Source organism: Pseudopodoces humilis, chromosome 2 (genome assembly GCF_049639895.1).
Source record: "Pseudopodoces humilis isolate 2021_Gansu_Grassland_sample_001 chromosome 2, ASM4963989v1, whole genome shotgun sequence".
Classification (NCBI taxonomy): Eukaryota; Metazoa; Chordata; class Aves; order Passeriformes; family Paridae; genus Pseudopodoces; species Pseudopodoces humilis.
In genome coordinates, this window is record NC_142201.1 from 13,635,214 (window position 1) to 13,762,278 (window position 127,065).

Sequence of the window (127,065 nt, forward strand, 5' to 3'; positions counted from 1 at the left end):
CCTCATGCCAATGGGATATCTCAAATCTTAAAATACAGCTCTTGGGAGCTTCCAAGCCTGGCAACTATCATGAACCCTAAATCTACTGTATGGTGAGGAAGAGCCATACCCAAAGAGGCGAGCTACCATCTTGGTGAAAAGTCACATACATAAAGATTTGTGTGTTCCTATGTATTTCTATCTGCTTGAGTGGACCTGAAGAGAGGCTGGACAGTGAGGCAGAAGATCGCTTCCCAGCAGAGTCCCCTGTAAGAATTGATCTGTAAGGCATTTTTAGAGCAAATATAAACCAAATGGACACTTCTGTGTTTATGTTAAAGTGCTCCTTGCATTTAAAATGAAGAGAGGCAGAGGAACACATTTTAGATACTCTTGTGGGTAGTGAGCTTTCTGGGGAAAACCAGGCTGCTTCTTTAGGAGCGTGCAGATCCCATGGGAAGGCTCTGGGACAGGTGTTTCCCAATGTACTGGGCATTTCAAACCCCATGCAGCAAGGGAATTCAGGGTAATTTGGTCTGAAGGCACATGCAAAATGTAGTCTGATGGTAACACAGTAATTGAGTCCCCAGGCAAGTACTGGGAGAGCAGGGATGCTGTTCTCTGCTCTGCTCTTTACCCAAAAGCACTGGCAGGTTCTCTGACACTGGACATGTGGTGAGGCCACACCACTGCCCCAGGCAGACAGCCTTGCAGGCAAGATTTACAATTCATCTGGCTGGCAATTCCCCAGGGGCCAGCTCCTGGCAGCGCCCTGCCACGGCTGCTCCTCTGATGCTCCTAAAGGCTCTTGGACTCGCCTCTCCCTGTCAGTAAAGTTTCCAGCCATCAGCATCCATACCTGCTCAGTGAATATGCTGTGACTAATGCACAGTTTCTTCCCTGATTGATTAGTTTGGAACGAGAGACAAATCATTAAACCCCAGGCCTTTTATTGATAACTTGCAAATGGGGAAAATGGTTCAATTCTTGGTATTGATCATTAGTTACATCCACTTCCCCACAATTATACAAAACATGGCATTTGTTACTTGGATTGTGCATGTTAAAGCCACATCTAGGAAGAAAATATGCCTCCCTGTGGCTCTCTGGAAAGCATCTTGTCTTCCACAAAAGAACTGCAGGAGCGGGAAAGAAAAAGAAGCAATGTGCTGACTTAAAAAACATGCTTGTGGTCCTGTGGAGAACAGAAAGGTCTTCATTTATTAGCTGCAAGAAAAAAGGTAAAGGTCTAGGACAGCATGGTGATTCAAGCCTTACAAGCACAGACTGGAATTTGTTGAATCTTCCAAGTTAATACACAAACAGCCAGGTCAAAGTAAAAATATTTACAAAGCTAAAAAAATGTTTCTGGCTTAATAAAAGCTAGTGAATAAAGTTGGGATCTTAATATCTATCTTTCCCGTCCCTCAGTCTGAAAGAACCACTTAGGCCCTCTCTGTGTCCATGTATGTCTCCAGGGCCCATCCAGGTGTGAAAGCCTCTCCCATCTCCTCCACTGCTTTTGGCATGATGTACCATGAGTCTGCCTGACCCAAAAAAACACCAGCACCCTCCATGCTTTGCATATCCTAAATTAATGCAGCAGGAACCATATGCTAAAACATTCTAACTAGACAAGAAATCTTACAAAGGTAAAACTTGAAGATTTTACCCTTCATTAACAAAATGCCATCACACTTTGTTCAAAAGTTGGAATTATTTAAAATCTGGTGTATATTGTATATTTATCCAAAAGTAATTGTAAAAGGATGACTTGTTTAGCAGCTGTATTCTGTGATGAAGCCCTTGCTAAATCTAAAATAGCCTTTATTTTATGCTAGTAATAACAACCAAGCCAGATGCTTTAGCCTACATTTCATATTTGAAGGTACTACTGATATAAAAATAGTACCCTGTAGGATGGTCTTACATGGTGAAGTCTATGCCTTGAAGAGACAAGAGAAAAGGAATAGCCTGGCAAAGAATTATCCCCTTTATTATATAGTTGAGGAGCTGTATAATCACTCAGAGGCACTGAATGATTAGCTGTCTTGCTCATAATACCATTGGAAGGCTATAGCCAGACCTAATAGTGTCTGGTTGTGCCATACAATATGTTCTCACTACACTGCCATCTTTCTTCACTGATGTAAATGGCTTATTTATTTTAAAAGTAGATTTTCATTGGCATCAGCTTGGTTAAAGACACCCAATTTCTCCTGGCTGAATCACTCATTAAAGCTGAATAACCCTTATTCTGCTGTGGACAGCTATAGTTACAGGCACTCAAATACTACCAAAAGAGTATTATAATACCAAAAGAGTATTACTATACCAAAAGTACTAATTTTAGTTAAAAAAAAATAAATCACTAAGGTTTTAGGACCTGAAGAGAACATTAAGAGAAGATCTTATTATCCTTAACTCTGTCTTATACTGTCAGGTGACAGGTATGTGATTCTGTCCAATATTGCCATAAAAAGCCCAAGATTCGAAGCACCAGTAATATCCCTGACATATCCTGGAGATGTAATAACCTGGGGCACAATGTTCAAAATCCATCTGATTCCAGGTGACTGCAGCCAGAAGTGTGCACTATGTAGAGAGGTTGCTGTATGTTTTATCTGTTGGTGTTTTCCCTCTTCTGAGGAATTTTGGTTTACTGATATGGTCATTTCTCTCACTGCATGCTCAATTTAATGGAGCAGAACCCCCACGATAACAAATTACAACAGGGTAAATCTTCCTCTGGGCCAGCTGCTTTGTTTCCATAACATGCTAACTTTTCTAGCACTTAAGTGTTGTATAAGAATATGTAATTGGAAGTGTAGCATTGGGTGCAGGGATTGCAGATAAAGTAATGAGGTATTAATTACTTTCTTTTTGCCTAAGGTGCACCTGGGCTTCTAAATTTTGATATAACTAAACAGAGAGCAAGACAAGAAAATGTGAATCACTCGAGACTTCTGAGCAGCTGTTAAGGAAAGGAGTGATTACTGGCCCTAAAAATAAAGCAGTGGAAGAGCAGACCTGATGCTCCAGGTAGTCTGTGTTCCTACAAAGCACCATAAAGGGTAAAGCAGCCGCGCCACTGCAGTCCCTGTTGGAACTGATCTGGAAATACACACAATCAGGCCTGATTGTGTACTGCAGATTGAGTTTTTCTGCCTGGAGAATGGTTCTCCCAGGGATTTCCAACTCTCTAAAGCCCATCCACACAAGTCCATTAATTATTGTTGCTCTCCTGGGGACTGAGGTACCATTTGTGGCATCAAAGAGAGTTTCAAGACTGTTGCTTTTCCTTGGCACCAAATTTTCCTCCTGATCTGCTTTTGCCCTCAATGTGCTCATGAGCTGCAGGACCTGTACTTGGGGGTGATGCCTCCCAGCTGACTGGCAGCAGGTGAGCACAGTAACCATCTCTTCCTATTTTCACACAACCTTTATTTTCTCACATTAGCAAGCTACTTCATTTGTGAAATAAAATTAGTGGCCCAGGTGCAATCTATTCCAAGTCTTTCCCAGCAAATTTTGGCAGTCCTTAATCTGAGTGCTGGGGGTTCTGCTAACCAGTTTTCAGCCTCTAGTCCTCACCAGGAGGAGCTGAGCCACAGCTGTCTTGTAATACATTGCTTCCATATTCACTAGAGAGCCCAGTCAAGCAAAAAGGCACTTCTTTATCTCAGAGAGAATACATCAATAGATTCACCAAAAAGACACAAATGAGAGATAAAACAAACATGGAGTGGACAAAGACAAGGGAAGATGACAGAAGAATTCATAATTTCTTCCATTTTCCAAGCAGCTCTGAGAGCCAGCTGTGACCTCTTTGCAGCACTCATCAAACTGCAAACAGTGATGTGTTTTAAAACATTATTCAGGCAAGAAAGGGTGTTTGTCTTATTATTATTGTCTTAACTTTCCCAGTCCAATCTACCTTTTGCAGCAGACATACATGCTTTCATAAAACTGCCTTTCTTTTTGCTTGCTAGTCATAATTGCGCATAAATCTTTATCACAGAAGTTTGCTACTCTAGTGAGACCACTTTCTGCAATTTAAAGAGCTGAGAAACACATTACATTGTTAGTCAAAAGGGCAGGAGATAAAAGGTTTGAGATTTCTAACTTAATTTGAGATATTCTGTGCTTGTGTTTTGTGATAATGTTAAAAGTGAAGTGTGGGTGGACACTGGTTTTAAAGTGTCTGAACTTCTCGGGGCCTCTTCCCAACAACGCTGCAGTAATTCTCTTACTATGCAAGCTACTGTGCAGAGAATGACATTATGTTCCAAACCTGTGGAAGAAAACCATGACAGAACTAGTAAGGAAATGTTTTCTTCTGAGTGTGTCAAGGATTGAAGGCCAATTGATTTTTCATTCAAGACAAAAGCAATATGTATCAGCATCTTGAAATCCAGGTCCTATAATACTTTTCCTTTGTAACTGTAGCAAACAGGCTGCTCTCATGGTTTCCAGAACATTGTTCTCCTATTGCAAGTCAGGTTGCTTCATTATTTCTAGTGGGAAAAAAATATTTTGTGGGGAGTCAGGCAACTGGAGAAAGATCAGAAGGCAGCACTTCTTTAGGTACGTACAACATTAAAAAAACAACATAAGTGTTCACATTTACAGAAGGCTGGATTTTTAGACTAATATCCACATTTGGAAAGGAACACAGTGATCTTGTAGTAGGAGGAAAGTGCAGCTCCTTACAAGGTAATGAAGTAGAAACAAAGATTTCGTTCCAAAGTTTCTCCTCTTCAGATTTAATTTGTGTTCCCTGTGGTACTTGAGTCTCTCCTTTTGTGATGCACCATAATGCTTGAGCCAAAGCCGTGGTATCAGCATGTCTGCTGGGGTAAAGCTAAGGCAGGTTTTCAAGCTAGAATTTCCTCCATGGGTAGTTTGCCTTGTGCCTTTGCTGCCTGATGCCATTTTGGATCAGACTGAAAGAAGAGAGTGTGTGTGAATTTTAATTGTAGCTAAACCAGGAAATCACCTCCCCGTTCCTTCAGTGGCCACGTGTGCTGGATGAGTGTGCTTTGTATTTCAGTGCTTCTGAAAGGGTGTGAGTTCAAGGTTATACTTTCTGTTATCCATTTGTTCTTTAAATATTTTCATCTTTTCCAGCTAGGTGGCATGCCAGAGCCTATAAACCTCTTAATATTCTAGCTTTACCATGCAGCTTTTTACAAACAAGGTCACAGAGAACAGAAGGAAAACATATAATTAATAATTATCAAGACTTACTGCTGTGTGGGCTTCAAGTCCCTGCTCAGAAATTAGAACCAAATTATTCCAGGCTTTAAAAAAGGTAGTTAAGATATCCAGCATACCTAAATTATCTCCTCTGAGAGACTACACCAGCTCCATTAGCTCCCTGCATGTCTTTTGCTCCATGCTAACACGTACCACATGCTTTAAATCACAGCAGCTGGTTCCTTCCCATTGCACTTGCCTCACTCCCCGCACTCCCTGAAATGTCTTTCCAGTTCTCCTTGCCTTGTCTCCTTCACCCCAGCCCCGTTAATGCCAGCTGATCTGGAACAGCCACACAGATTATTTAGTGAAGTAGGGAAAAAAAGGGAAAATATTTCAAATATTTTTGAAATAGCTGCAAAAGTAAGTAGTACAGTCCCAGTCCCTTTAGGAGTCCTGCAGGTTTGTTTCAGTCAGTGAAATGAGAGGGAACTACCAAGCAAGGTAAACCCTTATCCATGCGATTTCTAAGCAACTTCATTTAAACAGGATATGGTGGCACTCCTTACCAAAATCTGAAAGTTACCCAGGGAATTATTATGGATGTATAGATTTTAAGACAAGGAGGCACAGGTATATTACCTAATCTGACTGCATAATCCTGGATATTGAATTTGTCTCAAGATCCCCCAGGTCATCCAGCAGTTTAGTATTATGTAAACAATTATTTTCTAGGCAAAAGTGTTTATATAACAATCTAGGACTTGCTCATTTGCCAGTGAATTTCCAGAAGGAAATTTGGGTTTAGAAACTTGAAAAGTAGAGTATACATGCCCATAAGGGACATTTATAAGGGGTAGGCCAACACTTCCTAGAAAAGCTCTCCCTGAGAAGTCTATCCTCTTACTGGAAAGCAGCTCCTCTGTTTCAGATTTTATATATTCCCTCATCAAACATTGTGCATGTCCTTTGCCCAGAGAAAAAGTCTGTGATTAGTCAAACAATACTTCAAAGGCATCTATTTTCTCCTAGTAAAATAATAAATTATTGACTCTTTGATTGTGATATAAACACATTCACCTAGAAAATAATTACTTATGTTCTTCTGGTGAATAATAGAAGGAAATCAGATTAAGAGCATTTATTCCATAAATAAAAAGTAAGGTTGTATCCAAACATCTGTCACCAAACAAAAATGTTTCTGCAACCCAAATCCATTTGTTAATTGTCTCCTCTCTGCCTGGAATGCAGCTGTTTAAGTAATTTCTGAAGTAGCATCTATGTCATTGACAGACATCTGCGTAGAATCGGTGATGTGCAGAGAATACTCTATTTATAGAGAGGCAATCATGCCTTTCTCATCTTCCCTCCTCCCACCCACAGCTCTTTGCAGTGATATCAAGGGAGTCCCAATCATGGTATTAATTTCTTTTCAGCTGAAATGTACCCATAAAGTTTAGTTGAGAACAAATGAGTAAAGGAAGGTGAAGATCATTTTTCTTATGCTGAAAAGTATTTTTAGGTATCAGCCATAGAGATTTCTTAATATTAGAAAAGGGCAAGATTTGCTGAAATAGAAAGAACATAAAAATAACATTTTACAAATAGTATAGCATCTATTATCTATCATAGCAGTCTTTGGGTAAAGGCCCAGAGCAAAATATTTTACTTTGAAGATGAAACAAAAAAGAGGTGGCAACTATTACAAAACCTTTTTTAGTTTCTTTATGAAAATATTTTGTTGAAATATAGCCTATACCTAAAACAATCTTACTGGAGAAAAAGAAAATAAAAGTTTTAGCTCTTTTCAAATGCTCATAGAATAAATGAGAAACTTCTGTACAATGTTTCATAGACGAAAAAACATTTTAGGAAGAGACTAGTTCTACTTAATTATCTATGGCTTTCTATGGAGCTAGGATGCTCCCATTCCACAGCAAGCACACTGCATCATAAACTTTTCACAGTAATTCTCATGTTCCAGCCCCAGAATAACTGAATTTGATTGAATGCTCTTTAGGAAGAGGAATGGGAAGGTTCTTGAGATGCTTGGTAATGAAACACATACTAGTTATATCATTATTTAAGAGTAAAACATTTCAAAATGTACCTTATTTTACAGTGTGAGGGGCTATTCAAATATTAAACTTCATATATTATTCACTTACAAAGAAAATGAGTTATTACTCTAAAATGGAACATACACAGCAGGGCAGAAAACTCCAACATGACATAGTTGTGAATGTGAAGGCATTTTAGCTAGTAATTGTTGTTTCCAGAATCTTATGCTTGACAGCAACTTTATATGGGCACAATTTAAGTACAAAAAACCACCCAAACAAAACTCCTATGAACACCAAAGAAATTACTAGGTTCAATGTGAAGGGATTTTATGCTTACTTTTGTCTTCAGAATTTTATTTTTGCTTAATTGTCTGCATTACATAAAATAAGAAAATTCCATATGCTGGCTTGTGCATCTCTGCTCAGAATAACAAAGAATCTTTTGATGACTTTGAGGAAGTCAGGGTAACCTGGGGTTCTCATGGCTTTGCTGAGTCTCAGCAAAGGACATTGCACAAAATTAGCCAATTGTTTCACTATTCAACAATTTAATTTATGTCAGTGTTGTTATTTGTAAATATTTCATAGGCACAATCTATGCTAACAGCTCCAACATCTATTAGAAATACTTCTAAATAAAATGAGATACTTGCAAAGATCAAGAAATAGAACTGTTATTTGCGAATACCTATTCTGTAAAATACCTTAGGTCAGTTCCTGTCGAGGTTAGAGTTAGCTGTGAGCATTGTAAAGCCTGCTAACTGGAATGAGGATCCTCCACAATTAACTGGAAATTTTTCTGCAGCACAGGTGGGGTGATCTGTTGGGTTTTCCTGCCCTAAGAGAGATATCAAAACCTTTAAAAATACTCTGCATTGCCATTCAAGCCCTGCTGAAAGGCAGTGCTGCAGCTGCCTGCTCTGTAGACTCATTTCATGTTATTCATGTCAAATGTTTTTGCATCTCATGCAGTCAGGCTTGGTTCTGCTTCTGACTGAGGCCAGGCTGGAGAGGGCTCTGGGCAGCCTGACCTAGGATGGCATCCCTGGGGAGGGGTGTGGAACCAGGTGATCTTTAAGGTCCCTTCCAAACCAACCAATCTATGATCCCATGACCAGCAAAACTAGGTTTTCATTGCTAATTCCATCAAGGCCCTGTATAAACCCTCAAAAAGAGAGCAATTCATGTTTTCAAACCTGAGAAACCATCCAGGAGACTGATCTCTTTTCCCCCAAGCTAAACTATCCAAGAGCCCAATGTGACTTCTTTGACATAAAATAACCTATGTACTAAGACAATTTAGGCACAACTTTTGAAAGTCCAAAGAGAAAACCTGGCAAGTGTTCACAGCTACTGGTGCTCATGGGAGAGAAAACCAGAGTCTGACTAGATATCAGCTTATTTAAAAGCCCACATGGCAGAGCACATCACAGACACAGTCCTGAGTCCCAAAGCAGCCCTGCCCCAGCAGAAAGAATGCCAGGAAAACATTTAGCAGAGAACAGCTTCAGGCTAAACTTTGTGTTAATTTGCTTGCCTACTTCAATCTTTTACTGAAGGTTTTTACAATCACTGCATTTGTCAATGTCAGACACAGATAAAATGCACTGCAGTCAGGACAGAGATTAGTGGAAAACTGGCCAAGGGTTGCTCCCTCCATTCAGTCAAGCCCTTGTGTCTTGAAGCATGACAGCTTAAATTTTTTAAAGCAGTTATGTAAAATTGAGACTGCACTTGTGTCCCCTGCAGCAGCAGGTCACTCTGCCCTCTGCCCTGGACAGGAGGGCTCATCCTCCTGGCAGGGAGCAGAGAGAACATCATTTAAATTAACTCCTTGGCTGCCCATGAAGAGCTATTCCACAGCAGGCTGGGAAAGTGCCACACCACTTCTGAAGACAAAACCACCTGCTCATGATGAAGGACAAGAAGTCCAGTTGAATGCACTGTCCATGTGTGTGGTGCTCTCTGGGCTCCATGTCTTTCCTCCTAAATGATGAGGCCACAGGTGTACTTGAAAGCCAGGGGGCAGATAGATGAATTTGCTGTCATCCTTTTCTTTTAGTTTGTGTCAATTTTACTTTATTTTGCCAACAACCCCAAGAAGGAATTTACTTGCTGACCTTTCTTAGATGTGTTGTTACATGTCTGAAAATCAATTTCTGGAGTTATCTGTTGTCTTCTTTTTTTTTTTTTTCCTCCCCTGTAGCACTTTGAAATGTGTAGGCTGGAGAGAGATAAGGTTTGCTGGACTGACACAAATATAACAGGGACACAATTTATGACTCAGCTCATTCATGGTAGATTATATGCTCTTGAGATACTTGATGATTTATAGTTGATGTAAATTGTGATACTTACTGTGCCATTAGCAAAGCCATTATCTCTGTCGTGAAAACTTAGAATCAATATATGTCAGCAGAGACAGAAACAGTATTGTGAGCTTGTTGATAAAAATGTGTTTGTGGAAAAGCATTCTAGGATTCCATTTGACATGGCCCTTTCAGAATTCTGAGAATAATAACTTCACTAAAGAAAATCCTGAATTCAGGTAGTTATGTCCTTTGCAATTATTAGGTATGTGGTATTGGCCAGAGGGCATTAGCAGCCTCTCTCAAAAAAGAATTTTGCAAGTCAAAACTCGGAAAAACTGGCCTGTAGCATGATGCTGCCAGCCATTTTCTAGATAATAACTAATAATATGTTGAATTATTAATTTTTATCATTAAAATTAATTCCCACAATTAATTATTCTATTCTTTAATTGAAGAAAATGCATTTTTTAAGAAACGCAGTACTAAATAGAGCCTCTTGCTGAAGAAGAGGATCAGCACCTTACATTCAGGCCACAGAGAACGGGCTGGGTGTCTTACTGGACATACAAGGCAAACATCTGAGCTAGAGCTATAGTGAGCAAGCCACTGACTACAGTCAGTTCACAATAAATTGTCACACAAAATATTGCTAAAAGTCAGTTTAAAAATCATTGTTCGAGTGACAGCTCTGAAGATTTACTTCACTAAATAAGCCATCTTTTAAGATTGTTCACTTTGTGTTTTTTCCAGGAACTACTATTTGTAGAGGAGAACAGCTGACAGAACCACCTGCCCTTTCTCAAAGGCATTGCTGAGGTCTCAGGTTGAACTGCTTTCAGAACTCTGGAGCATTGGATGTGGCACTCTAGTCTAGCTCACTCTGGAGACAGTTAACAACCTTGAAGTGCTGATCTCTCTCACAAAAGGTCCTCACATTTCTCACTTGTAATTTGGTATGAACAGCATTTACCATGCAACAAGTCAGGATTTTCCATAAGGCTTTTATAATTACGTTTGTCCCTGCATCAGTTCCTTCCCCCACCTCTTACATGTCTGGCTCACCACACCAAACAAATCCCAAAGTGATCTTGTGTCTACCCTTGCATCTCAAATGTTCTCAATATCCCCATACCCAAACTGGCTAATCAAAACTGTTGCTTTTATCGTGGTCTCTAATCCACCATCTTCTAGTTTCACACAGTGTTGCTACTGTAGGATTAACACTGACAGAGAATTGCAGAGTATTCCAGGTTTGAAGAGAACTCTGGCAGCCTCCAGTCCACCTCCCTCTAAAAGCAGGACCAGCTAGAGCAAGTTGCTGAGGTTGCCTACTGTTGAGTTGGAGTGTTTCCTAGGACGGAGACTCAAAAATCTCCATAGGCATTTGTGTCATTGTTTGACCTTCCTCACACTGAAGATTTTTTCCCTACAATTTGTTAATAATTTTCCTTATCCCTGTTTCTGTCTGTTGCCTCTTTTCACTACATCCCTATGAGCAGAGTTTGAGTCTGTCTCCTCTACCCTCCCATTAAATAGCTGTGAACAGCAATAACTCTCCCCTTTGCCTTGTCTTCTGCTGAAATAAACAGTCCCCATGGCCTTTCCTTTAAATCATGTACTCCAGCCCCATGAACGTCTTGGGGACAGGAGCTGAACTTGCCCCAGAAGGTCCATATCTTTTTTGTAGTGGGGAGCCCAAAACTGGATGCAGAACTTTCATCACAACCTCATAAATGCCAAATATATGGGAACAGTCATTTCCTTGGACCTCCTGGATGTGGCTGCCTGCCTTTGCCACAGGGATACTCTGCTCACTGATATTTAACTTTTAGCACCAAATTGATAGCTCCCTTTTTGCAAGGTTGCCTGCTAATCACTTAGTCCCTGCTCCAGATGTTTGCAGGGATTCTCCTTCCCAGGTGCAGGATTTTGCACTTCCCTTTTCTGAACTTCATGAGGGTCCAAACAATGTGTTGCTCCAGTCTAGCAAGACCTCCCTCTACACAACTTGGCATTAGCTGTGGATTTTCTGAGTAGTGCACACTGTCCTATCATCCAGGTAATTTAAAGACATAAAACAGTCCTCTCTCAAATAAGAATCCCTGAAGACTGTCACAGTGACCATCAACTAGATGCACATTGTACTACTGACTAAAATCCTTTAAGATACATAGTCCAGGTAATTATCCATTTACCTTATTGCTTATTTAAAGTCAAAATATACAGCATCCACCACATCCACCAAAATATACTCCATCACCTCGCTGTGAGTTATCTGTCTCGTCACGGAACACAATCAGTTTCATCAGGCACAGTATGCTGCTGGTAACTCCATGCAGGCAGTTTCCAGTCACCCTTTTGACATTCAAGCACCGGGACAGGACCAAGAGGACTTGCCCCATAACTTTGTCATGTCCTTGCAAAGCTGCCATAGAACAGCCACATGGTGATGTTGGCCCTCTCCTCTGGTGCTCCTAGAGGCAGCCCATCTGGACCATCTGGTTTCTATATGCCCAACTTGCTTGAGTGCTCCCTTACTCGGTCTTCCTCTCCTCTGGGTATTGCTGCAGAGGAGACTGCAACCAGCCTCAAGAGCAGGAGAGTCTGAAGACAATCTTGCACAGCAAAAAGGCACTGACAGTCTCTACCTTTTCTGTGTCCTTTCTCCCTCAACCTCTAGCTGTTCTTAGCAGCAGGCTCACAATTTCTTTAGTTTTTCTTTTTCAATTCTGTCATAGAAGCCCTTCTTCTTGCCCTTCACCTCCCTTGCTAATTTAAACCCCAGCTGCTTTTTGGGTATCTCTCTGTTTTCTTATATTACAGTAAATTAGATAAACTCATCCCACTGGTAGTAAAAACTCTGAGGAAGCACTCACTGGAGCCATTCACACAAGGGAAATAGCCAAATGCATCTAAATCTTTCAAGACTTGGAAACAGCAACCAGATGGAAAGGGACAATTTCCAGATGCCAACCCTCCATGGAAGATTTCAAATCCTCAAAGAAAACAGCTCATAGAAAATTCATCTTATGAGAGACACCAGAGAAAGAAAAATCATTGTTCTCTTCTGTTACTGTGCAGCTCAAATCCTTTCCCAAACTCTGACTCTTGCTCAATATTTTTAACTCTCAATGCACACTAATTACCAATTGAATTTTAACATTCTGTCAGCACATTATATCTATTTTCACTAAGAAAACTTTTGGGTTTTTTTCCCATGGCACATTAAGATAAGCACTTAATTAATTAAGCTGCCCAGAATCGAATGCAGATAACTGGGAGTGCTACCACTTCTGTCAAGTATGGAACATCATTGTTTGGAAAGATGTAAGAGAGCTCCAAAAAAAAAAAAATGCCATGGTTGAGCACACACTCAAGGAGCAAAGCATTGTGTCCTTCAAATCCTTGCTCTCTCAGGACTTCCTAGGAGAATCTTGGTGCAAACAAAATTTTGGAAAACAGTAGGGGTGTCCTCTTAGTCTTCACAATGAAAGACTACAGTATTTTCAACATGCAAATATTAAAATATTATAACCCTAGAAGAAGATGAAATGTTTTTTCAATCTTTTCTTTAAAGATTTTAGTTTGCTGCCAGGTATTAATTTTCATATTTCATGTGAACTATGCTGTTACTCACAGAGGGTTCAACACATTCACTGTCTTTGCTATGAGAAATTTTTGACATTTTCTCATTAAGTATATCAGGTATGAAAATAGCAGAAAGAGAAAACAGTGACTAGCAAAGGAGGACTGGACCCTTGCCTTTTTAAAGTAACTTTCTAGACTAAGGTTGTTGCTGTAGAGCTAAGAGTAGAGTTCATATCAGCTGTCTTGCCAAAGTTATCTCCTCTTCTCTTTGATGGCAAATGTTTTATCTCTATTTCTTTTGAACTTTTTGCAATGGTGTATAAGAAAAGTGTTCCAGTTTCGCTTCATTTTCCACAAAACAAAGCACACACCTAGTCACACATCTGCTGCTTGGTATATTAATGCCCAGAGCCAGCCTGGCTCCTCCTTTAATCCCTGCCTTCAGGCACATTTGTCTTTCCTTGGCAGGGATCTGAGGCAGCAGGTCTTCAGCTGTGTTACGGCTTAAAATGGTACATTGCTTTGAAGCTGTCAATTTATACATCCCCTCTTGCACTGCTGAACATTTCTCCTGTGAAATGCTCCTCTGGGATCATATGACTATCAACTGCTTGATTTCCTACATCATGCATATTTTTCTAGCTCCTGAAGCTTCTTCCCACATCAGCTTGAGAATCACCTTTCTGTTTCTCATTTCATGTGGTATTTTGGCTTATGCCATCTTGCATTTAAACATTCAAGAGCTCTGTCACAGTTTCATATCTCTGTTTTACTGCAATTGAATCGCACCTCTCACATGTTGTCTGGACACAGAGAGCAGGGCTATTCCAGTTCCTGCACTACATAATTACTGTTAATTAATTCCTGCAAGAATTATCTGGAAATTATTTCTATATTCACATAAACCAAAGCCAGTTCTTTTTGGGAGCAAATGTTCCTTCTAGATAGTTTTATCTGTTGGTGATATCCACCCTTTTCACCAGCAGAACCAAGCAAGCCTTAGGCAGTCTTCATTATGTCCTTTGAAATCCTGGGAAATTTAACTTTGATGAGGAGACATTCCATGCTTTTGTTTTGTTCTTTCTTTCTTTTGGAGCCTCCCCCACTGTCCTCTTCACACCAAGGACATTTCACTCAATCACCCCAAGAGAAGGACCTGTCACCTTCAATTCCGCCTGATCTGTCTGTTTCCTGAGCTCTTAATTAATACAACATGAGCCCAACAAACTGATTTGGAAATGTCTTAAAATGAAAGTTTTCCACAGCAGACATCGAACCCACATCAGCCATTATGGAAACCAGTATCTTCATGTGTGAAGTAATTTCTCTCCAGCTAAAGCATCCCTTTGCCTCCTTTGGCCTGGAAGCTGGTCAGGATTTAGGTGCTTTGGTGCTGCTGGTGACCTGGACATGGTACAGGGCTGGGAGGAGGGGAACAGTGTACCTGTGGTCTCCATGCTGATATAAGTCTTCCCCCACCCAAGCTAAGCATTCTTCTTCTGGACTTCCTTTGCTTCTGGCAATGTTAACACTTGAATAAGTTTCAAGTTGACTAAAAATTAGGCTTGGAGATGTTTTGACATTGGGGGAGGGTTGAAAAAACTATTTAGGGGACCATTATTATTGACAGAAAAGACAAAGCTAAATTTTGACTTAAATTTCTCCATCTAACACATAATGCAAAATGTGAGCAAAAATGGTGTGTACAGGGACAGCTCTGGGCTCTGGACAGAAGCACCAAATACTCTTTCACCTGTAAAAGGAGACAGACAACAAAGCAGCACTTGAAGTCCCACATCTTTCAAGGTTTCTGTGGTCATTTGTTCACAGGGGTTTTCCTGAAGGCCCTTTGATCCTCTGGTGACCATGGAAGCCACTCTGCTCTGTGTGGTGAGTGGCCCTGCTTGCACTGTGGGCAGTGCTGTGTGGCTGGGCTGTGCTGCCAGGTGAGAGAGCATCCAAGCCTCAGCCTCCAGGTGGGAAATGCAGAATATGGCTGCTGGGGCAGGGAAAATGTTACTGGTGCTTTGCTTAAGGGTCCTGATATGCACACCACTGGGGAGAGGGTGTAGGTAGGAGGAGGCTGTTGGAAAAATCTTTCCAAAAGCATTAAGGAGTGACAAGTGGAAAATTCCCACTACACACACAGAGCTCACTTTTGTGAGGAATAGTATAGGGTCACCCCCAGTTTTAGCCAGACACCAATTGCTCCTAGTGACACAAAAATGTGGCTTTTTGCAGGAGAGCAACTCCACACTCCTTCCCTTGGCTGTGCCTGTACAGCTCAACTCTAAAGATGGCACTGGAGGGTTGCTTTGCAGCAGTAAGTACAGAAGGAACAGCAAAGAACATCAGACCCTGAAATTTAGGGGAAGACTGAAGCAGAGCAGCTAATCCCACTTGAAAGGATGGGCTCATGTCCATCTACACATTTTTTTTCCAATCCACCGGGAAAGCCATTACACTGATGGCAGTCAGATTGGTGCAGCCACAGCAATCTTGAAAGCAATTAGGATATCTTTGATTAAATGATCTAGTGGACAAAGACTGAAATTGCTTCTCTAGGAAAACCCCAGCATGGATAGTTTTTTAATTAAAATTAGCTAATATGAGATTTTTACTTGCAAAATCACATGAAAGGGAGAAAACAAAAGTGATACGAGAAAGGGAAAACACCCCTTTGTTTTCTCCAGTGACTGATTATCACCATACTGTTTTCAAAATCCCTTTGCTTCTCTGTGTAATCAGGTTGATTAAAATCCTCTAAAGAAATAAAACAGCTGCACAGACTTCCAAAATCACATTCTTCTCCACTGTGTGTGGACTGTATTCTTTTCAACAGCTTTGTTTCCAAATTATTCTTTTCCCTTCATTGCCTCCGAAAGTCTATTACTGGATTTATTAAAAGAAAGCTGAATAAGCGTGCTGAATACAGCCACAGTGATTGCCTCAACACATGTTGTTTGTGCAAGGACTACTGTGCAACCAGGTTTGAGCTGCTGGCTGTCACTGAATTGAGGCAGAACAAAGGAAAACCCAGCCGAAAGAAATAAATTGTTCACTAAAGGAAGGTTCCGTATTTTGCCCTTCTGTCATACACTGAAGAGCTAAAACAATTATTAAGCTGAAGTCACACCATGACATTTTACTTCAACCCAGGCTAGGAGGAGGAATGTTCCTATCTTGTCTCTAAAATGACCTGACACCTTTCCACTGTCTGAGGCTGGGACGAGGCTGTGCTGCCACATGCTGCTGCTGCAAGCTGTGCCTTCCAGGGAATCAGCTCAGCTGGGGTGACTTGGGAAGGGGGCACCTGCTTGCTTCCCACTCCTGCTTGGAGGTGCTTGCCTGGCTGTAGGAGGGGGCAGGAATAAGGAGAGGCTGGTGCACAGAGCACACCTCACATTCACTCACCCTGTGCACACAGCACACCAGTCCTGCCACTCTGCCAGTACTTATGCAAACCAAGGTGTGCCCAGTGCTTAAGCAAACCTCTCTGGGCTGCTCCTTCCTCCTCCCCATTCCATCAGGTTTTTCACAGGCAGGCTTCCCTAAGGAAGCAGGAGGTTTGACTGAATGGGGCTATACCTGACACTATAAAATGTGCACTGCCCCCACTGCTACAGTGGGAACTGGTGATGGAGCCACTGGTGACTCCCCAGGGAAGGGTTGGGCCACCATCACTGGAGTTATTTAAAAGATGTGTGGCTGTTGCATTTAGGAACATGGCTTAGTGGTGAACTTGGCAGTGTAGGTTAACCATCTCTTGCAGCCTAAAGGATTCTCTGATTCCTCTCTGGGCACCAGGGGCTGCCCTGTTTCCTACCAAGCCCTCCTGTGCTGCACTCCCCATACTGGTGAGTTTTGTTCCTTGCCCAGCCCATCCAGCAAATTGAGTCATCTCAAAAAGAAGGGAAAAGCACATCTGCAGGCAGAGGCAGCTCTGCAGGGTTGTAACATTGCTGGAGTTTGCACAAGCAAGATGCAAGTGCTTTTAATACTGGCCTCAGTCAGCACGATGGCTCAAGTCTTCCCACCTTTTTGATTTGTCCAAGAAATGTACTTTACTTTCTTGGTCAGGACAATAGATTAATTTGTTTTTTCATGCAGTACCATTTTAATACAAGTTACACAGATGAGCACATACTTTTTCTTGCTGAGCAGCTTTATGTGCCCGTGGTGAACCCCCCATCTCCTCCCCAGACACCCTGCAGCACTGACCTTGCCACGGGCACTGACAGCTTCCCCCATCACTCCAGCAACAAAAAACTTTCCTGCCTCATCATGGAGACCAAGACATTTAGGAGAAACAAAAAACATTTATGGAGATAAAAATATTTATGACCTCAGCATCATAAATAAGCCTACACTTAGTTCAATAGAACATATCAAGTTTATTTTAATGATTAATAGAACCGTATCTGGAAAGGGCAAGTTGAAAAACCTACTTTGTTTGAAATTCTGAAACAGTGATAAAGTCATTCTTGAAATGTTTAAAAATAAGGAAATGGAGTATCTGCTAAACAAGAGCAAATAGGGTAAGTCCTATCCAAATGACTGAGAACAGGACAGATTCTGAAAATACCACAGACTAGAAATTTCTTTCTGTCTACAAAAATGTGTCCCAAATAGTTTTAAATCAGTAAACTTTATGTGCTATTATCCAGATGGAGTAAAATGCTGGCCCCACAGACATTAATCAGTCAATGAACTCAATGAGGTCAGAGTTTTACCCTGAGACTCAATTTTTTTAAAAAATAATTCATATTTCTGACATTTTTATATACACTCACATACACACAGACTTACAGACTTCCTGTACTGTGCCCATATATATATAAAAAATCATTTATAGCAGTAATTTTTCTAATGCTTTGTAAAATCTTTTACTGATTTACAACACTAAAGAGTTTATTTCTCTTTGTCATCCTATTCAGATGTTACTCCCTATTGTGCGCTCTTCTCTCCAGTGCAAACCACCCAAGGCCTGTTCTAGCAGAATGACATGAAAGCACACGTGTTGTCTGATGAAGAGCAGCAGAGAATTTCACAAAACACCCAGATGTTTTTGAGATGCAGCAGCACTGCATTGTTTTGCAGCACAGACCTAAAAAAAGCATCTCTTTATTCATTTAAAGTGCCATGATATGGAGTGTGGCTCATGATGTGTTCCTTGGTGAAAGGAATAAAAATATATGTATAAACTAGAAATCAGTGGCAGAATTAAAGCCTTTTTGGGTGCTCAAGACACCCAAGAGAAAGCAAATAGCCCCTCAAGCCCCAGGGTGATTGGGGTGCACTCTCAGAAGACACAGCACTGTGACCCCCACCAAAGGACTGAGCTGTAACACACACATGCTCCAGGAAGTTACAAAGGCAGATAAGGCTCCTGTGCTCAGGTTTTTCTCCCAGCAGAAATAATGTGTCAAACTGTTCCTCTGAGCCAGTCTGGCAACTTCATATCCTACAGTAGCTTTTTATTTCTTATTGCAAATCATGGCATAAACTCACATCTTTGTCTTTCCCTAATTGGGGTATTTGAGAATGTAGCTTTTTTTTCCTGGTTCTACCCAAATACTCTCTTAGTGTCAAGAGGATGTGACACCATATTTTTTCAGATTTCTGTACTTAAATGTCTGCTATTCACATTTCAGAAGAGGACTATGCATTGTCCATATAAAACATCCTAGCTAGTCATTGCTCACAGCAACACTGATGTCTTAAATAAACTTTGTGGTAGAACAAGTTTAAGATCCCTTTTGAAGCCTTTCCCCAAGCTTTGTTTACCAGTTTGGATGGTGGTTATGGATGTGATAAAATTTTTAGAAACATGTATTATAATATACATCTCAGTTCACAACCACAGTTAATGTATGCGGCTGTGTATGTGTCTAACCTCATACATAAAAGTGTTCCAGCTTTGGTGCTTATGGATTATTAAAATTATATCATTATATCTCTTTCTTTGATCACAATTTAGTGTAACACATTATCTTGATTCTCAGTTACTTCCAACTTTGATGTTATATTTAATAAAATATAATGCTGTGCTGAAGAATCCCTCGGGTATCTTTAATTTCTTTTCTTTTTTATTAATGTATATTACACTGTAAATGGGATTAAATTGTCTGATTAGTGAAGCAGGCTCTCATTGCAGCAGTTAAATCCTGAATTCCTCAGGGCATTCTATAGACATTGTTAAAGCATCTTTCCAAGGTGCTGATAAACCCAGGAGAATTAAGCCTAACATTTCCCTGGTGCTGAGGCTGGTTTCACGCTCCGACCCCAACATTTGCTCTGTTAATTCATCTTCCTGCACAGAAACCTTTGCTTTTGCCCTAGAAATGTTGCAAGGCTGCACTGTAAAGCAGGAGAAAGAACTGATGCAGGTTTTTGAAGATAGTCTGCCACCCCAAACCCAAGAGCTGTGTGGAGAGTGGCCTGCAAGGGGCTGCATCACCAGAGAGTATCATCCAACAGATGCAGCAACAACCTTGCCCATTGTCCCCACCAGTGGAAATTGCTCCTTGATGCTCACAGGCACGGTGCTGCCTTGAAGTGGGCCAGGTACCACTGCTTGTGGCTGTGCCAGGCAACTTGGTCAGGGCAGAGCCCAGGATAGGCAGCACTTAGCCCAGAGAAGCCCAGCTGGTGATGTATAGGGCTCTGGCACACTCCCTGTGCCCAAACACACCTTGAACAAGTGCTTGATCACACTCATGAAGTACTTTGTTGAGCTTAGGTTCGAACTCAGGCACAGCACAAGTACTATCCTATCAAAAACTCCTCTGGAATACACTTAAAAGCACTGAAAAGCTGAGAGAGGCACTTGGACTTGGGGAAGAGGAGAAGAGCAAAGCTGAGAGGCAGATGAATCTTTTCTCACTCTTTCTTTCTGCCCTTCTGCAGCTTTTACAGCATCCAGCCCTCACCCACAATAACTCATCAATGCTCATTTTAATTGCCTCCAGCAGGGTAATGAGGGAAAGCAGAGCCTAAACTCTGGCTGACGATGCCTATACAATCCTCTGTCAGAGAGGAGGTCCTTCTTAGCCTATCAAGCAGTAAAGGTAGTCTTGAGTACCTGGGGCCACATCATTATGCTCTTTATTACATCTCATTAAGACTACATATTATAGAAGTAATATTGTAGAGTTGAACAGTGCCAAGCCAAGAAGGTTTTGCCATACTGCAAGCATAGGAAAATTCTTCATCATTTTGGCTTTATTGGCTAACACAATTGTCTTTAAAATAGTCAACCAATGTACCATGCAAGTAGAAAAATTCAAATTTACAATAGACTGACCAGTAAATAAAAATCAGATTAAAAAGACTTAAACACAAAAGACCTTTTAAATCACTATGGTTCTGCCTCCTGAGTTGTCAGGTTTTTAACACTTCACTGACAGACACATCCATCTATATATATATATATATATATATATATATATATATATATAAAACATTGTTATGATATATACTTCCAAGACTGTAATTGAATAGTACTCAATGAAAATTTATATGCAGACTCACCTGATTATTTTATAAATTATTCAACCAATTAGTGACATGATAGTGTTCCTACTTAAAGAACAGTGCAGTGCCCTGCACAGGCCATGAAGCAGAGTTTTATAACTCAGCTGAATTTTTTGGTCCTTCAGTGTCCAGACCCAGCTTGGACATCATTTATGCACCTAAGCAGTTTACACAGGTGAATAGCACAGCTGCCTTTTCAGACAGCTAAGTTTTCCACAATACGATCAGCAGAAATATTGACAGTATATAAACTGGTATTTTAGCATTTCAGGCTTAAACAAAACAAAAACCAAAAAAACAGCAAAAAAGCCAGACTAGATTAACTAGAATATAATATTCTAGGACCTGAAGAAGGAGACATGGGACAGGAGTAGAGGCTGTTTGTTTATGTCTACACAGTAGAAAAATATCTCCTCAGATTTACAAAGGTAAAAATGTTTCATTCTTAACTGATGTTTCCCCTCCTGGTCACTGAAGAAGTAGATTACTGAGCCAACAGGAAGAAACATTTCCCAATATTACTGATATTTAAGCAAAATAACAATTTTAAAGCTCTGGGAAAAGGATATATATGGTGAAGGAGTTGTTTGCATAGATGTAATAAGTGAACCTGAGAGCAACGCAGGAAAGGCACTGCTGGCACAGACCCAGGAGGCACAATGCAAAAACAAAGCACAGCCAGGTGGTCTGATAAAACAGGCAATGGGCAGAGCCCTCACAAACCATCACTAATGTCTTGGCTGTCTTTGATGACTAAAGTTTAAAGAACTTGTTTAATTACCTTCTGCTTTGCTTTCCAAATGGTACCTAAGCAGCTTATCCAAAGTGAACAGTAAATTGCATGATCAGCTCTTTGGTTTGAGGTAAAAAGTAGCAGGTGAGGCAGGCCAGGGTCCTTGTGTGGACACAGGCAAGACCTAAACCCCAGACACTGAGAACCTGAGTCAACAGCAAGAATTTCCTGAATTAGGATACTACTGATGAATGTACCAGTCAGCACCAAGGACTTCTGGTTTCCCCCTGGCAGTGTGTTGGTACCCTCTCAACTGCCAAAATCAGGGTACAAAATCTGGTCATGTCCTCTCTTCCTCTCTCCTAGTGCGTTTCCCTCAAAACACCCAGCTCCCTGCTATCCCTCCCCAGCCCAGAATTGGTCCCCTGCTGCTGCAGGAAATGGCCTAGCAAGGATGAAAGAGTTTGCAGAGGTTCCTGTGGGAATTCACATACCACCGTGCAAAAATCCCTGATATTAAACATGAAAGACCTGAAACTAACAAGGAGCAGGAAGAGTGACATTTAAGGCAAGAAACATCAGACATTTTAGAAAAAAATCCTATCCAGACAGAGAAACAACTTCATAAATCACAAAATGATAGAATCTGTCCCACTGGAAAATAACCACGAGAGAGGAATTCTTGCAAATGCATCTCTGATTTGAGAGATAAAATTAGAAAACCCAGGGTTGACTGTTGTGAAACTGTCTTTGCGTATTCCAGTAATTTAGAAAATTCAGATGAATGCTTGTGTTGACGTCCTGATTTTTCTGAGGACAACAACCATATTGGTACTACCTTTAACTGGTCCAGGACATCAACCCTGAACTTTGATCCAAAGCAATCAAGATCAAGTCATGTCAGTGCTCAGGAATATATGAGCACAGGAATAAAGTCAGTACATACTCAATCTGGTAAGGAATTTTCCCATTAGCCAGCAAACAGTATCCCTTTGTTAAAGACCCAAAAATCTTGTTTGAGGAAAAGCTCAATGAAAATACTGCCACCGCTAGTTATATGAAAAATACCTCCAGGAAAAGAATTTAGTAGTGGCAATTCAAATGATAAACTCTAATCCATGGAACTCAGGAACTGAGCTGGCCTGAAGGTAGGGGAAATGTTTTTCTCTTAAGAAAACATTGACTTTTTCAGGGAAAAATTGATAAAAATGTTCTGGTCCCAAATCACAATATTTTGTTACTAAAAAGTGGCAACACAGCCTTGAGAACAGGAATGTCTGCTTCCTGGAAGGTAGCTTTAGATCATGTCCTTTTCCATAAATTATGTTTCCATTGTGTCCCCCTCCTTTTTAAAGACACAGGAAAATAACCCAGTTTGTTTCCGTTAGCTAGCTGCAGTAAACCTTCCTCCACCGTGACTGCTGGACAACCACAGACTCATAGAATGATTTGGTTTGTAAGGGGCCTTAAAGATCATCTAATTCCAAACCTGTGCCATGAGTGAGGACACCCCCTTGCACTTCCACCAGTTTGCTCAGAGCCCCATCCAACATGACCTTGAACATTTCCAGGGATGAGGCACCCACAACTTCTCTGGGCAGTCTGTTCCAGTGCCTCAGCACCCTCACAGTAAAGAACTTCCTCCTAGCATCTAATCCAAAATTAGTCTCAGTTTACAGCCATTCCCCCTTGTTCTGTCACTACATGCCCTTGTGAGAAGTCCCTCTTCAGCCTTTCCTTGTAGGCTCTCTTCATGTACTGAAGGCTGAAATTTAAGCCACACCAAAGCCTTCCCTTCTCCAGGCTGACCAATCCCAATGCTCACAACCTTTCCTCATAGGAGGGGTGCTCCATCCCTCTAATCATCTTGGTGGCCTCCTCTCCCTTCCCTTGACCTGCTGTCCATAGTGCTTTGGATAAAGCTCAGGACACGGTTTTTGGGCTGCAAATGCCTGTTGCTGGGTCATGTCCAGCCTCTCACGCACCAGCATCCCCAAGCCCTTCTAGGCAGGGCTACTCTTGATCATCCCCAGACTTTGTTGATACAAGGAGTTTCCCAGACCTGAGTCCAGCCCCTTGCACTTCATCTTGTTAAACCTCATGAGATTCCCAAGGGCCAATTCTCATTGTCCAAGTCCCATTAGATGGCATCCCTTCCTTCAGGTGTGGCAACCACACCACTCAGCTTGGTGCCATCTGCAAACTTGCTGAGGGTGCACTTGATCCCTTTATCTATGTCACTGGGGAAGACATTAAATGGCACTGGTGCCAGTATGGACCCCTGAGGGGCACCACTTGTCACTGATGTCCATTGGAACTCTGAGTCATTGTCCATCACCCTCTGGATGTGACCATCCAACCAAGTTCTCATCCAACAGTTCTTGACCAATCCTTGTAAAAAAAAGTTTATCTTACTAACATTTCTATACTGACAAAATAAAATTAAAGCATACCAAAAAATATATATTTTGTATATATGTATCTACACCCAGAGACCAATATGGATTTGCAGTAATTAAATCAGTCTAAATAAACTTCTTTTGAAATAACTCCACCATGTAAAATGAAGTAATGCACAAGGCATAAATACATACCACTTACATAGGTGCCTTTCTGTTAGGAACAAAGAGCTGTGTGTGCATCCTCCCTCACCCATCATCCCACCACCCCAATAATAGTTATGTTTTAAAGTTTTTCTGCCGTAATAAAATATCTTTTCATGAGTATTCTTAAAAATCAAATTGAAAACTCAGCTGGTCTGTATTTTTACTATATTTTTAAGTCCTCTACTCCTAAATTGCTCTTTTTATCCAGACAAGTCAAATTATGCTGGTACTCTGTTTTTCTGTCACATACCCTTACCTTAAAATCACAAGTCATCCTGCCCCATCCAGAACATGAGGGCAAATTCACACGCTACTTAAAATGCCAAGTAAGACCCAGACACTATAAAATCCATCATTTTAAACTGGTATAGTATTTCTGGCTTAAAAAAAATAAATGCAGATGAAGCTATCTTCAGCAAAAGGTAAAAACCATCCCCTGGGAAAAAACTGCCTACAGAGTAAACTGGAATAAATGCTGCAATATTTATGAGTATTGTGGTGCTGGGAATCCCCTCTGAGAGCCTCTGATTTACACTATACATTGATTTTTATCATAAGCTGTTCTAAAATTAGAAGAGGCCAGGATCTGACAAGTATCCTTTATATTTTAGTCCTACAGATGGATACCATGAGATACTTTCTCAGTTTGAAACTCTTCCAAATCCAGAGGCACCAATCTGACATATTAAACTGAACTTATACAAAGTCTTGTGTCTTTACATCATGCAACATCATTTATGGCATGCTGGGCTGTGACAGCTTAAGTTATGAAAATGCAGTATCACGCAGCAGATCAGAGATAGCTTTATAGCAGGTCTCATGAATTTCTTCATCCAGAAAGAATAAATTTTGTGTGGGAGCATTCTGCATAGAACCCCTGCAGAGCAATAGATTAAAACTGGATTTTAGCATTTACGTCCTGCTCAGCTATAAATCAGGAATTAGAATTGATAATGGCAGTTATCCATCAACAGCAGTGCAACTGCAGATGAGCCGGAGTAGTTTTATGGTTAAAAGGAGTTACTTTTTATTGTTATACTTAAAGAAAAGCTCTTCTATTTGGAATGTTTCTAGGCTCTAAATAGGGAATGATCAGATCCATGCGGATCATCAGCATGAGGAGCATCAGGATGAGGAAGATCCATTTGAAGTAACACCTCTCCAGATTTCAGACCATCATTCTGAAACTCTGGCAATGGGCTTGAGCAGTTCACATTGCAGCCTCCTCCTGGCAGGAGAGCTGGACAGCTACCAGAGCCGGCAGGACTCTGCCCCGCGGTTCATCGTCGTGTTCGCTGCACAATTGAAAGCTTTGCGGAACTCTTCAAAGTTGCTCATGGCTCCAATTACTCTGCAAAGAGAAAAGTGATTGACATGCAGGTTGCCTTTTGTCAAACACTACAGGTCTGCAAGTGTTTCAGTGTTTTCACTTCAGGCTGAATTTTCAGGCTTTCATATAATTTTTTTATACAAATAAAACCAAAAGGTTCAGGAGAAGGGCTCCCAGTTAAAGTTAATATGAAGCAAATACTGTTTCATGCTTTGAGAAACACCTTGCTTTTTTAGAAACTCGATGAAAAACAAATGCATTTTCTGGTACTGTGTCCTTTAGAGCAATTTTCTAATGTAACCCTTGGCAGTACAGGTGGGAGATCAGCAGTGGCTGTGCATGGTGGAATCCTCCTTCCAGCCCTGCCAGACAGCTGCAGTGCAGCAAGCAGGAGGATATAAGCACACACTGGGGTTGTGCTGGCAGTGGTTCCATGTGGCTCCAGATTCTCCTAACAACACACTCTGCCCACACACACCCACACCCACCAGGTCCCTGGGACTTTGCAGGCTCAGGGGGCAATTACAGCCTCTTGTTGGGCAGCTCACCTTGTACCTGTGAGCCTCTCAATTCCTCCTATATTTTGGAAATACATTTTCTAAGCCTTCTGCAGTGACCAGCTCCCGAGCTCTCTTGCTTCTACCGCAGGTGATGTGATACTGAACAAGCAGCACATCCCTGCCTGACACAAGCTGGACGATGTGTCTGCATTCCAGACTGGCACCTTCAGGCTTAGGGGAAGAGCTTGGTCTTCTCATGCAGTTATCTCTGGCTCCTGCTTTCGTGTCTGCATTATTTGATGCAGTCAAAAACTATTATTTTACCATTGCTAGATTACAATTGTGTTGTTTGCTGCTTTTTCCTACGCTTTTAATCATCTTGGATTTACTAACCTGAAACTTGAAATGGTATTAGAGTTTTCTGACTTAAAAGCTGAAAAATATCTACTGTGATATTAATTGTATACCTTTTCTTTGTTATACAGTGAGGAGGCATTTTTCTATATTGCAGACAATCAGCTTCTCAGTGTAGCTCAGCATGGTAGAAAATATTCTTATTACATTGATTAGACTTTCTGTGAGTAAGAAAATTAGCAGTCATCTGGCACAAAAAAGCCTAAAGGTCAGTTTTGTAGGGAAGATTACCAAATGAGGTTAGGCTTCAAATAAGATATACAGCTTTACTGTAAAAAAAAATTGCAGATACATATTCAGGGACTGGAGCAGCAAGAGCTGGTCATGCAGAACTGCTGCTGATGGTGGGAGTTCTGCCTGCCATGCCAGGGATTTCAATCTGAAACTGGCATTCAAAAATAGCAAAGACACATGCTAATACTGAAAATCTGCCAATTAAAAACAAATAAACCCAGAATTTATCCCATCAAAAAATCTTTATGTCTGCATGCATGCCACTTTTCTATCCATAGTTTGATATTGCCACACATTAACTGAAATCAGACTGGTGTGTCTGGATTTCATCCTATTGAATTATAGTAGAGACACCTTTCCTTAAGCAGGTCATGCTGGCCTCCCTTGGTGATCAACAGAAAGATGTATTTGTAGAGTAAGTAATTTAAATTTATTACCTGCTGAAAGATTATTTATACATATATATTAACTTCTAAAATGCCATTTCCTTTTTGACTGTGAAGAGAAACTGGTGAGAGTAGTTCAGATGCACACACCTGTGTTCAAGATGCGTTGTTCATTTCTAAATTTTTATTATTACCTTTTATAATTACTTTTAAGAGGGCTGTTTGAGATTTTTGGACAGAAAGAGCTGTCAGTGTTGGAGCTAGCTGTGTTGCAGTTGTGCTTATAATGGTCTTGGGACATAAATGGAATCAAGCAGGGAGAAACTCATAATTTGTTAGCCCAGTTGATATGATTTGCAACAGGAGACAAAGAGCAATGCTTTTCTTCAGTTCTGAAACAGATGCCAGTTGTCAGTATCTCACACAAAAACTAAGAAAATGTTTTGTCTATATTTTCTAGATCTCAAATTAATCTAAACTTCTCTCAAATTTTCTGTCATAGCCTGATGCCTTCAGGACTTTTCCTAACAAATACTCTATTCCTAGAGTTCCATGTGTATCACCATCTCATGGGAATGTAGCTATTTAATGATTCAGAATATAAATACACCTACAGGTAAATAAACCTGAGGATTTTAAAAGACAGCAGATGGTTATTTCACCAAAATCTTAACAAGGGTAGGAATTATGCAAAGAATATCTCTGTAGGCTGAAGGTCAGCCTGATGCTCCTGTTCTCATTGTCATGATGTATTTTCAATGTTAAAAGGCACACAGATTTGCATACTTCACTACTTTTACCTCATTAGCTGGTATAACACTCTTTTAGTCAACAGAAAGTGGCAGGATTCTCTAGAAGGCAAATAATCCACTGTATTGTGTGAATGTTATTGTGAAGTTAACACCCTTTGTCCAAATAAAGAGGTAATGTAGTACTTGACCAAGAGCAAATACAGAATTCTTGGTTAACTAAATGGAACCAACTTGAATCCCAACAAAACCAACATGTTCTTGGTGAGGAAGCAGAAAAATAAACTCTGGCTTCCTAATTCCTATAAAATCTCTAAAACTTCTCCCCTTCCCATGGGAAGTTCATGAGTGTCTGTGGACAGGGGAGCCTGTGGGAGGCCTTTAGGCAAGGGCAGACTCCCTCTGGTATGGCTGGACTGCCGTAGCTCCTTCAAGCAAAGTGTCACTTGAAGGCCAGTGGAAGAGTTTGGTCTTGGACTGAACTCACAGGGCACATTTTGCTTTGCATTAACAATGTCATTCAACGTCAAGAATTAGGAGCTTTTAATGAACTCAGATTAAATCAAAGACCCTTCCTATATTCACTGTTTTCTAAAGTAGAATTGCTTAGGGGAAGAAAGTGATAGATGAGGCATTTTAGATACTCAGGCCATGATTACAGGACATCACAGGGATCAGAGTGTGTTCTGGTTCAAATGCTTTTGAAGGTAGATGCAAGCTCCTCAATTTTACAGAAGAGCATTTGTAATAGTGAAAGATAAGCTAATAAAACCAGTTAAATTTCCATCTAAACCAAGAGCACAGTCCAATTTTGTCTTTGCTCTTAACCCCCTCTTAAATGCTGTATTTCTGCCCTTCTGTTCTGCAGCTATTGATTTCTGTGTGTACACTGAGGAAATACCTTATTTACACTACCTGAACTGAGGAGGACTGTGAGCTCCAGTATATATTTGCTCCCTCGCAGATTCCGGTCTAAAGGAGTTGCATCTTACCTGATAAAATGAAAAAAAACAGAAACAGGCACATTATCTGGGATAACTTTTTATGTAAAGCAAAATGTAATATCACTGTTCTGTTCTTAAGATGCCTATGACTTAAAGAATGCATAAAATGGAAAGACACCATAAATTCCTACTTTGTTTCACCTTTGCCAATCTGCAGTTTTCTCTTGGTATATTCTCTTGTTTTTCAAATCCCCTAATGGATCCAGTGTCCACCCACTGTTTTTTCTCTACACACTCTTTCCCATCATCTAATCACAGTCACTTTTACTAGTTCTTTTTTTGAAGTTCTCTATAATGGTACCTTGTCTTTAAGCTTGTGCTGTAGCATCTCACACCTTATCAATTACCAAACATACTTCTTGGTCTCAAAACTATGTAATGTGTCTAAAAGGTACACATAATGATGCTTATCATCTCTAGAACTGCTGCTATATTACCTGACATATTTATGCCATGTTGGAATGTCAGTTTCTTTGAAATTACACATTTTCCACATTTCCATCAATGGTCCCCAGTTCCCTGTTCCTGATATTTAACCCAATTGTAACTGACCAAAAAACAGGGTAGTTTGAATATTTGCACAACCAAATTGTTGTATCTTACGCTGTATCTATTGCATGAAAAATCTCCTTTAAACTTCCCCTACCTTACTTAAGTCTCTACATTAAAAGTTCCTACAAACAAAATCCTTTAAGCCAGATTGCCCATAGGATTTCAGTGGATTTCAGTGCAATTTTGTCTGGCTGAACACAGTTCTGACATTTTAAATAAGTCTGTTGAGTGTTTTGAGCTTTGTGGAAATAGACTGAGCTCGAGAGTACCTTGCATACACTGCTCTCACTGTGCATGTGCCCTCCCTGCGAGGGATTCCTGCAGTGGTTATGTAAGTGGTTCTGTAAGACCCCCAGGTGTTCCCTATAGCTTCAAAATTTTCTTGGAGAAAAACTGGCACAAGGCAAAACTTAATTCAGCATAAACAATGCAAGTGTAATATTTTGTTTATTCAGTATAGTCAAACTGAAACAGCCACAGGCCAATAGACTGCTACACTGACTCTCAACAGAGAAATTATTTTTAACCAGGACTCCTGTTTTTTCAGTTTGGGATAATTCATTCCTTCAGCAGGTGACAAAGTTTTATAGTATTTTACTTCTCTTGTGGGGAGTTTGCCCCAATTTGTTTACCCAAAGAAATAATTTCTGATCCTCTCCCTTGCTCAATGTTTTTTCTAAAAAACTCACATCCCTTATCAAAGTTTTGTTACAGCATATTTAGTGTACAGATGGGAAAAAATAAACTAACACTCTCTTCACTGCTGCTTAGTTTCCTTGAACAACGTACACAGTAACAAACGGTGTTAAAATTGAAGGAGGCTAAGGAATCAATACATTCAGGAAGTCCCTTTTGGTGGAGGGAAGTAGAAAGAAGAAAGAAAGCTGCTGTGACGCGCTGTGCAAAACCAAGAATAATGTCAGCAGTTGAGGTACCACGAGTAGTTGAAGACAAAGAGGGAAAGAGAAAGAAATAATAATTGTGGAAGAAGTCTCTGCTTATACTCTCAAAAATCTGTGTTTGGGTGATGCAGATTGCTGAAACCAAGCAAGCTCATTTCTGCACTGCACATAGTTCAGGTTAATAGATGGGGATTTGAAACACATTTGTACTACTCACATGGGCATAACTCAGAAAGAAAAGCTGGTTATGTGTGAACTCAAGGCCTGGCAGTAAAGGCTCTTCTTCTCCTCCCCTCTTTTCTGCAATCCATTTCCTGTATGCCTGATAAAAAAGAGATACTAAGTGCCTTTCAGCAACATGAAGATAACTACAGCTTTTTTTTTTTTCTTTTATTTTTCTAATAATGCGATGTTTCAGATATTTTCCATCTACTTACCCTGAAAGCTTCTCGCAAACCTCCATTATCTGCAATGTTTTCTGCCAAAGTTCTCTTCCCTTTCACCTTGGCAGAATGAAAGAACATCAGTCATTTGACCCATTTCTGAACTTACTACTCAATCAACTTCAAAAAGAGGGGGGAAAGTAAAACAAGGCAAGAACAACCTCAGTCAATATCAACCAACTTTGGTTAAGAAAACTGGGTTTCCATGTGAAAACTGCCAGTAAACTATTTTCTGTGATGAGTTATCCTGGCTCTGGCCATAGATTTCTGTAGCACAAAATATAGTAGATAGAATGCACTTAAGAATCCAGTCCCTGATCTTTGAGCTGAGTGTCAGTAATTTTCCCCTAAGGACTGTTTGTATCTGGTGACATGTAAGATCCAGTAGCCTCTTGAACTTTTATCTAAAAGGCTATATTTATTTCTCTACATAACTCTTAATGTACTACTGGGATGCTAAAATAACTTCTAAGTCATAACATAAATAAGCGTAATTAAAAATAACTGTCAGAGACAGAATCAAAATTGGTAGTGTATTCAGTGCTCTAAAAATATCTGCAAAGGAGATTCCTGTTGCTTCTCCTGGGTATTGATTCCAAGAGTAGGAGCAATAGCAACAAGAATGTATGTAGAAAACTGCACTATATAAACTTTGTGAGGAGACTGGTCTCCTGGCATTACCAAGTGCAATATCATTATAAAGAAATCCTAATTTCTGCTGGAGTAGCATTATCTCTACTCACCCAGCTACTAAGGTCCTTGTGTTACCAACTGTATTTGTAATTAAGCCGTTTTACTCTCTCCTGTGCCTCAAATAAGCAAGATAATTGAGCAGTTTTGAGCAGGGCTCTGAAGGTCAATGGCTCTGCAGCCATCAGCTCTCCCGTGCCACAGGGATCAGTACAGTGGGGTTGGCATCATTACTCACTTTCAGGATGGAAAAAGAGAGGAAAACAGAGAGGAAGAGGCAAAAGCACCAAGGTACTTGTGCACAGCCCCACACTCAGTGCAGATGAGCACCCAAATTGGACTCAGGACATCTTACTTGATGCCTTGGATACAGCTTAATGGGAAAAATGGGAGCCATGGAGGAAAGTACAACCCTTTCCTGTCAGCTCTCCCCTGCACTCAGGAGGATGGAGATGGAGGTGAGAGAAAAGCTTTTAGGACAAAAGGCGCTGGGACACCAGGGAACGGACAAGCACACCAGCTGCCTTTTTCCCTGGCCTTCCTGCTTACACATTTTACTTGCACTGGGCTTGTGAAGGAGGCTGACTTGAAGCATAAGATCAGGATAACCTAACAGTGGCACAGGGCCACAGGTCATCTAAAAAGTGTAAGAATTCTTTCTGCTGATCTCAGGCAGCTCTGGATTGGGTATTTGAGACTATTCTGCACAGAGAATTTGTGGCAGGGATCAGGGACCATGACAAGTCCTTTATTTGATGAGATGACTTTATGTGATTATTGCACTCTGAAGCTGTTTCTATATCCACTTTTTCTTTCATTAGGCTTCTTTTCTGGAGATATTTTTATTGTATACCAGATGAGAAGGAAGAAGAATAAATAGCTTTCTTGATCCATGAAAAATATTCATACAAAGGTAAAAAGCCTGCAGAGTATTGATGTAAATGACAGGCCAAAATGATAATAAAAAAGGTCTTTGCTTGCGTAGCTCCTCATACAATATCTCTAGAATATGTCAGAAAATTGGAAAAATCTTCTGTCATCTAAAAAGTGCTTTTGATTATCCTGTGGGTATAGAAGGAATGGGATGACAAGGCTGTGGGTAAAAGGATCTCTCTAGTAAACCCATCCGTGGACTTCAAAGGCAGTTTCTACACTGAGAGGAAATTCAGACCTACCTCATCTCAAGAGACAGTGCAAAAGGTAAAGGGGATGGCCAAGCCAATGGCCAAGGCACGGGAAGAGCTCAGCCACATCCTTGGGGAAAATTTTAATGATTTTCTTTGGGTGGCATTTTTATAATGACAGTTTTTGTCCCAGAAATATTCAGAAATAAGCCTGAGAATTTTTATTTGCAAATTAGCTTGTTATGAAATACTTCCAAGTCTGAGCTGCTGGACTTCAGACTGAATCATAATATGGTCTGAGATCAGCACAAAACAAGCCTAGGAAAAGTTCTAGAACTGTTGATCAGCATTTCATGGGGCCTCACTATTCTTAAAATCAAAGATGTACTGGTATTTCTAAAATGTAGGTAGAGGGGTTATAATTGGGTGATGACTAGATTGTGTGTTTTATCCTGAAAACTAAGATTAAAATTATGTCCCAGACAACATTACTGGAATTTCATCTATTAATTTCTGAAGGTCTGGGATGTATCCTGTTTATCCTCATTTTGGACACACATATGAATGTACATATTTTCAGAAAAGCCCATACCTGATAGACAATAAAACAGAAACAATTCCCTTGGACTTTGTTTCTCAATCTTTTTCTAGGAGCTACTATTGTCATATTCCCTTGATTAAACATACAAATGGGGTCTGTGTGCACACATGGAAGAAATAGCAAGAGTGGAATCTGAAATAAAGTAGGGCTTATGCATCCATTTTATAGCTGTGATAAATAACAGGCAGAATTGTTAAAGGAATCTATAAAACATGCTATTAGATTCTTTCTAAAAGAGTGACTGCTCAGTTTTCATTACAGACCTCATCTTCAGAAGGCATTTAACATGCTCACAATAGTTAGAGCAGCCCTGCTGAGTGGCTTCATCCTCTTCCTCTGATTCCAAAATGATGTGATGGCAAGAAATGGTTTAACCCTGTCACCAGAGTGTGGGTAGTAGTATTTGACTGGACTAATCAAACCTGACAGACAATTTTTAACACAATTATTCACCTCAAAAAATCATTTGTTGTGAGAAATGAAGCTGGTAGCCTAATATCCCAATACATTGGGATTTATAAAAAGAGAACTTCAAAAAAAGAAAAAAAAGCACAACAACCTGAGCTCCCCATGTACCACTGTTTTCAGCCTCTAGTGGTTTACATACATGTGAGCCAGCCTGTTTCCAGTAGTAACTGTTGTATTGGTCAATCATGCATTTTGTCTTCTCTTTAAATTTTTCTTCAGAGTCAGTCGTCCACCAAGGGTTTAGATTTCCATTTTTGTCGTATTTCCGACCTCAAAAGAAAAGAAAGAAAACAAATGTTTTTGCAGGAGAAAACTTTTACAGTTTAGGAATCTATCACCTTCACAGAAATGTGAGGTGAATGTTCTCATGGAAGTGTGTGTACAGTGTGTACAGGATCAGTGAGCATAATCTTGACCCCATTCAAATCAGCAGTGAAAAGCTGGCATTCTATCTATTGTTATAATTTCCATTTGCAGAAAAAGATAGTAATGACTAATGAGTTCTATAGTACATTTTATAATTACATAGTGTAAGAGGCACTTAGCTTTCTTGCAAGTATAATTGTACTTTTCATCCTCAGACCATATGTCTTTCATTCTGAAAATATGATGATAACTAATTTATTATTAATTCTTCACTTGATCAGGAAAAAGTCAATTTCATGCAAACTTCTGAAGTTTACATTTCTTCTTATTTTGGAGCAAAACCAGAACTCATGAAAACAGTGGGAATACATACATCCCATTGCTCAGGCTGATGATCACAGCAGTGACTTCTTTCAGCCTCAGGTCCTTGCTCCCTATCATTTGTAGGACATTTAATCTCCATCATGACTCCAGCCAGTCAGACACAAGACATGTTGGCACTTTCCTGAGAGTATGTTTAGCTGCCCATGCAGATGCAGCATTGCTCTGTGATATGATTCCTCTTTGCAGCTGCAGGAGAGAGAGGTAAGGAGCAACACAGACATAACACCAGGTACTGAAGGTGTTTTGTTTCATCTTTATATTTATTTTTTTTTCCCTCTGTGTATTGTCTTGTTCAAGGTGACAAATTCCCTAGAGATGTATTTATTTCTATATTTGGAAGGTAAGACCCTGGAAAGAAGCAGGGGTCTGCTTAGGGAATCAAATCTTAGGTTCCTTTCTGAGGGGCAGGAGACAAAGTGGAGGAGTTTAGGTGCTCACCTACACATAGGAGGAGTTCATGAAGAAAAATGTCTTTCTGGACATTCTGGAGTGTTTTCTGACACAAAGCATTGGGGAGCATGAAAACAGGATACATTATGTGATTTTCTTCTTGTTTCATCGTTGGGTTCTTTGTTTGGTTGGGGTTTCGTTTTGTTTCCTTTTTGTTTTTTATTTTTTGAGTTTTTTGGGTTTTTTTTGTTTTTTAGGTATTCAATATTACACAACCCAATCAAACTCCTCCTGGAGGAGGAGTTTCCAGTTCCTTTCTCCCTGCACCTCCCTCCTCCCCTCTCTCCCTTCACTTTCTCTCAGGAGCCCAGTTTTTAAAAGCACTTTGCTGAGACAACCAAACCTAGGTAGTGGCAATGCTCCACTCCACCCAGTTTGTCAGGACAACTGGATTGACATTTTCTGACCATTTTTTTCCCCTCTCTCTTTTTTTTGAATTTAATTTTAATACTTTGCAACACCTTTTCTATACCACTCTTGTTCCAGTGTTGTATTTTAAAACTTCTGCAATTCTCTTTTGAAAAATGTCAAACCTGAAATGAAAAGTTTTCTTGGAAGTCATTTTTATCAACCAGAAATTATCCTTTTACCCTTCCCACTCCCCCCTTCCCCCTGTTAGTTTCAGAATCTGTTGCTGATTTAGTTTTCATTCAAGACAAAAAAAGAATCAAAACTGTGGTTGGTATTTTTTACCAAATAAAATCCAAATCAGACAAGCAAGATTCCATATAAATAAATCTAACAAATACAAATTTATAATTTCTTCACACAAACTCAGTACCATTAAAAAAAACAAACCTATAAATGCTACAGCATGTACAAGTCAGCTTTCTAATCTGTCAACTCTGTAAATAAAAAAGTTGTCAAAATGCAGTCAAATACTCACCATTGCTATCGAATCCATGAGTAAACTCATGGCCAACAATCACTCCTATGGCGCCATAACTTAAGGACCTGCAACACAAAGAAGCAGTTTCCTCAGAAAGCGTTCACAGTCATGAACGTTAAAGGACGGAAGACCTCTGGAAAGATCATTATTGATATAAAAAGAGGGTGAGGAGGCAGGGGATATGGTTATAAAGATCAGACCTACACAATTTTGACTTAAAGATGTTGAAAGTCTTAATGTTAAACTCTAGTTTAAAAGAAACATTTAATCTAAAACTTTGAAAGCATTGTGGTAGTTCACTCTTCCAACCAAATCCCTTAACAGCATCATATGAGCTCCAAAACGTCTCCTTCAGCTGATGGCATTCTGTATATTCTGGCTGGGAACAGGACAAAGCTGTAACTACTCTGAAGCAGAGACTGTATTTTGTAAAGAATTAACAGAACTCCATCTAGTTTTAAAAAGAAAGGTCATAAAATACCCTTGCACCTACTCTAAAATAGGGCATGATATATAGTCAGATCTAATGTACCCAGAAAACAAAGTAAAAAGAAATACTTTGTATTCCTGATTGACAATTAATTATATCTTCATTATTATATCCCAGTAATTCTGCTTTTAGGACAAATAGGGATGAAAGTGGGAAAAGCTCAGGGCTTTTTTACACTAAATACAGTGGATTTCATGAGGGTAGGAGTTTTACTCAATGCAACTTTATTTTATTGAGTTGCTTTTTGTGATTTTAATTATTTCAGTTCTTGAGATGTTATACTTCGAAGTAGCTTGAAGTATTTCTAATACATCTTATTGAAATGGAAGAAAGGCAGAGGGTTTTGAAACAACATATGATTGGACCTAATGATCCATAGTGCACTAATTGCTCATCTCAGTTATGTCCAAAAAGAATTATATCATTTAATTCCCTCTGCTCCCATGAAAATCCTCCTTTTTTTTTTCTTTCCTAAATGGTACTTTGCATGTGTCAAAATCTCCCCTACTGCTTTTTAGCCCAAGTACTGTTACAAACCATCGCCAAAAAATGCAGGTTAAAATTATATGTTTCAGCAATGGAAATATCATCCTTTTGTGTGACAAAGTTGTAATTTTGTGTAGCACACAGTGATAATTACCCCTAATTAATGTACTATGTTAGACTTGTTTTACATATCTGAAGTAGAGGGGTTATACAGGATCTTTAACAGCTGGAGAAGTATAAAAATAATGGCACAAAACATGTAAAGAGATCGAGAAGAAACAAGCCCTATTACTAAATACATCTTATTTCTCCTCTAAGGTTCTTTGCTACCATGAGTGACAGGACAAAGAACAGGCTGGTGTTCTGGCACTCCTACAGCTTTCCTTAGCTTCAAAAGATGTGGATAAGGTTGCAGTGAATTTTGGCCTTTGAACCTGTGAACTCCAACTCAGCATTTTGTCCAGCTTGACAACATTTTTTCCAGAAATTTTCCCAGTTCTGTTCATGCTTTTTACTTCTGGGCATAGTTGGACAGAGGCAGGAGGGATAAGTGCAGCCCAGCAGATTCCATGTTAAAGGGGAACTTTCTGGGACTGAGGAGGCTCAAAGACCTGTAAGCAATGAGGTCAGGTAGTTTGAAGTCTCTGCTTCAATATACCTGGCACTGAAGAATCACAACTGTGAACTATGGCATTTCAATGTTATTTTATTTAATGTATTGAGATGTAAAAGTGACAACTAAGCTTCACTTCATGCAAATGGAGTAATTTGGTTTTGGTGGTTGTTCTGAAGCTGGACACTAAAAAGTCACTAAACGTTAACTATTTGCTAAGTAAGTTTTTCAGCAAGCACTGGTGACTTTTTGGATGGTTTATCAGTTCCACTGCCATGTAGTTTCTTCTAAGCAGACAGAAAACATCCAGAATATTTCAAGGACAAAAGCAATCTGTTATCTGATATAATCCAGCTACATTTGTTTACTAAATTTCATTTTGATACTAACTTAAGCAAAACCAATTTAAGCTAAGGTAACCTTTAAAGAAGAGAAATGAGCAGAGTATAATGCTTTGAAAGAACCACAATTTTATCACTATGGCAGAAGGTCAGGATACAGAGAAATCTCTTCAGAAAGCAAAGCTGGAAACAGGTCTGCAATAACTGTAACAGAAAATAAGTTCGCCTTAACAAAAAAGGACTTTCTTCTATCCCCAATTAACACTTGCAAAGTCACCTGGCCCACAAGAATTCTCTTTGAATACAAATTAATTTGTTCTTAAATTGAACGTGTCTTTCTACATATATTGCCAAATTTCCTGCTTACAAGGACACAGTCCAGATTGGATGAGGGCAAACACAAAATGATCGAAAAGTTTGATTTTTTTAAACAAAGATTTATTAAGGATATATTTCACCAGTAACTGGTTTTATATAACTGCAAAATAACTTTCAGAAACTGCCATGAGAAACTTTTCATGGTCTTATCCTTCCCTAAAATAGAAAGCTATTGAGCTGCACAAAAGCAGTGATTTTTCAAACTTTAATATATGTGACCTATAATTACCCTTCCTCAGCTACATTGGTACATGGGCCTGCTCAGGCAATCTCAGAAAATCACTTATGCACATGAAGAGATTCTCATGTACCTCAAAAGACACAGACAAGGGCCCACTGCTAATCTTGGATATTAGCAGAAAGTGAACAATAAACTGATAATAATTGGCTTCTCAGGGTATTTACTTCTGTTTAGGAAGTGTTAGTTATCTGATTTACAATTCCTTTTAATACCTGCCATGTGCACACTGCTGCATCTGCGTGCTGTAGCATTGAAACCCTTCCACTTGGGTGCACTTAATTAGCAATTCCTGTGAGAAATTAGTCATCAGTTTAAGACAACAGCAACACATATGGCTCCCAAGGGTAAGAAAAAGTATTGCACAAAGCAGCACTTCTCAAAGGCAGCTCTTCCAGTAGTAAAAGCAGGAGAGAAGAAACAACCCAAGGGCCAAATTTGCCCTACAGAAGGACAGCAGTTTTCCTAGGTGGTACATTTCGGTTTCCTTCAGTACCGCAGCCTTCTTCTCCACACCCTCTTCTTTTTCTATATGTGTTTGCAACACCTTTCCCTGGTACTCCTCAGTTCTAGGTGGAAGAGGTTCCCTGGTGCAGTACTTACCTAGGATACTCTGTTCCCCAAAAGAAAGGCTTTTGAAGTTCTCCTGCTGGAAATCCTGCAATAACAAAAAATAAAAAGAAAAGAAAAAAAAAATAGTGAGGTCAATTGAATGCAATGCCCAAGGGTTTGAATTTTGTGACCTCATTTTTTTGGTTTCAGAAGGTTTTTCAAGGGGAACTTTCCCTCGGGCGGTAGAATGCAATAGAGAGGATCTCAGAGAGGCAGCAGAGATCCTGCCACATTCACATCTGAGTAAATGCAAGTGCTCCTGCCAAAAATAACCCATGTTAATACATGTGTCCTATGAAGAGTAGTGGACTATCCTCAGATGTGTTGACTGATCAATAGACAATACATAGGTAAAGTGCAATAAGAATTAAAATACCATTAGGTCAGTGAGGCTTCAGTGAAGCAAGAAATATGAAAGTAATAAAATAAGCCTGATTCTATTTATTCTATGAAGAACAGAGGTAAATTAACATACTTAGGCACTTCTGTAAGGGAAGACTGTAGATTATTAAGGCTGTAGGCTCAGCCTAGCTACAGATATTACCTGGTTGCTTCTTGTAGACTAACCAGTTGCCAAAAAAACATCAATGGAGACACTTTGGTGAATGATGAGAATCAAAATAGTTTCTCAAATTCAAAGTCACAGGTTCATTCATTTGATTCTAACCCTATTTGGTTTTTTGTTGATAGTTTGGTCATGGATTTCTTTATATCTGAGATAAGGCAACATCTTTGTCTTTTCCTTACCAACTCTTTCAAAACTTACATTCAAATGAAAAAACAAAAAACAAAAAAAAACCAAAAAAACCCACCCCAATAAAACAAAAACCCAAAACAAACCCAGTATGTTGAGTGTAATTCATGCCAAGTGATGTGGCACAAGGCATGTCCTCCTGGCATGTCCAGCTGCTTTCTTCTGTTGCTCCTCTGTGATGGGCATCATTACCTATCTGCAATTAGCTTAGAAAAAGTGTGGGCTTCAAACTTATGAGTGTTGTCTCAGGTTTTTTGTCTTCCTTCTCCAGATGTTGTTTTATTGTTTCAATCACAATAGCATTTTCTTTTCCAGCACTGCAAACCACAACTTTACCAATGTCAAGGACAAAGTTTTACTGATCTAACTCTCCTTGCCCCCCAGCGTACAGAGAAGATTACTTATTATATATTATGCATGTTTTAAACATTTTAAGTAGCAATCGTACACTCATACAACCTGATGAAAATTGCTTGTTAGGCCTTAAGAGCTGTGTTCAGAGCTGAAAATCTATTCTGAACTGATTACCCCCAAACACTGAAATTCAGAAGAGATTTTGGAATGTTTAGGTTCTGCTAACTAAATAATCCTATCCCCACAAGAACAGATGAGAGGAGCTGTGGCCAAAATGAACAAATGAGCCCATACTGAAGGTGGTGTGAACCAAGGTAGCACAGTCACCCCACAAACCATGTTTAATGATCACACAATCCTGGGTGCCTGTCACTGAACCAAGAGGCTATCAAGTTCTTTTAAGGAGCTGCAATTATTTTTTCCAGGTATAAACTTGTAGTGAATTTGCACTTGTCTGCAGTAGAGGTAATACACATTATTTACAGCAAATTAGGTGCAAATCTTCACTCAGGCTTATCCAGATACACTAAATGTGTCTTCATAGAACATTGCTGAAACACAGTCAGCTGTGAGTTAAGCCACGAGATAGTTTTCACTGAACAAGTCATTGTGAATGAATGGTAGGAAGCTCCAATGCTGAATCTGTACAACAGGTTGGTAATTATTTTACTCTGAGTCAGGATCCATTTTAGATTAGTTATCACTGAGCAAAGTACTGGTTGAAGGAGTGGTTTCTACTTCTGTGCATGTGTGAAAATACCACTGTAGTTTGAACTAAAGGAAGCTCATGAAGTATTTTCAGGCCCAAGCAGAGTCAGAGGCCAGTAGGATGTAATACACATTTCAGAAAACTTCAGGAAACTGGAATACATTATCACCAGCAGAAGTTGTTTTGTTTTGCTTTGTTTGAGGGGTGCATGTTTTTGTGGTTTTGTTGGTTTTGTTTGTTTTTTGGTAAGAAAAAAAAAAAAAAAATCTAGGTTTGAAAGTGATTCTTGGTGAGGTAGTAAAGCAAATGGGTCCCATTCTCCAGAGGTTAGCAGCACTGAGGGGCTGAGGGTGCTTGGCCACTATTCCAACACTAGAAGGAATTCATTAAGAGCTGGCAACACTTTTTATGCAACGTCTCCTTCAGGCAAGCAACAACTACATCATCCTTATGGGGAGCAAGGATAACAACATCTTATACCTAGGATGTCCTTGAAATTGTAACATGAGATTGATCACCAGACAGTTTCTTATTTTGTGCTGATTTGAATCCCTCAATTTAGGCAATTCCCCTGTGAGGCCTGTTTCTTTTTTTGCTTGGCATTTTGCACCTAAAAGAATTAATGACAAAACTCAGAGAGCTCATAGCAGGCTGCAAATGCAATAAATACTAATGGGATTATTTCTATGCCACTGGAGTTTAGGTAGGCAAAGGACAAATCTGAAGGAATAAGACAGACTTCAGGGAATTTCACAACTTAAGGAATAGATACAGGCACTGAGAATGTATTTTGAGCTAACACTTGACCACAAATTTAGCCTCTGTTGTGCATCTTTTAAAGCTTTCTCTCTCTACACAGCCCCAGAAGAGAGATAGAGGCTGACAGTTTCTCTCTTTATACACTAGATTGCAAATGCAGGCCCAGAGACTACACTCAAGGCCATTACTCACCAACAGCACACAGAAAGAAAACTGTTATCTTATTACAGACTCCACACAGATCCATCTGCCATCAAGACCTAGACTTGCAGAATCTGCTTTGACTACCTTCTTACAACCTGCCTCAATCTGCAGCAATGTCACTGGGCTGCAGCATCATTCTGAGATGGGCACTGGTGTCACAGGCCACAGGAGCACTGCTCTGGGGACAGCTGAGCTCAGGCTGGCACAGAACAGCACTGGTACCCTACATCCATGAGTCCTACTGGTGGCAAGGTGGGACAGCCAGGCTAGATCATCCTCAAGATGGACTTTGTGCCACTCATCCCAGCATGTTAGAGACCAGTTGTTCTGATTGCAACCCAACAGTTCAAGGAGTTTTCATCTGACCATCCACTCGAGTAGCCAATTCTTCAGCAGTTTGTATTTGAGCATATTAGGGGAGAAAGTCCTGACATTCTTTCTAAAGAATAAATCATATTCACATCTTTCTCCTCCTCCACTGAGCTAGTATCCTCAATGTAGAAAGCTGGTCAGGGAAAGTGTATCCAGGATTTACTTCATCATGTACACAGGGACTGTGGTGAGCCTGGCTAGCTTGTATTCCCTAGATCTTCCTTCTTGAAGATAGGAGTGACATTTGGTTTCTTCCAGTCCTCAGGAAACTCACACAGCCACCATAACTTTTCAAAGATTACCAAGAGTGGCTTCATAATGATGTTGTGAGCTTGTAGGTGCACCCTGCCACAGCCCATGGGCTTGTGTTTTCCCAGTCTGTTTAAACATTCCCTAACCTACTCCTCCTCCCCCAGGGGTAAATCCCCTCTGTTACCAGGTCCCCTGCCCTCTTTCACCATGACATTTTCCCTCAACTTGCTGCTGCTCCAGCTACACTTGCAGAAATGTTTCTTCACATCCCTTGCCAGATTCATCTCTAGGGAGGTTTTCTGCATTCCAAACCCCTGTGTCCAACTTTCCTCTTAGTCACCTTACTGATCTGGGATGCAGGAGCACTTCAAGCAGTGGAGTATACCTGGCTTACTTCAAATATTTCACTCTGCATGTATGCTGACCTTGAAGATCTTGATAGAACTTTGCCTTCACAGGACTACTTTTAATGTAATTGAAGGTTTCTATCTTCATTTTATCCATTATGTCATTTTCAGCATCTCTCTCCAGCAAGGTGCTGTAAAGCTTGTCAGAATGTATTTAAAATTTGAAGGTGGCTTTTTTCTCCTCCAATTTTGCAAGGGCTTTGCTGTCATTAATAAATCCATTTACTAGCTAATACCTTCATGGTATTATTATACACACTTTGCAGATGAATACCCTTACCTCAGTATAATATTGGTAGTTTACCAAGACACAAATAACTACATGTGATCTGATAATTCCCTGAAAAAAAATACAGAGCAATAATGGTAAACTAAACCAAAAACTCATGAGAAGACTCACCAAATCAAGAGGAAATTTGGAGTTCAAATCTATATATGAATTCATATTTTATAGTTCAATTACATTATTCAGTTATATGGCATGATGATTTTAACTGAGCAAGACAAAGCCTTATTCCAAGTTAGTGCATCTACAACTTCCAATAATGAGGTTGGTTGGTTTAAAGCAACTTCTGACAGGGTAGTGAATCGCATACATAAGTAACAGATATGGGAGACAGCTGTGCTAAACCGTGTGATATACAGGGCACTCTGCCAATTGGTGTACTGGCAGTTCTCAGATGTGTTCAAAAGCTCTAACTTGTTTTTTCAAGTGTCACTGAATGAATTCAGATGTTGACTTTTAAAGGGATAATATATAAGCCAAAGACTAACTGCTGGTCAGTAATCAAAGAATATTGAATTTACATATGGAATTAAATGCGAAGACAGCTGGGGTGCTGGTTAGCTGTCTAAAAAAAAGCCCAAAGGACAGGATACATCTGTTTAAAATGGTTCCACAGACTTCTGTTAGGACTATTGAACCTCATCCCCAGTGATGGTTTTGATGTCCTCTTTGGGGTCTAGCTTGTCAGACTCAATGGCAAGAGGTTTCTGCAAGTTTTATCTCAGATAAAATACATGAGAAAACCTTTCAGACACTGTAGAGCACCCCAGACAGCTTTGAGCATCCATATGTAGGTGGCAGAGACCAAACTGTCTGTCATTACATGGACCTGAATCATACACCTTATTTTAAGTTTTATCCTGTGGACAAAGAGGATAGAAAACAAAAAAAAAACGTGTAAGAAAATATCAATTGTGCAAGGCACAGGAACTGTTCCATGTAATGCATGAATACAAAGCTTAACTTTATGAAGAACTCAGTGAATGAATTCATTAAAGAGATACAGGGAAGTAATGGTCTTAAAGCAGAGGACTCTGCAGCCTCTGCTTCAATTCTTGGCTCAGTTTCCCCTTCACCTGACAAGAGTCTCTTTTCTACTCATGAAAAAGTGAGAACCTGATGTTTACCAACCTCAGTACGGCAACATGAGGAGAAACATGACGTGGTTTGTGAGGTGCCAAGGATTTTTCCTACTTTTTCCTACTCTCTGCTGAGGGAGTAGGAAATGTGAAAACATCTGTTTTACAAGAAAATTTAATCTTTATTTTATGAGGAAAAAGCCTCAGTGGATTCCCTGGGACAAGGGAATGGGGGGTAGGGGGAGAAGAACAAATTACAAGTTCTTCTATTTTATACATTCATAGACAAGAATTTTAGAAAGAAAAAATAAAGAATGGAGGTAAGGATCATGCACCATGGTTAAATAAAAGAGAATAGTGATCTTTAGTAAATAGGGAAAATTGAAAATGAGGGCTCACTTAAGACACTCTATGCTTACTTAATAACAGGGCTCAGAAAGTGTTCAGTCCAAATCTGTTATGTTCATTAACCTCCAGGAAACTAATGGCACACTAGAAACTACTTCATCATAACCTTACAAATAGTCCATTTCTTCAGGGAAGAGAAAATGCCCCCAAGCACATTCCCCTTATCCTGCCCTGGCCATAGCACCAGGTGCTGTTTGCCAGCACTTCCCTGGCTCCTGGCAAGGTAAGAGTTCTCCCTTGCAACTCACAGCATCAGTGAGCTGGCAGCATCAATATCTGCATGATGCTTCCTGTAAAGATGATACTTACTGGCCAATATGAGCTCTCATCTGTGGTTTTCTCTGTGGATGCTAATCTGAATGCAATTTTTAAATTTTGTTGTCGATTATATTTGCTTCCTGTAACATGTATTGAGGCCGCTCTCTAAAGAGGCCTCTTGACTTTCACTAGAGAACTGCAGTAACAGCACAAATGACTTAGAAGGAGCATGGATATAAACTTACAGAGATAATATCAACATTAATTATCCAGTACATCTATTCAAGCTTACACCTCGTGAGTGCATTGCTTATATTTGCCTCAGTTCACTGTAAATCTCCCTTTCATTACTGTTCACAGCCCACAAAGGTGACTATTTTTATATATTCTAGAGGCATACATGTTCACACTTTGAAAAAAACCCTAAACACACCAAATGTCTGACGAACAGTTCCCTTTTATCCTTAACATATTCAAAGGCCAATATTTTAGTGCTGTAATGAAATAAAACCTTTTCTGGAACAGAAGCATGCTAGCACACTTTGATCATCACTTGTGTCTATTTTCAGCACATATTTGTTGACTGCTCTGGAGTGCATTAAAATAAACTAATCCTTTAGGAATGTGTTTTTGGTGTTCCAATTATGATAATTAAAAAGATAGTATTCATGCTGCTTAGATGATATGAAGTGTACTTATATACATTTTGAGACTCTAAAGGCAATGACATATACCTGTTTTCCTTGTTAAGTACCTATAATTAAAGGGGAAATCGACGAGCAAATGCACAGAAAATTGAAAAATTATCCAAACTAGGATTAAAAAATTATTAACAACCATTATAAACATGCATAGCGGTTCATCTAAGACACTTTGAATTATGGAAAAAAAAGAAAATAAATAAATAGAACTCACATACATCAGGAGTAAACTTGTATAATATTAAGTTAAATTATACATAACATATTTTTTTTAATTCTGCTCTTTGTGGCATATCTTACCTCAATGCAGCTACTTATTTCTCCTTTGGAGATATTAACAGAATCATTGGTTATTCAAACTATCAATAGTTTAGTAATGAAAATGGAACAAGGCAACAGCAAACAAAAAAGTGTTTACACTAAAAGACAGCAAAATTTGGTACATCTACTGCATATGCAAGATTTGCTATATTCTTCCAAGTCTAATAATTTTTAAAATCATCTAGTTTCTATTCTCTATTAATTTTCTCTTTTAGTGAAACAAGACCTTTTCTTCCAAGTAACTTAGTAGTCAAGTTAAAAACACTAACAGCTTACCTGTATATGAAGATCACATGGACTTGCATGGATATTCCAATATTTATGTGAGTGATACAGAGTACAGAGAGAGAAGAATTTGTAATCCTTCCATTGGGAGTGTCAGAGACCTCCCTGTGCTCAGAGCATAGAAAGTAAAAGTAGCTGTCTAAAGCTCAGAAGTTATCAGGACATCCACATTCCCTTGTGCAGGTACCTGACCATTGCTTCTTTTCAGAATCCATGGGTCAAGGCACTGATGTTTCTTTTTCTCTAAACTTTTTCAAGAAGCCTCCAGTGACTAATCAAGTTTAGAGTTACTGTGGTTGTGTTGATACCATCACACAGTACATTTCCATTTCCAAACTAACGGTCCTAACTTAGAATCAAATTTTGGAACCGGGGATTTTCCAGTTCATGTAGAAACTACTTTCCATAATCAAATTCTATTATGCATTTTAAATTCTTATTTCTCAAATTCTTCTCAATAAAGTCACTTATAAAGAGCAAAAATAGATGGGTCTTGAAGACACTAAAGTCCAGTTTTCCCACTGAAGAGTAAGGGCACTCAAGCAGATGAAGAGGGTATCTGGTCCATTCACTCATTTACAGGAGTGATCAGTAGTACAGGTGAAGGGAAAGAGTGTCAGTCAATTCCCTGTGAGGTAATTCTTCTGCTAGCACATATTCCTACCTTCCAACAGCCAGCAGCAGAGGAAATTCTCCTCCTGGACTGGATTTATATACCTCTGTTCTTTTGTACAGAACAGAACACCCTCCCTTAAGCTCATCTTCTAATGCAGTGAGTAGCACAGATCCTTGCAACACATCCCTCCAACGTTTTTGGCAACAAATAATTGGTTCTTGCCTCCTTTTCTTATCTCTAATCAGTCATTAATTTATGAAAGGGCCTTCTTTCTTGTCCTATGACAACTTTCAGCTCTTAGCACTGGGAAAGAACCTTATCAAAAGTGTACTATGGAAAAAAAAAAACATATCATCATATCAAGCATACTTATTTGCTTTCTGAATTAAAAAAAAAAAAAAGCCCTAGTAGATTAAGAAAGCATGATTTTTTTTTTCTAAAAGGAAAAGCAAAAAAATCCTACATTCTCAGGTTCACTCTTCATTGTTATAGCATATAGTTATTCACTCTCTATTCAAACACGTGGTCACAACCACATTCCCTCATTTAAAGGATAAAATTACTTGTTTTGAAGATCCCTCTGAACTGCCTTTTGAAAAATCAGATTTGACACTTGCCACACCTATTCTTTTTGTGCTGAGGCCACTATAAGTCATAGGCTATACATCAAAGCTGGTTGTTTGGAAATTGTTTGTCCAAGTTTCTTTGAAATATCCAGGGGAATATTATCTGGTCCTTATATTTGTCACAGTTCATTTTATGAATTTCCTCTACAGTCCCTTCTGACACTAAATTTAAAACAATTTCTGGGACTAACCTCTCACAAGAAAAAGCTCTAGAATTAGAACTTCCCAAACTCTTCCAACACAAAGAATTATCTTATTTCTTATGCCTTAGAGACTCTCCTCTCTCAGTGGATTTGACAAAAAGGTTTATTATTAGTTCTTATGCTCCTAGAAATTTGGTCATGGAAACATTTCTGGCCTTGCTGTATCACAATTTTACATTTACCTTGCTAGAGTTCAAGCTTAATTCTTATTCTCAAATGACTCTGGTTTCTAGAACTTTTTTTCTGTTATTTAACTAGGCCTTTTAAAATACCACAGCTCTTGTGCCATGTGAGCAGCCCCCAGAACTTTGTACGGATTACTACTGAAAATACAGCTACAGAGCAGTAAGGTAGGAGTTCTTCCCCACCAGAATAAATGGGAAGTCAGTAGTGATGTGTCAAATATTTATCAGCTACTTCTACCAGAGAATATTCCTCTCACATCCTCCCACAAGGCCTCTTGTCCAATAAAACCACACCAGCCAGAAGTGGAAGACAGTACTGTGCCTTTCTCTGAATCTCCCCTCATGTTGAACACGATTTATAGGGCATGATTACAGTTGTACCTCTCTCTCAAGGACGAGAGGGTTTTGTTCAGAAAGAGCCACTTTTCCTCTTTGAAACAGTCCTAAAAGGACTGAGAGTGAGTGGCACTGTCCAAACTTCCAGGTCACTTGCCAGCAGAACGAGAAGGTCAGCAGTTAGGATAGAAAATACAATTACCTCTGCACTCATGACTGATGGGTTACATTTGACAATGCTCTGCTTCCTGACTTTTAGACACAGCGAGTGAAGTTTTCAGTGGCTCCAGCCTCTCATCACAGTTTTCTCTAATGTGCCATGGCAGAGAAGTTGGGTCAGCTGTGCACTGCTCAAATTATAAAGAACCTGATAATCAAGAAGGTATAAGAGTGATGGCTCTCATTTTTCTCTGAGCAGGCTTCCTCTCCACTCACACAAACCTTTCTAGCAGCAGTGGTGGCTGGAGGAAGAGCAGCTGTAACGCTTCTCGGGTACCTCAGAGTTGTGACCACCTCAGCCAAGCGCTCCCTCAGATGATCAACAAAAATATAACTGCCCAATGATGGCAACCCTCTAATAAAGGGAGAGCTATCTAAATCTAGCACTAATTTTAATCAATGGAACTGCCTAATTTTTATACATGCTTTACAAATGAGATCACTTAGACATGAAAAATTTAAGTGAGTGGTTTGAAGGTAAAATGGTTTACAGAAATTGGTAGAAGCAAATAGCAGCAGACTCAAATTTCCAGTCCTCTGTTATACCTTCTTCAGTGTGATACATTAACTTCGTGCCTTTCTCTCTGCGACCAAAAGAGATTCAGGAGAAAAAGGGGGAATCATAACAGTTTTTGAGGTCATGTCTCTGGGGACTGAGACCACAGAAGTAGTGGCAGCCACCTTCTAGACCCCAACAGCATAAAAAAAGAAGGCTGATTTAACATGAAAAGCTAATAAGAGCAAAGAGAAATTGCCAGGGTAAAGGTAAAACTGTTGAACACAGAAAACTTGGCATAGAATTTTAAAGCCTGTTAGAAAATTTCAGTTCAAAGCCCCATTAAAGCAAACAGGTATGAACATCCAAAGTCATAACACATCTTTGAAAAACTCAGCTCTTTTACCTTATTTGTTTCCACACTAGAATATATGCTATCTAAAAACAACCAGTAACAAAAATTAGAATAAGACAGCTAGTACTGCACAAACAGGTAAGAATTTTCAGTTAACTACAGATATCACTCCTTGTCCTTGAAGGTATTGAACAAATCCACTGGATACACCTTCTTATGTTTTCTGCTCTATATCACAGTCTTTTCTAGTCACATTTATTGTAACACATCTGTCAATACTAGAGGACAGAACTCCTATCACTGTGTATTTATGGAGATATGTGTACAGATGTTTTTGCTACAGAAAACAGAAGATAGAAACATTAAGCTTAGTAAAAGTGATTTAAGCTATCATTCACAATGGACCAAGTACAAACACACACACACATGATCACTGCAACTCCTCTGACTCAGGGTAACTCATGGAGCAACAGTAGTTCCAATCTGTGGGAGCTCTGGGTTTTCCAGAATGATCCTCTCGCTTAAGTCTCACAGCTGAATTACCAGGTTTGAGCTTCTAATTTTCAGTTACAATCAAAACAATAGGTACAGCTGTTATCTGAAGCTTGATGCATTCATTCTCAAACAGGCAGTTTGTAAGGACGCTTGGAAGGTAGATACTCACTGATCTGGTTGGTAGATGCACTATAAAAAGCATTTACAGTAGTTGGGCTTGTAAACCACCTGTAGTAAGAACAAAAGAAATTATCTGTCAGTACATTGACATTTACCTGTATGAATCAAAGGAGCAAAGATAAAAATTGAACTCAGTAGAAGGAAGTAAAAACATTAAGGACTTAAAACACATTAAAGTTTTTCTCCACTTCAGTACATGCTACTTTCCAGAACATTGATATCTATTGTTTAATGACATCAACTTCATACAGTCAATGAATGCCCAACAGGAGAGATTCTTAGGGTTCCTATCATGTGATGTGTTTAATTTTTAAGTGACCACTGTGCTTGTGAGGCCAGCCATGCTGATGAAACAAAATTCACCCAGCAGAGGATGCAACACTGACAGCAGCTGTAAAAACTCTCTTGGGTGTCTTTCAAATACGTGTGGTGGTTCTCCCTGTTGAAATTAGAGGAGGGCATTTTGAAACAAGTAAAACAACTACTTGAAAATTAGGATTATGCCAGCAACATAAACAGGTAATTTCTGGGAATGTAAATTCAAAATAAACAGCTTCATGTTCAGTACCCTACACAGTGAACATGACCATCCTAAAGAAACAGACCTCTTGCCAGGCATTTCTTCTCATAGTTTGATTTCTCATATATAGTGGAAGAAACCCTAGATTTGAATAGGAGTTGGAGTTTGATGATCCTTGTGAGACCTTTCTAACTCAAGATATTCTATAATTCCATGAATAGCAAATGAATCTCCTTAGCCTAAGCTCATCTATATTGACAGTGGCTTCAACCATCTGAATGGAAAATCTTGACTGACTTCAGCAAGATCCAAATCCCCTCAGAAGAAACCCTGAGTTCAGTGAGCCCAAGATTTCACATTATGATTTTATAAGGGAGAAGTGAGGTAAAAGAAATAAAGATTATGATAATTAGTGGTTAGTTCATAAAAACTTAGAATCAACTCTAATAAATGTCCAAACAGGAACATCCTGATGTCATTAGCAAAATATTACTCAAAAGTTTTATAAAAGCCATGTGAATGGAGTGTGATTGCTTTGGAAAATTTATTTTAAGGACAAGAGAAAGAAGCTGCAAAACAATGAGTAAGACAAAGGAAGATCTCTCAGAATATGGAAAATATGTGATATCAGTGACAATGTATACACAATTTATGCTTTAAAATAGCCCCATTAATAAAAGAGTTATCTGCAGATCCTGATTGTTTTTCTAACAACTAATGTCCTCGCTTAAACCGTGTAACAAAGGAGAGAGTTTTAAAATAGCAGCATTTTGTCTTTTATCAATAAATTTAACTGGTTGTTTTATTCTCCAAGCTGAGCAGCTTATTTTGCAATGCATCAGCTAGAAAAACTAATCAATGAAGGCAAAAAGAATGATGTCATGTACATATTTTAACCATTCATCACATTACAGGCTCTAATTGTCAGAGATAACTCTCCCTGTTTTGTTTATTAGGAGACTGTGAAGGGGAGGAGCAGGGGGAGGTTGGTTTCTGGTCTGTTTTCTGCTTTCTTCATAATAAGGAGATTAAATGTAAGAGGTAATGTAGTGAGATAATGGAAAATTGAAGAAAGAATGTATATGGTGAGAGGATAATGAAAAAAATTAGGAGCTTAATTAACTACATTTCAATTTTATGTTTGTTTACAGCAGCAATCAGCTGAACTGTTTTGAAGGATGCAAACCTGACATTTATGCCTTGGGACCTGTGCTCCAGGCTTAGCTGTAAATCTGGAGGACTGCCCCTTTTTCAACAAGGAGAAAACCCATCTGAAAAGGACACATCTGAAACAGTCAACACATCAATTTATATTTTACTGTAAGTTTGAGCAAAGACACACGTGTTATGACTTGCACCTCACCCTCCTGGCTTGTTTTGCTTACAATAGTCTTTCTGTTCTCAAACAGCAATTTTTAAGCATGAAAAGGGCTTCAGTGACAGAAAATTCTCCCTTTTTGCAAATTCCTCTTAGCCTTTTTTCCCAGTCAGAGGATCAAGGGCCTGAGATGTGCAACAGATACTTCAAAACAGATTAATGTGCTGTGGTTCTTCTCTCCATCCTCTGGGGGGGTTTACCACAGCTAGCTGCAGAGAGGAACCACCACAAGCAGCAGCAAAGAGCTCTTCACTGACTAGGGACAGCTTTCGATCAGCATGAGTTTGCACTTGTCTCTACTGGGTGAGGAGCTGGTGATGCAGGTACTTGTTCCCACAGGAACACCTCAGCCTGCCCAAGAGCAGCAGTGAATGCTGGTGTAATTTGGTCCTCCACATTCACTGAGGGAGGATATCACACCATCCTCTGGCTATACTTTCATACCTATCAACTCACAGACTTGTAGCTTGCAGGCTAAGACCTATTACAGCATCCCTGTCCTGAGACTGCTGTTTTTCTCATCATCTACCACCACAGTAGCAGAACCTGTCCTGTTTGCTGAGCTTAGCATGAGCCAAAGACAGAGCAGCCTTGATTTTCTCACTGTAAAACTAAACTCAGTTATTTCCAAATTGTTCTTTTATAATGAGGCCTCAAGAATGACCCTGTATGAAATTCAGTATGCTTTTAATCAGTTAGGAAGAGGACACTTAGCAGCCATACTGAGGAGTCAGGAAGAATGAGAGTTATCTAGTAACAAGCAGAGTATTTCATATTTGACATTTGGCAAGCATATTTCCATTCCAGCATTTTGTTGTACCATTTTGAGCCCTCTCAAAAAGATTAAGGAAGTATTTTCCACAAAAGAGTAGAAATTACCAGGACTGCTTCCATCCAAACTAGCAGAACAACTTTACTTCTCATCTGATATGCTCTATCAGTGAGCTCCTTGAAATGACTGAACCTTCAGGGACAGTCCTTAACTAATAACACACCAAATTACAATGTGAAGTGTGTAATAAATAGCTGTTGCTGTTAAATTTTAAAGTGAAGCAAATTTACTTTCATTGACTTCTATTCCTGTTTGAAGTCAGATTCCCTAAACATTTGCTCTAGGTCTGGTTACAGTTTCTGTCTGCTTTATCTACTAACAGAAGGATAGAAAAAAATAAAGGCATTACACATTCCAAGCTCCTATCAATTACAAAGTAAATAAATAAAAATTTTAGAACTGTTTACACTGTTGTCATTTGCTATAAGTTTGTGAGAAAGGGATAGCTTTGAATGATGCCCCTAGGAGGTAGCATTACCTATCTACTACTGCAGCAGTCAAAACCTAATTCTGCAGAGTTGACACCTGTAAGGCTGAGATTTCCCTTGTAGAAATAAAATGTGAAACATATACTGAGATAGTGGGGCAGAAACTCTCTTAGTCTGTTCTTGAGGCTGCAATTTTCTCTGTGATATTTTCTTCCTGTGTTAAGAGTATAGTGTGCTACATTGCCATTCACGAACAGGGTTGGCTGGGAACATTTACAACACAGGAAAAAGCTAATTAGTTTATTTAATTCTCTGTAAAGCACAAACTGAATTTGCAAATTGGTCCTCAGTTTTTTGAGTTGGAAGAAATTATTTGATTTGCTGTTCAACATTCTAAGAAATAAAAAAATAATCTTATAAACAAAGAAAATGAACTTGTCAACGTACAAAGAATTAAGCTGGTTAGAAGTGAAAAGCTGCACAAAGTTTCTGGAAGCTGCAAAATGTCTACCAAAGAATATGCTATAAAGAAAAACTTCTAAACATGAGGCTATAAAGAAAAACTTCTAAACATGAGGCAACCTTCAAGGTGACTTTCAAAATCAAATTTCCTCTTCTCATTGTTAATCTCTTTTATATATTTACCCATGTAGAAACAGACTATTATCCTAGGCCAGGCTGGCATCTGTCTCCCTTAGGAATGGGCAAGCAGCTAGGATGGTGAGGCTGGGCCCAGCCTTCAGTGCCACATCACTGCTAAAAATGAGGTTCAAAGACCAGGAAAAGGCTCCAAGAGGCTCCTTTCCAGCCCCTCCCCTCCAGGGCAGGTCCCAGCCATGTGATTTCCAGCAGCATCTCTCCAACAGACAACAGCCTGCCCAGTGCTGCTTTTCCTTATTTGCAGAAGGAGCTTTTTCACTGTTCTTAGTGGTATTCAACTCAGAATCTCTCAGAGCTGCCCTCCCTTGTGCAAACCAAGAGCCAGGGCTTACACACAGTAGTGAGTGGTCAAGAAAAACAGGGTAGGTCCTGGAGGAGACCCCAGAATCCTCTCATAGCCTACTTCGTTTGTATCCTCTTATCAGGATACCAGATGTCTACATCCCCAGCACTGAAAGTCTAGTGAAAAATGGAGAAAGATTTGGCCAGAACTAAAAATCTTAGATTATATGCTGACTTCAAAGGAGAAAGATGACTAATAATGGTGTGCCCAAGAAGTCCTCTGGTGCTTTGTTATTTGCAAGTATGATATCAGTGTTAAGAAGGACAGATGCCATCACTGATAAAAAGGTGAATATGTTTGTATGTATGTTTGTATACACACACATGTATATTTGTATGTATGAGTGCAGATGACTCCATAGATGGATAGGAAAATGCAATTAAAACCCTGACTCTTCTTAATTTTTCCTTTCCACATCACCATCCCCTCTCTCTGTATTGCCTTTCACTTTCCTCTGCTCCAGCTGTATCTCACCTGGGATATGATTGTCTTCACATCTGGTGCCCATCCTCCCACACTGCCCCTTCCAGACTCTCCACTGAGCTTCTCTACCTAACCTGATCTGGTTTGTGCACTATCTTCCACTGCTCCTGCACAAATCCTTTTCATTTTTCTCTCTGCTGATACCTAAGCACTTTTTTTTCTTGTTTGATAGAGCCAGCTGTGAAGGTGACAGTCATCTCCCCAGCCAGCTGTGAGGATGGCAGCTGGCATCCAATTCAGGTGTTGGGCACAATACCTCCCAGAGCTGTGGTGCCCTCAGGGGAGCCTGGCCCAGGACTGGCAGAACAGACAACTCCAGCACGCCTTGCCCTGTCACAGCTTCCTAGCGCCTGTCCCACTACCTGTGCCCTGAGCAATGCCTCATCAGAGCTCCTCCTTCTCCTGTCAGGCAGATAAATGCCAGCAATGGAGGGGACAGAAGAGAGAATAAAGATTTTTGATAATTACTCCTGCTTTAGGTTTTTTTCCTTTTTTTTAGATTAAAAACCGTTGAATTTCCAAACCAATTCTTTCCCACTTTGTTATCCACATTTCCCCTTATTTTATCCAACTGCTTTGTCTTGTATCTCCCATCTCCTCTGTCCATCCCTTGATGGTCTTTCCCTGGTGCTTTGACTGAACAATCATTTTCATTTCACATTTAGCTGAGGAAAGTGATTCCAGATTGAAATAATATTATTGAGATATATAGTCTGCTGAAAGAATAGTGTTTTACCTTTTGAGTATAATATTACTTTACATTTTATTTCCTTAAACACTCATTATCTTATTTATCTTTTTCAGTCCACAACTCTGATGATCTTATAATATCTATCTTGAAATATAAATGTTATGCTAAAAGCTACTAAACTTGGGAAAAGAAGAAATTAAGCAAATAGAAACAAAACCCCAAGGGTAATTAGCTAATAACATAGCACCAAGCTTCATCAAAAATTCTGTGGAGTTCTATGAAATGTAAAAGTTTAATAAACAAAAACAGAAAAATGAGAGAAAAAAAAGAGAGGTAAAAACATCAGAAAGCAGTGGAATATAATAATTTAAAAGTGTAAAGTGGCTAAAAAGTGGCTGATATTTTTGAGGCTGGGTTTGACATGCCTCAGACTGGTAAATGGGAGTTATTGGTTTGTTTTAATAAATTTTAAAAAAAAACATTACAGGAGATAGCAGTGACTCTTTGTGCCTTGGTGTCCCTCAGCAGGCAGAGTGACACCACTTTCAGAGCCCTTTTCTATCACTGAACAGTTGCAGAGGCAGAATAATGTTCCAGCAGGAGCCCTAATTATCCCTCCCTGTTGGGGCTCAGGTGGAGATTACCTCCAGCCCTGCAGAAGGCAGAGCAAATAGCTGTGCTAACAAAGGGAAAGGACCAGAAATCAAACTGGCACCAGGCCTGACTGCATTCTGAGGGCTGACAAGAAAAGAGCTGTAAAGGTGATGGGGGCTGGCTATTATGTAGTCCAGGAAATAAGGTGGTAAAGACAGGCATGAGAAGGTGTTCAACCTTGCAGTGGGCAATTGGATAACACTTTCATTTTTTAAGCATACTCATGTGACAGCTCTCAGACTACAGTCCTTGAGTCAGGGGCTGTCTACCAATTGATTTCCTTACAGGGGAGCTTTCCCATTATGCCAAGAATCTGCAGGTTCTGTATCAGTGCTGCCCCAAGGGTGACCATTGTTATAGAGAGGTCAGTGTTGTTTCACTGCTCTCTTGGAACTGTTATTCTGAAGAGAATACACCATCATGGTCTAGTCCTGACATCCAGGAAAATTCCTAAAATCATCCCCTATGGCTGGCCAGTGCAATGTCAGAGAAAGCTGTGATGAGAAGGTAAAATGCACAATTAAATCTAAACTATAAATAATGCCTTGAACACACAGGGCCAAATTAAAATACCCTAGCCATGAACAAACTTCCTTTGTCCCCCTGCCTCATGGACAGCACAGACCCACCCCCAGAACAAGGTACAGTTCAGTTTGAGTAGGATTTCTGGAGTCCTAAGGAGATACCACCACAGGAGCTACGCACTGGCACTGATTTCAAAGCCTGTGTGTAGAAGGAGTCATTTTTAAGTAGTATGATTAGACTAATTAAGTTCTGCTTAGGTTTTAATTTGCATTTTAAGAATTTGATTACCCACCAGTAAAAAAAGGGAATGATTCTCTCATGTATTTTATGACAGTTTGTGACACAATCTGCACTCTCATGTTTACAAATAAATAAAAATAACATACATAGATTAAATTATGTTTTATTCTGTATCATTGCTATCAACAGCAGGCAACTAACAATGTTGATTTGTATTACTAATAATAAAATTATCTCTTACTATGATTTCATTCCTACAAAATTTATTTCATAAATCCCTGCTGTACCATTTCAAACTCGAACTGTGACCAAGAGACATAATCCATTTTTAATTGTGATTAAATTACTCCTTTATTCATTAAATTAAGTTTAAGCTTCAAGCATGTGACTACTCTGCATATGAACAGGGATACCTAGAACTTAACGAAAAAAAAAAAAAAAAAATCCACAGGAGTTTCTGAATGATGGGAGTTTGCCCATAGGCTTTTTGTGGCATAACATATTGCTGTTAGCATAATTCTATTAAAACTTAATATATAACAGTATTTCATATACAAATTAAATAAGTTAAAATATTGTTAGAAGATTATGTAAATTTGCCTTTTGTCTACTCACTCTGTTTTTGGAACTTCTTTTCTAAGCCAGTAGAAATCAGATTGTGCTGCGTATTTGCGACTTTGCAATACATTGCCAAAATAATCACTTTCTGTAAACTTCAGCTGTATCGAGAAAGCACAGACATTTTTAAAGCATGTCCAAAGAAACAAAAGCTGACATAAAACAAGCAGAACTTTTATTTTATATGAGATAATCACCTAATTTTTTAGCGATTATCAAAGCAAGTAAAATTTTCACACTTGGTAGGAAGAATAAATATTTTATGAGCTTAGCTAAAAAAATAGTGTCTGAACAGATCTGCACAAGGGTCTGGAACAGTGGGAAAGCTCTTCACTGTGCAGAGTGCTGCTGAAGGAATCATAAGCACTGAACAATGGATTGAAGACTGCACATTTCTATGGCTATTATTAAGAGAGCCTCTTTCCAGGAGGAAGTAGGCTTACTTGTCTTTTTGAAAGTGCATTTTAAAACCACTTCAAACAATGTAATGAAGTCCTCTTTTTCAGTTTGCTTTACATTTTATAACAAATACTTCATATTCTGTGCCTTCCAAGAGTTCTGCCACATTAAATATTTACAGCCATAGGGCTCCATTCTTCCATAAGTTTCCAAATCTAACAGCATTCACACACACAAAAATAAACAGGAAAGGAAAAGGGATGTTAATAGGTTATAAATCCCTGTCATCAGTTTAAAACAATTCTAAAATTTGTGAGGAAGTTGCTCTTCAGATGTAAAGTATGGTTTTTCAAGCATAAGTAATGAAGTACTTTTTGCCAGACACTGCTACTTATCTGAACAAATCATAGCTGAGTGATAGAGTTGGTCACATGTCTCATTATTCTGTTTTCACTGCACCACCTCACCCTCCAGTTTCCATGGACAAGGACTAGGCTGGTGGAGTTGGTTGTTTCAATAAATGATGCCTCTATTTAGTGTTTGTTCAAGTGCTCTCGCAAAGATGATCACTCTCATTTTACTGGTTCAGGATTGAACTTCTGTTTCTAGTTTGCCTGTGACTTTCAGTAATACAGTTCATCAAATGCATGCCACAGTTGGAAAATAGTAAAATATATTATTATTATTAGTAGTAATCATTTGCCTTCCTGCCTTAGTTAGGCTGGACAGGTACTGGAGAAGGAAGGATAGGCCTCACAGTACCTTTGTCAAGCAGGCAGCACAATAGGCCTATACACTGGTTAGGACCTCTTGGCACGATTATAAGCATCAATTGTAAATTAAATTCATAGCCTGGAGAGACATGGAGAACCCGTATAGGGCATCCAAAATTGTGATATTATGAGGTAAAATGCATTAGTCTCTTTGAAAATCATTATATGAGAAGAAATGCTTTTGGTTTGTTCCATTTTTATAACCAAGTGCAAAATTATTACAGTGTGTGCTTAACCTTTAAAATGCTTAATAGCAGGAAGGTTCTTTGCACCCCGGCAGATTTTACTCCCAGCAGGCCTCATGATCTCACTTAGATACAACAGCACTGACTATTTAGACACAATTTAGAGCTAGCATGCTTCAAAAATAAAATAAAAATTACCATGAGTCCAGGTGCATGCCAAATAAAAGACTAGCTTTGACTTTAGACTAGCTTTGACTTTAGACAGCAGCAAAACACAGCAAAGAATGGCTGCAATAAATGAATATAGCTGCAAGCCTGACACTTACTGTTTTGATGTCTTCATTAATATATGTGTCATTCATTATAAACTGAGGGTAACCAACTTTCGCCATAACTGCTTTTGCCTTTGAAAAAGAAAAAGAGAAAAAAAAAAAAGTTTTGACAGATAAAACCACTTCCCAGCCTACAGCTTTTTCTCTTTCTTGCTCAGCTTCTACTTTGTATTATTATGCTTCCCTGGAGCCATCCTAATTTAACTTCAAAACAACTTGCCTACAAGGTAAACTTGGTGCCACAAATGAGCTTGGCATCACAACACAGAGGGTCCAGATTCCATTGTCAGATTATCACAGTGGGTCTATCGCTGCCCGCAGAGCTTTTGCGTACTTACAGCCACATGTCTGAGTGCAAAATCTTAACAGCTGATTTTCCCTACAGGGTTTTGTGCTAATCAGATGGTCAAATGCCTGTTTGTACAATGTTTTCCAAAGGACAACAGGAAATGGCCTGCTTCGCTATGGCACAGTAGCTGGTACACATCCAACTGCTGAAATAGATTTGATGCACAGATGTGAATCAACCTTAGTCCCAGCAAATGCACACTGGTGTTTCCACTGAGAGCCACTTCTATCTGCACCTGAGGATGGATCCTTTTCTGAAGGACACTGTACTTTCTGAAAACCACTGGACTGATCTGTGGTTAGTTCTCCAGTTTCCCTCCATTACTTTGTGGTCTTTGCCCTTTCCCTAATGTCAGTAGAGGTGTTAAAATAAGACACTGCATTTTTCATTAATTCTCTTTCACTCATGCCTTGGTCCCAGTGTTTATGCACAATCTGCATAAATGGTTCAGTGTGAAGCAGCTGTAGATGAGTATTTCCACTTTGCAAATCATAGTGTGAGTGTATAAACAGCCTTGGTAATGTCCTCACAAAAACACCAGAAGGCCACTCAGATACCCAGAATCTCTGTGGAAACAGGTTTCCAGAAGAAAAGCAGAAGTATACAAAAAGATAAGATGACACAGCAAGACATGAAATATGACAAGTCCATAGGATAAATTACAGCTATGGATAGCACAAAACTTCCATTTTTTTATGTTTTCAGGATGCTGAATGTAATTTCTCCATAAGTCTTTGGAATTCCCTCCACCCCTCAAAAAATGTTCCTCTATGTTCATCAAACCCCGATGTCAAAACTCAAATAAATTTTGCAAGATATGAAAAGCAATAAATAATTTGCCTTCAAAGCAAGTACAATCATACCAATCCTGCATTCTGCTCTCTGTGAGCAGAGCCTGGACCTCTCTAGGGTCCAATGACTTTTATTTCCTTCTTGCTGCAGAGACTGACTGCTCAAGGGAAGATTCCCCTTCCTCCACATACCCTTTCTCCTTCTCCCACTTCACAGTATCTCAATACAGCTGGGCCTCCTATACAGCAAGACCTAAAACCAGCTGTTCCACAGATTTAAGAGGAGAAGTGATGGAGGATTTTCTCCATTTAACCAAAGTCATTCTGTCTCCTCTTTTATTTTTCAAGAAGAAAAGCCTCTTTTCTTCAAACTCCTTCAATTTCTCAATCTCACTTCCAACCCAAAGTAATAATCCTCCATTTGTAACATCACAATTAATTGTGGTTGAGATAACTAAGATGTCACAAACAGAAGATAACAACTTCAGGTAGAAAATTAGCAGCAGGAGCAGACGATTTCTTAAGCAAGAAAGATCCCATTGTCATGCAAATTGCCCTAGTAATAAAAAAGCAATGGAAGCAAAATGCTGAATGGAAAATATTAAATGAGACAAATTAACTCTCAACAGAATGTTTCCTCACTTTGCCAGAAGGTTCAGCAGTCTTTCATGATATTTTAAATGTTGTGGTGGGGAGGGAGAATAAAAAGCCAGGAAGGGAGCACCATTTATCTGAAAGTTTGTGTGTAATCAAGAGTGTCTAAATTTTTCCTGGTGGTATTGTCAGGTCCAACTGACCAAACCTTGCAAGGAATCAGAAAACTTCCTTTACCATTTCCCATGTTTCAATGCTAGTTAAAACTAGCTTTGGAAAAGGAAAGAGCAAAACCCATCAGTTTTAATTTCTGCTAAGTCAGCTAGTTAAATCTGGTGAATCTCAAATGTTCTGCATGAGTTCATCACTTGCTTTGTGACTTTCACATTTGATGTCATGAGACTGAGATTTCTAAGTATGAGAATAAAATAGTCAGACATTATGGAGATTTTTCTTATAAAGGCTATATAAAACCCTAGTAAATAACAGAGCATGTCTCGAGATTTTTGAAAGCAAACTCACAATGTAATGCTGCTTTTAGTACTTCGAGGCTTTGTCAATATCTAAAGCTGTCTGTATTTTGTGAGGCGGATAGATAGATAGATAGATAGATAGATAGATAGATAGATAGATAGATAGATAGACAGATAGATAGATAAGGGAGAAATATTATATTATTGCATTTGTTACTTAAAAGACATTACCACAATATGCGTGCTTTAGAGATCTGAGCAAATAAGACAGACAAAGCTCATGCTGACAGTGAAGTATGCTTGGCTCCTAGTTAGGGAAACTGCTACCCATAGCCAAAGTAAAACTCATGAGAGAACACAGAAAGCCTTCTGAAGCCCTTGGGAATCCCTCTGACTGGGATTCCTCCTAGAAGCTTTGCATCAGGTGCAAACCTTTTCATCTTAGCCCAGCACTCGGCCCAGTTTATTTACACAACTGACAAGATAGAAAGTATCATGTTGAGAGCAGGTTTCTAAATTTGCATGTTGGAAGTCTTGTTTCTGTGCCTATTTTTCTGTTCACCTGTGTAATATTTAACAGCAGTTGGGAGACTCCTTATTTATACAGCACAAGGAAGTGGAAAACTCTTCTACAGCTTGCTTACTCTTTGATAATGATGTCATTAATTTCCCTTTGATAGGATTAAAAGTATATATAAGAGGCCAGCCTTCCAGGAGGCAAGCACAGGGAGTCAAATGAAATGTGACAAATGTACAGGAACCAGCCATGTGGCAGTTGCACATGAATCCACCATAAATCCACCATGCACAACTTTTTATGGTTTAAAGGCTCATTTAACTCCTTTCTCTAATTTGCATATTAAACAGCCATGTGTACAGGAAGAAAAGAGGCGATGGAGTACTTCCCCCAGGCATCATTAAGCACTCAGCCTGCGTTGGGCTGTTGGGTAAATTAAGGAAACTCATCGCTGCAGGGCTCCTCTCCCACTAGCACAGGCAAGAGGCTCTCACAGGGTGCTTCAGGGTAAGTCATGACTCTTTTCTATCCCAGCAGCCAGAGAGCAGGCTCTGAGGCACAGGAGCCAGAGTGGGACTACCTCCACCACTCCTTGTGCATGGAAGTTTCCCCACTGACTTCAACACAGCCATGATTTTGCCACCAGTGTCTCTGTCACAGTGAGAGCATTTCAAGTCGGTTTACTACACAGACAAAATAATAAATGAGCTTTCACTCTCTGCTTAACAACCTGCCAACGTGGGAATGCACAAGTGTTTCAGTGCTCCAAAGCAGCCCAGTTTCCAGCCTATCCAAATTCTCACTTGACAACCAAGCGTATGAGCATTCTGAGAGCCTTTCTGCCTCTCAGAGTATGACTTGGATATTTTATACAACACTAAGTACTGACATATTTTACTTACTTTAAAGAGAAAACAAAACAAAACATATCTCATGACAAAGTTTTATGAGTCTGACAGAGATTCTGTATATTAACTCGACTCAATAACTTTGTGAAGATCATTTTTAAGCTTCTAAATATGTAAAAAATTAATACAATTACAGCTCACTGAAAAATTAGCATGAAATACACAGTGAAAGATAAAATCATTCATGGCAAAGTAATGTTCCATTTAATTACAAAAATTAATTCAGCCTTTATATATGTGCCCGGTCTTTTAATTTTTCATTGAGAACAGATGATTCAAGAGCCATCTGGTAAAACTGCTGCATAAATATCACTGCATCTATCTAGGGTTTACATATGGAAAACTAGGAAAATAGAGTGATGGATTTTGGCAAAACACAGGAAAGTTCCATCACAGAGCTAAAGCCCAGTCCTACAGACGTCAGTAGGAGGTCACCACTGACTTGAGTGAGAGATGGATTGAGCTCACCCTAATGATGCACAGAATTTCCTTTGTGGGAAAATGAAATATCAGGGATTTTCACATTGTCAGCTGCAATGGAAAGTGAAGTGGCAAGTCAAACATGAACACTTGGCCTGAAATGACAATTTTTAACAGTACTTGATCTGCAGTCAACTGTCTAATCCATACTCAAGAAGACAGTTTATCATTATTTATTTTTAAAACTTGGCTTAACTGTCCTCTTTTTGTTGCATGTCACAATAATAGAAGCTGTATAGACTTTTCAAGAACTGGTGTTTCATTTAATGGTAATTCACATACCACCACACTGCCATCCCTTCTGCATTACAATAATTGTTTTGAATGCTCTAAAATAATTGCTAAAATAGTAAAGACATAAAATACAGCTATCATTCTGTCTTTGTAATAGCTTGAGGCAAAGGCTAAAAGAAAAAAAAATAATCAAGTGACATATGTGAATAATGGCACCCATGTATACATAAAATTGCTTTCAGTTAAATACACATTCTGGTTTCAAAAGTGGCTGAGTCCATTTAACAACTTTGTGCTGCAAAATGAAAAAAATGTCCTAGCCCTTGTTCTTCTTCCCTGCTCCTCTCAGCTCTGTCCATCTTCTCATGCTGCGTGCACCCCCAGCCTCCAAAGGCTGCCTCAGCTCCTCAACATATCTTTCTGTGGGACCACTTAACACATCAATAACACAGCAAAAATTTAACCAAGTTTTTCCCCAGCTAATTTTCTGCCAGATCACTGAGCTGAATCACTCAGTCACTACATGGAGAGGTTCTAGAACTTTTACAAGTGCTAGGGACACATGATGTGGAAAAGTGGAGAAGGATTATGTGGTACACTAGCTACCACCTCCTCTGAATGATCTTTTGAAACCTAAGCCTGACTCAGAGAAAACTTACTGACAAGTAAATACTACTTAGTGCAATTAAAAATACCATACCATACCTTATAATCCTAGGAAACAGAGAAGAGAAAAGGGGCACAGCAATTCCTAAGCAAAGTGTTCATTGGGATTGTATGTTCAGTCTCAATACTTACTATTCAGCAAGACAATATTATTACTCACTGTAAAGATTAAAGCATCTGAAAGTTTAGTAGGACTACCATGAATAAAAGAGTCAGAAAAAGCAACAATGAACATCAGTACCACTCTTTCCTGTCCTAAATCTCTTCTGGCTCTCTGGAATACAATGATTCAGTCATTGGTTCAAGCACAGTGACGGAAGTTTCACTGGAATTAATTTTTCAGTTTGAACTAATCCCACATGAAATTATTATTTTATTTTAGCAATAGAACTGGACTAAATCAGAGCAAGTGTGAAATTAGCATCTTTATTTCTGTCTTACTTATATAAACATACTAATTGACTGTGATATTTTCATAAGCACAACTTCTCAGTTCAGTGCAGCACTACAATTAATAGACCTATTCATGTTTTCTTCTTCCACCAGGAACTCATTTTGTTTTATTTTTGTTACATTTGCTTTAATTTTGTTAAGAAAAAAAAATATTTGTCCATTTTATTTTAATTGTATTTTCCATTTGCAACCTCTCTATGACAATTAGCATGATTCCATTATCTTATACACAGAATATTACATGTGAGAGGCAGATATTCTGTCTTTCATGAACAGAATGTCAGATCTGCAATACCTTCCTTTGTGGCACACAGAAAATACTTTCATCTTTGAAGATATAAGTGGACTTATACTACAGACCAGCACAAACAAGTTCCTGGCACAGCAGTGTTTAACTGCTGACTATTTCTGTCCAAAGCATCCAGGTGAGTTTTAAGGGTCTTTGTATTCTCAGTGGAGCTGGAATGATGTCCATGGGCCAGAAGAAAGGATGATGCCCAGATATGCAAAATGACTCAGCTATGGCACCACACCAACAGTGACAACTCCAGCATGGAGGGTTCTGCACTGGATTCCCCTCTGCACCCCTGTGGATCACTTAAGGCATGACTGCACCTGGGTGTGTGGAAAATTGGGAGCTCCTCCAGCTGCACTTCAAACAAGCCAGAAACAAATGTGCTGTGGTCTGAAGACACAGACTATCATTAGGATCACGCTGATATAGACACATGCCCCATGGTGTGTGCTGCTAAGCTGCCTTTGATAGGACTCATGCCAAGCTAGGTTTGAACTTTTACTTAGCACTGTAAAAACCATTCTCCTGCCTTTATTTTCAGGCAACAATACATGACTCCAAATACAGTTATGTCTGAAAATCAAACAAATACTTCCAACTCAAAATTCTCTTTGTGTTTTGAAATTACCTTAGATATCTTTATTGACAAAATTTTGCACCAGGATCCTGAGGATTTGCAGTAGCAAAAAAACCCCAACAAAATTAAATAGCCACCTTTGGCTGGTCTTTGTCACATTGGTGAGCTGCAGAAATTATTGTGTTCAGTTTTCCATAGAAACTCCTTCCTGGACCCATTTCACTGCTCACCCCCAGAACACCTCATGAGTTGATCCACACTCCCATGTTCATGCCACCTCTTGCTGAAAACACACCCACCTGGATCCAAAAATCTTTTCTGATGTTTTGTTTTAGCTCTGGGCAAGCAGCAGGCTTAAGAAAACCCACTGAGCTAGCAAAATAAAAGTCCCCAGAGAGACAAAAAACTGCTGTGTGCTGAGATCTCTAGCACTGGACACTGCAAGAGGGGCAGGCTCAGAGATCAGGAGAGGGTGAGGAAGCTCTCTCCCCATCATAACTGTATGGGAAATGATTTACCACAGTGTTCCTCTTCCAGTTTTATGCAAAACTCTGAATAACCTGTTCCAGAAAGAGACAACTTCTGACCTTAGCCTCTGCTTGTATCAGTTTATATTCATTTAACATTTTCAAGGTTAAGCAAAGGTTGCTGAGCACTTTTTTTTGAAATAAAGAATAGCATGTGAAAAAATCCCTTTTCATTTCTCATTTCACAAGTGAACTTCAGCTGCAGGCTTGATGCAACTGAAACCAGACACAGCAGAGACTCCTTTAATACTACTCAGACTAAACTAGTGAATGAGAATTTAAACACAAGTATTACTCATGACTTGCATGTTTTATCTCTGAGAAGGAATTCCTTTTGCTTGAACAGAGACTCTGACCAACACTGTACCAATAAGCGTGTCACTATCAGTTGCCCATGCCTTGTGATATATGGGGGGAAAGCAGATGAGTACATAATCAAAAACACAGGCTGCAGAATATAGAAAAAATACATTCCAAAAATACTCTATTCCCTGCTCAAGATCAAATTCCTCTCTATTCCAAACCTTTACATATTTTTATTTTTAAACAAATTATATCTAGGTATTTTCACATTGATGAAGCTCATCCCATATGCAGAAAACTGAGCACAAGGCACTTCACAGCTTCCTCCCAAATGAGGGCAGCCAAGGAAGCCTTTACTCTTAGTCACAGCATCCTGGCCTCTAAAAGGCCACTAAAGGAATAAATTCCTGAGTCTGATGAGCTCCATGTGGTAAACCTCCTTTACAAGTAAGCTCCAGCAATACCAGTACCTGAAGCCATTTAAAATCTCACAACTTTGCTTCAGACTCCAGAGACTGGTACAATACCTAAGCAAGTTGAGGTGCTGCTGGCTGGTTCATACTCCTGGTTGTGGACAGCTCAGTGCCAGGACTGAGGCTCTATAGTGGGGTCCCAGCCCACAGCTCCTCTCTCAGTGAGACATGGAGATCATCACAGGCAGGAAATGCACTTTTATTGCAAAGAGCAAGGGAATGCCAAGCAGATACCTGAGCATGCCCTTGTAGACTCCTCCACACAGAGAATGGCTCTCCTGCACCTCCATATCTGCTACTGCTGAGCTGGGGGATGACACTGTCTTTGTAACTGCACCTCTACAGGAGACAGGTTTATTTGTTAAAATAACTAAGATAGTGAAAGTTAAAGCTGAAACTGTCCAAGACTTCCAGGGGTGGTGGAGGACCTCTTGCTCTTTGGAAGAATTACTCTTTCATTTAGCATAAGAATGCTTTCATGTTGGGTTTCTGCCATAAAACCTTCAGATTCACCCTAGTTTCTGAGCATCTGCAGGTGTCTGTCCATCTGTCTCCCTCCTATTTCAAGCATGAGATTTGTCACAAATGTTTTGATGTCACACACCCATTCTGGCCTTGTGTAGTCATGGCAGAGTCTAAAAAATGACAGCTGTGAGATCAGGGTTAAATACAATTTCCTCTCCCTTCACCTGTTTTCCACTATCTGTTTGCACGGTGCTCAGGTTATTAATGGAACTGACATCCCTGCACAACTGAGTGAGCAGTAGCAGCAGCCAGATAACAAGGGAGAAGCTGACAGCAGCAATCTAACCCCAGAGATAAGAGATAAGCAAACATGCCATGGCTATTAGTTTCAGCTCTGGCCAATGGAGAAGAACATCTCCTGTGGTTACTGATCAGGAAGGACCAGTCTTCCTCTGAAGGTTAAATTAAATTCAGGATGTGATAGATTATTCTTAGAGTTCAAAAATTAAAGTTTGTGATAAGAAATAAATATTTGATGTAAAACAAATGAGAAAGTAAAGGGGATGTTAATCTCATAGAAAGACCTATTTTTATTCTGAGAAAAACATGGAACTCTTCTACACTAGAAGGAAAGTACCATTCTCTTCTTCTCCCAGGTGAAAAAAATGTTAATCTAAGAATTGGCATTTTCCAAACAGCTGTCTCAGGAATGGTGCAGGAGTGGCAGCCTGAAAATCCTGACCAAATTCCAAACTAGGTGAGTAGTGCAAACTTTTCAAATCCCTTACATCATTTCTGAGCAGCACCTACTTTCCTTCCAGCTTCCTATTGAGTTGTCCCCATATTTTCATATGTCCATGCACATGGTAGATGAAGGACTGGGCTGTTCAGCCTCAAAAAGGGATGACTGAGAAGAAACCTCATCCATGCCTATAAGTATCAGCAGGGAGTGTCAGGGGATGGAGCCCTTTGGAGGCTCCACTCGATGGTGCTGAGCAGCAGGACGAGAGGCAGAAACTGATGCACAGGAAGTTGCACCTGAACATGAGGAAGAACTTCCATAGAGTGGAAGTGACCAAACACTGATTGCTCAGAGAGGGCATGGAATCTCTCTCACTGCACATGTTCAAGAACCATCTGGGCACAATCCTGTGCCATGTGCTCTGGGATGACCCTCCTTGAGGAGGGAGATTGGACCAGATGACCCCATTGTGGTCCCTTCCAACCTGAGCCATTCTGTCTTTCTGTGAAATATTAGTTAAACCAGAAAGATAAACACCTAGTGATATATTTAATGCACAAGAGAATTGCAGACATGTTGGGAAAGAGTTAAAATGTGACTGCCTTTTCCAAGCTTCAACACATTTCAACCTTCTGAAGAGATCTGTTCATTGCTCCTTGCAATGCAACTACTACAATACAACCAGGCCCTCAAATTCTTTGCATCTAGGCAGAGATTACCCTAATTTCAGAATGCTCACTTCCACAAAGGAGAAGTGTGGCTAAGGTTTAATTGGCACTCAACAAAAGTACATTCTCCAATTTAGAAATGGCAAGGTTGTTTCAATAATATCTGAATCAAACTTTCCAGTAAAACCAGTAAATTAGGAAGTCAGCAGTCACCCCTGTGACTTTTGAACAGGAGTGAAGTGTCTAACTGCAATTAGAGTCTTTGGAAATTCCTCCTGCTTTTCTTAGCTCTTCTGAAGTATGTCTTGCAGCTTCTATGAGTGCTCTGAAGCAGTCTTACACTTTGTGAAGTTCTCTAACATCCTTGAAGCAAAGATATAAAATCATCTTAAAGGAATGTGTAAAAGGTGTCTTGCAAGCTTTAGTTTTGAAACTCCATCCCTCTCTTCTTACCAAGTGTTGTTCTATCAGTTTTGTGCTGGCTTTCATTCTAGAAATAGCCATTGAAATCAGAGGCACTGAGTCTCAGGGCTCTTTCCTCTGTCATATTTTTCCATTAGTTTTCATAGTGGGGTCCCCAGACCCCACAAGACTCAAAAGGCATTTTTAATTTTTGCAGAGCACCCAGTAACCACTTTCAAGACTGGTTGATTTGTCATCTTTGTGCAAAACTAGCTTGGCACTAAGCAAGATTAATTTCATCTCCTGAAAGTGTGGTGCCTGGCCTTTTTGCCTGGGCATCATCTGATGCATTTTTGCTTCAGATCTCAAGGAAATGTTATTTTTCAGAACTGTATCTACTGCATGCCTTGCGCAGGCTATGTAAAGAAAAGCAGGAGGCTCCATCCTCACAGTATGTATTGCTGTGACTTTACAGAAGAGAGAGTGAGTACAAAAAAAGAACAGGCAATGATGATTCTCTGGTTTCTGCACTGTCACAACATAGGAGAAGATGACATTTTTCAGACAAGCAAAAAGACATGCTTTTTAACCACAGAGCACAGTGAGGCAGTGGGACTCATTGCTTTGGGAAGTTATGGATGATGAAAATTGTTGTGAGTTCAAAAAGTCATTAGACAAACCCACAGAAGGAAAATATGAATAAATCCAAAGACACCACTTCTGGCTCAGGAAGCAAGTGAGCTGCAGTTTGTCAGAGGCCAGGAAAGGACAGTGGGAATGTGTCCCTTTATGCTCACCCTGTCCTTATATTCATCTCTAAACATCTGCTACCATTTGGCCACTGTCTGAAGCAGACACTGGACTCTGCTCTGAGCTATATATGGTCATAGTGAAATCACCCAAATGTGAAGAAAGAGACGCCACAGAGAACTGAGAAAGGGGGTTACAGCTCAAATAATTGACTGCAGGGCTGGATAGGGCCAGCAAGTTCTGGCTGGGAAATGAATGGCTTCAGTGGGATAACCCACGGACACCTACCTCCTTTGAAGTACCTATACTTTGTAAAATCAGGGCTTCTACAGATGGCTCCTGATTTCCTAAGGGCTATTGGCCCAAATTACACTGTGTTGTCTATGGAGGGTCTCTGTAGTTCTCTGAAGCAGCAGAACAAGCCCTGTAGGCTAAACAAAGGTACCTAACACTGCCTGAGAGAGCCACCTGTAGCTAGGTATGGTCCTGATATTTTCCTGTGCTCCTCTTGACTCAGTCTTCAGACTCATAGATGTGGAGAAAACAAATGTTGCATGTACAACTTCCTTAGAAATAAAGCAAAGCAGCAGGCGAGTTCAGGAGCCAAATGATTGCACAGTGACCTTGGGGTTTGTGCTCCATGACTTAAGGAGGTTAATAATGTTACAGAAAAATCTTACTAGAGGAAAAACAAGCTCTTTTTTGGCTTATCACCCATGCTTTAAAAATAGTACTGCAAAGCAAAAAAAAAAACAAACAAAAACCTAACTTCCAAATAGGAAGTTATCCTAACAAGATATTTTACAAGAGAATTGCAGAATTTAAGAAAAACATCTTTTTTCAAGCTTCCAGTTAAACCCAAGAATAAAGGGCATTTTAGGAAAGAAAAATAATAAATAATAAAATAATGTTTTCTGCCCAGGAGTGGAAATAATTTAACATGTCGGTGATGATCTCCCATTGAATTATCCTTTGAAGAGCAGAAGCAATAAATTACCATTTTAAAGAAGTGAGCCCTCACCACACAAGTTAAGTCAATGGAGTTTCAGTTGTGGGTTCCCCCTTTCCCCTGTGGCCCACCACGCCAAAACACAGCTGTCAATACCATTTAGCCATCACAGCTGGCTGCATTCTGCACCTTCACGGTAAGGGAAACAAAAGGGTCTCCCTTCTCTCCCCCCTCCCCTGCCGTCCTGCTCAGAGGTTGTGACATGGCCATAGGTAACTCACAGAACATGCATTTGAAGACTCTTGCCGGGCACACCCTTGGAGCTGCACCCGATTGAATCATTTCTCTGTTCTGCAAATGAGGGCAAAATGCAAAGACCCTTACAAAAGAGACTAAAAGGGCAAGAACAGAAACCTGTTTGGGGTGCTGGTTTGTTTGTTTGTTTATTTATCAGAGCATTCCATTGAAATTTCGGGGGGTTGAGAAGACATACTTGAAGCAAATTTGAAATGGTAGTCAAATATGGTACCATAAAGAAGGGCTTGAGTAGAGCAGAGGAGTAAGGACAGGAGAGAAAACAGCATCACAGCAGAGCCGAGCGCTTCTCTCGGACTCAGAGCTCCTTTGGAAGCAGCGTGAGCTCCATCCAGAGAGGCAGGTGAGAACTACACATGAAGGCAGTCACTAACCCTGTTAGAAACCTTTTCTGTAAAATAGGCTTTCAGATGTCTGGTTTAAATTCATCTTTTGACCACAGAAAGAAAGGAATGGAGGGAGGAGAGAGGTAAATTATTAGATGTTATCTCATTATATTGTTTTGTTACAAAAGGAATGTCAAACCTTAACTCCAAACTATACAAGGGCTAAAGAAATTATTCTCAAGGCTGAAAGACAATTGTTCCCTGTGTCACATGGAGTAGTAGATTTGATCCTTTTAACATCAAATTAGTAGTGTCTTCTCTGAGTAACATAAAACAACAGGACAGACACAAAGAGTGACAGAAAGTGATTAGATAGAGCTGACAAGCTGCCTAAAGCAAAATTCAAGAATAGTTTCTACCAGAAGGTCCTTTGTAAGTCCTTTGGAGGTCGATGGTTCCTTTGATAGCAAAGCATCAGGCTGACAGCAAGGTATACAAATTTGGCCTCAGCCAAGCACAAAAGAAAGGTGGGCATCAGTCAGAAAACAGGAAGCAAAAAACACACAAAACAGTGAGTATCTGAATAACAGAGAGGATTTGCAATTAATTCTATTTCAAACCTGCCATGTCCTTTACATTTCAGTGCTGTCATCTAAAGATACAACCACCACAAGGCTCTCTGTGCTCATTGTCCAGACCCCCAGATCCCACATTGACCCTCTTGTTCTTTCAGGAAATGAGTAAAAAAAAATTTAATGACCCAAATATGCCTGGAATTAAAGAAAAACTAAAGGCAAATTAAATAGATCACATAGAGGCACAGTAAATAAAACCACCATCAGGTTTCTGCAGTTCATTTCTTTTCAGAGCATTTGAACATTTCAAGAATGTAATGAGATTAAAAATACAGAGGATGAACAAAATATCTGAATCAGTCATTTCCATGTAGGATATAGCTCTGCCATGGAACTTAGTTAGGGCAGAAGCTCCAATCTGCACAACTACAAGGGACAATGTGACAGTTACTGACTTCTGTTTATGAAAACATAAAAGACCAAACCATCCTTTATCTAACTAATAGCTTCCTTTCTTTACTTAATTGATAAAATAGAATTAGAACGTTTTGGTTGGAAGGAAGAACATCTTGTCCAATCACGTTGTTAAGGGCATTGTCCAAATGCCTCTTAAACACAGGCTTGGGCCATCGACCACCTCTCCAGGGAGCCTGTTCCAGCGTTTGACCACCCACTTGGTGAAGAAAAGCATCTTAATGTCCAGTCCAACCTCTCCTGATGAAGTAGCTTTGAACTGCTCCCACACATGCTGGCACTGGACCCCAGGAAAATGAGATCAGCACCACCCTTTCCACTTCAGGAAGATGTAGAGGTGGCCCCTCAGCCTTCTTTTCTCCAAACCAGAAAGCCCCCAAGTTCCTAGCTGTTGCCCTGCACTCTCTCTCTTCCAATTAATACTTGCTGCCTGGTGTTTCTCCATCCTGGGTGCAGAGCCCAGCATGTGGATGAGATTTATTGACAAAGAAGTGCAACTTTTACAGATCTCTACAATACAGTAATACTGGGGTTTTTTTTAACCAACCAATCTTTCTCATAAAATTCATGCTTGTCTTTGTTGCTTTATTAAAGCCTAAGTATTGAAAAAGTAACAGCAGAAAGTGCTAGACTCATGAGATTTAATTAGAACAGTGCAACAGATTTTGAAGGTTCTGCTGTATTATAAAACTTAGATTTCCCCAGTGAATTATCTGACCCTAAATGTAATGAATCTATTTCTTGAATTAAAAACATGCTCATCCAAGTGTTCCAGGACAAATAGAAGATCTATCATTGACAATAAATAATATTTAATAAACATGCACACACTCCATGTCTGGAAAGCTACCAAATGTCTCTCTAGGCTCTTTCCTTCCAGCCAAGTAGCTATTTCTGTGAATCTGAACTTAAACTTGTAGACGTAAGTCGTATCACATAATTGTTGCTGCAGTATCTAAGGCATTACATAACACTCGTGTCTTACAAGTTTGACCTGCTTCCTATGTCAGCAAACTATGAAATGGTTTTTCAGCTCAGTCAGAATGATTTTAAACCATTGGCTATTTGTTTGATAGATTATGGCTTGTAGTATTATTTTTGTTGTACTTCGGGAATTTAGTTTGTCATGCATTGTTCAGCCCAGACTCACTCCACTAACTTCTGAACCTTCATTGATGTGTCTAAATTGGGAGCAAAGTGCCATGTGCTTCCAAAATGTGTCAACAGAGAAAAACAGCCATCTCTACCTACCAAAGATCTAGCCTACCTTCTGATGAAAACCCTCCTTAAAATGGGAAGGGGAGAGCTTTTCTTTGGAGTTCATTGAGTTTTGGCAATGTTTGTATTGTTTCCCTGCTGAAAGGCAGGTAGCAAATTTTGAAAAAAAAAAAAATCACTAAGCAGGTTACTATATAGAAATGTCTTTATTAAGGAAATCATTAGAAAATCTTCCTGCTCATATTTAGCATCAATTTTAACAAATATCTAAATTACAGATCATTCTACTTCTAATGGTATTTCTAGGAAAAAAAAATAGCATAACAGCCCGTAAGAAGTAATAACTGCAGCCCATTTACCACCAGGTTAGCAGGAAATAAATGTCATTTTACAATTGTTCTCTTGCTATAGAGTTTATTGGTGCATTTACACAGCTCTATTTCATTTGCACATATATGAAGAGGACTGCTGTATAAAATGCAAATGGACTGCACATGGAATTTAAATCATTCCAATGATATAATGGCTCAACAGCCTTTTCATTAGAATGACTAAAAAACTTTGAAGGCCGTGTTTGCTTTTAAATCAAAACACTGCTATTTTTATTCAAGCACAGAGAGCAGGAACAGTTCAACTGCACTTGCCTGTCAGTTTATTCAAAGAGGGTGCTTAGTAATTCACTGATATCCCATTGCCTCAACAAATAAGGACACAGACCTACACAACGCCCTCCACTTGTCTTTTTATATGCCCCCTCCAATTTCTGCTATGGGGGCAGAGCTCTGCATCTGGATAATCTTCCTCTCCACTCATCACATACTGTAAATGTGGGAATAGAGTGAAAAGGAGGTTTTGAGTACATCCTCCTGCATTCACCTTTGCCTCCTGCATTTTTTTGTGACTTTATCTGAAAGCAATCAGGGCCAGTAATGCCATCCTTGATTATAACACTTCATAACTGGCATCGTTCTGTCAGGAAATTGATGTTCAGCTGGGATGGCCATGACACTCTCAAAAGCTCTCAAGTTAGGCCTCCTACCACAACACTGGAAAAACTATGAAATCTGAATTATTCTCACATCCCCTTCTAGGCTCAATCCTCCATCTTCAAAGCAAATACCCTCAGTTGTCACAGGTGTTTCAGACACTGTTTTCTGTCTATAGATTGGTGTGTCCCTGGGATCCCAAAGTGAAGACTTTGTCAAGAAAACACAAATCTGAAATTACCTCATAGTCTACATCAGCCAGAGCCAGACAGAGAAAAGTGGACATAAGGGAAGAAGAACAAGGTAACAAAAATAACTTCTGCAGAGAAACAGGAGCTCAGATGGCTCAGCATCCAGAAAAACAAATATGTCCCTTCTCGAAAAAAATGATCAGTAACTGGAACAGCAAGTACAGTCCATGACATACTGCTATCATTCAAGTCAAATCTTTATCATAACAAGATTTTACTTATTCAACATTTATATTTGTTACCTTCTCATGAGCTTTTCTTTTTGTTTCAGAGTCCATCCAGTCATTTTCCTTTTCTAACATGTCAATAAAAGCCCAGCGAATTCCTTCAGTCAATTCCTCCATCTGAAAAATATTTAGAAAATCCTTCCCCAGTAAAATATATCATGGCAGAATCTTTATAAGGAAATGTTTGGTACAAGTAGGAGTGGTAGGCTTGGTTAGACCACAAATGATTGCAGATCAGATAGTATTGGCTGTCCTTTCTTGAAGGTTAATTTCTCCTCTCTCCAGTACTCAGACACTTCTTCTGAAGGTAAGCTTTTTCCATCTTCTTTCCCTTCTGGTATCACACACCCTGTTCAATGCTGATCATTTCATGTCATATTTGTGAGAATACCCATCTCGAAATCATCTAAAACATTAAGAGATTTGCAGTCCTTTGGGGAGATTTATGGCCCTTAGGTTCTAGATCACTGGCCCATGCAGAAGGATCCAGCTGAAAGGCATTTGCACAAATAAAGCCTTTCCTGCAGAGAGAATGTCTTTAGCCTGGTTTGGTTTATGTGAGACTGAGACACACCTTATTAATACTGGCAATGAACTGAATTGGGGCTGACAGGATCATGATCCAAATACAAAGCAGTAACCAAAAATTTACCTTGTATTTAGCTGCATTTGTGAAGCATTGCTACCCTTTACTTACTGCAGGGAGGGAGTGGCTTACACCACTGAGCAGCCTTAACTGCTTCTGTGGTCCTGAACCACCAGTGACAGCCTGAATCTGTGCAAAACTGAGAAAGCCCACAATCACTTCATCGCAGCTGCTTCTTCAGACACCTCTGCAACGCCAAGACCACATCTTAAGCGAGTAAAAAATAGTAATAGGACTGTTCAGTGAGTATACACACTAAGAAAACCCTGAAATGACAGAAAACAAGAACTATAATAGCTAAGAAATGAATTATAGTAGTCTAAAGAGCCCTCATTCCTATGGATCCGTCTGGCAGTCCAGAAAAGTGTATGCAATCTGCTGCTTCTATTTACATCAGCAGATGAACCCCATGACAGATAGCCATGGCGAACGCTGTGAGAGAGGCAATGAGAGGATCCAGCCACTGCCTGAGTCCTTTAGCCCAAACCAGGGCTGAGACAGCACAAGACATGACAGATACCCATTAGATGAAGACTTACTGGAACTTTGCGCTATCAGTTACTTTACATTTAAAAATAATGAAAATGTCAAGCAGCAGAGATTTGTATAATCTTATTCTATAAATCTAGTAGATCTGAAATGTCACTAAAAGCAGGGACTAAACCCTCCAAGGTAACATTACTTTTAGCTAAATTTTCATTAATGTATCAGATGAATATTTTAATCTGGAACTGTCCTTTATTTGTGGTGCCGTCAGAAAAAATGTAGCAAAATTCCTTGGATTATTCATTTTTTCCTACGCTTTTCAAAAAACATTTTCTTCTTTTTAGAGTCAATATGGGTCAACCAGAGAAGGTCTAGCATTAAATATGACTAAAGAGTGAATATTCACAGTACACTGCATCACAGGAAATAAGGTAACTTAAAAGTATTGATGACAGAGCACTGACTCAATTAACTTCATTCACTAATGAGGTGAACTCCCTGTATTTGGAGGTTACAAGTTCAAACCCAAGCTCTGCAGCTGGGCCCTGGTGTATACTTAGGCTTTATGCAGCAGCTGTAGCTGCAGGGGGCAGGGGCAGAAACCTATTCCTGCTATCAAAGTTATTACTGAAACCGCTCAGGCGTATCTGTAAAAAACACTGCAGGCACTCTGAGTTAGAAGCAGTGCTATATTTAGACACAAATAATGTCTTTCTTGATAAAAGAAAAGAAGTATCTAAGGTATGAAACATCAATCAGAAAACATGGGGGGGGAAAGAATCTATATTATCCGTAACTCAGGATTTGCTTATCATAGACAGATACATGCCGTAAGCAAGAAAAAGAAAGAAAAAAAACAAACAGCTGTACAAATAAGAGTGCTTCACTCACATGTTTTCTTACTGTTTAAGAAAAGAGAAATAGAACTGAAAACCAGTGAAATGAAAAAGATAAAGCCACAAATTATTAACTTGAAAAGCACACTTCTAAATTAAATGCAATGAATTTCACCTGTATGCAATTTTATCTCCGTGGGTTGTTCATTTTAAGACTGAATATTGTGACCTACACTATGAATTTTATATGCATTTCTCGCTATGGGTGCTACTGTGAATTCAGACTTGATAATTTTCCAAAGCTTTGGTCTAAAAGGAATGTGCACACTAAGAAACATTCTAATTAACTGGCATTTCAAGAGAAACCAATGTCTGCTCTGTTTCTCATAATTTTTCCTCACATATGAAAATATGAAAAAGTGTCCATCCCTTCCATAAAGTGTACATTTCTTATATTCCCACTCTTCCCACTTATCCATGCAGGATAACACACTGCATATGCCTAGCATATTTTTGCCACAAAATGGCCAAATAGCACATTACAAACTGGATCAAGAGAAAGGGGATTGAAAAGCTGGATCTCAGAGAGGAAACTCCAGATGAAGGCAAATGAAAAGAAATGCAGAACCTGAGAGGGAAACAGATGACAAAGATTTGGACAGGTCAAATGAGTGTGTGGAAAAAATTGAATCCTTCCCTGAGAAAGGGATCCAAGTAGATAAAGCCAAACAGGCAAACTAAGACTACTGAGCCAGGGCAGCGCAGGGCTTTCAAAAAGCTCCCAGCACAGGGTACCATCTCATGTTTCCTAAATGGTTGTGCCTCCTCCTGCATGGAGAGCTAAGTTCAATGACTAAATTGAGTCAATTTAAAACTGATTACTGCTGGAAAATCAATGGCCATAAAAGCAGATATTGGAAAACTTTATAAGAAAAATATGAACTGAAAATAAGTCATAAATTACTGTGAAGGGTAATTAATTATTTGAATATATTATTGAGAGAAGTGATAACATAGCTATTGTTGAAATTTTAGAATGAGGATGAACATCTCTCTCTACTCAAATGTATGGAAGGAAATTTCCTTCCACTGTTCAGCAGAAAATATTTGAATCACAAATATAAACTCCCACTCTGTGGCTCTCAGATTTCCTTAATTTGGGCCAGATATCTCTCACATATTTTTTGCTCAGATGTAGCAGTCACAGCTTTCAAAGGGTAGTCCTAAAGCAGAGAAATCTCAACCAGTTTTTTGATTAGTCAGTAAAAACTTTAATAAATTTTATTAGCTATACTAAACCACTTCTCAATACCCCTCACTCTGTTCCTGCACAGCCTGGCTGTCACTATTTACATAAATTAACAGCGTTCAACCTGGTTTTGAACTGTCTGCTTATTTGTCTGAAGAACTGCAGATGGAAGGGAGGGGCAGTGCCCAGATGTGTAGAAAGGTGACATTTCTTCAAATTAATTCAATTTTCTCCTCGTGTTTTGGGGTTTTTTAATTCAATTAAAACATTTTTAAGAATCTTATCTCTTTTTAAACTTTGTTTTAACATCAGACGCAATTTGTGAGGATGAAACCATTAACTGAAAATTTCCAGACAGAGACTGCAGAGGACTCACCATCTTTTTGTTGTCTTCTTGAAAATGGGCTTTCACAAACATCTGACCCACAACATAGGGGAGGGCATTTTCTACAAGGTCCACACATTTATCCCACTGAGGCAGCAAAGTTGTAGTCCCATGGATCACCTGTTGACAGGGGCATATATTAGGCCATAACATCATACTGTTTAAGAAGAATCCTCATGTAGTATAGGACAAAGCACATTTGTCAAAAAGCCACCAAAAGAAAATAATGATACTCTGCAGTTATTTCTATTTTCATCCAATGCTAAGAAAAATATTTTGAACACCACAAAATACCTGCAAGATTTTAAACTTAACAGTACAATGGTAGCAGTAACTTAGAGAGACTAGACTTAGAGAATCAGAGCTAACTTTGGACTAATCTTAGTATTCTTTCTGTGTTAGGTAGAGAGACAATTTCCTCTAGAAAAACCCTGCTGTGAGAGATCACTTGAATATGTTTGCCTCTCCTCAGACAGGATGAGAAGCCTAGGTAGACTGCCCTCATGAAAACTGGGTTAGTTCTATGAAACACGTCCCTCAAAGTCCTCCACTGCCATGAACTAATGACATCTAACACAGATGGGTACGTGTCCACACCTTTTTGTCATTTACCTGTCCAACTACTTTTACAGCAGTTTGTGTAAAATAGTTGCTTTCAGTTCCTTTCCCAAACAAATAATTTTCAGGAGAAAAGAGGTTTGTATCATCAAGAACACTGAATATGTTTGTTTCTACCCAAAAAAATAAATAAAAAAAATCACTCTATGTTGCAGTAGAAAGATGTTGGTAGAACAACTTGCATGTTATACTAAAGGAATGGTATTAAATACATACTTTCAGGCTCTGATGCTGTCACCATAAATGAGCTTTAAAATAAACAGTCAAGAATGGACAGCACAACAAGGATCAAGGCAAAACACAACTCAAGAGCATTTGCTACCTTGGTTTCCTTTTCACACAGGAGGAATTTTATTACTGTGGGTGCTTACCTAGCTAACATTACATTGCTCATCAAGATGTACTTTGTGTAAATAAATCCTGCACACAACAAGATAGAAGATGGGTTCATGTGAGCAATAAGCAGTGCTGATTTAAGAAACTTTTGTTATTTTCAAGGTACAAAGTTTTCCCTTTCCACATAAGGAACTTTTTAAGCTTTTCCACAGAGAACACGCATAATCCCAGTCCAGCAGTTAACACCTGACAGCTGTGTAAAGGCAGAGTACAGTCAGCATCAAACCAGAGCAGGTGGGATAGGGATTCTGGCCTCTCACAGATTATAAAAGCCTCTTAAGCACCAATTTTGCAGTTTCTGAGCCCTTTCTTTTTCCCATTATTCTCCTCCTTTTAGCACAAGATTACATGTCCAGCAAAACTGAAGGATTTGGATTTGTCTCTTTCCAATAGGAAAATATTTCATTGGAAAATTCCAGAGCAGCTTAACCCTCAGCTATTGAAGGTGAGATATTTTGGTAGTTCAAAGATTGATTTTCCCTATCATATTGTCTCTAATTAAGCATAATCAATGACTCACACTTAAATACACCAGTGAATTGCATTTCCAAATGCTTTTTATTAATACTGTATATGCAGTAATAGATTTTCTACGGCAGAGAGTACTCTGCTTCTAAAAGAAAACCCTATTAGTCAAACCAATACATAATAAGGTGATATTTTTTCTAAACAGAGCCAAATTTGACAATCAACTCCTTTTCCAAATTCTTCAACCTTCATACATAACACAACAAAACACTCAAAAAAAGATAAGGACAAAAGAGAAGAAAAATTCTCTCTGGGGTCAGAGTAAACCCACAATGGAGCTTTTTCCTGATGCATGGGGAAGGAGGGGAATTATGGCATTAGTCATCAGAGCTTGAAATTCCTTCCAAAAGCTGTGAGTAAGCATCAGCCATAGAAATATCAGGAGACAGAGCTGGCTTTTAGACTGTGACATACTATTATTACAACATAATAATTATCATTACTTTGAGGGAGGCTTGACTGTAAGGAGGATATAAAGGCAGCACAGACTGTGAGACCAATAAAAATAGAGCTGAGAGGAAGAGATTATATCACAGCTGTTTTATTGGTATTTATGTTACAACAGCCAACAGGAACTCCCTCAAATGGTCCTCCTAATATTAATGTACCTCTCTAAAACACAGTACTTCAGGTAGTAACAGTGGCTATAAATAGCAGGTTTCAAGCCCTCCCAGTCAATTCAGAGCTTCACGACACAATTAACCAACCTCTTCCCCAGGTGCCACTGCACATTTACAAGGTTTCAAAGTGCCACTGCAGAGGAGTTGCTGAGAGTTGCTGGTGTGGTACTCAAAGCACTTTCTCTAGAGTCAGCAGGTTTTTCCCATTTCTAAACCTGAAGTTTTTTTAAAGTCTCATCATTTTCCTTCTCCTTGCAAAAATCTTAAGGCCCTAGTGCCAAGATTTCTACATACAAGGTATAAAAGGCACCAATAGAAAATGAGAACCTGGTGAAAAAAAATAGTTTGCTTGTGATGGTTGATGCTGACTGAATTAATGAAGCAATGAGTATATAAAATACACCTTTTCCTTTAACGGTCACTGATCTATCTCATGGTCATATCTTTTTAGTAGCAATTCAATGTTTTATTCGCTTACCTGGCAAGGGGTTGGTGTGTCCTTTCTATGATTCTAAAGTGCCTCTAGTTTTCCATCCTCTGACTAGACAAACTATTCAACAATAGATGAGTCCAACACCTTGGACTCCATCCCTCATGTCCTTTCTATTGACCTGTGAAGTCAGTTCCACTGAGCTGTTTAGTCCAATTAACTTCACCTGTTAACTATTAGCTACTGCTGTTTACTTCACTCACCTAACTCTCCATCTCCAGGTCCCAGCGGCAGATAACAGGAACGAGTTGCTGATTCACTGCTTTTACTGTGCTTTAAGCTTTCACAGCCATTTACATGGCCAATATTGTTTAAGTTACTCATCAGTGACTTGGCGGGGGGGCAGAGGCCTCCTCAGCGAGTTCACTGATGGCACAGAGCTGGGAGGAGAGGCCGATTCCCCCGAGAGCTGTGCAGCCCTTCAGAGGGGCCTGGACAGGCTGGAGAGATGGGAGAGGAATGGTCTGAAATTCAGAAAAGGCAAATGCAGGCTCCTGCCCTGGGGAAGGACAACCCCAGGCACCAGCACGGGCTGGGGCCGACCTGCTGGAGCAGCTCTGCAGAGAAGGGCCTGGGGGTCCTGGTGGACAATGAGCTGTCCATGAGCCAGCAGTGCCCTGGGGGCCAGGAGGGCCAGGGGGATCCTGGGGTGCATTAGGGACAGCTCTGCCAGCAGGTCAGGGAGGTGATCCTGCCCCTCCACTGAGCCCCAGGGAGGCGTGTCTGGAGTGCTGTGCCCAGCTCTGGGCTCCTCAGGACAAGAGAGACACGGAGATCCTGGAGCAGGTCCAGTGAAGGGAAACAAGGATGAAGGGACTGGAACATCTCTCTTATGAGGAAAGTCTGAGTGAGAGGGACCTGTTCAGCCTTGAGAAGAGACAACTGAGAGGGAAACCCATCACTGTTTAAAAGTATCTGAAGGGGAGGTGCTAAGAGGTTGGAGCCCTTTGGAGGCTCTTTTCTGTGATGCTGAGCAATAGAACCAGAGGCAGAACCTGATGCACAGGAAATTCCACCTGAACATGAAGAAGAATTTCTTCCCCATGCAGTGAACGAGCACTGGCACAGATTACCCAGAGAGGGCGTGGAGTCTCCTTCACTGGGGATGTTCAAAAACCATCTGGGCACAATCCTGTGCCATGTGCTCTGGGATGACCCTCCTTGCGGAGGGAGATTGGACCAGATGACCCCATTGTGGTCCCTTCCAATCTGACCCATTCTGGAATTCTATGACATCCTTGATGAGATTATTAATAAGCACTGAATCACTTTGAATTCTATTTCTCCTCAAGCTTCTACATTCCAGAGATGTGACAGTAGTGAGTTACCATATTAAAATGCACAGTATCCAAAGCTTAATGTTTCCTTTGAGGATTTTTTCTGGCCATTATAGAACCCAGTGTAACTCAGTATTATTCTACAGACTGGCTGATAGCCATCAATCTATTTTACCTGACTAGCAAGGAATGTCCTAGGAGGGGACACGTACAAACTTGTTACTGTGGTTCTGACAGCCAGTTTCACATATTTTACATGAAGAAAATAGCATCTTTAACATGACTATTTTGAATATGATCTCAGAAGTACAAGAGGCTGCCTTTCCTGTGTAGTTTCCATCATGCTATCAGAGTTTATTTTTAGGTATGTGATCAACTCGGAACTATTCCAGTATTACTCAAGGAAAAAGAGTATAGGTTCTTTAATTAGTCACCTGCATGCCTCAGCAGGAAGGACAAAACACTCACACCTCCTGCACCTTTCTAGCCTCCTGTTGTCAGCCAATTTTCATAATGGCAAGCAAAGTTCACCATCCAAAGTGGCTTAGACACAAGACAAAGTACCATTCAGTTTCAGTTTCATCCTTGTTATACTTAAGGAGCCCTCACACTGCCCACATGATTACCAAGGTGGCTTTCTATTCAGGGTTCACCTAATCAAATGTATGTGTTTTACATAAATGCCCATATTACTGAAGAGATAATTAATTCTGCTCTCACAGCTTGTGGCAGTTTTCTGGTTCTTTTGCAATCCCAAGCTGGAAGGCATTTGATCATCTTCTCTGTGGAAATGGCTGGGTATCCTTGTGCTAGAGCTCATGTAATGTTGGCATTAGAGCATGGGAGAGCTTTGAGTAAGCTTTAAAAAAGTGAAATCCTAGACTTCTGGTTTACTGGAGCTGTGTTCACACTGGGGCAAAAGCTTAGATTTTGGTCAAAAGGGTTTGGCCTGAATGTCACAGCCACGTAGTCTAATTCAAGTTTCCTCAAAACAAGACTACGTTTTTTAAAGGGGAGGTTTCAAAACCTCTTTAACACCATCTAAAAGACTTTTTTGTCTTAGTGTCATTCTAGCATCATATAAAAGTCATAGTGTCATACACAAAAATATGTGCGTCAATCGTTTAAGAGGTTGTCTTAAAAAAAAAAGTTTATTCAAGAAATTTATCCAGCATGGAAGGCATTTTGTGTTTTGCAAAGGTATAAGCAACTATAAAGGAAACCAATAGTGTCAACACTAGGACCCTTGCAAATGCTATGAAAGTATAACTTACCCGAGAAAACTCCAGCCACCGATACTGAAAACGTCTACTGAGGTTAAATAACCTTGAATAAACCATCCTCCATACCAGGTAATTGGCAAGAGTCCTGTTAAATCAGGCATATTTTTATCAGGCATGTAAACACATATGATGTACCACAAAGCATTCACAGAAATAGCTACAAACTATTATAAGGTGGAAATTTCACCTTAAAAATTAATGAATGATGGCCAAATCAATAAATCTCAATTACACAGGAGAATCTGTATGATTGCAGCCATTTAATATATAATTTCCCTATAGTAACCATCTTCTAGGGATTATTTATAACAGGTCAATCACCTAGTATGTCATTTCTAGGTAATTTTTTTTCCAAAAGGCAGCTTTCATTTTCCTTAGAAGTGGCAAAATTATGTTATAATAATAGTTACATCATAGTTCTATCCAGAGATTAACTGGTTTTTTCTTTTGTAGATCAAAGTGAATTTTATCTCCCCTCATTAGTAGGGCACATAAATGGCAATAGAACAGATAACAGTCCATCCCGTATACACTCTCATTATCTCATATTTGTATCTTTCATTAGAAGTTGTCAATATGCTTTGAAAAATTCTATTCTTCACAAAGTTATTAAAGTATCACCATTCTTATTTTGTCAGATAGATAACTGAAATACCAAAAAAAAGAGAAATGTCAGTAACAAAAATCTTATGAGAATCGAGGCTGAGAGATCAAGAAAGAGCTTGTTTAAAATTCCCAGGAGATCTGGTATCTATGCCCCTTTTCTAAAACTCTGGGCACCTGACTGGAGGATTTATCCAGCCTAGATTGATCTCTTTCCATGTTCAGCAGTGGCTGTATGAGCTAAAGTTTCATTCTGAAATAAGCAATTCAAACAGTCTCAAAACAAGTCCAACAATGGCCTACACTTATTCTCATCTTCTTTTATACATGACATATTTTTCAAGGATAGTCATTGCTTCAAAGCTAGGATATTCAAATGTTATTTGTTCCCCACTGGGATATACATAACATTTTTTACTTAGGCCATAGACTTCTCTGTAGGTAGGAAAATGGCTTCTATACAACTGAGGGTGCTGCTATGGACTGTCTGAACAACTCCCCCACCTCTAAAAATCCCATTTCTGCAATCTCCCATTGCTGTAAGTGTGGGGCAATGCAGTTGTTGCTACAGTGTCACTCCATTAGCTTCACTCAGAGACACATCCCAAACAGTTCTCTCCTCTGAATCATAACACCTTGGAAATACACTTTGTAAGCATGTCTTGACAGCAGCAGTTGCTTGAGACAGAACTTCAGCTTTGCCTCTAACCGAGCTCCAGTCCACCCACACAAAGCCTTCAGCTCAAGATGTGTTGTTGCACCTCTCACACTGGGTATATTCCCTCTTTTAGTACACAGATATACTCAAAAGTGCATCTAAATGCCCACAATAATTGTAAAACATATCTGAAAAAGATTTTTTAGCATGAATAATGTGCATTTATAAGACAGTACATGTCACAAAAGCCAGAATAATTAGCTCTGTTTAGATAATCACACCATTTTAAGATAATGTTTAGGATCATTAAAAATTCATTTCAACCTAAGAAATGCCACAAAGTTTAGATTTTTCCCTTAACAAGTTTCTGACAATGTGGAATTTTCTCACTCAGTGACAAGTGAAGCATCCTAAAAGCACTCAGCTCTCATTGTTTTGGTAAATGACACGAACTCCAGAAACCTCACAACAATCTGCATCAGGTATTTCAGCAGAGCTGAAAAATATCCAGCTGTAACAACTTCTGCAGCATTTATACAAAACTCAGAGATTAAAAGGTTAAAGATTTGCTTTCAATCAAAAGTCTTAGGTAAAATCCTTAGCTAAATAAATCACTATCACACACCAATTATATATTACAATTTGGTACTTAATCAGCATCAAAAACAAAATCAATACTCTCTTCTGTGTACTTGTTTTCACACAGCAATGTTTGTCCTTACATTTGAGTTGGGAAACCTCTCTCAACCTGGTACTGAATGAAAGACTGAAATTCATATAGGCTGGCTCTCAAAAGATTGTAACCATAATAGAATCCAGAATGTATTAAAAAATAGGGAGGTTCTACTTGACTGCTCATTAAAGGGGGGGGTGGGCAACAGGTGGAAAGGTTGAGGAGGTTTGTTGTCACATGTTTGAAGCACAGTGTGCTTTAATTTGTTTTTCAAAACAAAATAAAATAGTAATTTACCTGAATTTGTTTACCTGTTGAGGGGGATGATTATTTTACGTTTTGGGCTAACTATGCAAACTTCAAATAATTTGGTTGTCTTCAGTTGGCTTAAAAACTGACACTTTGCTAATAAAGTTACTACAGTGCAGATCTTGGGGTGATTTTCATCCCAGTTTCACAAATAAATTCACTGAGGCTCAGAGAAGTTAATCTCTCCACATGGAGTAAAATCCAGTACACAAATAAAACATAAAAATCCTGTCTGCTCTTTCAATGAGATCAGACTGTTGTTCTAACCTTTCAGAAGAGTACACTCTATTTTAACTTCCAAATGCCTGTTGCAGAAAGTGTAGGCTCACTTTTAACCAGTACAACCCTTATTGTGACACACACTCCCAAAGGAAATGGTAGAGAGATTGTTTGCTAGGACAGTTAAAATTATACCACCACTTATGAATATTTACTAAAGTACTTTCTGTCCTGTCTCAGAATAAAGTAGGTTGCTCATGTAAAATTCTGTGAGTTTGCAATATTTTAATCAACAGACATGGTAGCAATTAAAGAGGACAGATTTAATATGAGATAGGTGGAAAAATTAATTGACATTTTAAGAAAAAGATCTCTTTCACAAATTTTAAATCTGTTTGAAAATTGTATTCAGAATTGAGTCACAAATCAAATTATAAGTACTGAAAAACTTTTGCCTCTATTGCTAAAGGCACTAATTCAAGATAAATTATCGTAACTTCTCTAATTTTTCAGATGGAGACTAAGACCAGAAAAGAGATCTAGTGCCTCCATCCATCTTTGAAGAAAATTCCTCATAAACTATGTGAATTAGAGTTCTTTTCAATTAATAGTCCCATACTGCAGAGATATGGGAAGGTAAAACAAAGGAAAAAGGGCCTAGAAGAAAGCTGGAGAGGTATATTTTACATGCAAGAACATATAGAGATAAGACAAGGGGGCTGGCTTTAGACTGGAAAAGGACAGATTTATCAGCTATTAGGAGGAAATTCTTTACTGTGAGGGAGCTGAGGCACTATACAGGTTGTCCAATGAAGCTGTGGATGCCCCATCCCTGAAAGTGTTCAAGGCCAGGCTGCCCTTGCCCTTGAGGGAGGGTTATCAAAATGGGGCTCTGAGCAACCCAGCCTAGTGCAAGGTGTCCCTGCTCGTGGCAGGGGTGTTAAAACAAGGCAATCTATAGGGTCCCTTCCAATCCAAACCACTCTACGATACTGTGAAACTAATTATACATTCTGAGATCTATGAGAATGATAAAGCTGCTTCTTTCAACAGCTGCAAAGACCTCCAGAAATGATGCAATTTATAGTATCCTATTTACGGCTCACATAAAGCACCAGCACACAGGGAAGGGATTTAAGCTCCCAATTAGTGCCAGCACAGTTCTATCTTCCTGCTCCCATAGCACAGCTACACTGGAGCTCTGCCATTGCTCATTTACATCACTGCTACATACACACCTCTTCTTCCTGAAATAGAGATAAACCCCATTAAAAATGAATTAATACACCAAAAAGCTGAAGAAATCCCTGAAGACGTCTTACAAAGGCATGACTTACTTCAGCACCTGACATGCCTATGGCTAGCTATCCCCAAGCTGATGGGAACTCCTGCAGGCTGGTGGCTGAGCTTCTTGGGAAGGTCACTATTAGAGCCCAGCTCCTGGGCTGGAGTCCCAGCAGTGCCCTGGCCTGAGGACTTCAGACTGACCTCTGGACCACGCTGCTGCTCCTATTTCAAACTCCACACAGTAACTTGATTACAAGCAGTTAAGTAAAATTCTGCTAAATTCATGCTGCACCATGTTACTGTGCTCTCTTCTAGTAATATTACCCTGTGAATGATTTCACAATTCAAGATTGCTCAGCAGGTTCTCTGAAGGAGAAATTTTTAATATAAGGACTGTGAGTCGGTACAACTTGTCACCTCCAACACAAACTGCTTCTGTAGCCAGATTTAATTTTCACTCCATTCTTTCCTCCACCTGAAACAAACATCATGAAATACTTTACCTGATCACTGGGTAAAATACAAGGGCATGAGCCATCTTTATGTGACATTTTAAATAGTACCCAGGCTAGCAGGGTGCTCATTTGGGAAGAGGACACACAAGGCACTGGAATAAATGGATAATTCCCATTACGAACACTGAAGCAAATCTAAAACTTTGAAATACTTTTCTAGAAATTTCAGGTCTAAGTATTTACAGTAACAAATCAAATTCATGTTGTTTACATTAAATAAATCTTTAAAATGTCTTATGGAGAATGGCAAATGAGATTACCCAAAAGAAAATATCCTTGTTAAGCTTTCAGGGCTCACCCTAAAATGTTGAGACTTCATTGTTATGAGTTCACATTGAGATGATTTCCTAATTTTCTCGGGCCAGATAGCAAGGTTACCTCCGGAGCAGACTCTGACATTTTAAGTAATGAACATTATCACCTAATAGATAAACATGATTTTGGTTATCATGCCTGGGCTGTTTTGGATACATTTTACACACAAGAATTTGAAGCCTTCTTGGGTTCAGTTCAGCACTATTTGCCATTTCTAACATTTCATGATGCAAATTTCTTAGGACAAGACTGGGCAGAAAATGCCTAAGCCATTAACACCTATAACATATGCAGTGAGAATATACTGGAACTTTTTCTGCTCACCCTCTCCCCCTTACCTGTGAGGTCAGAAACCTGGTCTTGAGTTTGCTAAAGACAGACATTGCAATTATTTCTAATCATTACTCCAGCCTCCTTCTTCCATGACATACAGGCTGGCTTAAGTTCTCTTGAATACTCAGATTTTCCTTGAATAAGAAACTAATGGAAAAAGTCTTCAGGTATTTACTCTGTAGTTACAGAATATATTTGCATGTAAGTGTATTTGTATGCAAGGAATAACTAATTCCCAGTTATCTTGCTAGATATGAACCCTCTAAGTCACACATTTATACCCACTGATGTAACAAACTTTAAGTTAGGAAGCAGGGGCAGCCCAAATAATTCTAAAAATAATTTCTTCAATAGATTAATATTGGTGGCAGTAATGGTACTTACCTGAATTTTTTTAAAGAAGGGATATTTGATGATCTGTAGGCAAATCAAGAATTTTTATTTTTCTAATTGTTTGATTTCTGTGCTATTTTTACAGGTACTGTGAATTAATGTAAGCATTCCATCTCTAGAGACACGGAGCAACAATTTAAGAATAATTTTTGTCTTTTTTTTCCTGAAATACATTTTGTTGTGGCCATACTGTACAATCAGTGAAGATTGATATTTGGAGACAATATCCTAACAAAATTTATTTTAAAGTTCAGTAACATGCCTCAGAGAACAAATTATCAGAAAGCCCTTAGATGTTATCAGTAAGGATATTTCAAATGGGATGTCACTTTTTCATCACTGCCCAAAGCTGTCTTGCTTCCCTGTGCAAAGCACATCTGCTGTGTTTCATCTGACCTACCTGCATTTTACAGATTTATGTTCTACAGGTGTAAGGGATTTCACAAGATACAAGACCTTATACAAGTAAGAGATGCTGAATGCATCTGGAAAGAGCAGCTTTACTGCAACCTGTGTTAACCATAGAAGAAAGGTGCTGAAACTAAAAATTCTCTTCCTGTGCACAAAGTAATATCTAAATCCTCATCCAGACAAAACTAAACAGACTGTTTGCCTAGAGACTTGATTCCAAGAATAGCTGAAACTCATGGGGAAAAAAAAATATAGAAAAAGCCCAGCATTTGATGTCCCCTTGCGAGTTTGGATGAAACCATCATAGGATCCTTACTTTTTCCTTTCATTTTCTAGTATCCTGAATAAATCTTTGAAGTACTGGGGAACACGGACAATCACATTTTCTGAAGGACCTATATCTTTAAGCTCAGGATAGAGTTTGCTGTCAATCACCTTCTTGATGTATCCCAGCCAGTCAAACTGCAATGACAAAGAGAAGGCTGGTTAAAGCAGATTATGAAGAGAGATGATTTATTAACTAAGTTACACCTTCAAAACTAATGGTTTCAATGCTTTACTTATTAAAAACTTAGAAAGTATTGCACTTTGTCATTACATATGTTTTCAATCCTCATTAAAGTTGGAATTGTATTTAAAAGAATGAGCACACACATTCCTAATGATACTTCTTTAACATGCTGCTCTGAACACTAAAGACAGTTTTAATTATACAGGTCAGATATTAAAGAATAATTTTTCAGTTATACCAAACCAACCTGTGGAATCATGGCACTAAGCTCCGATATGTTCATTTTATTGTACATCACCTCACTTGTTCGATTTTCATATGGAATCATGATCTGGTGAAGAGAAAAAAATGCACAAAACCATCAAAACAAGGTTTATCTTGCAGGGACTCTTATGTCATTACCATCCTTCCTAATCCCAGTGCAGAAATATCTCACCACCAATTTTCTAAGCATCTATGGCATTAACCTCCATTATAACCTCCATTCTGAGGACTGCATTTAAATAGAAGAAATGGAACATAGTTCCTTTTATGTTTAACTCATTACTGGGAAATTTAATGAGCTGCATGTCTTCTTTGGACCTATTAGATAGATTTAGCTCTGATTATGCTTAGGAAAGACATGTTAATACATAAAAGATAAAAGTACACCTTGACTATTCATACTCATTCATTCCTTCCTATCATGTAGAAGCCAACTTCAGATTTAATAGGTCAAATCTGAGATAGGTGCATCTTCATAACTGGAAGTGCATCTTATGTCTTGGATTTGAATGTGTTCTTTACTCCACCTGGGGGAACAGCCAGATTCTCCTCTGAACAAGCTTCTCCTTATTTCACCCCATCATCCTGATTTCCATAGCAGGAAGCCTGAGAATATAGGCTAGACATAAATAATATGAATAAAGCACTCCCCAGCCAGGCCTCTCATCTGGGTGACCAGAGGACCCAATCTCAAGTTGCTCTGCAGCAAGGATACAGCAAAAGAAATCCTAAATATGAAGCAAGTCCTTTTATGACTGACAAGAAGGACATGCAGTCTCCAAGAAGTCCTGTGGTTCATAATAGTAAAACAAAGTACAAGATATAGCTCAAAATTTTCTCAGTGTTCAAGAGTAACAAAAATTCCAGATGGCAATTCCAGCCCTGCTGTAAGGCAAATCCTATACAACAGGCAGTATGCTGGGAAGTCTAAAGGACAGAGTTTGACGCCAGACAAACCAGACAGCTGGCACTTCTCCAACCAAAATTCTCCAGTAACTGCTTATGGTTTTAATATTGCTCAAACCATAGAGGAAAAAAAATTACTTTCTTTTCCCTTTCTGCAAATTCCATTTATCTGAAAAATCTTTAAACACTTCTTGAAGCCATTTACTCCCTTACTCTCAAAACTTTCCCTCTTGCTCCAGTGATTCAAACTTAATAAAAAAATTCCTTGTACACAACAAGCTCTCTCAAAACATGCCACTCCTTCCTATATCCAAAGTATTCTTGCTGTTTCTTCCTGAGCATAGAATTCTCCATTAAAAATGTTTATTTGAAAAAAATGAAGAGGAACACAGGATATGGTAGAACCTCCAGTGACAAACAGTGACATCACAGTAAGATGCTTATATAATCATTATGTTTATTAGGGTTTATGCAACCAAGTCCATTGGCTCATGCCTAATATTAGGACAGACATTAGGAGGATTATTCTTACTAAAAGAAACTGTAAACAAGCATGGCTTGTTGCATAATGATGTGCACTACTGATGCTGAGGGTTGTTACATGATCCATGTCATCTTACATGGCAGCTTCACTTACATATTTTGTGGATTAATGCTCTGTAAGACACTTGTTAAGCAAAGCATTAGAGCTACCAGAGCTAAGGATACGTCATCTTATGTCATCACTGATAAACAGAAGAAATATTTACTGTTTTTCAAGTGTGCTGGGTCACAAGGAAGTATTTGTGCATTAGTCCATCCATGTAAGGTAACTGAAAATGAATATTGGGCTTGGCTTAGACATTTGACAAAATTTCATCCCTTTCAGCAGAGAGACGGAAACACTGGCTACTATTGTGGGTGGCCCTCGTTTCTGTACAAACACACCATTAAGAAGCAGTGGGATTCCTGTAGCAGCCACACTGAAACAGAGATATAGAGAATGAACAACACTCCTCCAACCTGAAATAATCCTGTGGCATAAATTAAATTCCACAAGGGAACAAAAATGTAACCAAGTAAATGTCAGAATCAAGTACCAGATTTAAATACTCTTAGCTTTACTAAATTCATTTGATCCCCTAAATTGAAACTCGTGAGTTTTCCATCCACTCCCCCAGACTACTCCATGAAAACACTTTTGGAGCTAAGGTTGGTACAGCTGTAAACACCAATCTCTCATCACCAAGATCCAATATCCCACCTCAGCCATGCACTGCTTTTAGACTGTTCCACAGAGAATCAGCCCAGCCTGCTTCTTAAACAACAAAATAATATATTCTCAACACAAATGCACAGCAGGAGCTCAGATTCTACACAACTTCAAAATTATAGAATCACTTAGGTTGGAAAAGACATGTAAGGTCTTGAGTTATGTCATATTTTTCCAGCTGCCTAGTGGGTACCAGTGAGTTAGTGTAGATGAACTTCAGCTGGGATATTGATCTCATCACCTTTTCAGAAGGAGAAGCCCTAATTCCTATGGGACAATCCTCAGGCACTTCCCCAGTTTCTAACACATCAACAACCCCTGTATTTGTGTTGCCATATGGATCTCCATCCCCCACCTCCACTGAGATGGCAAACCAAAGGACACCATCACATTTAAACATTGCCATGCCACCCCCAGGTTTGCCTCTGGTCAGCCTGGCTGACATTACAATTTAAAACACCAGGGGCATTTGGCTAATGTTTTTTCTCTGAGAATAAAATTTACAATTTAACAATTAACTAAGAGAGAAATATCATTTTTCTTTTCTTCATCAGGATTTGCTCCTTTCCTTCTGCTTCTAAAATCCCTATTGTTAACGCTGTTGATATAATGGCTTTTCACTTTGAGAAAGGATTATATTAAATTACCAACCTCTGCTATTTTAACTTCCAATTTTAGAACTGATTTCATATCAGATTCGGCTCGGGAGGCGTTTGCACCCAGAAGCACTGCTGTATCAACCATGAACTGCAAAAAGGCATCTCGGTACTGCAAAGAAAGAGAAAGACTGAAATGACAACAGGATTTGCTCTTGAGTAGAATTGTAGCAGTAGACCTGAAATGCCCAGCTATAGGAAGGAGTATAAAACTTTCATGCTTTAGGAACCAAGGTTGTGCTTTCCTTACCTTGAATGCCAAGCAAATTAAAAAGGAGAAAAACCACTGTAAAACTACCATGCATGAAAGAGATAACTGCCGTGGTTCAGGGAGTACAAATCTCAGGAAATGCAAATGACAGTTCTGGATTAGACTGACAACTTTCAGCTCTTACAAATGGATTAGACAATGTGTAAAGATGTACACCAGTATTTTTGGCCAACTAAGACAGTAACTACTATGGGACAGAAGTACTTGTATACAAGCGCAAGCTTCATTTAAGAAATTTTGCAAGAATGTTTTGATAGAAGTGGTGTTTTCTGCTAGATACCCTGAAAAAACCAAATCCAAAAAAAGCACAACCCTTTCTCAGTTTGGAGCTTAACAAAGCAAAACCAGCAATGAAAAAAGATGAGGAGGGAAATGGTGGCTCTATTTTCCAGCTGACAATACTTACAGATTTGGCTTCTGTGGTATTTTCTAGGTAATCCTCTCGAGATGCCAGAGAGAGGCTTGCTTGATCAAGCTGTTAAAAACAACAAAAAGTAGCATTTAACAGCTAAATTCATCAGATTCAAAGATAAACTGATACACAGCTTTGGAAGGGTTCATATTTTTCTGACAATTACGGTAGTTGTGTGCAAATATCTACTATAAAATACTGCACCAGTCTGAGTTCAACAGGATTTCAAAAACAACAGGAAAATGTTATGCTGTGCTGACAGGTATTAACTAAATCTCATTACTGTGACCTGGGGAGCCTCAGATGACCCCTGCAATAGCTAAGCCATCTAGAGAAAAGAGTCACAGGTGTGATTTACGTGTTTAAAACAGCTTACAACAGTGAGTAGGAAATGCAAAAGGACTGTGTCTACAGGATCAAATCATTGGTTGCTGATGAACTTTCATCCATCCTATGCCTATTTATTTCAGGGGTACAAAAGTCAGCTTGAGCCCACAACAGTCCAGTGTTTGCACCAAATGCCCCTGAGGTGTGGAGCATGCCTGTCTGTCTGTCTGGGAAGCATCACTAGGTTTTTTTTTGACTGAAACTGAGGTTACACTTTTGAGCTTCACCCTAGACAGCACTGGGTGCTGTACTCAGTCTTTTGAAAGATGAATTGAAACTGAAGTGACTACCAGCCAGGATTGCATGCACAGGATATTGCTCTGTACTCAATACTTTAGTTAAAGCCATATAGATCTTTGACCTTCACTTATCTTTTCAATCTAAACATGGATGAGGTTTTCTGGTCTACATTCATCCTAACATTGGAATCAGGCCTGAATGTTTGAGATATGCATTTAAGTATATTGAGTGAAACATCTACATAGGAACATTTGCATATTATTTCAAATTCTTAATGAGGAAAAACTCACTATGTAGCATATATTTTATAATTATTACTGGGAACTGAGATTTCCCAGAATTTTTCAATGTGATCAAGTTAGGTTACGGTATGGAAGCCAAAGCTGAAAACTTCAATCAAACAGCTTCCAAACTTTGAATAAGCTACTGATTGGAGAAGAAACAACTGCTTTATGTTTTAAACATTTTTGGTTTGATGCTACAATTGCTTTTAAAAATAAGTCTAATGACAATAGATTGTATTTACTCATAGAATTCATATAAGTCCTTTTTATCTAAATACTTTAGGTTAAGTGATCTATATTTCACATTTTCTACATGTAACAAATAAATAAAACTTTTAAGTTTTAAAGTGAATAAATAATTAATAATAATAGTCAATAATAATAGTTAAAGTGAATAAATAAATGTAAACTTTTCCTCTATTAGCTGATAGTCACAACCTTTAAAATATACCATAAACGAATAAAACAAACCATCTTCAAAAAGGAGTAATTGTAAAGCTCAGCGCAACTCTCATTCTTTGAAAAACATCGTCACTTTCTTTGCTCAGCACAATGATGCAAAAAGAATATACTCTTATGTTTTTTATACACGTGTCTTTGCAATAGTTAACTTCAGATCATTTGGGGAATTTCAATTATGTGACTGTTACATTAAATGCTCATTCAAATTCCTTGAGTCTTAAGAATTAGATTTGACAGCACGTTAAATCAAGAGAGCACAAATATGAGAAATAAACAAAAAAATGTTAACCAACTGCTTCAGCACTCATGGGGGAAAAAAAAAAAGATAATGCTGAATGCTGAACAAAGTTTTATTTGGAGTTTCCACTTCTTTCAGGATCCATTGATGATTTTGCAATGCTGAACAAAGAGAATTTTGCAATAAACCCATTTTCACAAGTAGATTGAAATAATCTGTGGTATATCTACACCCAAGAGAATTTGTTAGAACATGGACAAAGTAGAGCACTAGCTGATGCATTCTGCAGATCAAGGTCCAAATCAAATTAACATCAGAATACTCTACAGAATAATATGTTATTCACAGCATGTGGAGCTTCAGTTAGATATTTAATTCCTAGGCACCCCTAAGCATAATGAATGAAGGTACTGCTGGTTATAAATAATTTCCAAGGGACCAGCAGTGAGGATGCCCAGCCATTTGCTGACAGGTGACTTGAACTGAAATATTATGACAGGAGATGCCCAAATAAACATCTCCCTGATTCTACTGCTTCAGTTCTTTTGAGTCTCCAGCTGAAGAAAATTGACAGGATCTCAACAGCATCACAGCAGAATGACATCTTTAATACAGCAAACTGATGATCTGCTGTTGATTATCCAGGAAAATGTCCTAGAGATGGGGAAAAGTTACTCTTCGACTTTATGACAGTTAAATACCTCAGTCAAAAGACATACGGAGAACTGACATCCACTCCAGTACCACTACAGTCCCTAAATACAGTGTATTCTTGGCTACATTCCTACATACAGACAAGACATTAGCAAAATAAGGATCATAGGTCCTGTTTTGCTGTGATGAATGCCATCATAACATTCTCATTTTTTCCTTCTCTCTTGCCTTCATGGATTATTTTCTTGTAGCCATGGAGGGAGGGTCTGCTCTGGATACTCATCTGAAGTTCTTAAACAACAATGCATTTGGCCCAGGCACTCAGTCTTGCCACAGTTATACAATTATATCTGGAGTTTTGTCAGACTAAAGGGAGGCAACATTTCTTGAGTCTTTTTCTTATTAAACTGTTGTGTAATGCCATGCACTGTTAACAAATTGGTAATGTTTTGGTCTAAAAGCAATAGCATTTCAGGAAAAAGGTGAATTCTCTTATTTCATGTTTAAAAGCACAAGAGATAAATCTGTGCTGTGAGGTGCTGTATAAGCACCAGATTAAGTGTTTCCATCTCAAGAAAAACAGGTCAAGTTCAAAATATCTGCTACTTATGTCCCATTTTTCATCCTCACAGACAAAAAAAGCATTCTTCATGCAACTGATGAGTCATAAGCAGCACACAGAATTAGATATTGACTTCCTATTCTCATGCACGTAGACCCTGGCTATTGGTCTACTGGGACATTTTTATGGGGTTTTTTTTTTCCATTTGAAAGAAGAAAACCTGTACAGAAATATTTTTCAATAGCATGTGTTTGCTAGTGGCTTCTACATTCCCATAAACTGACACCTACATACATCTGTAAGCCAGTAGATAATAACAAAAATCAAATGTAAACATTTGGTATGTAAATGTATTTTTTAAAAAGAGACCATAAAAGACCATGCAAAGTACCCTATTAGAAATGCTGTACTGTACCTTCAGGATGTAGCGATTGGAGATTTTGTCATCAGCAGCCACGTACAAACGGATGAAGACAGAGCTGCTGTATTGGCCACGAAGAGTTGCCAAGGCTTGGACTAAGCTGAACCTCCTTTCTGACCACAGTCCTTCAGGTCCAATATTGGATTCCAGCACAGGCCAGCGGAAAGGTGAATGTTTCAGTATACTTAACAGTGGTTTCACATCGGCTTTTTCAATTTTATCTGAAATGTCAAAGTGTGACAACAATTACATTCCAGACAATTCAAGTCCAGCTGCAGCCACACAAGACAAAGATTTATTGGCATCGATTGACTTCCAGGCAAGGCAATCACAATAGCTGAAACTCAAAGCCTCTGCTCTGCCTGTGAGCACAGCAGCCTAGAAGTCCAACCCTGTTTGTCTGTATAAAGAATAAGAGAGGCAAGTCAGTGCCTTTCAAAAAAGGCAAATATTGGAGGTAAATTTAAAAAAAACAAAAACACTCCTTGCAGGAACTAGCATAGAAACATCACCGTTTTTGGGGAGGGGGGTTATTGCTCATAATCAAAACTAGCTGGACAGCATCTGGGCCACCAAGGCTGTAGAGCAGGCTCTCTCACTTGCTGGCACTCAGACGGGCCATGCTGGAAGAAAACTGCAGGAAATGAATCCTGAAAATGTCAGAAGGAAAAAGGGGACTTCCAAGCCTTCTTTCACTTCTGTATCTACCTAAGATAGTGACGTGTGCTGAATTACTGTACATTACCTTACAGCAGCATTTACAAGCTGAGGAAAGGCACTCTGCAAATGTGGCTAACTTGCTTGACATGCAGATACCAAAGCTAAAGAGTCCAGGGCTGTCTATACCCAGCCCTGGGGAAGTGTTTCGATTAAACAGATTCAGAGAAATGTAGAACATAATGAGCAACAGGTTCTTGAAAATATCAGTATGAGAATTTCATCAGAGGGTTCCTCTGATTTACTAACCCCAAGCACTAACCCAACAACCCTGGAGCACAGTTTAACATCCTTTCACACAGATAAATATCTCTTCACAGTTCTGACAAGTAAAGGTTTCTCTAAAACTGACTTCTTGTGCCTGGGTGTATCTCGGTCTCAAAAGCCAGCTTCAGATGTGTAAAAGACCCTCTGCATTCAGTTGAATCCATATCAGCAAAATCCATGCATCTGCACAGAGCTTCACAGAGCTCTGCAGAGAGATAAAAAGCCTGCCTTTATAAATGCAGGGAATGCATCTATGGCCTCTTCAAATAAACCCACTTACTCTCATTCATGCAGGATGCATAAAGGATCTTAGCCTTCTGTACAGCTTCACTGTCTCGTCTTTTGCTGATGGGTTTCTCTAGCAGTGCTGAAAAAAACATATAATTTTTTTCAATACTTTGGAAATGTAGACACTGTTTGCCTGTTTCAGCATTTGGTATAATCATAGCATTTGTTTAATTAAGTATGAGGCTCCATGTGTACTTTCTTAAGCAGTAGCACAGACATAATTGCACCTTTTTCAATCCCCAACTGAGAAGGATTTTTAATTTTTTTATTTTAAAGAGAACTGATATAAAGCCAAACAACAGATGCAGCTTGTTACTCATCCTCACAACCAGCTACCCTCAGCAAACTGAGGTGACAGGCAGTCGTGGGGTGAGGGTGGGAACCAACACACAGAGCAGGGAGTCAGGAATTTTTTCAAGTGGCTCAGCTTCTGGTGCTGGTACATTATGAAATCAGGACCTAACGGAGGTTACAGGATCCCAGGAGCCTGCTGTAAATCAGCCACCATGCAGCTGCAGCTACAAAGTACTGAGGCTAAATGTAGAGGCAGCTGAGCTTCAGAGAGATCTGTCAGCTCAGGTATTGCACAGCATAAGCACTTCCACGGCCGAGAGAAGCAGGTAACTCTGGAGCACAGCACAGGAACAGGGCTGGCAGACTCTGCCGGACCTCATCTGGTTTTTCAGGACCCAATCAGGTCCTGCACAACCTTGCCTTATTGTTACTGGGACCACTGGAAGGAGTGGCTTTGCTGGTATTAAGTCCCTCCTGTTGTGTGCTCAGCCAGAGCTAAAAAGCCTTGAAAAATTCAAGACTCCCTTCCCTGCACCAAAGTACCACACAGGGCTCTGTGTCTCAAATGAGCAGAGGCAGCACAGTGCAACTGTGCTGAGAAGCATGGCCCACACAAAAGGGGGAACAAAGTGCAACACAAGAGTCCCAGAGGCCTGTGAATGCTATGAACCACTGAGACTCTGTAACACCAGCCATGGCAAGACCAAAAAGCTCCCACACAGAGCTGGATCGGGGTCAATGCAATGTTATTCCTCTGCCAGGACTGGCTGGGGACACGCAGAGTACTGAAGAGATGGTGGTACTGTCATCCAAAAGCAGCACCTCCTGCAAACAGTGGCAGCTGCTCGCCCTCCAGCCCTGCTCTGTCCAGCAGCTGCCAGAGTCCACCCTGCAATGCCTCCTCAAGGCAAAGGTGGGTGTGACTGCTCAGTTCTACAGCTGACAACAGCCTGGGTTTGCACAGCTTCTCTCAGTATTAGGAGCTCACTGCTTGAGGTAGGACTTCAAAGCACTTATTTCCCAAAATTTCCATAGCACTCTGATGAACTAGCCATGCTGCACCTCTCAGCTATTCCCCACCTGAGCTCATGTGAGCACTCAGAGGACCATAATGCAGACCTCAAACCGTTTATTACTCAAGGAATAGCATAGTGATGACCAAATGCCACTCCCTCCAATCCCTTTTCTCCTTAAACAAACAAACAAAAAACCCCGTTTCCCAATTCTTTTGCTTAGACCTTAAGAGATTTAATGAGCTTATTGCCTTTTAGTTGTAAGATTTTTCCATAAGAATATTTCTGGAGAATCCTCAATCATTTCCCAGTTTATTAAATATGATATAATGCAAATCATCAATATATACATTCAGTGTGCACAATTCTTAGCAGCATAATCAGACCTGTTCACATTTTTTAAATGGCATTTTAAAAGAAATTATAAATTAATCCTCTATAAAACTAAGGATGAAAACCTACCCTCCCATTAAAGCCATTGCAGTAATTTGTGTATTTGCACAACCATGAAATTTTGAGGCTAATAAAATCCAACGGCTAAAGCTCAAGAGAGAAACAGATGATAAGAGCCAATAAAGTCAATTCTACAGATGATGTTAATGGTGTTAAAATCAGACCTGGTGTTTTCCCATCAAACTATGTAATTAATGTGACATCTACCCCCACCTCACTACTGCAGAGAGCGAGGTGGGGTAGATGCTGCAAACTTGCTCAGAATTCCTTTATGAAGACAATTCTCGGTTCTGATAACATAAAATCCAGTGATCAAACATGAAAGACTTAATAAGATGATTGAATCCTGTGGACACTGAAATAGGGGATGTGATCCATGGATGGTCTTTAGGCTATGGAGGTTTCCCAGCCTTAACCTCAAGTTTTCAGAAAGATTTAGAAGCTTAAACCTGGATCACTGCTCACATCCACATGATTTCTACATTAGCTAGTATAAAATCCAAATATAAGATTTAGGAATTTGCTTCTTATTTAGCTCACAAATACATATGGTTTTTACATGTCCCTGCATATTTAAATTCTTAAAGAAGAATAGCGAAAAAAAGCAAGAATAGCAAGGAAAGGCAGGAAGCACAGGATACTGATCGAAGATATATGTAATCAATCAGTCTAGGGATTGTTTGTTCATGGAAAGGAAGTCACTACTGTGATTGAAATCAATGTAGGCCTATCAAGCTCTCTTTAAATTAGCAGTATTGGGTCCTGTGAGTAGCCTGGCCACAGCTGCAGGCCCTGACAAACCCACTCCTTACAGAGTATATCTGTTCACATGGATCGATGCACGCTGCTCTCTACAGGGCAGCTTTTGGGAGGGCTGCAGCTCAGTGTCTGCTCTCCCAGGACTCTGCAAGCTGAACAAACCTGCCCCAGGACCATCCCACACTCTCTGAGCAGTGCTTCACCTCCTGACACATGACATGGATTTCAGGCTCTCATCTACAGTAAGGGAAATCCCAGCCAGTGACACACAGAGAGCGAATTCAGCCCCTCTGAAAACATTCACCTGAACTATAGTTGTCTGAGAGAATTGTCTTTCCACTTTGAAAAACTGTAATAGCTTCAAATATTTTCTGTTTTGATGGCAAAATGTAAGCAAAACCTATGTCGTCTTTCAAGGGATAGGAAGAGGAAGACCACCAAAGATCAGTTAATGTTGCATCTGATAAGATACCACAGATTAGCTGTTTAGTTTTTTACTTTGTCTTTCCAAGGTCCAGATCTCACACCTCACTAAGGAATTCTGTGCATTCATACAAATCCATTGAGAGGTTCAGTCTGATAGGCTTTCCTTAAGCACAGTTTCCTTAAACTCTGAGCTAATTAGGGAGATCAGGGATACCAACATTTTGACTAGAATGGCTCACTTAGCACTGAGAAGGACACTAAGCTTGTTCTTGAAGCTGTCTTGCTTGCTGTTTTCTTACTTCAGACTAAAGTTCTAATTCCTTAAAGCAATCTTCCATCTTAGGACACTGAGCTTTTACCTCTAAAGAATAATTGTTAAGTATAAATAATTTTGATCAGATTAGGAAATGCACATCACTCCAACAAAATTGAAGAGACACCATTAAAATAATAGCTCATTTTTCAGCTCTCAATTGAATGATACAGCACTAGGCATAGAATAGCAATCTGGCTGCAGAGGTTAAAAAGAAACCACATTCCAAGCTGATTTACAGGCATCTGAAAAAGCACAGAATTTTTATTAACATCAACCAAGATTTAACAATTTATTGCTGCTACCAAGTTATACCACTAACCTGCCTGCAAAGCAGGATATCATAACCAAAAATCACCAGGACAAACAAAGTGAACCAGCATAGCTTAAGCCAGCTGAATATACAGTTTGGATCCCATTTCCTTAACCAAAAATCAAGTATACGGTTGAACGGCTTTTTTAGCAAAACAGCTCTTTTTCAGTTATATCTTTCACTTTCTTCACTTTTAAATAATTTCCAAAGTCATTCTCTTAGGGATAAAAAAATACTTGGGTCTCTATCACTGACCTCAGCACCTCATTGTTAATGTTTCTATATGCACAGGATGTCTAAATGCAAGATTTATGTTTCCCTTCACATAAAACTTAGTTATGGCAAGTGTTACCACCTATTGGCAATTCCACTCTACAGTGATATAGTAATATATCTCATTAAGCAGCTACCACTTGCACAGTCAGAAACTGGCTGAAGGTGTACACAATATTCTAAACTTCCTGAGGCTGGAAATGGCTTCATCATTCATTTTCTTGTACCAAGTAGCTGAGGGTGTAGAAGTTCCCATTGCAGTCAAGGTTCTTGAACTTCTGTCACGCCAGGTCAGGCAGGTTGGCATCATTGCACTCCCTGACTCTCACATAAAACACAAAGACTCAGGATCACCAGCAAAAAAACACTGCATAGCTAGGAGTGATCTTCACTTGTCTGAACTGGAGATGCTCAGATATACAGCCAAGGAAAAAGGCACAGCTTGGGGGTGGGGAGCTGGGAAGGGAAGGGAGAGAGTTCATATTGAGTTGCCCTCACACAGTTCTTTTTCAGGGCAAGAGGGCTAAAAAAAGGCCAGCTTCCTGTGGTTCACTACCCTCGAGTAAATAGCAATCATCTGTTGTTAAAAGTGAGAGCAAGGCACATTACAAAGTTAGCTTTGCATGTGTGTTTATTTAACTGCATACTATTCTAAAGCTGCTAAGGATAGTCCTGTGGTTAAGCATTACCTTTAATCTTACTTTCCATTTCCAGCCCTTGTTGATTTTCCAGCCCACTGTCTTGCACAACTTTCCTTGGCTTTCAACCACCATATTTTATTTCTGGTGCCAAGAAATCCCATACCTTTCCTGCTTCTGACTTGGACTGCTTGAAAAAGGATTGTAAAACCAGATTTGCAGAGAAAAGAAACACGCATGCCATTTATTCAGATTAGAAATATTGATTCAATTTATCAGTGTCCTGATCAGATTGTATATATACTGTACCCTATCAGACAGTTTTATATATATATGTAGCTGTGTTGAAATCCTGAGAAGTACTGTGTTATTCATGAGGCTTATTTGCTATTCTAGTGAGAAAAATAAAAGTTTTCTCTGCACTTTACAAACATAGATGTAGAGAAATCATTGTGTTAGTAAAGACAGTAGCATTTTTTCTATTAGTTTTTGTTCTTTTCCTTTTACAAACATTTACTCTGTGTGGAAAATGCAAGCTCAAGTGTTTGCACAGTGATATCTGACAATGACCTGAAATATATTATCATGCTTTGTATCTTGAAGAAAAACAACTCCATGTGCAAACATCCCCCAGTGAATATGCTTGGACTGTAAACAAAACAAGAATTCTACAAGAACCCCAAGGGACATCTCATTTCCTGGAAAGTTGCAACCCTGGAGGAGTGAAAAGCTAGAAGCAGACAAATAATTCAGCATGAACTCCCAGGGCAATGCTAGAACAGACAGGAGTCTTGGACTGCAAAACCAGAGAAGTATCAAAGTGGGGAGATGATCTTAGTGTGCACACAGGCTGGTGAGACAGACTGGAACACAGCCTGCCCTTCGGCTGTCTGAATTGTAAAAACAATCTTGGACAGTTGGACAGAGTGCAGAAAAATATCAAGACAATTGGGTTTTTTCTTTGGAGGGTCTGGTTTGAGAAATAGAAGGGAGGGACAAAAAATACATGCAATGAAGGAACACCATTTTTCTCACAAGAGATGTGAAAGGGTGATGGGATCACAACATCAAAACACCTTTAGAAAACACTTGGTGCCAGAGAGGTCTTTAGTGTATTGAGAAAAGGCACAAAGAAAGCCAACTCTTGAACAATGATGAACAAATTCAGCAGTGACAGTGATTAACCACTGGAACCAGCAACCAGAGGAGATTGTGGCTTCTCTGCCCCTTACTATTTTCAAGACTTCATGCTTTTTTGGGAGATAAACTTAGCCCCAAAGCCAATTATGTTTTATCCCAGTGCAAGCTACTGAGCTGCATCACATGGGTAATGTAATTGTCTGTGACACAAAAAAGGTCATAGGAAATAATTTAGTGGTTACTCCTGCAATTGCACTCTATGCATTTAGGATACAGATATCAAAGCACTCTTAGACATGACAGACCAAGGAGACACAGCCATTATCCACTGTTGCAGATAAAGAAAGTGAGCCACAGATTGCTCCTTATCTAACTCATGTCAGAGTCCTAGTGATTAGAATAGTGCTCCTTTATGAGCATAAAGCTTGCAGAACTTGATCCACACACTCAAAGAGCTTGATCCTTTGGAGACAGTGAATGCCCCTCAGCCCCTTTAACTTCAGAGACAGTGGGAGTTGCTTGGCATTGCCCAGATGATGGTTAGTACTAAATTGAAAGCAGCTTGTAATGATATTTTTTTTTGGGATCAGACTCAGAAAGCAGTCCAAGGGCTTACACATTCAGCAGGTTCATTTACAAATACCCACTGACAGAGAATTTCTCTTTCAATACTTGAGCAATAAAGACTCTGCTAGTCACCCTCCCCTTACTATGCTCTACAGCTGCAAGAACTGAGTTTCTTAACTGATGAGAAGAATAATTAAAAGAGCTGTTCCCATCTCCAGCTATCAGTGACAGCCTTGGTTTCCTCCCTAAGTTAGCACTATTATGTGCTACCTCTGTGAAAAAACAAAACCTAAGTTACCATTCGGAAAATTGCAGATGATCCTCTGATGCCAGCAGCAGGTTCTTTTAAGGATATTTTGTGAAGGATTACCTCTTAAATGTAGAGAAAAATCCTCTCAAACCTTGGTTGGAGTTTAGCAATCAAACCAAATACACAACACAGGTGTAGAATGTCATTCCCTGAGGTCCCTGAACTATAAGATAATTATGATTAATCTAGTCCTCCTTAAGAATATCTAACACTTAATTCCCATATTTTCTTCATGCTTAAGAGGTATGGCAAAAGAGTTCCTGAAAAGTCACCTCTAAAACCCAAGTATGCAACTGCACTTGTGCCTCCGGGGTTGTTTAGCACTCCAACAGTAGCACGAAAGCATTGCCCTCTCTTTGAACTCTCAGCACACTGGATTTCAGAAGTCAAGGTCAGTATGGTTCACAGAGCAAAGATTTGGCCAGGATGCCAAAGGGCATACAAAAAACTTTAAAACCACACTGCTGTTACAGACATCACAGCCAGATAAATGTACAGTCTGAAGCAACATGAGCTTACACGTTCCAAGAGTGATCATTTCAGAATGGTTTGGGACCAGCTGACATTCATTTAGAGTATCTGGTTTCCAATTCCTCCCTTTCAGAGTCCAAAGTGAAGGAGAGCTGGCAGTGCTAAGTTTCATTATGCCTATGAAGGACACAATGTTCTACCCTAAAATAAAAACTCTGGCCACAGCATATAAAATTATACACAAGACTTCTGACATCATTTGACCAATGGTAATATTCCTGTCTTGACACATGAAAATAAGAATTTAATTAGACTGCAACATTCCAGGTTACATATTCTCATTAGTTTGGAAAAGGGACTCATAGCTGGAATGGGGTCTAAAGGGGAGAGTGAAGAATATTGTATATATACATACATACATATATTTATATATATGTGTGTGTGTGTGTGTATGTTCTAAAAGGAAGTGACAGACTTGATTGATATTTCAAGCTGAACATATTTCTTGGGAACACGACAAGTATCATCAAGCTAAGATTATTCTTAGAGTTAAATCTGTTCCTTCAGAGCACTCTTTTGAAAAAGACATGGACATCTGCTGCAGGACACAACATTTAATGTTTCAGTACAACTTTATCTCTCTTAGCAGGTTAATAGCACAGGTCAAACTCCCACGTGAATGCAGCTGCCCAGCTTCCATTTCAGAATTGTTTTGTATTTGGAAGCCTTGGAAGAAGAGCAAAGCAAGATCTTGCCTGCCTGGAAAATACCACAGAGACAAATCTCAGTGGATGTGCAGATGCCTGCTTACAGTTCTCATATGACACTCAAATACATCATTTCAAGGACTCATTAAATTCCTTTATGCCTTTAAAACACAAGTTCTGCTGAGAACATCTCCTGATAGGCAGTTTAAGTGTACAAAATCACTTCTTTCCTCTAGTAGCAATTGATAGCAATATTTGGTTTCTGAGGTTTCCCTAAAATATGAGCTAATCTAAATTTATTTCTTTTTTGTAAACTACTAGTTCTGCTAATTGCTCTGCAGTGTTTCTTGCTAGTTCAGCTATCTTATACACAGTCTGACATGCACAGTCTAGAGTCATCTTCCCCATCAGACACTTTATTAGAAGTGAACTGCAAATTATTGGTTTTCAAATAAAAATTTGTTTCCAGAAGTCCAAAATATGAAACTACACAGACTAAAGATAAAATTTTTACTCCCCCACAAATAAACAAACAAAAAAATCAATGAAAATTTTTATCACCACCATAAATAAATTCAACAATTGCTAAATTGTTACTGACATTAAGGCTCTTCTTCCTTTTCTTTGTGCATTGGTGGCTGTAAACAATTCTCAGTTTCAGAGTACAGTAATGGAAGCAATCCAAGCCTGATGCAGTACAAAATATATTTAATTGCATTTTATAAATACCTATTTTGAGTTTCTGATTAATTATAGATTTCTCTACTGTTTGCTAAATATGTATATGGGAGAACAAACTAGCATCAAAAGCTTGTAAAAATCTTTCTCCATATGCTTAAAACTATCCTTGCCTAATTAAAGCTTTTTACTTTGAGTGTCTAAAGTAAATTAAAATAGCAAATCAATACACTTTTCTGGTGCTTATAATGCAGTTTTTAAATTTTTACAAAGCATACTTTACTTCCACTTTCATGTCTTTTGCATTCCCGTATTAACAAGCCTTCTACTACTTTCTTACCTTTTTTCACTCAGTTCCCCATTGTTAATAATCAGATCAGCAGAATCATTTTACTGGAGTACATGAATTCTTGAAATAATCACTCAAAGCAAATTTCATAATGGCAAACCCCTTGTTCACACAGGAATATGAAACAATGCAGAGCACTGGACTATTTTTCCATTGCCCTACACCTCCTGTATTGTATATTCCCACTTCTTTGGAAGGAAGTACCACCCAGGATGTCAATGGATTGGGCCATTTTTGGAAGGCCTTGCGTTGGCTTACATAGTCTCAGATATGCCTTAGATATTAAATATAAAATTTTCCATATTTTCAAACCAGTAACTAGCTTGTTTGGGTATTTTTCTTTAATGAAACTACCAGTGTATTCTGCAGCTCCAGGAATTCATTCCTCAGAATGGGCCTTAGGCCTGCCTTGTTTTGACAAACTGTGTCTCCCTCCTCCCCTTGTTTTATTTTGTGAGCTGAGGGGATCGGATGGGTTGGTGGTTGGTTGGTGGTGGGGGGGGTGGAATTCAGTTTGTTTACTTCTGTTTTCATTGTTTTGGTTTTTTTTGGGAGGTTGGGGGAGGTTGTTTGGTTTTGGGGTGTTGTTTTGGTGGGTTTTTTTTCGCTTGGTTGGGTTTTTTTAAGGGTATTAATCATGATCAAGACACCAGTTATCAATTCAGGAAACTATCTTTTGTATTTGATACAATTAATGTCCAACAGCCAATTTCTTGATGGTAGCATTCATCTCACCATGGATGGAGCAGTGACTCTTGAAATTAACAGCCCCTTATTATTAATTCTTCTGATATTCCAATGGAACATTTAAATCATGAATTAATTTTGCACTCATGTGGATGTAATTAATATGAATATGTATTTCCACAGGAATTTAATGAAAATCTAGTAATTAATGAATTCATGTAGGTTCTAGTTCCCAAGGAACATAAACCAAGTAAAACAAACAAATATTCCCAAATACCAATTCCATTAAAGTATTTAGACAAATAAACCCAACTAATATACTGACATTTTAGGGTTCCCTCTCACCCCTTGAAAAAAAATGCCTCAATTCTTTCCTTGAATATCCATTTTAGCAATATGGAAGTTCTCACGGAAATAGCATTCACACAGCTGTGCTTACATAAATGCTTTCTAGTGCTGTTCAGTGCCCTAATACACAGCACATTTCCGAAACGGAAAAGTTGTTTGTTTACAGTTTCAGCATTTTGCAAATTCTCTGAGTTTGTATATCAAAAGATAAGCCCATTATGTGAGTTCCTCCAAAAGTCAAAATAACTGTACACAAACTGTGACCAAACCAAAAATCAGTTTATAAGGAGGTGAGAGCCTCTGTTCATAAATTTAATTTCAATAATAAATTTTATTCTTTTGAGTAGGATTGCCCTCTTCCCTGCCCTGCCCCTCTGGCCTCCTAGTATTTCACTTTAGGGGATAACACACGTCATTATAAGTTTAGGCAAAAGATTTTAAACCACATTTACACTAGAAGATTGTAAATTTCAGAATTGTTACAATATGGGTGGAGCTCCATACTGAATGGCAGCATTACATTTACTTCATTGCAATAATACTTTCAACATGTTCTTGTGGAAATTTTTTTTTGTCAAAAAGGGGATTCAGATGTCATGGATTGCTCTGCCTTCCAAGGTATCAGTCCTCATTCTGTAAAATTACCCACCCATACACAGCCATTAAAAATTTTGAAATTCAGTATCTGCAAGTATAAATTATATATATATCATACAAATCCCAGGCAAATTTAGGGGAAATACGTGTCAGATGTGGAAGAGGAGAGAGCAGGATGCCCCAGTTTGGTTCTAGCTGAAGGCTCAGAGGAGGATGCCATTCTAGTCTCCAAAGCAGGGAGATGCTGTGGGAATCCTGTGGCTCAGTTACTGTGCTGCCTTTAAACCTCATTTAGGAACCAAAATTGTCTCTTCTCTGTACTCATGGTTTTCCAAAATCACCCATTATAAACACAGTTTTCATTCTGAGCAGCCACAAAGCCTGGAAAAAGTCCTGGCTTCTCCACTTTTGATTTAGGTATTCCATTCTACCAAAAAGCTACTAACTTCTTGCCTGGAGAGATTTACCTGACTTGTGCCACCTACGTTTTTTCTTACATTCAGACAAATGAGACACTTATAAGCCTTAAATAAGCCACAGGAAAGATCTGGACCACTGCAGTGTCTGTACCATGGAAAAGAGATCCTTTTATTGCAGAAAAGACCAAGCAAAGCATAAAGTTCTATTGCTTTTTTCTGCTTTCTTGTTATTCAAGAGCAGCTACCCAGCAATATATTGGAGGCAAAACCATAAATATCCTCTTTTACTTTAATTTCTGCTGGTATTCTGCCTCATACTTGGGACAGCTCTCAAAAAAACTCAAATAACTTTGATGGAAACAAATCACAAAAGACAGGTCAGCTAATATGGAAACCTGGGGATGAGTGTCAGCAGCTGCATTCAGATTTCATGGGACACATCCAAATTATCCCAGTGGTCTCAGCTGAGCACCAGTTGAATGGCAGCAGAAAAAACTCAGCCCTAAAAGAGTTGTGTGGCACAGGATCCTCTGTGCAGGACAGTGACCACTCAACAGCAACAACAACTGGTCAACACCAACTCCTGGGATCAGTCTGAAAGGATATCTTATAGTCAAACAGCATAAATTTCCAAAGAGATATTTTTACCTACTGGTTTTACTTATAAAGAATTTATTTCCCAAAGGAAATCATTGCAGATTATCTTGGGAAAAGTTGCCTATGCTGCCATGATATTTTGTTTGCCGTCTGTCTCATGTTCCTCAGAAACCCACACACCATATCCTTCTAAAGGGCCTCCATTTCTTTCTGTTAACCACATTGGAAATTCCTTTTTTTTAACTGACTGACATTCAGAAAACAGCCATACTACAAAGCTTAGCACAGTAAATCAGCCTGAAGTAGGTGTCTCAGTGGACCAGGAACAGTATGAAGACTTAATTTGTAAACTGGTTTCCACAGTCATAAATTAAATTTAAAAGGTCTGGAAGACATGTTCACAAATGATCAACATAACTTAAATCAGCTCCTTTTCAGTGCTGAGATTTAGGAATGTTTGTGGAGTTTTGCTTTGTTGTTCTTATTTTAATTTATTGCTTCCTGCATGGTCACTCAGAGAAAGAAAAAAATAAGGCAGCTGTATACAACTGTACTTCATACTTCAGAGAAAGGAAGTTTCTGGGTTCACAACCAACATTCACCACAGGTAATAAGCACTGAATTACGTGTCTCAGACTTCCAGCTCTGAACTGTTCACAAAAAGCCACTTGCTTTTCAGTGGCAAGACAAAAGTACTCCTAAAACTTTAACAGAAGTCATCAAAACAAAATGGAAAAATTCATCAAGAGCACAGATAGCTTTGCAGGAAATATTATGGTAAGTGGAAAAACATTTAGTAACTCATTGAGTTACTGCAATCTTGACCTCAGATAAGGCAGAAGCTGTTGCAGTTTGAGATTGCTTCTGTTCATACAACACAGGCCACAGCCAAATGATTCTTTCCATTTTGAAAGACTCCAAGGAGTTCCTCATCAGAGGCCTATTGGGGCACAAGGAGTGTTTGCTCTTAACCAACGTGAGGTACTTTTTAACATGCCTGTGGTGTAGCTGAAAAGGAATGGCTGGTTTCAGGTCAGGGACAATCTGGTCCAGCCAGGAATGGTTAAGGGGAAGTAGTTGTACCTCAGTCCTCTCCAGGAAAGTTCTATAAGGAACAGTTCTATAAGAAATTTTAACCTAAATATTACATGTCCCTTAACCTAGATTTGGGTCATAACCCAAACCACAAGCCTCTGCTTTTGAGATATTTTTGGCTCTCTACAATTACCTTCTTTACATTCCTCCATGACGCCTGAAATCCTGCTGAAAGATTTCACATACAAGGAAAGATCTACCACTACTTTCTCCAGGCTAGAACTTTCTTTTGTATAGCCAGAAGATCAAAGTGAGTTACACATGTGGTTTGTGGATTCCTCTGAGAGCAGAAATATAAACCCAAGTGACCCTCAAACAACGTATGGAAAAGAAACTAAAGGGGAAATGATGATATGATTTTAGCTTGAATGCATCTTAAGGCAGCTAGAGAAACATATGGGAGGATTATATATATATATTCCTACTCCATTATAAACACAAATCTTAAAAAAAAAAGTATTTTTAACTATCACATTTTGCAGATCTAGAAGAACCCCAAAATTAATGTTTCTAATCCTGATCCTTTAATCAACCAGAGATATGCAGACAAAAAAATCTACCACCCAGTAGTTCTCAGCTATTTTCCATTGACCTACTACCATTTCCTCTCTTTGGAATCCCCTATTAAGGCACCTAAAACAGTCATCAATACAGAAAATATTCTCCCCTTTTTTGAAGCTGACAGCTGCAAAGTTGTTTGCTCTTGTGAGCCTCAAAAAAGCTCCAAAACCCCCCAAAAGACACACACATGAAAAAAAACACAAAAAAAGAAAACGAAACAAAACCCAAACAAAACACATGCACACACAAAAAGAAACGAAGAAACAAACTAAACAAAAAAAACCCCAAACCCACCAAATAAAGAAACTGCAAACAAACCAAAACACCAAACCCAAAAGAAATAGAAAAAAATGCTTTGTTCTCAAAGCTTGTTCTCAAGCCCACTAACACCTAATGCAGGGCTCAGTACATTACATTACACAGCTACAACTACTGTTTTTTTGGTAAAACCAAATTAATTCTTACACTTACTACCCATTATCTACTGGAAGATCATCTTCTGTAGCAATTGCTCCTGAACAAAAAAAATTAAGCTTCCAGAATACTGAAGATACACTTGCACAACCTGTGTAACAGGTCTTTGCTCAAAATCCCTTTCTCCGGAGCAGGAGCAGGCTCAGGAATATTTGGGGACCAGAAAACAGATCAGATGTCCAAATAGTTTATTTTAAGTAGCATATTTTTTTAATATGTAGCCTGAAAAAATGTTTCTGTATCATACCATCAAAGAAAATCAAACATGAAGAATGTGTCTTTCTGGCCAAGCCATGTTATCATGTTAAGATTAATAGTTTTCCTTTATATGGTAAGTATTTCAGAGCATAGAACTTGCATAATAACCAGGTCTTTAAAGACTGAGGCTTTTTTAATCTACTGAATGTCAAACATGGGATATTTACCATGTGGTACAAAGTTCCACTAAGTGTTCTTGAGAAAGGGGAGATTAAATTTGCTTCCAAGGTCTATTCAGCCCTATAACTGTTTCTCTAGGCAGGAGTTCTTCCTCTTGCTAAAACTTCTGCTTGCAAGGTTGTGGTCATACACAAATTAATAAGTCAGTGTTGAGCTAATAGATTGAAATAACTGAAGAGAAAACACAAATATACCTAGAGGCTGAAGTTATGCTTGTTATTTCGGCTACCAACACTTTCCATTTTCCTTTTATTTTATTTATAAAGAATATATTTTGTAAAGTTCATGAAGTAAAAAGTTAAGGAGGAGATGGCAAATGTTATATTAAAAACATTCCTGTACACCAAACAGCATTTCACATCTTTGTCTCTGCCTGTGCCAAGGGCCTCCTATTAAATAATTTTGTATAAACTCCCTTTATCTGATATGGTCTCTCCATTAAGGAAATACTTCCCACTTGGATGTTTCTTTCTTAGTCTTGCATTTTTTCTAGCTATGTATTGGCAACTTCTAAAGGGACTGCAGAAAGAAAACCAAATAAAAATCTGGCTTATGATGTCCTTGATTAGGACCCATAAAAAGAGGAAATTAAGGATGACAGTGACAGCTTGCTACTCTGTATTCAATTAAGACTGGCCTCTTTGTGGCTATGGTTCATGCAGGATGTGCAGTTATCTAATACGGCCCAATTCTAGCAGCAGAACAATTAGAATGCAAAGCATAACTTAACTTAAAACAGGCTCTGGCAGTATTTTTTTCCTTTCCATGTGACATCTTCAGCAGACTTTAAGCAGAAGTCTTGAGATCATATACTATGCTGAAAATGAAAACTCATATTCTGAGCCCAAATGCAGCTTTTAAAATACTTAATGATGTGAAAATGGAATACAATAAGACTGAAGAAAGCAATTGGAGAAGGGCTTTGGTGCCTACACAAAAACCAAAGAAAAATAAGTGCTGTATTTAAGCATTAAATCCTAAAGCTGACTTCTGTTCTGTGGTGAGCTCAAGCAGGCTCTTAAATCAATTAATATGTCAATTATGTATGGAAGATGGGAAAAGCTCAACAACCACCAACAGTATTAAATCTTTCATGTCTCCCTCTTTTTGAATGACTCACCTCTAGCCAAGACTGTAAGAATCTGGCAAGTTTTTCCTACCTAACAGTAATCATCACCCTTTCTCCCCAGCTGGTCTGCAGGGCTTCCTGGCGAGCCACGCTGCAGAATATAGCCCAAAGACAAGTAACATGCAGATTAAAATACCTTTCTTCCTACACGTTTCCACCCTGGGGCTATTTTTCCCTCCAGAAACACATTCTTAAGCAACTTTTGTTTCACTGATGATAGCTCAGGTACTTCAGTGGCAGCCTGAATGGCAGTGGGAAGGAAACCCAATAGCCAAACAACCTCCATCTCCGGAAGCCTGAGAATTGCCTCTGCCAAGGGCTAATTGAGTGTACTGGAAAATATCACTCTGGTTTGGCCTTATTATATTTTGCTGCTGGTGGCCACTGTCAGAGACAGCTTGCTGCCCTGGACTGATGATTGATTTGGGAACATTCTTACATGTGTGTGCTGAGCTCCTTCACTCTGGTTTAACCATCTGCTGTAGAGGGGAAAGAGCTTAATCCCCTCGTCTTTTCATTTTGGTATGATCAGTATAATTTCATCCCTTCATTCTTAACTGGTAGAACTACCAAAATTCACAGAAGTTCTATTCTTCATCCCAAATTCACTTTATGTTAAATTCAGTATCCCTCAATGTGATTTTCAATTTAAAAAAAAAGAAAAATATACTTAAAAGAGAACATCAAATCAGGTTGTTGGATGTTATCCAGTGATGAGAACTGTGGAGATTTTTGATCATCTCAAACCCAGCCAATTAACAAGCTACAGTGAGAAGCCAACCAAATACTTTTAGAAATTATCTATTTACCCTTTAGTTTGAGGTCCACATTGTGTCGCAGCCAGGGATAAACACCATAATTGGACATATCTTCAGGAATAGGGTTATTATATATCCAGCCATCACATGCAAATCGATAGAAGTTCTCACATGGATCTACAGATTGATTTATCTTGCTCAAGATGCCAGCAGCTGTTAAAAAGACACACATAGATTTTGTGGAACACTTTTTTGTAAATAGAGAATTACAGAAGGCTACAGTCCAGAAGAGATTATTAATGAGAAACAAACAAACAAATAAACAAGACAAAATATCTGCAATGAAGTGCATTGAGTGCCATACAGCAACAATGACTGAACTTAGCACTACATGAACATGAGCCGCTGGAGCAAGACACCTGAAGACAGGCTCTCCATTGTTACCATGGTAGAATTAATTGCCTGAGGAATTTAGTAGTGATACATAAGTAGATTGTGATTAGCATTTCAGTAACTAAGCAGTGTTTACCTCTAGTTGAATACTGCACAAGAAAACAAATCAAATTCTGATCTACCATACATTGGAAAATATAATTGTATTTTGTGTCTGCTTCCTTTACCAGTTACTATTGTCAGTGAAAGAGAGATGGTAAGAGAGAGATCAGTCTGACAAGCCCAAGACTCGGTAGCTTTTTGGTTCCTAATCACAAAATCATAGAATAGTTTGGGTTGGGAGGAACCCTTAAAGATCACCTAGTCCAACCTTCTGCAATAAGTAGGAACATCATCAAATTGACCAGGTTGCTCAGAGTCCTATCTAACATGACCTTGAATACCTCCAGAATGGAGCATCCACCACTCTCATCATAAAAATCTTCTTCCATATACCAAGACTGAATCTATCCTCTTTTAATTTAAAATCAAATAAAGTGTGTGCCAGATCTGGTACAAAAGCATCTCTGTGCTTAACAATTCACTTGCTAGTTTTCTGATAACTGGAAAGGACGCAATAAAATATATCTGAAGGTTTAGACACTCAACATTTTTTTTCCTATTTAAAAAAAAAAAAGAAGACCTATGAGAAACTTTGAGTCAACCTAGTTAGACCAGTATTAGACCAAACTAAAACATTAATTTTAATTGTACAAAATAAACAAAACTGAAGCAACTTGAACAGTGACTTTTTAAAAAGTTTGGGGCTGTCATTCTTTCTCCCTCATTAATGAAGCTGAGTAAAATGCATAATGGGAAAAATTAAACTGTATAAATATCTCATTAACATACTATAATCATGATATAATTGAGAGGATAAAATTGCTGCTTACCAGCTTCAATGCATTCTGCAGTCAAACAGTACTGTTGCTTCGGATGAAACTTTATAAGACCTTGGCTAACTGCAAAATGGAAAACCATAATGAGATCATTTGCAATGAATTTTGACAACTGCAGCCAAATGTTGTGTACTTGATTGTTCCAGTATCAGTGCAGCCTCTGGTCCCAGTGCCCCTCTGACTGCAATGATTTAGAGCACTTAGAATGTATATTAAGTAAATATTTAGAATGTTCATTATGTAAATACTGCAGCTTATACAAATATTTTTCTCCTCCTAGTCCTGCTTTCTCCTTTCCCCTCTTTGCTCACAAGTAGCACAGAGCAAGGGCTGTCTCTGGACAGTGCCTGGAGCTGCATCACTTCAGCCCTTCTCACTGACAGTGAGCATCAGCGTGATACAAACAATCCAGCATCGCTATCATCCTCCAGAGCTTGGAAACACAGGAGAATAGAATGGCTTGAGTTAGAAGGGACTTTAAAAATCCTCTAATTCCAATGCTCTGCCATGGGCAGGGACCTTCCACTTGACCAGTTTTCTCCTTCCATGGTTGGAAATGCCACATGGAGCAGTCTCATCACTCTCTGGAGGGTTTCCATGGCTCCCCTGAGCTGCGGGGCTCACACTGCCCTGCAGCAGCACTGCACTGCCCAGCACAGCCCAGCACCAGCAGGACACTCCCAGGGCTTCCTTATTCCAGTCTGGAGCAAAGCAGATTGCAATGGACACAAGGATAGCTGTGCTTTATAAGGCACAACCCAGTTTCAGTCTGAACTGTCTCCCAAAAGTATTGTGTAAGTGTCTGAATTTCAGACACTGCTCTCAGTGTCTTATCTGCAAATATGCAGATAATTGATACTTGGGATTAGGAAGGGAGAATCCCAAGGGATAGGTGAAATAGTTCTCGCTAGATGTGCTCAGCAGGCATAAAGAAATGTCTCATTATATCCATTACCTTAATAACAGTCCATGGTAAAAATAAAAAAAAATCAAGTAACACTGAACAAAAAACCCAACAATGAAATATCTTATGGTGCCACTGCTTTAACAGAGCTGATAGTGATAAAGCAATTTCTGCTGTAGTTATATGTTGTTCAATAGTGATAGAAAAATGTGAAATATCATTTCAGCCCAGGAAAATTTTTTAACAAAAAGTTCTAAAGCTAGAATTGAATATAAAGCTGATCATCTCTTCCAGTCTCACAGTTTTAATAGCAATTAATGACAGAAATAGCTAGTTTTCAATCTAAATTTCTCAGAAAATAGGAATATAAAACCATTTCTGGACAGCTTCTCCAAAGCTTGCATTGGTTTAGTGAAACACAACACCTCAAACACCTTTGTAAATTAGCCAATAAATACACAAGATTTTGAGGCATACAAAGGTTGTAATTGGAATAGTGAAGAACATGATAAAATAGAGAAGTGAAGATCTCCAGAATATGATTTTGAACCACTACAAAGATGAACTACAAATAATGGATAATGTCCCCTTTAATTAAGTGTTGCACTCCTCCCAGCTCACCTTTTTCCCAGCTTAGAATTTAGCCCTTTAGAATTCATCCAGGTCTTGAATGTTTGCTAAACTTTTTTTCTTAACAAAGCAGAGAAAGGAGGGAAAAGACACCATTTCATTCTTTATCTGTAGCAGCCCTTGTGTTTTTAATACTGATAAATAAAAGCAAAATACCATTTCAACTGGGAAACTTAAAATTTTATCATTAGAACAAATTTTTGGCAGTAACATTTTCATTTTAAGTAACAGCTAATTTTGACAGAAAAAAAAATTCACAATTTTGTTTCTTGCCTTTTTATTGTTAAGATAATTAATCGTGACATTCTTACTTGAAGTCATAGCCCTCAGCATCCCAGCCTCTTCCTTGATAAGCTTGTTTCCATATTCTTTAGCAAATACACACCACAAATGAGTTTAAAAAAAAAAAAAGTAAATCTATAAGGGAAAAGAGACACAAATGTACAGAAGCAAACAATGTGAACGTTTCCTGTGATGTGAGAAGCCTAAAGGACTACCAAGTCAGGAGTAGAGGCTCTCAAATTGAGATTAAAACCTGCCTGACTTCTCAGCCAAGGGAACTGGAGAGCAAACTGTTTCCTCCAAGGAGGAGGTGGCTCCTGTCCTGTCACAGCCCCAGCTCCTACCAGAGTCACAGGCAGGACCCCAGCGGTGCTGAGCCCCTGCCCTGCAGCTCCCCACTGAAATCACAGTGAGATCACAGCCAGCTCGAGTAAGGAACAGTAAATTACAACACCTGATTCTTCCACATCCTCCTTAGACTTGTAGGAGCTATGAGAAGAAAGCAGGAGAAAGCTACATTTCACTCCTCAAGCTGGAAAATTTATTTCAGGTGTACCAGAAACAGCAAATTTTGCAGACTAAATGAAAACTGAAGAAAAAATAATGTCTTGAGGTGCCTGAAATGTTTCATATGGACAGAAAAAGTTATGTCTATTTCTACAGTTTAATAAAACTAAAAAAATTTGTTTTTTAAAAAAAAGCTCAAGCTTACAAACAAACCATGACTTACACGTCACAATGAAGTGTGGAAACATCTAATTGAAAAAATATTAAACCAAAACAATTTAACTTTTTTTCTTGGTCCTTTAGGTTGAAAATTTCAGACAATTTCCAAACAAATCCTAAAAGCATTTTGGTTGACCCAAGGCCAGAATTTTTACTCAGCAGTTATGCCAATGAAAATTTTGACACTGAATCTATGCCTACAGAACATGCCACAGGCACACTTGGAAAAGTGTCGGCAAGAGTTAATATATTTCCTTGAATTTTCACACCTGGCCTATGGACATGGCAGTTCTGTCTCTGAGAAGCTGTGGTGGTAAATGTCTATTTCTTTTATTGCTCTAAGCAATAAAAAAACAAATCTAGTGCAGGCAAAAAGAAATAAGGTCTCTCCACTATTACTCCCTGGTGTTTATACTGCATTCTTTAAGTGAAAAGCTTTTTTTTTTGATCTTGAAATTTGAAGACTCAAACTCGCTCATGGTTATAAAAAGTTTTATTGACTTCAATGGGATCACTAATACAGAAGTTATTTGCCTGCAAATGTTGCAGAAATTGCTACAGAGCAGAAAAACTCTAACCAATAATGAGCCTGGTGCTTTAAATATTCTATAGAAAACCTGGCATTGTTTTCTATATTGTGACTATAAACAAAGCAGTCCTTTCAAACAAGACCACAAGATCATAAAGGATTGGAGGAAAGAAAAAAATATGCTTAGAGGCAACGTTTCCACCAATCTAGGGAAATCTGTGTCGGTCTAAAGAAACAAAAAGTTGAGCTGAATTGTTCTCAAAGAGGATCAAACTCTGCAAAGTTCTTACAAGATACAACACAGCTTCCTCTTTGGTTGGAGTTTCTAGGCATATTTATACTTCTACACGTAATTTCAGAAGTGTAGGCATATGCTTTCAAGTGTTATTCTAATAAAACCAATCTACAGGTAATTTCAAATCTGGGCGAGGAAAAACAAATTCCTTCTCTGTTGCATCTAGTTACAGTTTATATATCTGATGAAAATATTTCAATTTCATACTAGATGCACTCTTTATGACTTTTGTAAAGGCAACTTTGCAATTCATCACAGAACAGAAAGATCTAAAAAACATGCACACATATGCACTATTGAAGCCTTCTACAGGAATTTTAGTCAAGCCCTAAATGAAAACCAAATGAAGGAAAACCCAAAAGATTCCATAAAATGTGTGCACTACACAGATTCATTTTCAGGAAACACAGAATATTACTCCACATCGGTCACAACCAGAGAATCCGTAATCAGAATAATCTCACCTGTTTCCCTCCATCCTGTGAAAGAACCCAGTTCTGGTCAGAACACATTCAACTGAGTATCCAAATTTAAATTCAGCATTCAAAACGTTACAGGAGTTCACGTTGCATTTCCCAGCTCCAGGATTCCCACAACAAGAACTCCTGTACTGAAACATATCCCTTTCAGAATAAATATAAAAAAGGGGGAAAGAAAAAGAGCCTGAGATTTTCCCCAGAAGACACTGTGAGGCACAAACACCAACACCCAGCAGACAGCCTGGGAAGGGCTATGCTCAGGTTAGTGTCAATGCTTTCACTTACCCAAGAAAAGAGCGGTGCCAAGCACAACAGTGCCACTCACAAAGACACCGAGGGCGATCCGAGTGGCTTTGCTGGCTGCTCCCCTGGCCTCGGGGACGTTCTCTCCTTCCATCGGGATCGCTTGGGACCTACTTGCTCTCGCAGAAGTCTGGTTTTCCCCTGCTGCTGTTGCGTCAGTGTTTCAACTGTTCACAAACTGTGCCCATGAGCTCTCCTCCTCCTCCTCTCTCCTATTTAAAACTCCAGGTTTCTGTCATGAACCATTTCCTAGGCACTTCCTGCTCTCTCCCTCTCAAAGCAAAATCACATGTAAGATAGTAGCTGTCTCCTATGTTTTGCTCTGCCCAGGAGGAGGAAAGGCAAGCGGTGGCCACAGTTTGTGCACAGCCCTTGCTGCCTGTAGAGCCTCTATGAGCCAAGCGCTCAGCAGTCCCCCTTATCAGGGGTTCCGAACACGAGCATTTCACAACGTCGCTGAACAGATGTTTTAACTATTCAAAGAGCTGCACACCCTCTCCAATCAAAGCAGGATTGCTGACAACTTCTACAAACACAAGTCTGATGGAAGGTTTTCTTTTTTCTTCTTGCACTTATTTAAAAAGACTAATTATCTGCTGACTAAAGTTTTCTCTTTTTAAACCATTGCTGCTGCATCATTTGGCTTCACCAGAAGAGGTACCCACTCAGCAGACAAATCCCTTTTTAAAGCTTCCTAAGAACTCTTAGAATATCATGTAGCATTTTATTTCGGGAATTTGGTATGTGACACTGTGTGCCAAAAATCACAGTCGAGCAGCACAAAGCAATAATCAGCACAACCTACAGTAAGAGTCCTGATCTAAAAGCTAGATCTGTTTTTTCCAAGCAAAATATTTCAGTTCTTGCTGGTACACAACACATTTTAAGAGATGATCCTATGCTTCCAAGTCAAGTACTACTATGAGCTTAGTGGAAAAGTATCTATTTGGCACTTTAAGATGGTGGGGGATTATAAAAATAATCTTATTTATATGGATTTCTCAGTGGAGTAGACTTAATAGTCCTCTCTCCATGTAGCAAACTTTCTCCATTCATCAAGTAAAAAAACTAGCCATTTCAGGGTGAATTCTCTGAGCTGAGTGTGACATTCAGCTCTCTGAGGAGCTCTTGCTTTCTCGAGAGCTGGACTCTCATACAAAACATAAGGGTGCAGGGAGAGGTATCTCTATGCTCATGCTCTCAACAACAGTTTATGTGCCTGAGTTACTTACTTTTATGGGGACCTAAAAGTCAGCCCCCAACCATCCTGATAAAATGTTGCACAAGTAGAGAGAAGAAAGACATACATGCGTCACAAAATGTGTGTGATGGCAGTTACCAGTTTGGAGACTGAAACCTTTTTCCATATGAGCACCTGCGCACAAGGTGTCCCAGATGTCACATGGACATAAAGGGAAACCCCACTCCATCTAGAAAAAGACTTAAAGTTTGAAGGTCCTGAAATCATAATTTCTCAGCCTCCTTTACTGCCTTGCTGGGGTCCTGCAAACAAAATGCCCTCAGTTCTTATTCCTGTGCCTCTTCACCAGGAAGCTCCAAGAGGGCATTCTCATTTCTGCTAGGTGCAGAACAAGGAAAAAACATTTGCTCCTTTTCACCCGCCTGTTGTCCCACATGTAAACCATGATTTTGACATCCATCAGCTGAGGCAGGAGATGGAAGCGATCCTGCAGAACCAGGAGGACCACATGCCTCCCAGTACAAAAATTCCCACTCAGGCATGAATGACTCCATGGGTGTGAGGAGATATCTGCTTATAAGAAATACTCAACACAAGACTGTTACCTGTACAACTTTTGGAAGGTATTTGTGTGACATTGGTGCAATTGAGTTCCCATATCAGAAATCACTATGATCTCAAAGGGGCTGTCAAAAGGGCAGGATACTGACCCAGAAAATGCATGGCCATGGTGCAATCTCAACACTTAATCCAGTGTCCCTGATCCAAACGGTGAGTAAACCTCAGAAGGACCTCTTGACAAGTATTTGCTGTTTGATTGTTTTTCCTCTGAACCCAAACACTACAAATGCTGAGCTATTAGACCTATTCATACTGTCAACTTTATGTCACCCCAACCAACATTGAATTATCATATACTTACTCAATTCCCCCATAATTTCTAAATTTCAGTTCTTCCTCCTTGAGAAGTACTATACTTGAGTATGTACTAAACATCATGTTCTATCAGTCTTTCACTAGCAGGATTTTGCTATCATCAAGTGCTGCATATAGGTAAAGCCTTATAAAATAAGGACCTTGTTACCCTTGTAAAATCATGGCTCAGGCCTGCTACTTAGGCTAAGTAGAAGGGAGCTGTGGGAGAGTGACTCAGCTGGAATAGGGGTAGAGAGACATGAGAGATGTGCTGCGTGACTGGCACATGCCCACGTCATGGTGTATGGTGGTTGGTTGACTTGGGCTTGTGCCTTAAAACTATGTAAACTGATAACTGGCTAACAGCTTTAAAAGGCCTGGTTTTTGCAATAAAGGGGCTCTCCTTTGCACTGCCTGGGGACCCAACTTCACCACGATTGATCTCTTTCTAGGACAACATAAATCCAAAAACCAAGAACAGCTTTCCACAGACAAATTAGCAACCAGTTATTTCTCTTTGGAAATCTGTGTCAGGGAAGAGAGAGAAAGGAAAGATAGAGAAGGAGCAGGGAGAAGCAGGACAATTCATTGCCCTCTCCTAAACACAGAAGGTGAGGGCTATGGGAACATGGAGCAACCCCAAAAAAATCCAGCAAGCTCCAGCTATAGGCGTCCTCTGGTGAATCTGCTCCAAGCAGCACCTAATCCTTGTGGCAAGAAAAATCACAAATCAGCTGCCAGCAACAGAATGACTTTTCCATGTTTGGGTTTGTGGGCTTATTTACACTGTGGCACAGCATAAAGTGTCCTTCCCTCTGGCTGCAGAGCCTGCCTGTAGTCAATAACCCGAAGCTGGTTTCTCCAGCATGCACAGAACTATGGAATTACAGCTAAACCATAAACAGATGCAGGCAACAGCTGCAGAGGTCAATTTCTGGCAGAATTTGAAAAGGTGCACAGAGCACATGTGAGTACCTGATACTGATGATCTGTGACAGAAGCCTGCAGAATTTAATTTGTGTTTTTGATGAGCATTCTAGGATTTGGTTGCCTTGCTTATCCCAAGTCCAACAGCTCTTTGGCAGGTACAGGATACATGGCCACACTTCCTGCTGGAACTGCTAAGAGCACTCCTGGCCCTTGCAGCTTAATAAGGCACTTAATGAGGCTGTGAAAAGACTCTGCTAAACATTCATAAAACATTGAACAGACATAGGGGGAAAAAAAGTAATATCTAAATGCTACATACTCCAAACCACACTCCATTCACTCAGAATTCCACCTGACCAAGATCCCACTCAAACAATGGGATCACTCTGGCACTTACAACAAAGCCAGGACAGTGCACAAACAATTCTATCCATAGTCATATGGCAGAGTTGGCAAACCCTCTGGAACATGCTCTGGGCTGAACCACAAGTGTCCCAGCCTCTAGAAAAGATCTGTCTGTGAATACATGTGTGTGTGTGTATGCATGTGAATGTACATTTACAAACACGCACGAGTGTCTTCCAAAAGCAGACACAACTCTCACTTCCAGCCATAATGTCAGAGTCAGAGAAGAGCACTTATCACAGCTAAAATCAATAGGACCATGGCAGCTTCTCCTCATATAGCTTGGCTCAAGGAAGTGAGATTTGATTATTCAATTGATCAACAAAATCACACATATTGCCAGTTTCCACTGGAACAGTCAAAATCAGTTGCGTAGGTGTTGGTGAATGTCTGGAAGAGCAAAACAGCTTGAGGTCAGCACATGGTCAGCCCAAGCTTGCTTAAAGAGCCGGTGTGCAATGAGCCTGGGTACTGTAAAATATTTAATCTTTCTGGAATTTAGACAACTTCAAAGCATATTAAAACAATCGCTGATACTTTTTACACAAAGAGAAAAAAATCCCAGTTCAGTTCTAGATGTAAACCCCAATGTGACACAGATAAAACATATTAAGTTACACCAATACGTGAGTTACAGACATTGCCTCAGAGGACACTGTCCTCATGGCACACATTAAAGACCTGCCCTATCTGGGAGGTGCCTAATGCACATTAGTGCAAGTACAGCTTAACAGAAGCAATCAACAATCACAGCATCACAGCTTTGGTGATGTACTATTGAGCATTTTTAGCCCATAGTAAAAGGAAAACACAGCCACCATCATACTGATGGAAGCAGAGACACCAGATACACCTTGAGTGGTTTCCTCATAGAAACTGAGGTATATGTTGGCTTCATTGGAAGAGTTTCATTAGTGTGGGTCAGAGTAAAGGCTGTATTCCATCCCATTTCAGGGGTTTCACCCTGGCCCTTGAACTGCTGTTTTGAACTATGCAGCTGTTGTACCCAGAACTGGGCTTTACACACACAAAGCATGCTCAAGAAAAGCCCAACATGTTGCATTTGAAGACAGCTTGACCAGTTGTCATCATATCTCTGAATTTTATAAATTACACTCCCTTGGCTACAAAAGCTGCCATATTTCTGTGCTGCAGCCAACAGAAACCATACTCTGGCACTACTTCACGTCCTTTATGCACGGGACAGATACAGCTGGAAATAAATGACTCTATTGTTTTCCACTGAAACAGCCACATCACAGAAGGCCTCAGTGCATCTGGGAGAATGTGGGTCATTAATTAGGAGTCAATACTGAGCCAACAGGATTTGCAGGGCTCCAAACACTGATGGTGGCAAGCTTTCCCACTAACAGTAACTGCAACTGTAAGAACACCCTGCAAAGCAGAAATCTTTGTTCTCCAACATTCAATAGCCCACATTGTTTTTTTCTTTTCCAATTCCAAGTAGACTAAGCTATTCTCATTACTCCAAGAAAAATTTTTCCCTGCTGCAGGAAACATTGCATACTCTGACCAAAAGGTGCTTATATCTAACCCAAACAGCGACTGACTATGAAACCAAACATCTGGGATGATTAAAGTTACACCACTCAAGTTTGCAAGCTTTTTATTTGCTGCTTTTGAAAAAGCACTTTAATGAAGCAATGCATATGTTCTCAAGCAGAAGGAACTGCTTTAGGTCTTCCGGCAATTTTTTGTCAAGAAGCACATCAAATTCTAGCTAAACCAAACACTACTTCTCCTAAAGACCACATTCACACTACAACCAGAGAGTGTTTACACAGAGTCATCACAGGGGCATCCTTCCCATATGTCATCCTGCTGTATAGATTAAACAAGGGGGTACATGCTGACATGGGCATTTCAGTTGGGGATTAAGAAATATACAAGACACCCTGGCATAACTCAGAGCAAATTTTTGCTTTTTTTTCATATAATCTAACTGTGTGACATAGGCTGTAAAGACACTGAAAAAGACACCACTGGGAAATGTCACTTTTCCAGTGACCATAGCTGTAGGTGCAGGGAGATAGAACACAAATAAATACCTGTTTCCTTAAAATATTGCATCATTCCACCAGGGCTTTACCCACTTATTTTGCTTTGTCCAGATGTTCACTCACAGCTGTCAGTCTATTTATATGAGTGGAAGCAAGAAGCTTGGTTGCCAACGGGTTTGTGTCCCGTGGATAAATTTTCAGGTGTGCAATGAGACGTGCATTCACTGGCATTTGAAATTAAAAGAGGAGGAGAGCCACCAGCCCTGCATGTCACTGCTTTCAGCATCTACCAAAGACATCCCTCCACAGTGACCTCCTGTTTCTCAGAGAAGCACAACTGCCTCTGCAAAAGCAATGGTTCCTGCCTGCTCTCCCACCTGGATCTCCAGCAGCACAAATCTGTCTTTGCCAGCAACAGAGCTCAGAGACAGCTGCAGCCAGGAGCAGAGCAATTGCTCCACAGAGGTGCCACTGAACAGGTAACTGGCACTCTGTCACTGCTATCTACTCAGAGCTTGCTTGTGCTAACTTTTGTAGGAAACCAAAAAAAGTGAAGCAAAAGCTCCTCCAAGTGCTTTAACCCCAAGGCAGTAGAGCTCAGCAGTCCTGTCAGGCACCAGCTCTGGTGAAAGCTCTTCTTGCACAGGGGCTGTTGGGTCACATCCCTCTGCACTACAAATGCACCTAACCAAGGGCTTGTAGCAGAAACCAGAGATCATTTCATCCAGGCAAAGACTTGTCAGAATTAGTATCTTTGAACCCAAATCCTCTCTGTTAAATTTGACTGAAGTTGGCTGACAAGGTCCAGTATTACTTAACAAGGCTGGGTGGGAGAGAAGGGACACAGAGACAGGAAAGTACAACCTCTGTTTTCAGAAGAAATCAGCCTGACAAACAAACAAACAAACCCACAAAAAACCCCCAGCCACAAACCTGAAAAACCAAATCTTGCACTTCCAGGGTATTGCTACAGCTAGCTCAGGGTCTTCCTGAAGTTAGTTTTATTTCAAAGCATTTTATTCCACTGAGTTCTTTTTCTTCCTCATCTCAAAATGAGATTAAAATTCACTTTGCCAACAGCTAAAAGCTAGAGAAATCACACATTAAATATGATGTCCTAAATAAAACGCCCCTTGACAACGTGAGATTTTGTGTGTATTAATTCAGTGGAGGTATTTCTGGATACTGCCTGTTCTTGTCCTCATCTTGGTGCAACTCCAGTAACTATGTACATATATAATGCCAAGCAGCAGCCCCTCAGCAGAGTTTAAATGTATTTAGTCAGCAAGTTCTCTGTAAAGAGGAGACCAGAGTCAGACCAGGTTGAAACCACAACATGAGGCCCCCTGGGACAGGATCATCAGGACCAAACATCTGCTTTCCTGAAACTGCAGAAATCCTCAAAAATCAGTTAGGCACCAACTATAATTACCTTTACAAGTCAAATTGCTGACAGCCCTTTCCTTATGTTTCAAACATCTCTATTTCAAATAAAGCTTTGTTGTCTTCTTTACTATTAACAAAAGGTTTTAGAACAGAATAAGGATTTCTGTACTGTTAAACACACCCAAACTACTTGTTATAGATCAAAAGCTGGATCATTGCATGGTATTGCTCCCCATAAATTTTCACTAACCTAAGAACAAGTAGCTGCATTAGGGAAACTGATGAAAGGGCCTCAGTATGGCTCTAACTAGCTACTCTTAGACATTTAAATAACCATGCAGAGAAATTAGCAATACTGTTAGCAAAGTTAATAACAAAGACAAAAATAGTCATGACCAAGCTTGCTGAAAGGGAAGGAAAAATATGCTGAGCAAAGCTAAATCCTTTTCTACAACTTGCAGAAAGGATGATGCTCTTCTGAAAAAGTTTCCTTTGCTTCTTTAAAATGAAAATTATAGAATCTTAGTCCACTAAAAGATGCTGATAAATTCATAGGTCTTTAACAATGTAATACTGTTTCTGTTGCTAGTTCTTTGAAATTCCTGCAAACATGATCAGCCTCTTCCTTGGTTGAAGTGGTTGACTGAAATGGGACATTCATTATCCAGCTTTAAAACAATACTCAAGTAAAACTTTCATGAAGATTGTGCTTTTAATAAGAAAGTGACAGATAAGTGTCTTGCAATTTGGACTACCAACAGAATTCAGATTGGCCAGAACATACTCACAGCATCTGCTTTACCTAAGAAAAAGTCTGCAGGCTGGCAGTAAGTTTCTGAAAACAAACTAGGACTATCAGGGTTTTTGAAGCAGCAATTAATGAGAGACACTAAGAGCCTGGAGAGGCAAATTCCATCTCCCCAAAACAGAGAAAGCACTCACAGCCAGACTACATCAGGACTAAAACACACAAAAGAATTTCCTACTGGCTTCCCAAACCTGACTTCACATCTAGGTAAAGCCCCCACCA

At 39.3% G+C, this 127,065-nt stretch overlaps 1 protein-coding gene across 2 annotated transcripts; it reads right to left on the reverse strand.

Annotated features, from left to right (window-relative positions):
• Positions 1 to 20,669: 20,669 nt before the first annotated feature.
• Positions 20,670 to 119,605, reverse strand: PHEX (phosphate regulating endopeptidase X-linked). Of its 2 annotated transcripts, XM_005516691.3 has the most exons (22): positions 119,160 to 119,605; positions 115,024 to 115,092; positions 113,750 to 113,911; positions 97,884 to 97,970; positions 96,614 to 96,840; positions 93,366 to 93,434; positions 92,684 to 92,800; positions 89,858 to 89,941; positions 89,416 to 89,561; positions 83,375 to 83,468; positions 78,163 to 78,291; positions 74,585 to 74,686; positions 58,576 to 58,653; positions 56,890 to 56,993; positions 49,510 to 49,568; positions 38,652 to 38,706; positions 35,500 to 35,567; positions 33,553 to 33,683; positions 30,525 to 30,590; positions 30,305 to 30,409; positions 28,545 to 28,621; positions 20,670 to 25,367 (listed from the first exon to the last, which is right to left on the reverse strand). In XM_005516691.3, the coding sequence occupies exons 1-22, from the start codon at positions 119,269 to 119,271 to the stop codon at positions 25,265 to 25,267; spliced, it is 2,244 nt and encodes a 747-aa protein (XP_005516748.1). In that variant the 5' UTR covers positions 119,272 to 119,605; the 3' UTR covers positions 20,670 to 25,264. The 2 variants fall into 2 exon arrangements, with proteins under 2 accessions (XP_005516748.1, XP_014114662.1); XM_014259187.2 differs by lacking the exon at positions 97,884 to 97,970.
• Between the last annotated feature and the right edge of the window lie 7,460 nt (positions 119,606 to 127,065).

Coding starts and splice junctions, on each gene's coding strand:
- PHEX (XM_005516691.3), bottom strand. CDS start 119,271: ATGGAAGGAGAGAACGTCCCCGAGGCCAGGGGAGCAGCCAGCAAAGCC. Junction 33,684..35,499: donor TCATGGATTCGATAGCAATG/GTGAGTATTTGA, acceptor TTTTCTTTTGAG/GTCGGAAATACGACAAAAAT. Junction 28,622..30,304: donor TCTTTCTGAGTTATGCCCAT/GTGAGTAGTACA, acceptor TCATTTTATCAG/GTAAGATGCAACTCCTTTAG.